General features: G+C 39.1%; 3 protein-coding genes and 1 long non-coding RNA gene across 4 annotated transcripts; all 4 read right to left on the bottom strand.

The window, feature by feature from the left end:
• Positions 1 to 42,062: 42,062 nt before the first annotated feature.
• LOC114264097 (protein DETOXIFICATION 33) lies at positions 42,063 to 97,368 on the bottom strand. The gene is made up of 9 exons (XM_028204706.2): positions 96,953 to 97,368; positions 88,360 to 88,555; positions 46,055 to 46,400; positions 45,495 to 45,581; positions 44,664 to 44,720; positions 44,180 to 44,418; positions 43,253 to 43,371; positions 42,664 to 42,750; positions 42,063 to 42,511 (listed from the first exon to the last, which is right to left on the bottom strand). The coding sequence occupies exons 1-9, from the start codon at positions 97,211 to 97,213 to the stop codon at positions 42,455 to 42,457; spliced, it is 1,449 nt and encodes a 482-aa protein (XP_028060507.2). The 5' UTR covers positions 97,214 to 97,368; the 3' UTR covers positions 42,063 to 42,454.
• LOC145792522 (uncharacterized) lies at positions 55,957 to 59,545 on the bottom strand. The gene is made up of 4 exons (XM_082873196.1): positions 59,307 to 59,545; positions 57,931 to 58,298; positions 57,373 to 57,852; positions 55,957 to 57,286 (listed from the first exon to the last, which is right to left on the bottom strand). The coding sequence occupies exons 1-4, from the start codon at positions 59,543 to 59,545 to the stop codon at positions 56,121 to 56,123; spliced, it is 2,253 nt and encodes a 750-aa protein (XP_082729322.1). The 3' UTR covers positions 55,957 to 56,120.
• LOC145792654 (uncharacterized) lies at positions 81,832 to 82,576 on the bottom strand. The gene is made up of 2 exons (XM_082873806.1): positions 82,044 to 82,576; positions 81,832 to 81,970 (listed from the first exon to the last, which is right to left on the bottom strand). The coding sequence occupies exons 1-2, from the start codon at positions 82,437 to 82,439 to the stop codon at positions 81,962 to 81,964; spliced, it is 405 nt and encodes a 134-aa protein (XP_082729932.1). The 5' UTR covers positions 82,440 to 82,576; the 3' UTR covers positions 81,832 to 81,961.
• A 26,801-nt stretch (positions 97,369 to 124,169) lies between the features above and the next one.
• On the bottom strand, positions 124,170 to 126,879 carry LOC114264119 (uncharacterized). The gene is made up of 3 exons (XR_014331667.1): positions 126,710 to 126,879; positions 125,789 to 125,827; positions 124,170 to 124,461 (listed from the first exon to the last, which is right to left on the bottom strand). It is a non-coding gene; the product is annotated as an uncharacterized LOC114264119 (long non-coding RNA).
• Between the last annotated feature and the right edge of the window lie 9,957 nt (positions 126,880 to 136,836).

Raw genomic sequence — 136,836 nt, 5'->3', positions numbered from 1 at the left:
GGCCGATCACCAGGAAGCTCGGCCGACTGAATGTTCTGGGTACAGAGCATTTTTGGGAATTTCAACTTGTTTTGCTTACTTACCACAAATATTTTAGATATTTATAACCTAAGCTCTATATATAGAGATTGCCAGCTCATTTCAAAGGGTTGAAAAACTGGCCCAAGGCATAGAAAAGCTTGAGAGTTCCCTCTCCTTCTTCTCTTACCTTCTACCTGCACCTTCACCTTCACCTTCACCTTTTAATACTAAATTCTCCATTAAAACTTGATCCTAAGCTCTGGACAAAGGACTTTCGACATGAAATAACACACCTAAGAGTTCTTAAGGGGCTTTAAAGAGAGTTTGTGAACAAAAAGAACTCATCCTCATAAAGAGGTTGCTTCTTTGATCATTTTCTCCCTACTTTTTTCTGTAGTTCCAACTATATTTCCAACTATGTGATTGTTGTAAGTCCTCACAGATATGGAGGGAGTAGCGTTAGCCACCAATCCATTAAGTTGATAGCCTTTTCTTTGTTTCCTTGCTTTTCTTACCTCTAACTATTTAGTTCATATGAATTTTGGATCCTTTTGGATGAGATTGGGAATAGTTTTATCCATTCATTACAAGTTCAATAAATATGGTAGTTTTTCTTATTATTACACTCCCTATCCTCATTTATCCTATCTCTCAAGTGTGTTAATCAATGTGGTTCAACTCTTTACTCCATTACCATGAGTGCTAGTGGTTGTTCAATGGGATTGCTTGGGTGATCAATGGTATTTGATGTGGACAAGTGGTGTCTCCCTCTTTTCATTAAGCTTTTGAAAATAAAACAAGAGATTTTGAGTTAAAGGAAGTTGAAACCTCATTTCTCAATCATTTGTGAACATAGAAAGAGAGGTTATCATCCTTGTTCTATGAGTAGATGAGGAGTTTTTCAATGAGTGTGATGAGTCTCTTGTTTTGATAAACAAAGCTTCCACCAAGAAATGATTTGCATTAGTCTACGCTCTTCACTTAATAACATGGATTTGGGTATTAATTTACCCTTATTCACAAAAAGAATATGTATGTTCTTATTCTTTTCTTGGGCTTGAATTTGTTCTTGATTTTGATTAACTTAATTGTTGATTTATTGCCAAATATCTGTTGTATATACTTGTTTTATAATTGTTGAGGGCTTTGGCCTATTCGCCTCTTCCCTATATGATACCTGTTAACAGAGGAGACAGAGGGTTGAGCACCCCTCCACAAGTGCCCTTTTGGCTTCTGTCCTGGAATTCTGCACTAACATATTCCCTAGCCAGAGAAGAAATTCGGTCGACCACTTCTTCATGTGCCCGACTCACTTTGTGTCTAGCCGGTCACCCCCCTCTCAGAACAGAACAGAACAGATAGTTTTTGGAGAATGCTCCCCTGGGCAGTTCTGGAGCTCCTAGACCATTTTCTTTCTTTATTCATTATGATTTGTTAGATTTAGTAGTAGTTAGGCTGAATCGGTTCATTATTGTAACGATCTTTCTCTCTCTCTCTCTCTCTCTCCCCTCTTTTTTTTTACTTATTCGAATTGTTGTAATAACTTTCCAACCCTACGCCTTTCTAACCCTTTTATTTACCTGCTTTCGGTATTGCATTATGTTTCCCTTATCACCCTTGTATATTGTATCCATTTTTCATGCATTCGAGTCTGGTTCATTCGCATTTGTGGGATTTACAATCTTCAAAGATGAATACATACATAAATCCATGTCTTGAGATGATGCTCATGTCACGTCTTAGTATTCAAACTCGTGGATGCATATTATGTATGTACTGCATTAGTAATTTTATATATAGGATCATGCATATTTGTCAATTTGCATTTGTCTTGGGACTTGCTTTGGAGTATTTGGTGAGCATTTTTGAGTTTTAGCATATTGCATGTGTGTGTTCATTATCATATCTGTTGCTATATCATGAGGCTAAGTGCATAAGTAATATATTTGCTTGAATGCCGGTGGATGAAAGTTGTGCTGTTTATTTTGGAATGTAGATGATTCTTATGCTATGTATTTTTTTCAAGAAAACCTTCTTCTTTTTTTCAAAACATATAAAGTTAGAGCATAACCAAAATTAATGACACAATCTATATTTTCATGTTTCAGATAGTAATGGTAACATTATTAATAATTAGAATATGGATATACATTGATTATAAATAACATTATGACTTAGTAGAGGTCAATCTTTGATCGGGTGAGTGGGGTGCTCAATTAATGACCTTCCCTTCTCATACCTACGTTCCTGAGTCGAGACACTTTGGTTATGACAGACGATAGTCTTTGGCATGAGTTACGAGTTTTCTAATTTCTCCAAAAGATTAGGTGGCGACTCTAAAATGTGGTGATGTAGTTCAATTCTGGCAATATTTTGCAACAAAATGAATTTTTTATAAAAGTTGTCAGATTTGTACTCTCATATTTTTTGTTTCACATTGCACTAGTAATATCAGATCAAAGATCAAGAGTCTGAACTGTAAGGCATGCTTGGTAACCCCAAAAAGCCATCTCATAAAGTAACAATCATAGAGGTGGCAGGAACTTTCAAAGAGGTGAGAGTTCACAACAAGGAAGGGGAAACAGAGATGTTGTAAATGAAACACCAGAATTAAATTATGCATGTTTACCTTGATAATTTTGCGAAGCGACATTTATAATGCACAGGTATTATCAAGGTCACTTAGGCCTAGTTATGAGTCCATCTGAAAATCAAACCCCATATGTTGGTCAAGAAGCTAGGCATCGCAAGTGGTCCATATTATTTGTAGATCGAGTAAGAAGAGAAAAATTATGTTAGGAATGTGGACTGAAGGTGTTGAAAGCACATTCAGTTGAGATCCAAAAGTAGGATCCTAATAAAATTGATCGACTATGTCAAAGACTTCAACTTGAGATTAATCAAATGAACCGCAGATTAAATCGTGATATGCAAATAACCATTGCTATAAAGGATACCAAAAAGAACATATCAAATCCCATAGAGGTCATAAAGTTTATTATATGATATTTCAGATTATTCAGATATTGATTTCGAAGATGTAAATGCTGCTATATCACTTTTTGATTAGGGTTCATTTTTAGTTTTTACCATTCATTTCAATATGTTCTTTAGTGAGTTGCTTTAGAGTTTGAAGTTGTACCATACTTGTCACGCCCCTGATTTTTACTCACGTACAGTACAAAATTTCTTATAAACATCAATTTCCAAATTATAGTTACAGAAATCAGACGAGTGTAGACGTCCCCGAACGCCCCAGCGAAGAACGAGTCCCCCCCATTCCGTTCGATATTGGGCTCACTACAGCTCAGGACTCTAAAAATTGTCACGGTTCTTATTCTGAACCAAAGAGTCCAAATCCGGCAAATCGTTTTGAGAAAACAGATTTTTTTGAAAGAAGTGCCAAACATGGACTGCTTTGCCAGATACAGAGTCGCCACCTAAATATTTTATTTTGGGAAATTTAGGAAACCCTGACTCGTTGCTTAAGGCCACGTGTCCGTCATCACCAAAGTTGCCTCGGCTCGGGAACTTGGGTACGATTGGGAAAGGTCACTTCGTGAGCACTCCCGCTCGCCTGATCAAAGATCGGCCTCTACTAACCATGATGTCTATTTTTGAAAACATTATGTGTTCTTATTCCGGTTATTAGCCTAGATTTACTATGTGATGCGCACAGCATACAAGTATAGACTGGATCGCCTGAATTGGAACAAAACATTTCATGTTTGTTTTTGAAAGATGGTTTGATGGTGCTACTCGCAAGTAGGCTAAGACGTGGAGTTGCCACCCTCAGGTGGGCTTAAGAAGACATGATTTTGCCACTATCTAGTGGGCTTAAAACATACATTTTAACGAATTGCTCCAATTCAAATAACCCAACCTTCACCCACAGGCACTCAAGCAGATATATCACATAAGCATATAGCCTCATGGTAAGCATGCTATTCATGGCAGTCACTCACACACATGCAAGGATGCTAAAGCATAAAACTCACCGAGTACTCCAAGCCAAAACAAAAGCTAATTAGAAATCCATGCATGATCCTAAATATGCTGAAATGCCTAATGCAACACATGCAAGAATGCAACTATAGCAGGCTCGGCTATTCTAAACATGGCATATGAAATGCTACGGCTAACATGTATTCAACTTGGAATTGAAAATACAATGCAGTTAGTATGATGCGCCGAGCCCGGTGCATGCAAAACAGATGAATGATGCAAACATGCTGTCATACTGTATGCTAATTGAAACATGCCCTAATCTAACCATCATAAGCTGGTAAATAAAAGGGGGAAAGACGTGGGGTTGGAAGACATGCATCACACACACGCACACTTATTACAATTATGCCCTCGCACAGAGGGTCCGAATAAATAATATACAGTCCCAAATGAATAAATAATACAGTCCCGAATAAATACAAAATCCTAATTAATTTACAAATTAATCTAAGAAAGCTATAAACTGGCATGCAAGCCAGGGACTGCCTCGACTCTGATGAATGATGTATGTTTGGGCTGCCTTGCGCGGAAATCCACTGGGATGCCCCAATTAGCCTCTGTTTGCAATTTATTCTTGGAATGCGCGCCAAGCCCTGGAAGACTGCTGATTCTTGATTTACTGCAACAGAGAGCAGGAAAGGGGCATAGCAATGTATTTTCACAAATGTATGCATACCTCGATCCTCGTGCCACCAATCACGCATCTCGATGCATGATGGCCGAGGAGTCGAATTGCACAACTCAATATGGAATGAATGCACATGAAAACACAATGAGACCTAAACTCCATTATGGATAATCCGGAGTGTCGGCGACTGGAAATTGAGACACGTTCCGTCACTCGGAGTACGAAACGTACCTCGTTTCCCATGCTTGGGCTAACTCCTATCCCAAACACGATACAATATGCATGACATGCATGAATGCAACTAATATACAACCTAATATGCACGATGCTATGAAATGGAATACACGATGCACGAGGTAACATGGCATACACAATGCGCTAACATACAACTTAGCATACGCAATGCTATGAAATGAAATGGTATACACAATGCAATAATGGACTTACACTAACACAAGTGGACCTCAGCCACACCCACATAAGAGGCCATGAGATGAAAATGAGACACTCGAGATGCGTGCACGCATGCACGCAAACCGAGGACCGACCCTAAGGCACCAAATGCCACTCTAACAAGACATGGCAAGGCATGAGACATGGTATGCAAACATGCAAATTTCAGCGCTGAAAAATGACCCAAAACAGCCCCGAATCATAAGAACATGGCACCCGATGCATGAAATGGGACCCGAAATGGAAAATTAGGCATGCGCAATGGCATACAGCTATACAAAGCATGTATTATTTGAACATGGAATGTAAAGACAGAGTCAAGACAGCCCTAAAATAAGCACATTTACAGTTCTAAGTAAGGTCAAACAGCGAATGCAAATGGGACTAAACTAGCATGCAAAAATGGCCCTAAATGTGAGATAAAGAAGTGAGTCACAGCTTCAGGCCTCAAACAGATGAGGTCCCTTCAACAATGTTGAAGAGGGTCCCAAAATATGATATTTTACAGTTTACAACAAATCATAAAAACAAACACAGGTATGGCTAAGCTCTCATGCAAGAAATGGGCCAAAAGAGGGACAAAGAAGCAAGTGGTGGTTTCTGGCCTCAAACACAAAGGGACCCTTCAACAATGTTGAAGAGGAGCCCAAAATATTGCACTTTACAGTTGATGGCTAGACCCAAAACAGTATAAATGCAAGCCTAAAATACTACGCAAAATAAGGCCAAAAAGAGAGATATAACACAAAGTATATAAAGAATGTCTCAAACAGTAAAAGACCCTTAATGAAACATGAAGAGGGGGTCAAAATAAGGCCACTTATAGTTCGGACCAGAGCCCAAAAACAGAAGAAAAAGAGGCTAACAAATCATGCAAAAATATGGCCAAAAGAGAGATATAAAGGCAAGTGATAAATGAAAGCCTCAAACATCAATGAGCCCTTCAACAATGTTGAAGAATGGCTCAAAATAAGCCACTTTTCAGTTCATGAAAGAGCTCAAAACAGTTTATACATATGCCAAAAATACTACACAAGAAGATGGCATACAAGGGAGATAATGAAGAAAGTGCAATAAGGAGACCTCAAACAGGTAAATACCCTTAAACAAACATGAAAAATAGCTCAAAATAAGCCTAGTTCCAGTTAGGGTCGGAGCCCAAAACAGTAAGCAAGTATGGCTAAGAAAGCATGCAAAATATGGACCAAAAAGGGGGAAATGGAGCTTACCCTTGTAGACCAATCTTTTGGCAACTCTTGGCTTGAGTTTGGTGGCTCTTTAGCTTTGGAGAACAACCTCAAGCTGCTGGAATGAAGGATGGAAGGGTGGGGCTATGGGTTGGTGAAGAAATGGTGTAGGGTTTGAGAGGTTTGAAGCTTGGAAGTGTAAAGGGAGAGAGATACAATGGAAGGGGCCTAAGGCAAATGTTGTAACCCTCAAACCAGCAGCTGGAGCTGCTGTTATATAGACAAAAGAGGGGAGAAAAAGGGGGGGAAAAATGGAGGGAAATGAATCAAGTTTCCCCCAAAAAATGCACCTCACCGGATACACAATCTGAGGGGAAACAGAATATACAGCTATAAGGAACAGGGTGCAAGGATCATGACCGGCCAGCTATCTAGGGTTTAGGTGGCCGGCCAGCTACCTCCCATGGCCGGTCGGCTAGGAGTCAAAAGGGTCAAGAAGCATTAGTGGCCGGCCACCCCAAAAAGAGAGCCTCTGATGTGTGCACAACACAACCCTGTGGTTAAACACTGGAAATAGTGAACCAGGAGAGAGAACAACCCATTTTTCAAAGGGGTTCAAAAGGTTCAACAACAATTACTGGCCGGCCACCAAATATTGGTGGCCTCCCAGATGTGTACATCACAAATATGGGGTTTAGGGTGCAAGAAAATGGCCCAAGGATGGTCAACATTGGCTTTGAAGTGAGAAAAATCGGGGCGACGGAGGGCGATGAAGAGATAAAGTTGGCTGTCTGAACAATTACTGGCCTCCCGCCCTTCTACGACCTTCTCAGCAATGAAACAGAGGTCCCTGCCAAAAACGAATCAAAACCGATGCAAAACGAAGGTTCGGGGGCCGAAACGCGCAGCCCGAGGCCCTGAAAACTGACTTTTGGGCACCGAAAGTGGTGTTCAACCACGAAGTTGGTCTCTCGGACCACAGTGTCCCTCGAAAGGGAGTAAATGAGATGCATGCCAAAAACTGGAGCAAACGGAGGTGGTTACGCGGTCCCGAACCGAGGCACACGGCCAACGGCTCCGAAAAATCGGAAACCGGACTCCAAACGGGCAAAATGGCTTATGACCACGAAACGTAGCCTACGGCCACTGAGAGATGATCTACGAGACCTCTCCCTCCCTTCGGGAAGAGAAACAGAGAAAACTGAGCCTGGTTCGCAAACCGAGGCAAGGTATAAAAGAGTCCGAAAGTCCGGAGGCAAGGCTCGCAGCCAAGACTCTGAAACTTCTGAACGAGCACAATATGCAACATCACCGAGCGCTCAATCGGTGACGTCTGAGTCTTAAGATCGGTCAAAAATGGGGTGTCTACAACGAGTTAGATAGAGTAAATAAGGTTCTTTCTCGCATGGTTAAAATGATAAAAATTTTCTATACAAATGTTCACAATACATGCCTCAAGGCTTACATAAGATGTTACACAATAATCATATACAATAGTAGGATAACATCCTTATTACAACATTGTAACACTTCATTTACAATTCACATAATAAAAACTCTTAATGAACTAGGACTTCATGATCTTGAAATCGTTGCACCAACTTCATTCCTATAAAAAATAGTTAAACAACATGGGATGAACACTAAGTCCAGTAGGGATCTATTATGATTCTTGACAATAAGATCAATAGATATATGCGATCATGAATGCTATCATGTGATACAGACATAATTAAGGTGTCCTTTGTATGGAAAATAGATTACATAAATAGATAAGTTTTTCATAAAATCTCACTTGCCAGTTCATTGAAACCTCCTTTGTTAACTATTTATCTTACAAAATTCAGTCTAGTAATTCTTTTAAACCTCGTCTCCTTAGATAAAGATTTTAAGCCTACTTATAATTTACTACTTTAGTTCTCTTTTCACACTCATTTATTCCCAAAACACCAAACACTTGCACGCCATAACACATGTCTCATATGATATCTATTTTGTTCGATTCGTTTTCCATCTTGTCTCATTTACACATTTCATTTTTTAAATACGACTCTTCCAATGGGGTTGGCTGCATGAATTTTTCTTCTTCACTCAATTCTATCCAAGGCCATTTTGTTAGTCAAATTAAGGAGATTCATATCTCTATTTACTACATTAGTTCACGTCAATCTAGGTCTACCTCTTCCCCTAACACTACCACCTACCGTCATTATATCGCATCACTTCACTACTGTCTCTATTGATCTCAGTTGTATATAACTAAACCATCTTTATCTATTCTCTCTCAACTTATTTTCTATCGGTATTACTCCTACCCATTCTCAAATATACTCATTCCTAACTCTGTCTTTTTTAGTCTTGCCACATATCTACCTTAGCATCCTCATCTCAACAACACTCATCTTTTCTATATGTTATTTCTTAGTTGCCCAACATTCCGTCCCATACAACATCGCTAGTCTAATAGCCGTTCTATAGAACTTCCCTTATACTCCAATGGATACTCATTTTATCGCACAATACTCCATATGTACTCCTCCACTTAAGTCAACAAATTCCAAATAATTGAGTTACAAAAACTAACTCACTAATAATGTATTTCACCTTACACACTTCAATTTTTACATCTAGCAATTTTCACAATTACATAATGGAATTATCACAAGATTTTCAACAAATATCCACAGGCCAATAACTGGCTTCACCAAGCCATACCAACACAGTTTTCTTGGCGTTACTCTGGAAGGAACACTAGAACCTCTGTTAAGCGCCACGCTTTACTGATGGCTAGTTGGAAGGAACGCGGAATCTCCATATAGCCCAACAATCCACACTCTTTACCGGGTGCTACTCCGAAAGAAAGGCGGAATCTCTTTCAATCATCACGCTTTACTGGTTACGAGCTGGAAGGAAACGAACCCTCTTTCCAAATTTTATTCCACAATTCATCATTTTCAATTCAAAAACTAAATCATGTCCACAACACATAACAATTAAAGCAAAATCTGTCTTTATGCAAGAACATAATTTGTTCTCCACAATATTCTCATTTAATTCCATACACATTACATAGTTTATCACACCAATTTTCATTATTCATTTACTATAAAAGAACCCATTGCTCAATGATCACTCTCACCACATTTAATAATCAATGTTTACAACCAATTCAACCAAACATCAACTTAATTTCAAGAATTTAAGATTAATTGAAGAAAACCCCTTGTTATTTAAAAATTTAAAACTAGGGTTTGAATAAAAATTGGGACTTTTCATTTCAAAAGGTGCAATCGTATTTCAATAGCTCAAAACTTCTATAATCAACTTCAAATCATAAGTTATCTCTTTTGAGTTAGAAACCCTAACATTTCTCTACATGCATTTCAAAAAAATCTCTTTCAACTTAACATTTATGTAATAAAAACATACAACCTATCTATCTATACGAAAATATTGAAGAGAAGTAAAGAAATCTCTACCTCTAGCAAAGAGAGGAATAAACCTAGAAGACTAATTTAAACGAAAGCATGATCCGCTTAGATTAATAGAAAGCCATTGTCGTGCTCATCATTGTTATACAAGGAATTAGGGTGGTAAGGAGATGAAATCTAGGGTTTAATGAGCTTGAAGCTCAACAATGGCTGAAAAGAGGGAGAGGAGATGGAAAATTCTGGAAGGAATGAAGAAAAGTGTCCCAAAAATGACTTTTTAAAGTGTTGATCTCGAACAGACCGCTCGAGCGAACATTTCCCCGCTCGAGCGGTGAACGCAATCTCTTAGAAGTTTTGCAGGTTTATAGTGAAAATACTGGGAGTCTCGCATCTTCGCTCGAGCCCTAGACATAGCTAGTCACGCAGCACAGTTCCTAAGGCACTCTCAGCACATCAACCTTATTTTCATATGTAACCATTTAAGTAAATTCTTTTATTTAGCCTCTTCCATTTATATTTCATTTATTTAAGTTTACAATGTAAATAAGAAAATATCCCCCATTTGAATTAAAAATAAAAAATCAAAATCCAATTAAAATAAAAAATTAACTCTCCTAGTTTTAGTACGAAAATAATTTTTCAACTGAAATTTTTAAGTTTGACGTTGAAATAAAGTGATTAATACCTTGCAAAAAAATTCCATAAAATCAAATTAGATTATTTAATGTATAAGGAACACTTAGCATCATATATTATTTTTAAAATTTTAAGTTTTGAAAAATTCAATTTTTTACCCTCATAAATGTTTCAAACTAAGTTGAATTTTTTATAGAAAACTTGAATCTCGACCCGAACCGTTACAATACCACTATGTGGTTCTTCAACAAAAATCTTATGTTGTGTATTTATTATTTTTAAGGTAAATTACACTAACCTCCTCTGAAATTTGAAACAAATAGAATAAACCTAACAATTTTGACATTATTACGCTATTCTCCCTTATAGTAAGGTTAAATGGACTGAAAATAATACAGATGTTGTGTAAGCACAAAAATAAATAACGTAAAATATATAATTTTGTTTTAAAAAAAATGATAATATCATTTTTTCATCCATATGATTAAAAAAATTATTGATAAAAATTAAGTATTATACAAATTAAAATAATGAAACTCAATGTAATTATGTTAAAATTATAACACTTACTATTACCTCAAGGGAATCCTTATCTTTTATCAAAATTCACTCTAGAGCAAATTATTAATTTTTTTTTTTCTCAAGGTCTCACATATTTTTCAAATTAAACCGTAAGACTTCAATTTAATCAATTTAAATCCTAAACTAACTTCCGTATCACAAACTACGCGCCCCGATCCATCTCCGTCCATCTCAGTTAATTTGTTTAACAAATTTTTTATTTGAAATACTCATGCAATATATTATTTGCTCTTTTAACTCCTTGTAAAATTCACTTTTGACCTTGATCATACTAGATCACAAGCCCACATTATCCACTATCCATCCCATCACAATCATCCATCTCAACCCTACTACACATCTTACCACATTGAATCATAAATACCGTTCACCATCTGTTGCCCTTAGCAACATTTGCTACTTCCTTATAAAAAAATTATTTAATACTCCTGAAACATCGTGTGATTATATTTCAAGTCAATTATCAATTACTTAGTTTTATGGAGTTTTCACATTCTCAACATAAATTATAAATCTCTACCACTCTCTACCAATTAAAACCATATAAAATAATACGTATCAATATTTCGAGAATTCTGAATAATCACCAATTTCTTAAGCCTAGTTTGGCATACCAGAAAAAATTTAAAAAGCTAAAAAATTACTAAAAAAGTTAAAAAGTTATCACTATTTATAAGTTAAAAATATAAAAAAAATTAATTTACACAATATTTTAATACAAACCAACGAGTTGACGATGCTGGTACTGAATTGATGGTTTATAAGTACATATTGGTTTGTCAAAAAAACTAAATTTTTTTTTACATATATATATATATATATATTCATTAAGTTGAAGGGTAATGTTGGGCCTATGGGGGCTACCACGGGTCCCATTTTGATAATCTGAACCGTTCAATATATAGAACTCATCGAGTACTATATGGCTGTAAAAAATTACGTTAATCAGATATGGATAGCTATGTGACTAAATCAGATTTTTTTTCAGCCGTTTATTTTTCACCGTCCATTAATTTCATACAAAACTGTTTTGATCACATAGCTATCGATATCTGATTAAAGTGATTAGGCATATAATACTCAACGAGTTCTACACATTGAACGGTTCGGATTATCGAAACAGAATCCGTAGTGGGTCCCCATGACCCAACAGTACCAGTAAAGCCTCATGCACAATTTCAACCAAGCCATACTATCCTCCTACAACCTGTCACTTATGAGTCTACAAATAAAGGCAAAAATGTAATTTTGATATTTCATATAATATTTTAATACACATTATTTTTGTAAATAAATAAAAAATTATCCCAAATAGTCATCATTTTTTTCTTAATTTTTTAATTAAAAAATAAAAACGTGCACTTAATTAGAACATTCCAAACAATCCCTTATTCTTTTCTTTCTCCATAGCTTTTCCTCCACCAAGACAGATTTGGCCCCTTCTCCTTTTTTCCGCTGATGATGCTTCCTCTCCCTGATTTTCCCTACCTCTCTCCTCCACCCTCATTCAGTGCTCCATCATGCTTCTCGTCCCTCTCAGAAGTCGATGTCGGCGACCTTTAATGTAGCTCCAGCATTGCTCGTTATATTTTCGTCACCGATGCAATACACAGACAACACATACAGAGATTCACAGGAATACAGAGGCAATAAATGTTGGCAAGAAGCCCCAACTTAAAGTCAGTTGTTCATATGAAGAAGCTTTCCAGATTAAACAATCATCTCCGAATTCGATGTGTATAGGGTTATAATTATCACAAAAATCTAGGAATTTAAAACAAATGGGTTCGTTGAAATTAAATGGGAACAACATAAGTAGCAGAACCCCTAAATTGTCTTACAAATTTCAAACAAATTATAATTCAATCGTTTAGGGCTTTACACCATAAACAATTAAAACCTCTAATCTAAGTAGAAACAAAACAATGGAAGCTAATATTATAGCCCAATTTTGCAACGATGTAGTAATCTTTTTCTATCATTTTTAGTTGAGTTGTCGACAATGATGATATGCCTGCACTGACGATGTGCGGGCGACATATCGAGGTGAAGATGTAAATCAAAACAAAAAACACAGAATATGCAGCGGATTAAAATGATCAGATCATACCTTCTTGATGATAGAACCTTCTTGGATAAATCACGTGCTTCCAGGAAACTTCTTGATGAACCAACCCAGCAGTGGAGTGATATCACAGATTGAATATCACCCACACTAACCACAGTGTCAAAGACTTGATCGTTGTGTTTTTGGGAGAGAGTCAGTGTATGGGTTGAAACAGACTCAACGTTGTTTTTCTCTTAGATTACCCATAACCATATAACAAATATTTAATATATTATAATATCTATCCATATCAGTTAAGATACAGATAATATCTAATATATATTATATCTATCTATATCAGTTCAAACTGATAACGTCTATTTCAAGAGTGGTTATCCTAAATAGGTTTGATTTCAAAATCAAAACCTATTTGGATAAGGATTCAAAATCAAATTTAATGGTCATGCCACATGGGCGCCCATTACTAACATCTCCCACTCGCACATGAGTTGGCATGACACTGCCACATCTCTATCTCAATCTCCCCAAAAACGAACAATCTCATACTAGCCAATGCACCGTGCGACCGCTGAGAACACCTGCATGTGGGAGCTCTATACTAGAAACTCAAAATGAGCCAGCATAGAGACATCAACCCAAAAAAGAAAAGAAATAGTGTCTCATATACCCCAGACCCATCTAATTACACCGGTCCAAAAAACATCTCTAATCCCTCAAAAAGAGCATGTTTGACCCTCTCAATTCTTGCAATATATTCACACTCAATTCGTCTCTCATACAGAGCGATATGAGTTGCCGGCAGTGAATATACAACAGTGGTGTAATACTAGATGATCTTCCCTTTGCACTCATGCCATTTAGTTTAGAATTGACCGCTTTCCCAGTGATGTCCCTTAAGGCCGAATCATGCATGACCGCAGGCAACATACCAAAGTAGCAGAACATCAACCCCTTACCTTATGACATAGTCAAAAGTCACAAAAGGGTACATAAATGAAAGTCATATCAATAATGACACGTAAGACTCACACGGTGAGGAAGCAGGGATCCATTCTCTCACCTCATTACTCGGTCGCCAAGCACATATAGTATGAATACATGCTACGGTGGAGTAACTCTTCCATAAAGAGTGACGTCATACTCGATACACCGTACAGATATTAGTCTAGTCGCTTTCTAGCGTCTAACCCGAATTCTCTATTTGCTCGCCTTCTAGGCGCCAAATGAGATCTCGCATCTGGCTAATCATAACAGGCACAACATGGAAAGTGGGTACTAACATCCATGTTTGGTCCTTAACACGACCTCATCTTGGTTATAACCAAGGCGACATACATAGTGGATGATTTAAGCCTCTCTTGGCTCCGAATAAAAATAAACCACCAGTCTCATCCTTGCTCGCTCCCAAGCGTCAAGGGCGATTGCTCGTGTGAGTGAGCCAATCTTGCCTGCTGACATCATCATTTGCTAATCATTATGACACAAACCGTAATAGTGTCAACATCCCATCATCTCAAAATAAGTGATCGATTTTAAAAAAAAAATTGACCACAGCTTGCGCAATTATAGATTCCAAACATAAGCCTTATCAGCACCTCTTGCGATAAGTATATACAACGGAATCCACCATGTGCGCCTCACATGAAATGATTTAAGATCACTACCTCTTGCGCAATAACCTCTCTAAAGATATTTTTTGTGACCAATTTGCGTTCATTCTTAATGCGCCCAACTAGCGCAGATGCGCCCAACTAGCGCATTGAATTTTACAAGGAGCAAATTAATATGATTCTAATAAAGCATTTTATCCATAGTCTAATGAGCAAGGTCAATGTCTGAACAACTCAGTTAACCATTTATCAAAGATAACACTTATCATGCCGAATACGCCCACATAGCGTACTTTAGGCTCCCACAACAAAGAAAAGATCAAGGAATATAGGTCATCTGTTTCTCCCAAAGACAATCTGAGGATTCACTCAATAGCTAAGGCTCTGGCTTTTACCGATAGGTAAGTCAATGGGTTTGCAATTTTGCATCTAGAATCGTTCTAGGATATTCCTTATGTAAGTCATCGAAGACAAACCGAGAATTTTCCTAAAACAATCCCTAAGGATCGTACATCCGAGCATATGAATTACATCACCCATGTCCATCATATCTAAAATGGAGGACTGCCCACCCTAGGTGGCGACAACCTTATAAATTCCTGGCTCATAATGACTAAGTAAGGAAAAACTTCTTTTGGACCATTGATCATGCCTCAGTGGTCTTCATCGATCATCGTTGCCCTATCATGGCTTGACGAAATCTAAGAACCACTGTTTGGATAACTGCTTTAGGCTGTAAAAGATTTATTGGAACCAGCAACCTTTTTTGCGCTCCTAACTTTTCACTATAAAAGCAGAAGGTAAATCCTTACGGATCTACTTATCCAATTCTCTAATGAGAAATCAGGTCACAATGTCCACAAATCAATGTTCCGAACTTATGTCAATTATAGCCTAAGTCAAAATAACCTCACTCCCCAGGAGGAAGTCTTCTCATGGTCTACACTTTCCTCAATGGTGCGACCATTCGGTATCTAGCGAGCCTTATGCCTCAACAATGACTATCCAAATTACGCATAACTTTATAACAGTTTTGCGTCATAATGGAAAGTCAACCAAATTATAAAAATGGTTAATCCTCAAAGACTTTGTCTTAAACTGCGCAACATTGATCCACTTTCTAAAAACAGGAGACTAGAGCCTTTGGCATTATCCTAGGCTCTTTATCATCTTGCGGAGCAATCATGAATGTTTCCCTCTCAATCACCCAGTGATGACGTGGAAAATTTTCACATTTGCTACCACGCAACTAAGAATGTAGAGTATTCTGTTCTAATGGAGTAATCCATTAGTAGACACATCGCTCCCACTGTCCCTAGGATATTGGAAATTTCTTTCCATTCTCAACTAGGCTACATAGAGCGCTATGCTTGGAATTCTCCATCTTATAGAGTTCCGAAAACTCTATTCACGTCACCTTTACTAATAAAACTTTATGTGACTTAGTTACACTACCACAAAGCTGCTTACCTATATGCACATGACCCGGAGGGTTTGCATGGCCGCATACAATAATGCGCCACACGACCCTTTGTGTTTACAAGACAGCATACAATAATGCGCTATAGAACCCTAGGTCTTAACTTCGCAATCTTATGAGAAGTAGAATAAAGATAAGCTGCTTAATGGTTACAGATCGCCCATAGATGGCTCTCTGCTAACCCATTACTCAAAAATGGAGTGTAAAATCTGATATGGAGGGCACTTAGTTAGGGATATAGGCAACAAACTAGTGCAATTCCCAATTGGGAAACATTTTTGCGCCATTATCTACCTAACATTAACAATATTTAATTCCTTATCTCTACTACACCAGTGTGTTGTTGAGTACTAGGAATAATCAATTTTCTAAGCATCCATCTCTCTTCACAGAGTTTTTCTGAAAAAATAACTCAAATAGATACTCGCCACCTTGGTCAAAACTAAAAGCACAAAAAACTCTTATCTAATTGATCTCGACCTCATATGTGCAATGTCAAAAATCATCTCAAAACTTTTGACTTATGGGAGATCAAATAGTCTTGACTCAGATGCGTATCGTAATCTATAAATGTGTCGAGATTGAGGCTTAGCTATCATACCCTCACACATATCTAGTCACAAAATATCATAGTGGACTAAATGCGCCAAAACAAATGACCTTCTGCGGCTTTCCTACTTACTTGTGCGCACCCATTGCGAACAAAGTTACACATTCACATGAGAGCAGGATGTCATAAGCGAGTGGGCCCGAGAAGGCCTACTCAAACCATCGTGTCATCATCTCATTAATGTGATTAAGTATAATAAGCCACTGGTTCATGACCAATGTCATAAACTAATTCCAATCATCTTAATGTGTGAGTTCTCGAAGACAAGTTTTAAAGGTTTAGGCCCAACTAGGTAATGACTCACGACTAAGTCATATTCACTAGATCATAAAAAGGATGTCATGGAGATATCAACTGCGCCTAAGTCGCAAATTTAACTAGTAAGTGCTAATCCCCTGCACCTTCAAGTCAATTTTATTCTCCATACACTTTAATACATCTAGTTGAAAGATGACGATACTCCTGTTGCCATCTCTATTTCTCGCTTCATAGTTACTTGCAATTAATTCTACTATCCACAAGAAGGAGAGAATAAGCTATCAACTATGATAGCTCCTGAAGTAACTTAAGCGCGAATTAGGCTAAAGAGTCTAATTCAACACAATGCTCTTACAAGCGATGCGTTAAATTCTTAGAGTCATAACAACCTTGTCAGCCTTAACCTTTTCATTACTATGCTGCAACGTTTGCGCTTAGTGGTAAATGTTATTCAAAACGTTAGCCTAGTAAAGGAATCACACAAAGAAGCACCTCATCCATGTTTCACACTCAAGTGTGGAAACAGTAAGTGTCCACACTTAGACAAGTTGGCAATGCTAATAGATTTTGCAGCCACTAAGCGCTAATCTTTTCACTCAGTGTTAATAGATTTTGCAGCTTCTAAGCGCTAATCTTTTAACTTCACGTGATATTTCAACGCACACTATTATAGTGCATGAAATTTCGCTCAATCCACTCCCAATAATTGGGTAGAGAGCAAAACACTGCTCGTACTGGCTACTCGTCTTACACTTAATGACTAATTTATTTAAGCTCGCATTTCTTGGATGACGTGACTCTTGAATGTTACTTCATCCAATGATGTAACATTATTTACAAGTCAAATTACAAAGTCAATCCGCGCAGCTCATTAGTCAAGATCATATACAGATCTATTGAGGGCTTACTAATTTCATAACTCCAAAACTCGCCAACCAAAACTATGTAGCGTGCCGCTAACTATAGCGCACACATTAGTTTTTATTGTGCCAAACAAGGCAACAAAAACACGGCGACTTTGAGTCATGTTTCCTTACTTTGGCTCAATTAAGGTTTGACCTAAAGTCTCCAAGACTTTTTCTCATCTAAAGAATGGGATTAGTTTGTTCACATTTGAACATCTCTACTAAGTCTAGGTCAACCAAATTAACTTCCATAAGCTAAATCAATTTAGAGAGAAATTCGCATTGGGATTAATTTGATTAGCATAATATAATTTTGCCGCAAAAATCTAAATTAAATAGTGACAATATTACACAAGTCGCAAGATCGAAAATCCGCTATGCTCGTAATCATCTCTTGCGCCACAAGTGACAATTATCCAAAATTTAGTTTAATTTATGCGCAAAATATTGGTTTTCGGGAGTTAATCTACAAAGATTTCTCTCAACCGAATAACCTCCCACTGACTATGGCATATACAAAGCATGATAAATTCCATACAATAGCATTTTAATGTAAATCTACAAATAACTCATGCTATATTTATTTAATAATGGAATTCTAATAAATAAATAAATAATCATGCTCTTCTAATTTCAACATATTACAAATCCAAAAAAAATATGCTGTATTCAATATTCAGATTATGCCATAATTAAAGTGTACATTGTTCTGAAATATTCTGAAATTTTTCTGAAATATTCTGGAATTTTAAATGACTAATAAATACACATAAAATTAGAAATAAAAAATCCAGAAACTGATAAAATGAGACAATATTACCAGTAGATATTAAAACATTTCAGAAGTCCACAATAAAAATTTCAACCCCAGAAAATTATTTATGCAATACCAGCATCATTTTAAAGCATAAAAAATGAATTATTAACACAGAATAAATATTTTTTATTTTCGTAAAATTTTCAAAATTTTACAGAATGTATAAAAATTAATTCTGAGTCTAAGGGTACCAACCATGCGTAAAACAAAGCTATAACGAATAAATTATGGCCAATTAACGCAATTCAGAATTAAAAAACAAACAAACAGAGCCTTAGAGCCAAGCCAGCGCGGAAAAACGGCTCGGCTCGGCTCGGCGCCGCTCAGCGCAAGTCGGCTCAAGGATCGGCTCGGCGCCGCTCAGCGCAAGTCGGCTCAAGGATCGGCTCGGCGCGCGGCTCCAGCACGCGGCGCGCGTGCGGGCGCGGACGGAGCGCGTGAGGGGACAACACCGCCGACGTGCGCGTGATGGCGCGTGCAGGCGCGTCAGCATGGCATCCGGCGCGTGTAGGCGCGTGGAAGCGCGTGGCTTCGGCGTGGTGGCGCGTGAAAGCCACGCGCCGCCTTCCAGTGTGCTGACTGTTCCGATTTTTGTACTGCCGGACTCCTTTTTCCAAAATAAAATCATTTATGCTCTTAAAAATGACATTAATGATCATAAAAAGAAAATATTTTGGATCTCCACATCTTTTATAAATATACACATGATAAAAGAAAGCACGAAAATATCCATCATTGGCTCTGATACCAATGTAAATTAAAACATACAATTATGGAATATGCAGCAGATTAAAATGATCAGATCATACCTTCTTGATGATAGAACCTTCTTGGATAAATCACGTGCTTCCAGGAAACTTCTTGATGAACCAACCCAGCAGTGGAGTGATATCACAGATTGAATATCACCCACACTAACCACAGTGTCAAAGACTTGATCGTTGTGTTTTTGGGAGAGAGTCAGTGTATGGGTTGAAACAGACTCAACGTTGTTTTTCTCTTAGATTACCCATAACCATATAACAAATATTTAATATATTATAATATCTATCCATATCAGTTAAGATACAGATAATATCTAATATATATTATATCTATCTATATCAGTTCAAACTGATAACGTCTGTTTCAAGAGTGGTTATCCTAAATAGGTTTGATTTCAAAATCAAAACCTATTTGGATAAGGATTCAAAATCAAATTTAATGGTCATGCCACATGGGCGCCCATTACTAACAGAAGATGAAGACTAGCGTTAGGCAGTGAAGCTTTACATGGCTTTCGGTTGCGTTTTCTTCGCCAATCTCTCTTCGCAGATCTGAAGCAAAGTGTCGATTTCTATATTTTCTACATTTTTTATTGTTTTAAATTGTAAATATAGTAGGTATTGAGATAAAATTCTTCCATTGAATTTTTAAATATTATTGATCGTTTATTTGTCTGTAAAATTGAGTGCTCCATTATTTCAGCGGGAGATGGACGGAGAGCGTAGATTGTAACATTGGATTAAGTTTAGGATTTAAATTAATCAAATTAGAATCTTGGGGTTTAATTTTAAAAATCTAATTTTTTTTTTTTAATTTACCCTTCACTTTGATATATAGAAAGGAAAAAAAAAAAATACAAACAATGATAATTTGATATGAATAAAAATTTATGCATACTAAAATAGTATGAATAGGTTGGCTATATATGTTTAAAAAATGATGAAGTGAAAGGAACTTCAATTTGTCAAGAAATTGCTAAATTTTACTTTGAAATGTCACTTTCAAAATGGGTTTTGTAATTGTATAATTTAAAATTACATTTTCAAAATGCGAGTTTATATTGAAATCACAATTTAAAAATGCAATTTCAACTTGCCATATTATTACAGTAGAAGCCATATCAACTTGAAATCGCATCTTTAACATGCGATTTCAACTTGCTACATCAATGCATCATAAGCCATGTTGACTTGAAATCGTATGCAATTTCAATGTTCAAAATGTAATTTCAAAAGTGGATTAATTCTTTAAATAGTTTGAAAAGTTTGTCAATTCTCTATTTTTATTTTTTTAGAATATTCAGGGAAAAATTAAAAACCTCAATAAACAAATAGCATATTCTTTCTTAAGTCCATAACTAAATTTTAGGGAGGAATATATTTTAGGATTAATGCCCCAGACCCCCTATACTTCCCCACCCCAGTGACCCCTAGTCCCACGTGGGCTGGGTGATTGGAAGAAAAAAAAAAAAACTGTCCAATGAAATGCCAATGGAGGTGCTGGTGTAGACGCGCCCGCGTGAGGCCTTCATGCTACAGTTCGGACTCAATTTGTGTCACGGTTCTTAATCTGAACCAAAGAGTCCAAATCCGGCAAATCGTTTTGAGAAAAACAGATTTTTTTTGAAAGAAGTGCCAAACATGGACTGCTTTGCCAGATACAGAGTCGCCGCCTAAATATTTTTTTAATGGGGAAATTTAGGAAACCCTGACTCGGTGCCAAAGGCCACGCGTCTGTCATCACCAAAGTTGCCTCGGCTCGGAAACTTGGGTACGATCGAGGAAGGTTAGCTATGAGCACCCCCTCTCGCCCGATCCGAAGATCGGCCTCTACTAACCATGATATTCGATTTTGAAAACGTTGCGTGTACTTATCCCGATTATTAGCCTAGAATTACTATGTTATGCGCACAGTACAAAAGTATAGACTAGATCGTCTAATTTGGAAATAAGCATTGCATATCCGTTTGTTTTGAAAAATGTTTTGGAATTTGCTATTCGCAAGTAGGCTAAAACACGGATTTCAATGAGCTGTTCCAACTCAGACAATTCAACCTTCACCCACAGGCATTCAGACAATTTATAACACATAAGCATCTAGCCACATGGTAAGCATGCTGTTATGTCAACTTCCACACGCATGCGGTATGCTAAAGTATAAATACTTACATAGTACTCCAAGCCAAAACAGGGAACTCGTTAGCAAATCAATGTATGATCTAAGTCCATGTTAAGTGCCTAATGCAACGCATACAAAATGTCACTAGAATAGGCTCGGCTAATCTAGAAGTGGCATGTGAAATGCACCAACATCATGTATTCAAGTTAGATTTGAAATACTAATGCAGTTAGCATGATGCGTCGAATCCGGCGCATGCAATACTGATGAATGATGCATGTATGCATAGCATAAGGTATGCTAAATTAAACATGACCTATTACTAACCATCAAAGCAGGTAAGCAAAAGGGAGAAAGAAGTGGGGGTTGGAAGACATGCACACACTCACCCACACTTATTACAAATCCACCCTCGCTCGGAGGGACCGAAAGAATAATACAAATTAACTAACTCGCAAGATAATTAATTATTACAAATCACCTAATTAATTAACAAATTAACTAAGCTAAGAAAAGCAATAAAAAAAGGGGCCTCGGGAAGAGGGTCCAATGCACGCATGCTCGGGTCTTGCTCAGAAGTCCAATGCCATGCACAAGCCGCCTCTGTTTTCTCTGCTCTGCTTCTGTGAAGACTGCCAAAGTCTCAGGATGTGCTCACTGGATGTTGGGGAATGCCACCGGCTGGAGGGAATCATCATCGACTGTGATTTGGTGTCGATCGGCCAAAAATGAATCCATCGGCCACCGATAGATTGCCGGCCGGCACTCTGTGCAGTCGATCGGCAAAAAGTTCCTGCATAATCCGTTTGACAGCAGCAGAGGACAGAGCTTTGCATGGCAATGCAATTCAAGCAATGTATGCACCAACCATATCCCTTATCATGTTTATGACTCAAAGGGACATGATCCTCGATTCTCGGGCCACCAATCACGCATTTCGATGCATGATGGCCCAAAGAATCGAGTGTGCAACTTCAATTTCAAATGTAATGCAATGCAAATAAACAAGCAAAGGGGCTCAACCTCTATCATGCTCAACTCAAGAGGTATAGCATGCATATTAATGCAATGCAATCCTAAGCATGTGAGCTAGCATGCAACATATGCAATGCAATGTGTACATGCAAGTATGCAAGCAAACATACAAGAGGAGGATGCAAACAAGCAAGGAGACGGACTTAAACTAAATTAGGCCACTCTCAAACAAGCCTAAATCAGCGGCCAAAGTGCTCAAACATAAGGGCCACGCATGCACATGTTAAGACCTAAACACTTAAGCATCGAACGATATCCTTTAAGCACACTTTAAGGGGAATAATCACGGACATATGGCATGCATTGGAAGCTTTAAAATCATGCTAAATATGATACCAAATCGATTAAACATGACAAGCCAAGGCATGCAACCAAAGTCCCAAAACTCAAAGTAAGCTAAGGGGCATTAAACAACCCTTGACAAAACCAAACATGGCACGCATTAAACAACTAAAATCAGATTTCTAGCATGTTAAAACAAAGCCAAAAGACTACTTAGATGATATCTAAGAGGCCTAAACATGCAAGCGCACCAAAGAGGCTAAACATGAAGCATGGAATGTCGACCTTTGAACACACTTAAGGGACATCAAATGCAACCACACGAGCATGCTAAGTGGGCTGAAATAACATGGCAAGTGGTTCCAAACCACTGAAATGAGGCAAGGATGCATGCTACACACTCACACCCTTGAAGCCTACAAGCTAAAATGCAAAGAGGCTATGCAATGCATGCTAAAGTCGACCCAAACGACTAAGGACAGACCTTAAACATGGCAAAATAAACATGAAAGCTTCACAAAGCTAAGCCTAAAGCATGCTAGAACAATGGTTTACAACCTAAGGCATGTTAAAGCAACAAAATGGCATTACAAGGCATGTATGCTAAGCAAGCATGGTGTACCAAAACCAACTTAAAACAATGCTATATCATGGCATAATAAGCATAAAAAACAGCCAAGGCATGGTCAACATGAGCCTAAGCTAGGTGCTTCCTCAAGAGGTAAAAAATGATCTTTTTCAAGGACAACAAGGAGAGGGGGTGGCCCTCTCTTTCTTGGGACCTCAAGGCACCATCCTCACCTCTGAAATCCCTCAAGATTTCAGTGGTGAGGAGGCCCAAACACAATGATCCCGGAGCTCAACCAAAATGGCACAAAATGGAGCCTTTCAAGGCTTAAGAGGGGTCAAACAACCCCAAAGCTTGAAACACCCTTAAACAACTACTTAGAGCAAGTAAAAACACAACTTTTATATGTTATACACTAAGCTCAAAAACAGATGCAAGATAGGTAAATAAGCTATGCAAAAATGAGAGAAAAGGGACAAGTTTCTTACCCTTGTAGACCCTCTTCACAAATGGTGGACCAGCAGTCTCCTTAGGTCCAAACCAGCTTCAAAACTTCAAAAACAACCCTCTAGAACCTCAGTTCCAAGAGAAAGGTGTAGTAGTAGGTGTTTGTGTGCAATACTAAGGCCTAAAACACACACAAATATACCAAGAAAGAGAGATATAGAGATGGGATATATACAAACCCTAACCCTAGAACTCAAAGCTCTGAAAAATAATGCCTAACTTGTCTAATTTTGTCTAACCCTTCAACAAGAGAGAAGACCCTCTCTTTTGTAGATAAAATGGTCTTGTAAAGCTTCCAAATGAAGCTAACAAGAGGGCAATCCTTCCATACAGTGTATGGAGGGGGTGAAAGTGTATGCCAGCTGCACAAAAATATCTGCAAAAGCAGATGCACAATAGTCGGCCGGCCAAAAATGCAATTGACCAAAAAAAGATAGCCGGCCGGCCATATATAGTGCCGGCCGGCCAAACATTTGGCCGGTGGAAGCAAAACACAGCCGGTGGCCTCAAGCCCTGGCCGGTGATATGTGGGGATGGCCTACAAGCCATTCCCTGCCCCTCCAAGGCAAAGCACAAGTGTTTGGTGCAAAACCAAACACAAAACAGTCGAGTCGAGAGGTCCTGAGGCAAGGTGCGCAGCCGAGACCTCCGGGAACTCAAGACGAACACAAACATGGATGATCACCGAGTGTTCAAGCGGTAACGTCCAAGTCTTGAGGACGGTAAAAAATGGGGTGTCTACAGCTGGGTCCCTAGCATAGTTGATATTTTAGACATCAAAAAAAAAAAAAAGAGGGGAAGAACTCGTTTCATTATCTTGAGATGTTGAACCATTGAGTTTCCACTCAATAATATGGTTGGATTGTTTGGATAAGAGTTCAACTACTCTTAGTTGAATAATTGATTTTAGGGTAAATTATGCAATAGTCCCTATAGTTTACACGATTTGTCAATTTGGTCTATATTATTTTAATTTGTTCGATTTTTCCCTTTAATTTAACGGATTGTGTCATTTTAGTCCAATAAATAATGGTTGTTAAGTTTGGTGGACGGAAAATCAAACTATGTGTCAATTTGGTCTATATAGTTTACACAATATATCAATTTGATCCCTGTCAAAATCAAGCAAATTAAAATAATAGGGATTAAATTGACACATTGTGTAAATTATAAGGACTAAATTGACACATTGTATAGATTTTCGGTCCACCAAATTTAACAACCGTTATTTATTGGAATAAAATGACACAATCTGTTAAATTAAGGGGCAAAATCGAGCAAACTGAAATAACAAGAACTAAATTGACACATTATGTAAACTACAAGACCATTTACATAATTACGCTTGATTTTATAAGAAGTGACTTTGTTTTGTTATTTAAGAGAATTCTAACTCTTTGGATAAATTGTGATAAATCAAATTGTTCTTCAAGAAAAGTTAGAGATACCACAACAATACAAAGATCATAGTGAAAATAACTAAACCATTTCAGAATACATCAAAATTGAATGGCTCACCACTCCTAATCATAATAAAGTCATAATGTTGTATCACTTTCGAGTTTAAATTCTTATTGAAAGAGCACAAGCTCAATTAGGCAGCGCCATCAAGCTTACGTATGTAGGAGAGGGTTCAAGAAAAGAGTTAGAAAATTCGAAGATCTTCGAAGATCCTTGAAGAACAACTTTGAATTCTCTAGAATATGATGAGAGGCTTAGATTCTTCAATAATCTCAACTTAGGAACACAACAACAAAGGAGATGATGAAGATAAGAGATTGGGTGAAGAAGAAGGCAAAATGGCTAGAGAATAGAATAATGGCAAGGCTCTCCCATGGATCTCCCACTTTCACTCTCAAGGTTGATAATGGAGAAGGGAAATTAGTTCTTTCCCAAGAGTTAAAAATCTCCAAAATCCATCCCTTGTAAAGCTATGGGTGGGTGCTATTTATAGGCACCTCATGATGTAGGATGGAGCCCATGTGCAAGGCACATGGGGGATATTCTCTCTAACCACCTTGTCCGAGGAGGTGACCTCTCCGAGGAGGTGACTTCTCCGAGGATGAGAAAACCCCGAAGAGGAGATCAATCCCTCGGCGAACCCTTCTTCTTAGCCACACCTAACCAATGATCCCCAATCATCCCAAAGGGTCAGGGGTAGTCCCAGAGGACGTCCTGCCGCAAAGTATTGCCGAGTCTCATGGACCCCCCGAGGTTGTGCCACCTCGACCCGGGTATAGGCTAGTTTAACCGAAGAGTGAATTTGTCTCCACTCACCGTCCTCGGGATCGGGTCCTTTGTTCGAACTCCATTACGCCCATGGTTCTGGTGCGTAGATCCCGGAAAGCTCCGAGCCTGCAAGTATTCTGGGACTCATTAACGGAGCGACTTCTAGATTGCGTCTGAATCCGTTCGAAGCCAAGTGTTTCGGACCTCTAGGTTCGTGGATCCGAACCCTTTCGAGTCCGAGTGCCTCGGATCTCTAGGCTTGCTTAATACCCTTTCGAGTCCGGGCCCGAGTAAGTCTCTAGGTTCGTGGATTCGAACCCTTTCGAGGCTTAGAGCCATTCAGCCCGTTTGACGGCGATAAATCCAAGCCCACCAATCTTGGACTTGCGATAAATTCGGGCCCACTAATCTTGGGCTATTGGGCCTAAATAATTTAGTGGGCTTAAATTAGCTCCTCTTACATTTGCCCCTTGCGTGTATGAGAAATTGTAATTTTCTCGGACATGCATAATTTCACATTATCAGCCATACTTCACATCATGTCTTCGAGAATATTTGGCCTTGATAAAATCTATGGATAAAAATTGAGGACTCACTGTAAATTACGGATAAAATTGACAACTAATATTATTATTATTATTTTTTTTTTTGGAACTTTTTTTCTTTTTTTTTTTTTGAAAAGAAAATCAAAACTTGAATTGTTTAATGCCCCACCAAACCAACCTGGACATGTAATTCATACAGCAACAACTAAATTGCCAAAGAAAATAATAATAATAATAATTTATTTATTTATTTATTTATTTTTTTGCAACTGATTTGTTTTTTTTTTTTTGTAGACCTTTTTTTTTTTTTTTTTCGAGAATAAACAAATCAGAAAGCTGACCCCCCTTTTTTTACAATATATAAACATATTGCTTTTTTAGGCATTCTCTCTCTAGAAACTTCAAACCCAAAAAATAATTTTTCCATTAGCAAACAAACAGGTCTTATATCATGATGACCCATGTGATTTCTCTCTTTACAAAAGTGGAAACCCACTTTTTTTTTTTAAAATTGGAAAACCGTGAACCGTTATATGTATATATATATATATATATGCAAAATATTTGAGAGGATAGGCCATCACACCCCTTTTTTTATTCTATTTAAAGAAAGAGATATCAATCCTAATCAATACCTCTCACCTTACTAAAATTTTTTTTATTTTTTATTTTATTTGCAGGAGATCAAACTCCAAGGACCCATTTGGGCACACTCTCTCTCCAAACTGAGACCAACCCAAACTTCATCTTCTTCAAAGAAGCTCCGTAGCTGATCAGTGACGACCACGCCGCCCACTCAACGCGGTGTCGGTCTGTCGATATGCTTTCTCGCCCACTGAAATTCATCACTGTTAGCCGTGACCCGCCAACGCCGACCACATCACCGATTCAACGTGGCGTTGGTCTGCCTAATTGTTCCACCACCTACATACACTGCTTCTAATCTTCAGTCTCTTTATCGCTTGTACAGGCTACATGTTGTGCCGCTGACTTACTCTCTCTTGCTTCTCTAGATCTGTGAGTAAGTGTTTAATACCCCATCTTCTTGAATTGTCCCAGATCTGGGAGTGAGCTCTTTATATATATATATATATATATAAATGGGTTTTGATTTTTACTCAACTAATTTCATTCCCTTCACTGTTTCAGATTTATTGATCTTTGGACTTCAGGATCTAGTTGAATCTTTGTTCAAAGCCCTTTTTTTTTTTTCTTCTTATATTTTTGGATCTGTGGGTATTCCATCTTATTGTTTTGATGGACTTTTGTGCTCAAAATAAATATGTACTGATACGTTTTCTAATTTGGGAATTCTGGTGATGATTTATTTCAGTCTTGAGGCTTGCAAACAATCTTGAACTAGTGAAGACAATACCCACCGCTAGCCTCTCTCTGCTGGTTTGCTTCTGGCTTCGACGGTCCAACGCTGACCACACATATCGCCCCACTCAACGTGACGTGTGTGGTTGCCGACTCTTCTGTGGCACCATCGCTGCTTCCGGCTTCAGCTTATCCGACGTCGACCACGCACGTTCGCCCTTTCAACGCAACGTGTGTGGTCTTGCCCAACCTAGCTCCACATCGCTGCTTCCGGCTTCAGCTTATCCGACGTTGACCACGCACGTTCGCCCTCTCAACGCAACGTGTGTGGTCTTGCCCAAGCCTAGCCCAGTCTTGTTGATTACAGTCTGTAAAGCCTCTCTGATTTCAGCTTAAATTTCCAGTATCGGCTTCGGACTTCACCTCTCTAACTGCCCGAATTTGTAAGTATGACATTCGACCCCCTCTTCCGAATATAAATATATTTAAATATATATAAATATATTTTTGTGGCAATGTAGAGGGCTCAAGCAATCTGATGAAAATAAAAATAAAATAAATAAAAACTGAATCTGAATATGGACTCAATTTTTGTGGCAATTCCAATGATATTTTTTTTTTAGCTCAAACACTGTGATTTTGGCCATATGGAAACATGCACTAGCACTTGAAACCTTATTGAGGTGCTTGGCTTGAACATAATTTGTTGAACTTTATCACCGAGGAAAGGCCGAATATAACTTGTTGACTAGTATTTGAGCTCCATTTTTGACATGGAGAGAGAAAACCCTGGACTTATGAATATGGACTTTGGAAAGGACATTCTTGTAATTTGCATAATGATCCATTGAATCTTGCTACTGATAAGCAATGTAATATACTTCGGATCTCGGGCCTGAAATTTACTATTGAACTTCACTCTGTCCAAATTTTGAGCCCCGTATAAATTGGACCTTTAATATGGAACATAGTGACTTTAAGAAATTGACCCGATTGAACTTCATCATGAAGCGACCTATGACATTGTACCTCTTATTGATGATAGAAGACGAAAATCTATATGTTGATGATGCACCCATTGGTATTAAAATTTGTTGAGCTTGAAGAATATCCGAGAAAATGAATTGTTGATGACGTCCGAAGTTGAATTTGTTGATAAACCCATCATGTTGCATGTAACAATATTCTGAATTTTAATACGGTCAACTCTTTAATATTTATATCGGTTATTTCAGCCATATGTCTTCTCAAAAGAAACCCGTAGCTCCGGGGTCATCAGAACCGGCTCTCATGAAAGAGAGGGATGTACCTCCGGCATCTGAGTGGAGGAAATCTCCTTATTTTGGTCGGAAGGACCCCTTCTGGCGGGCGGCTACCTCCACCACTTCTCTTCTATCTCCGAAGGGGGCTCCATTATGTCTCACTGAGGACACTGACTCTGGACACGAGGCCTTCATTTCTCCTTCCTCGGTGCTACGCTTTCGGATTGAGCGGGGGGACTTTCCATACTGTTATCCTCAGTTCAAGGCCTTCTCAAACCCTCCTTTTGGTTGGCAGGAGTGGGTCGATGATGTTCTCTCGGACAAGAGCTTCTGTCAGTGGCTTCAAGAGGCCCGCCTATTGATCCCAGTGAAAATATCTCGATCCCTATCCATCCGTCGCAACAATGCTAGCCTGGAAGCCATGGCTCTTCGGTGGAGCACCGAGACACACACCTTTATACTTGGCCAGCACGAGATGGGGCCCACCCTTGAGGATGTGTTCATGTTGCTGCGTCTGGAAGTAACCGGCCCTGATGCCTTCGACCCTGAGCAGACACCCCCCGAAGATGATTCTTTGATCCAATCTCTGAAGCTAAATCTTCAAACTTGTGGTCGGTGGAGTTCCGTTTTTGATGGTTCAGCGAGGAGGACTAGTCGAGTAAGGACGGACCGTGCCTCCTATACTGCATGGATCCGCCACTTCTTCAAAGATCTTCAGCCCTTGGCCAGAGATGCTGACCCTAACTCTCGGGAGTATGAGGTCGGTCCGATGTATGACTCCAGGCTCTATTTCTTGGGATTTCTGGCTTGCTTCCTTTCATTCTTCATTCTTCCGAGCACGCCTCCGGATTCCCTCAATCCTTTCGTCTTCCCCTTGGCAGTCAGGCTCTTCAGAGGAGATCGGATCCCTTTGGCTCCACTATTTCTTGGGAATCTCTACTATCGGCTGGATCTACTACATCGAGATATGGTTCGCTCCGTGGGTCGATATGAGCCTGTCTCCTTTATTCACAGCCAGTTCCTGCTATGTTTCTTCTTCGAGAGGTTCCCAAAATTTGCCCCTGCTCCGACTGTATTTGAGGCGGAAGTTCTTCGGGAGATAGTGGATAAAGATGGCATCCCCGTGCTCGATACTGATGGGTCTCGGACATTTGAGAAAGCGAAGTCTTGCCAGCCGTTGATTACACGGTGGTCACGTACCATTTCCACCTTATCCTTGAATACTCTGGTGGATGATCCCCAACGCTTTGTGGCACAGCCGTATGTATGCCCACCTGTGGGTGTGGCCACACCGCTTATCTATCATGGTTCCTCCCGCTCGGTGTCATTTCCTTTGCCGAAGAACATCCCTGCACCTTTCGTTGATATGCTGATTATGATTCGTCCGAGTTCATTACCGGTGTGGCATGAGGAAGGCGTTGATAGTGCCGTTTATAGGCCTGACCGCGTAGCATGTCAATTCGGGTTTGATTAATGTACCCCGGGGCCAGCACCTCCTTTATTATCATTTTCAGCGAGCTACGGGCGCTTCAGTCGCGGGCTTGTACACACCGTGCTTCCCATATCCGGCTCTTTGACGATGCCAGGCTTGAGCCGAGTAGGGGGTTTCACCCCCTCTTTCAGGCGGTATTGGCAGAAGAATATCGATGCGTTTATTGCATTTGTCCAGAGCAGACCGACCGTATGTTTGCCTCCGCCGATTTATAAGAAGGATTCTTCTCTTCGGCTACCCGAGAGCCGAAAATCTGACCACATGTACGAGAGTTTCTTCACCTCATCTGCTCCAACTGACCCTTCTGCTCGGGCATCTGCTTCTAGCTTGGCAATTACTTCTCCGGAGCCAGTCCCTTTGAATAAGGCCTCTGGTCCTCGGACGACCCGCCTTAAAAAGATGGCTCACAAGAGGACTTCTGATGCCAGTCCTTCCACTCCTCGCCTTTCCAAAAGGCTTCATGAGGTACCCGAAATTTTTGATTTGAAGCTACTTTCCTTTTTGCGACTATACCTTCTAAAAATGAAAACTTTTATTTGCCCATGTTGTGTAGGATCCTGCGGTTGTTGACGTTCTCAGTACCGTGGCTCCTGGCCATGCTGCCTCCCCCAGGCCGGACTCAGACTTGGACGACACCCTCCCTTTGTCTGCAAGACTTGTGAAGATGCGCACCTCTCGTATAGCAGTTATAGATGATGACGATGATGAGGCTGAGTCCTCTGACCATTTTTGTGACCTTATTCCACGTATGCGTCGTCACCGCCCTACCGTAGCTGAGGAGGAGCGCTATCTTGGTGACGAGGTTATTGGGGCTCACCGTTCTGATGTTGAGATTACTGGAGGGACTGATGCCTCAGAAATTGATGCCGTAGGCCATGCTTCTAGAAGCAATGTAGAGACGAGGTGCGCCTCTGGGAATGGTGTGGAAGTGGATGTGCTAGAAATCTCTGAGACTCGCTCTGGCACTTATGGTGATTCTCATCCTCCGGCCCTCCTTCCTTCTTTAGGGATGACTGCTACTGTTCAAGCTTCGTCAGACATTGAGATCGATCAGGTGCTCTCTATACGGCCAAGTGACCATGCTGATGCTAGGAGTCCTTCAGTTGCTCCGGCTTTGCATATTGATTCTCCCTCTGGTAATCTTTCTTTCTGAAGTTTGTCATTTACTTCTATCTGTGAGAAATCTTTACTCAAATGGCTTTCCTGTTCCTTACCTCTAATAAGGCTTCCTTATCTTTTCTTCAGTGTTAGCTGCTACCGGGGTCCTGCCTTCACCTGCCTCAGACTCTGCTCCAGTGTTAGCTGCTACCGTGGTCCCGTCTTCACCTGTCCCGGACTCTACTCCGACTCTCTTTGTAACTCCTCACGGTTCTCCTTCTCAAGGGGGAACACCTGCCTTTGAGATGACTGCCAGAGGTTCTTCATCGCCAGTGCCTTCGAATATTTTAGATTTGAATCTCAGTGATTTTCACATTGATAGTGATGCTTTTGGTCTTTCCCCTTATCGTTCGGCATTCTCAGGCTCGGGACCTCTGCCGGGAGTTACCCCTCCGGGTGGTTCATCTAACCCGATAGACATTGGGGAGATTCCTGAGACTAGCAGCTTTCCGGCCCCAATTCCTCCTTCAGCTTCTGGCAAAGTATCATTTCTCCATTATTGGGTAGCTCCTGAGTTTGCTTCAATTCTACAGCTTGTGCATTCAAGTTACCCGGAGACCTTTGCTTCATTTGCTTGCCAGTGTCCACTCATTCAGACTGCTCTTCTCGAGTCTTTTGCCACTATCTTATATAGCTTGGACAGGCAACGGTTGTGTGACCTTAATGGGAAAGTAGTCGAGACGGCGTATCAGGGGATCTCTGACATGGAGCGTCACCAAGTGGACTTATCATGGCTTCGGAAGCGCCTGGATATAGCTTCGAACGCCAGTCATCGGCTGGAACTTATGTCTGTGCTTGCCTCTTATCGCACCTCTATAGATGAGATAAAGGCAACTCTTCGTGAACTTGAATCGGGTTATGCTCGGGCCTTGGAGACTTTAGAGGCACACTCTACTGTTTGTCCTCCAGATGTAGATGTGACGGGCAGCTTCTTCGAGGGTGTCTTTAGGAAAGATTGAGTTTTTTTTTTTTTATCATTACTTTCTTGCCCCTTTCGATAAAAATGTTTTATCTAGGACAATGCAATGAAATGACAAAATTTTTGTTGTTTGGATATTTTCGCATTGTTTTCTCATTCTACTTGATAAAATATTTATTTCGAATGATACAATGGAAAGAACAATCATATGCACATGTTTATAAAAGCTGAAATATTCTCATTAGTTCTTCAACTTTCTTGACAAAAGTATAATAGATTCACTGTAAGTGATGGGATAAAACATACACCATAGAGAAAACCAGCTTCTTTATAACGTAAGGAAAATATAACTTTTAGACAAAGTAAGAAAGTGAAGATGAATTTCAACATAGATGAGTCCAATTATGGGTAGTAATGCTTGATAAACTTTGCATTGAGCGGGCCAGTTCGGAAGCCGTCTTCAACCCTTACAAGTTTGTAGTACCCGCTTGAGCTCGCCTGAACCACCTTGTAGGGCCCTTCCCATTTTGGAGAAAACTTGGGCAAAGGCTGTCCTCGCATGATTGGGTCTACAATCTTCCATACTAGATCACCTTTTTCAAACTTCCTTGGTATCACAGTCTGGTTATAGGCTCGGGCGATGGACTCATGATACCTTTCCATGACTTTTGCAGCTCTGTCATGCTTTTCCTCTAATGCTTCCAATCTGGTGGTTCGAGGCTCCAATACCATCCCCGAGGCGAGAGCCATTCGAGCAGATGGAGTTTCCAACTCTATAGGTAACACTGCCTCGGACCCATACACAAGGGAGTAAGGAGCTACTTGAGTTGGCTTTCTCTTCGAAGTGCGATACGCCCATAGGGCTACTATCAACTGTTCGGACCAAGTCCCCCCAAACTCATCCATCATCTTGCTCAGAATCCTTATCAGTGTCTTGTTTGTGGCTTCCGCTTGCCCGTTCCCTTTTGGATAGTAGGGTGTGGATTTGTGATGCTTCACTTGGTAAGTCTCTAGGAGGCTCTTCACATATTTGTTTATGAAGGGAGTGCCGTTATCCGAGAGGATGGTGTTTGGTACTCCAAATCGGCAAATGATATTCTCCTTGATGAAGTTCGCGACTGCAGGCCCCGTAGCGTTCTTCAAAGGAATTGCTTCGACCCATTTTGTACTCAATTCTGTGGCTGCGAGAATCCACTTGTACCCCTTAGAAGATGTGGAGATGGGCCCTATCAGATCAAAAGCCCAGGTATGGAACGGCCATGGCGTTCGGATACTATGCAGGTCTACAGCTGGAGCATGGATCAAATTTCCGTGTTTCTGACAAGTCTGGCACCTCTTCACGTGATGGGATGCATCTGACTCCATGGTCGGCCAGTAATACCCAAGGTGTATAAGTTGCTCGAACAGCCGAGCCCCTCCTTGATGTTCAATCTCGTGGGCTCTTCCGAGGACTAGATCTGACTCCTCCTTGGAGAGACACCTCAGGGGAGTGCCCTCAATACTTCTTCTATACAGCTTGTCCTGATCAAGAAAGTACCGCCTCGCTCTCCTCTTGAGGTGTGCAATGTCCCTCGGGCTCTCAGGTAGTGTTCCCTCTTTGAGATAGTCAATGTAGACTTGCCTCCAGTCAGGGGTATCAATTTCAAAGCAACTCTCATCCTCCCGGATGTATGACTGACACTTGGGGCATTCCTTCTGTAATTGATTCGAGTCCTTCTCCATCTCGGGCCAATAATAACCTTGTCTTTGGATTCTTCTATACAGACTGATATCCCCATCCCCGCAAGACTTTTCATGGATCTGTTGTAGTCGGAAGCTTGCTTCTTGTTGGCCAATACACCGGGCTAGGAATCCGGTACCTCCTCGGAAGTAAAGTTCACCTTGAATAATTGTGAATTGGGCAATCTTGGCCATAGTCAGTTTTCCAACTTTGCTTCTGAGTTGCTCGAAGACTTCTCCTCTCCAGTCCTCCGGAAGGCCTTTGTCTTCGGGTATTGTTGAAGGTTCTGTTCTCTTCTTGATAACAATTGTTGCCTCTTCCTCTGGAATGTCAACTCTTGCCCCTAATGTTGCGAGGGCATCTGAAAACTTGTTGTCGGAGCGAGGCACATGCTCTATTTCGACCTTCTGAAATTTGTCAAGAAGCCTTTGGACTGTTGTTCGATATGTGGCCAAGGCAGGCTCCTTTAAGACGAACTGTCCTGAAACTTGCTTCACTATCAGCTTTGAGTCCCCCCAGATCCGAATCTTCTTGATACTGTGCTTCTCAGCTGCTATCAAGCCTAAAATAAGAGCCTCATACTCGGCTTCGTTATTCGAACAATGGAAATCCAGTTTATAAGACAAATATAACTTTTCCCCACTTTTGCTTGTAAGGACTATCCCGGTTCCTCCCTTCCCTCCGGCTGCTGCTCCGTCAAAGCTCAATGTCCAGAAGCTTTCCTCGGAAGCCATAGCTGCGTGCACCTCTCCTCTTAATTCTTCATTCACTGGTTCATAGTCACCACTTGGAAATTGGGCAAGGAGATCAGCTAAGGCTTGGCTTTTGATCGCCTTGGGGGCTACACATGTGATCTCGAATTCACCCAATGCTAACAACCATCTTGCCACCTTCCCGGTTAGAGCAGGCTTGCTGAGGAGGTATCAGATTGGATCACTTCTAGTAACAATCTGAATCTGATGTGCTAGGAAGTAATGTCTGAGCTTTTGGGCAGTGAATACCAAAGCTAAACAATGTCTCTCTACTGGAGTATATCGGACTTCTGCTCCTCGAATCTTCCGACTGATGTAATACACCGGGCGTTCTACTCCATCTACATCTTGGACCAATAATGCCCCTATGGACTTGGGGGTTGAAGTTAGGTACAACATTAGAGGCACCCCGGGCTGCGGGGCTATCATGGTCTGAGGCGAGGTCAAGGCCGCCTTGATTCTCTCAAAGGCCTTTTGGTGCTCTTGGTTCCACTCGAACTTGGCATCTCCTTTTAACAAAGAGCCGAAAAGCGCAGAGATCTCTGCTAGTGCTGGGATAAACCTCCGAATATAAGACACCTTCCCGAGGAACTTCTTTAACTCCTTTTGAGAATGTGGGGGAGGCATTGTTCTGATAGATTTGACCTTGTCTTCATCTGCCTCGATACCATGCCTATGTACAAGAAACCCGAGGAACTTCCCGGCCGTCACCCCGAAAGCACATTTGAGAGGATTCATCCTCATTTTGAATTTCTGGCACCTCTTGAATACCTTCTCAAGGTCTCGGAGATGGTCTTCTTCTTTCTTGGATTTCACCACTAGATCATCAACATAATCTTCCATCTCATGATGGATCATGTCATGAAAGATTGCAGTCATAGCCCTTTGGTAAGTTGCACCGGCATTCTTGAGTCCGAAAGGCATGACTGTATAGAAGAAGTTTCCGAGAGGTGTTCTAAAAGCGGTTTTTTCTGCGTCATCTTCAGCCATCTTAATCTGATTGTATCCACTGAATCCATCCATGAATGAGAACATCTGGTGTCCCGAGGTAGTATCTACGAGGGTGTCGATGTGAGGAAGAGGGAATTCATCCTTCGGGCAAGATTTGTTCAAATCTCGAAAGTCTACACATACTCTGATTTGGCCATTCTTCTTCTTTACTGGCACGATGTTTGCTAACCACCTGGGGTACTGTATTGGCCGGATGAAACCAGCCTGTTGAAGTTTTTCAATCTCCTCCTTAATCTTCTCTTCGAGATTTGGATGATATTTTCGAGCAGCTTGCTTAATTGGCTTGGAGTTTGGGAACACATCAAGATAGTGGGAGACTAGGTCAGGATCTAGTCCGGGCATTTCCTTATATGACCAAGCAAACACATCTGAGTATCGGCTTATCAACTTTAACAACTGTTCCCGCTTTTCTGGGCTAAGGCTCGAACTTACGAATACCGGCCTCGGTGCATCTTGTCCATCACTCAGATCTATTTCGATAAGTTGTTCGGGCTGAGGCTTCGGCCCATCTTGCATACATTCTGGAGCCACTTCAGGCTTTATTACTATATCATTGTCAGGAGGCTCTTCTTTTGACTCGGAGTCGGTGACTGAAGAAACCGACTCCCTGCACCTTCATAAATAATACACCATCTTGCCTCCTTCTCGAACTTTCATCACCTTCCGAGGAATAGGCGGACTTTCTGGTCTAGACATCGCCCGCTTACTTGATTCTGTCACCGGCTCCTTGTCATCTTTGATATCCTCCCAACGAGGAATTTTGACCCCTCGAGGCTTAGAGGTGGTGGGAACTTCTTCGACAGCCAGTTCGGTGAAGTAGATGGCATCAGAATAATGAGCTTTATGGATCTCGAACGGCCTTTCTGTAGCCTGAATTGTCACCGTCTTCTTTCCCCATTTAGCCTTAACACACTGATGATAACTTGATGGTACAGCCCCATATCTATGCATCCAGGTCCTCCCTAGAATGATGTGATAATTTGCCTCAGAATCGATAATATGGAACTTGGTGGCCGAGCGAATCTCTCCAACGACTAAATCAACTGTTACGCATCCGATAGTAACTCTCCTTTCTCCACCGAAGCCAGTGATGACTATCGGCTGCTTCACAATGCGTTCTTCAGAGATTCCGGCTTTTTCTAGAGTAGCGCGAGTCATAATGTTGATAGAGGCTCCACTATCTAGAAATGCCCTTTTGAACTCAACCCCGTTAATAAAAACAGTCACATAAAGCGGGCGATTGTGAGAAAAAGGATACTTTCGATCAGCCTCGGAGAAAGTAATGGCACTAGATTGCTCTTTTGCCTTCCTCGGGATAGACCCCTCAGTCGACATGCATTCCTCATGGTGTGCCTCGGCTATATTAATGATAGACTTGGTGATTTCTGTTCTTGCCTCCTTGGAAAGTCCAAGCTGGTCAAAGAACTGCTTGAACTTTACACAGTCTTACAAGGTTTTGGCATAGTGATCCGGATCTTTTTCCACTCTTGGAGGCTCGTAGTTAACCATCTCCTCGGTCTCTTCAAAATAAGATGCCACATGAACATGGTGTCCTCCTCTTCCGTAGTACTCTTCTCCTCCTTCTAGATTAAAGAGATCATCGCCATGAGTCATAAATGTTCTGCCTTCTGGATCGAGAGCACTTCCATAGTAAACTTGCTCACCCTCTGGCTCGAGGATGTCGTCCAGATAACAGTCATCGTCATCGAGATTAGCGATAGCCTCGATCATTGGGCCTTCATAAGCTATCATAGCAACATTCTTGCCCTTGTCTCGGTGTTGAGGATATGGTTGTTCTCGGATGTCTTGAGTCCCTCGCTTTTTGAACCTCAATTCGTCTGCCTCGACTTTATCTCTGAAGATTTTCCTGAGAGTCCAACACTTCTCTGTCGGATGTTTCAATGTACGATGGTAGACACAAAATTCAGGGCTCTCACGGTCCTTTTTTGATGGCATTTCTTCAACATAAGGCAATTTTAGCTCTCCGTCAGCCACCCATTCCTTAACTAGAGCTTTCACTTCCTCGATTCCACATGGATAAGAAACATTCCCCTTTTCACCATTATATTGCTTTCTTTTCTGGCCTCTATGACCTCCTCCTTGTGAATTTCGGGTATCCGGGGCAGAGGCAGCAGCAACGATAGGTCCACGAGATGACTTGAAACTAGTCTTGTAACTGGCTTTAAATCCGGACTCCTGAGCCTGAGGAATGCTAATGTTCCGAGCTGCTTCTATTAATGCCGAGAAGGTGGGTAGCTTGTGGTTAACTAGAAACATTTTGTACCTGCTCAATGCCCCTTCTAGACAAATTTGAACCAGATAACTCTCCTCAACTGCTTCATGACAATCCACGGCCTTGTCCTGAAACCTTTTGACGTAGTCAAGGATGTCTTCACTTTCTTGTTGCTTCTCTTTACACAATGTAAGTGTGGTCACCTTCTCCGCCACTTGAAAGAACTTGGAGTGGAATTTGTATTTGTTAACCATTTCCTCCCAACTTCGGACAGAGTTTGGGGCCAAATTAACATACCAACTATATACTCGGTCGGTGAGGGACTTAGAGAATTCTCTCAGTCGGAGGACGTGGTTTGAACCATGAATACCTAGAGTCTCGATGAATCGCACAACATGTTCTCGGGCATTTCCTTGTTTGCCGTCGAACTTGATGAACTTCGGCACTGTATACCCTCAGGGTATGGATAGCTCAGCATCTCAATGGGGTAAGGCGGCTTGACGTCTGGATCAGGCAAAGAGGGTAAGGTCCTCTTGCCCCGTTCGAGATCGAACATGGCCTGCACATCGGCGAGAGTGAGAAACTGTTGAGGGAGAGAGTTTGATGGTGGTATTCCTGGGACTTGGCTTATGTACCCGAAGACTGAGCTAGGGGCGTCTTGGCCATTCTGGTGCTGCGAATTCATCATTGGTGAGGACATTTGACGATATTGGCCATCAGCGCCTATAGACAAGCCAGTTGGTGATGGGACATTGAATTGAGGCCCGTAAAGTCCACCGTACGGCGCCGCTATACCGGGTTGTGCTTGCAGATTTGTTGTCGGCACCAAAGGAGGCCCGCTTGGTGCTTGGGTAACATTTACTGGTGGCGTGACAAGATTAGGTACGGGCAGAGCTCCCTTTTGCGCCATCATGCTCCTTATGCTTTCCTGGACACCAACAGTCGCCGGAGCACCATTCATTACTCCAGAAACTCCCCTAGTCACCATTGGATCTTGGCTTGGCACGCCATGGAGCCCGGGCATGGGCAAACTGCCGCCGCCTACTGTGGTTTGAGCATGTGTTACTGTGGCCGTGTTGCCATGAGCCATAGGCTGATTGGGGCCTACTTCTCCTTGGATTTGATTTTGCGCTCCGGCGGGAATAACTCCACCACCAGTTTGATTTCCGTTTGGTGCCGGTGCAAAGTTAGAACTCATCACCAACATGGTGTGAGTGAGATTCTGAAGAGTGGTAAGAATCTCCTGCTGAGTATTTTGGAGTCCTTGAATGGCCTCCAGCAAAAGTGGTTGATCTGGAGCCATGGTTCTGTCATCACCACCATTAGAGGATCCTTGTTGGTGAACTTCATCTTCTCCCGCCATCCTTGTTGGAGTTGTGTGGATTCCAGATCTCGTTGAGACCATTAACCAATCCGCCTCCCCAGTGGAGTCGCCAAAATGTAGGAGAGGGTTCAAGAAAAGAGTTGGAAAATTCGAAGATCTTCAAAGATCCTTGAAGAACAACTTCGAATTCTCTAGAATATGATGAGAGACTTAGATTCTTCAATAATCTCAACTTAGGAACACAACAACAAAGGAGATGATGGAGATAAGAGATTGGGTGAAGAAGAAGGCAAAATGGCTAGAGAATAGAATAATGGCAAGGCTCTCCCATTGATCTCCCACTTTCACTCTCAAGGTTGATAATGGAAAAGGGAAATTAGTTCTTTCCCAAGAGTTAAAAATCTCCAAAATCCATCCCTTGTAAAGCTATGGGTGGGTGCTATTTATAGGCACCTCATGATGTAAGATGGAGCCCATGTGCAAGGCACATGGGGGATATTCTCTTTAACCACCTTGTCCGAGGAGGTGACCTCTCCGAGGAGGTGACTTCTCCGAGGATGAGAAAACCCCGAAGAGGAGATCAATCCCTCGGCGAACCCTTCTTCTTAGCCACACCTAACCAATGATCCCCAATCATCCCAAAGGGTCAGGGGTAGTCCCAGAGGACGTCCTGCCGCAAAGTATTGCCGAGTCTCATGGACCCCCCGAGGTCGTGCCACCTCGACCCGGGTATAGGCTAGTTTAACCGAAGAGTGAATTTGTCTCCACTCACCGTCCTCGGGATCGGGTCCTTTGTTCGAACTCCATTACGCCCATGGTTCTGGTGCGTAGATCCCGGAAAGCTCCGAGCCCGCAAGTATTCTGGGACTCATTAACGGAGCGACTTCTAGATTGCGTCTGAATCCGTTCGAAGCCAAGTGTTTCGGACCTCTAGGTTCGTGGATCCGAACCCTTTCGAGTCCGAGTGCCTCGGATCTCTAGGCTTGCTTAATACCCTTTCGAGTCCGGGCCCGAGTAAGTCTCTAGGTTCGTGGATCCGAACCCTTTCGAGGCTTAGAGCCATTCAGCCCGTTTGACGGCGATAAATCCAAGCCCACCAATCTTGGACTTGCGATAAATTCGGGCCCACTAATCTTGGGCTATTGGGCCTAAATAATTTAGTGGGCTTAAATTAGCTCCTCTTACAACGTATAATGAGAAGATCCAATCACTTCATGTCGCATCTCCATTTTGAAGTTCAAAGTTTTCACAATATTTCAGAGAAATTAGGGTGAGATCATGTAATTCACTGCCTCCCAACTTTCACTAAGTTGAGTGACGCATGTTAAATGTTGAAAATTTTGGTTTTATAGGCTTATTGTGAATCAACTTTGAGTCCAAAATTGTATGGGATCCACACGTCTTTTGAGGTGGGTCTAAAGAGGTGATGTGTTCCTTGCCGCATAGCAAGTCACACGGTGAAGACGGATCGTCAAAACCATTTATTAGTGGATAGGAACTTAACGTCATTTTCGGATTCGTGGAATTGACATTTAAAGAATTAAATATAGGTTTCCTTAAAATGAGTTGTCGTACATTGAAACTTTAAGAGAGCTTTTGTGAATATATAAGCTCTTGGTGTACTAACTTGGGTTGGCCCCAAGGGGCACTCCAAGTTTGTAGAAGGGAGGAGTTATGGACAAAGTGAACCTTAGTCCAAACTACCACGCGCGCATCGCCACCGTCCGAGTTGTGAGTCGGGTCGATTCTAACATTAATTTTTGGACAAAATTTATTTGAATTTTTTCAAAAAATTCTTGTAGGAAATTATTTGTATTTCAAATTAAATTTGAATTCAAATTCTGTGTCCAAAAATTGTGCCTCTTTCAGATCAATTCCACAATAGATTAAACAGTCCAAACAGGTCTTAAATCTGTTGCACGCGGACAGATTCAAACTACCCAGAATAGATTTAACTGCTATGCAGTTATCTGTTGAAATTGCCAGATTTGTTTGAAATTCAAACTGTATCTGTTCACTTCTATTTTGTACCTGTTCGGGTCTGTTTGTTTTGCCGATAAATAGAAGGCTGTTCCAGCAAGTTTTGGCATTCAAAAAACAATCTGAAAATTTCATTTTGCTGTCCAGATTTTGTTTATTTGCATAAATTCTCTTCATATTAGTTTTTAAGAAAATTAAATAGAGTATAGAACACAAGGTTTTGTTCGCCGTACAAGTTGTTTGGAGTGCTACTACAATTTGTGAAGATCATTGTATCCTGGGAGATAGACGCCACTTGTCCGTAAGCACCGTAGCAAGGCGAATCTGTCTTAAGGACAGAGTGCCACACACTCGACTTGATCTTTTAATTATTTATTCTGTTCGGTAAAATAAATTCGGTACGTAATTTATTTTATTTGTTTGAATTATTTCAATTTATTTATTCTACATAGAAGATTGATCCAACATTAAGCACCTTGATGTGTTTTCTCTCTCGTTGCTAGCAATTAGACCATGTTTGGATCTTAAATTTTGTTGAAATCATTGACTTGCAATTGCACCTCCCCATCTCTTAACTCGAGTTTCTGCTTGTGCAACCTGCATATTTTAGTCATGTAAACACTTACATTTATTCTGATTGAACCAAATATAAAGAAGAAATTATAGTGGCATGTATCTTGTGAACAAAGCATAGATTTAACTCTTGGTAAAGGAAATGAAGAGCACAAAAGGGAAGGGGGCAAACTGACTTCTTTGTTCCAATTTCTGACTGAAGTCACCACTAGTAGGATAGCTGTCTGTAAGCAAATTCCTCCGATCATCCCGCCCCAAATTCCCTACAATTAGAAATATATATACTAAGCAAAAGTAACAAATAAAATTGAGACAATATGAACTATTTAGATCCAATGCTCTTTATGCCTTAGTAAATCATTGTTTGAGGAGGGAATGAAAATTAAATCCTCTATGTTGCTTCATTGCAATTGATCATCATACGATTCATCATACACATGTAGTCAGTCATTAGCAAAGCAGAAACAATGATAATAGCGAATATGCACAAATATTGTTGTTGTGTCGTGAAATTTTAGAGTGATCCTCTCTATAATAGTGAATTGGTTGCCTTTGAGACTTTTTTTTTTTTTTTTTCAAGAAGTGATTTACCCAAAAAATATGGATATACAAGGAAGCTCAAGACATGACCACAGAGGTCACACGACAAGAAGCCAAACCTCTCCATTGAGAGACGACACAACAAGGGCCTGCAAAAACGGATACTCTCACAACCCGAGAGCTATATATGTATATGCATCAAATAGAATAACTTTGGTATCTTACCATGACTCCAAGACGAAATGTGAATCCCAATAGTATGCCAGCAGGCAATCCAACTATGTAATAGCATCCAATGTTAATGTATGCCACAAGAGCTTGCCATCCAGCTCCAATAGCAACCCCTTCATAGACAAAAACAAAGAACAAAAAAAGATAACGCTTTCATTTCTTGAACTGATGACATCAATCAATGTTGGAACCCTTAAATTTTTGCACAAGTGTCACTCCATCTCTATGCTAAGCAAGGCTATTGTGTTGAATGGATGCACCAAGTAAAGAAAAATCAGGGCACATTAGAGAAATTATTGGGTACTCCTAGAGCAAGTAGAGTTGGTGGTCCAACTTGATAGAAATTGAATTAAATAGTGAGATTCATCACTTTTGTTGTGTTATATTTGAGTCAACATGTAGAAAGGAGTCCTTTGATACTTGACCGGGAGAAGCAAGCAACAATACGAATCATGCCCCATGGCTCTCCCAACTCAACCTATTTTTTTAACAGTTCAGGATTTATATTTTAGCTTATAGAGTTAGGCTAGATTGAATTTTTAGGTATGCTTATTAAATGAATGAATCGTGCTTAGGAATAGTTACTGAAGCCTGTCTCAGCTTGCTCATTATTATATATTAGTTTGTATAATACATAAATAATTTATTTAATATTTTTTTTCAGTAAAAAGTGAATTAAAAAAACAAAATATACCTACTAAGATTGACCTTAGGATGCAATATTTTTTTTTTAATATAATATATACATTTGCTAAATTTTTAATTCGTTTTAGGACCAAACTCGAGATGAGATTTCTAGACTCTTGGGCACAAGAATTTCTTATTTTTAGGCTTAATCCAAAGCGAACCCGACCCAACCCTAGTTGAAATGGCATTGGAAAACGGCAGTTAAAAGTGTAGCCATGTTGTGTAAGTACATACCAGATAAGACCGGTTGAAGACTGTTTAAAAGAACAGTGACTCCGAGCAAGGTGGCAAGCTTGGTAGTTTCTTCAGCAACTGCAGTGCTATTTGTGAAAAGGTATGGGAAATAATCTCTAGTTGCAAACACAATGGCCATGCAAACCACTCCTATGGACACCGATGTCACAGACACCACTATCACTGCAAATTTTGCTGCTCTTGCATTACCAGATCCAAGTTCATTTGATACTCTCACACTGTAAAAAAAATCCACCATAAGTACTTCATATATCCTCATTTTGATTGTTGAGACTACATCGACAAAGAAAGCAATTTTGTAATCTCCGTTTGTTTTGGAAAAAAATATTGCAAAACTCTTTTTTTTTTCAACCTCCTTTCTCTACTCAGCCACCAAAGGATGCAATTAGGAATGTTTTTAGAAGAAGTTAATTCTTAGCATATGTCTTTGATAAGTAAGGATAAGTTAAGCAGGGAAGATCACCTTATGGCAGCATTAAACCCAATTGCAATCATGGCATCCCATCCTTGAATATTCATGCTGCACAAAAATTTCCAACCAAATTATGACTTTTTTTTTTCTTACATACAAAGGATCCATGTTATAAAATCCCTTCAAATGGAATATTCCAATTTGTTTTCCACAACAATGAAGAGCAGTATTTGTAGTCTAGATTGAGGTCATTGCTATAAATAGGAAATTGGTCTTAAAGGACTACTTTTTCCCATAAAATATTTGGGTCCTCATTTGTATATATTGTTAGGATTAATCCACATGTGATAAAGGTAGGTTCCATATAATTATTAGGTTGGTTTATACATATGTATTTGAATTAGGATAGTAGAGTTCAGAATCTACTACAAAACTTAATATACATAGCATTGGGTTACCTAATTGTATGGAACTAAGATTCTCATTGGTAGAGTATTATAAATAATCTGTGTGGACTATACGGTTTCTTTGTGAGAGAGATTGAGAGAGGCACTGGGTAAGCAAGGGCTCAATTACTCATGGAGCATCGGGTTCGGGTAGTGGCGTGGGTTTTGAGTGTTTTGGTCATCTCACATGTATTCTTTATTTTATTCATAGTGGAAGCTCTCTCTTTCTTCCGCGGATAAAGACAATTTGGGGTAAATCACGTAAATCTGTGTGATTGTTTCTCTTTGGTGTGTGCGTGGTTGTGCTTCCTTTACATTGGTGGGAAGTGATATAAATCTGAACGTATATATGTATATATATTTTTATGTCAACTGTTTAATTTCAAAACTTAAGAGCTTTAGCTTAGAAGGAATGAATGCTGATGAAGTATCATACCAGATAGAGATGGCATCAACTGCTATCAAAGGATTTGGCAGACGGCCAGTTATCACCACCAGTACCATCAAGTACCAGAACTCCAAACTGCACATCAATTCACCCAATAAATTCATATTCACATGTAACAAAATTCAAAAAATGCCATAAAACCATATAAATTTAAAGGGTTAATTTCGTTTTTATCCCTTTGAAGTATCGTCACTTTTTTTATTTCATCCTCAAATTATCAGTTTCATCTTTTTAGTGTCTAGAATTTTGTAATTTCAGCTAATGTGGTCTAATTGGAGGGCGTTGTCCAAAAGTCAAAGCATAGTTCAATGGGTAAAAATGTCATTTTAAAATGTGAACGATTTAAACCAAACAACCAAACACTCATTTTTTTTGCTGTTTTGAAATGAAAGGTAAAGAAAAGGATGGGTGTTTGGTTGTAGGTTGTTAATTGTCTAATTTAGTGTAAGTCAAAAAATAAGTATTTGGTTGTATTATTTAAATTGATTTGGTGATGGATTAATGAAAATGTGCAATAATTTGACAATGACAAAAGGGTACAAACATACCATAACATAACAGCAGAAGCTAAAGAAAGCTTGATAAAGCCCCACAAGTCAACAAAAGCAAGCCAAGTGAATCCACTCCAAGCACCATCTGATTTGGTGATGAAAATGTAGAGCAATTGTCCAAATACAATGAGCCACCATGAGGTATTGAGAGTGACAGCAGCACCAATCAAACCCCATCCAAGCTTCAGCATTAGGAGCCAACTAAAAAAAACATGTAGGACTAGCACTATTGCTGATACACATGCCATTACTATCATTTTCCTCTGCGCTTGCAAGAATTTCTGTATTGGAAAGTTCAATGCATATGCAAATAATTGTGGCAGCATCCATAGTGCAAATTTTCCTGCACCACAAAATCAATCAAATTGCCTCTGTAGTAACGAACCAAACTACCGAACTACTTAGGCTCAACTTATTAAAAGTTCATTTGAGAATAAATTTTTAAGTAAACAAGTTTGAATTGCGCATATTTTAAGCTTTCATTTGGCACGTCAGGCTTTTTGGCTTTTAGATTATTTTAGTTTCAAAAAGACAAAATAGGTTTTTTAGTCCAATAAGACAAAATATCACATCCAAACCATAATCATTTCATTTTTTCTCTCATAAAAGTCACAAAAGTCAAAAAAACCCTATCCCAAATGAGACTTTTTAACCTAATACTAAAATAGCTAAAAAGTCAAAAGCTCAACACACATCCCAAACGAATCCTAAAACTGGTAATGTTTTTAAGTAGGGGTGAGTGAAACTAGACCCTAAAGAATGAGGGCCAGATAAAACTTGAGGGACTATTATTTGGGCAATGAAATCTTGACTGATGCCTTACATTTTCTTAGATTTAATTTAATTTTTTTTTTTTTTTTGGGGGGGTTGGTTGGGAGCAGCCCTTGCAAGTCCCCCATATCGAGTCCGGATTTTTTAAGTAATTTTAAAGTAATTTTTTATATGATTGATTTTGCTTCTAGAGAATCCGGACTCCCCCATATCCCTCCACCATTTTTTTTAATTAGCAAAAAGAAATTTTATTGATAAAGAAAACAAGATATATGCGAAAACTTATATAAAAGGAAATCCATATCCCTCCACCATTGCTCAAGAACATAAAAGGAAATCCTTTAAAGGGGAGGAAAAAAAAAAAAAGAAGTCTTCAAGGGGCTCTCAGCTTTTTGTTTAAGGGGATAAAATGAGATACAAATACGTTGCATGTCTAATATATACAACATAATAGTATAAAAATACAAGAATTATTATTTATTACTATTATTTTATGATGCCTAGGCGAGTAACTTAACAGTTTTGGGTGAGCCATTACGCAGTTTGCAAAAAGGTTCTTTTTTTTTAATAATTTTTAAAAAATATATTACTAAAGCAAATCTACACTTTACTTAACACACATATTCTAATTTCTATTGAAAAATTATTTATTTTTAACACTGTTGGCTACATATTTTGTAAAAGCCAGTTACAGTTCGACACGTGGCATAGTAAGGGTAATAAAGGAAGGTTATTCAAGCCTTTAATCCTGATCGTACACGTGACAATAAACATTGGTCCTCACATGATCCGAGTAACACTAGATCAAATAACGGGATGCAAGATGACGTGTCTTCAAACGGTTACTCATATTCAAATCTAAGTACAAGAGGGAAGCTCAACTGCCAGTAATGGCGTAATGGAGCTACTTGTAAGGAAGCATGACCAGCGATCATGGAGGAGCAGTTCGACAGTTCGAAGTGCAGTTCGAAGGTCATCACTGACGAGTATAAATAGCAGGGTAGCCCCCAGAAAGAGGGGAGGACTCAGATCATACAAACCAATCATTTACTTCATATATTTTCTTTCCAGTCATTTACATTTCCAGTCTTTAAATACCTGTTCTTTAAATACCTGCACTTTAAATACTCGTACTGCACTTCGATTCATAGGAGTAGTTTCAAGTAGATTCAAGTAGATTGCTGTTGTAAACCTCTCCGAGGCTGAGTTCGGACCATTGTAAGTGTTCATTTTTATGAAATACTTCAATTGTTCTTCATATTACTGTTATTTCTCTTAATTTCTCCTAAGTCAAGCCACCAGTAAAAGTCCTCTTCATTGAGGCTGAAAAGAACTAAAACACAATCGTCTGATAATTGGTTGGCAATTATAATTTCTGTAAGGACTGATTGATCCTTGCTGGCACGCTCACATTCACAAAATACCCTTCGAAAAGCCAAAAAGCCAACATATATTTTTGGCACGCCCAGTGGGACTTAATTAAAAATGGCTAGAAGAAGACGACAAGGAGAAAATGAACGCTTCGAAGAAGGCGTGGAAGGAGAGGTAGAAATACCAAATCCAGAGGATAATGTGGTAACACATCCTGTGGAAACTCCTATATTGTCAGAACCTATGGTCGAACAGACCAGTACTTCTGGACAAGAACCATATGTTCATATTATTGGACAAAACCAAGGAATTGGACCGTCCACTATGCCATTTACTCAACCAACAAATCCATGGGATGGTTTAGTGAATGCCATGGGACAACAACTAATGAACACAATGGAAAGGTGGGCAACATCCTTTTTGGATCGAATGAATAACCACCAACCAACAAACACAAGACAAACGGAGGAAGTTGTAAATGTTCCCCAACAAAGATTGGCTAGAGAAAAACAGCCTATGCAAGTTAATGGACAAACTAATGGTCAAACTAGTACCCAAAACTTTGAAAGACCATCACCTCAGTCTTGGTATGAACCCATTTCAAGGCCTATAGCAGGCCAAAATGTCTCAGTACTTAATAATGAAGCCACACAAGTTGGTGGATCTGGCCAAGTACAAGAAACTGGCGTAAGAATGGTTACAAATCCCATGTTCGAAGCCATACCTGGCACAAGGGGGTACACTAATCCCTTATTCGAATTTACACCCGGGGGGTTGGAGGGTTTTCCTACAAATGGTAGAGACACAATACCTGTTCCAGCACCTTTTGCAGGTCCTTTTGCAGGTCATGCTCAAAGGGGTTACCCATACCCTCAACAGCAACCTGCACCGCAAGGACAACCAGCCCCAAATTTACCACCTTATGGACCAAGAGGACCACAAGCACAAGTTTATCCACCAAATCCTGTGTTTGCTCCTCCAGTAGTGGTTCAGCAGGCACAAAATATGGTCCCTAGAGACCAGATTGTTGATATTGTTAGGGAGATATGTGGACCAATGGCTCGGGGGGTCCAGACTCCTATATACAGAAAACCATACCCAGAATGGGTAGATAGGGTACATGAATACCCAAGGGGATTCAGGATACCAGATTTTACCCTTTTTTATGGGACTGGAAATCAATCAACGATAGAGCATATTGCTAGATTTGCTGCTCAATGCGGTGAATTCACTAACCATGATTATATGAAACTGAGATTATTTCCAAATTCCCTAACGGGAGGAGCATTTGTATGGTACATCAACCTTACACCTGGCTCCATTCAAAATTGGCAACAAATGGAAGAGACATTTCATGCCCAATTCTTCCAATCAGAGCCAGAAGTATCTATGGCAGATTTGGCTAGGTTGAGTCAAAGGCCTGAAGAAAAGGCTACTCAGTTTATTGCCAGATTTAAAAGGGCTCGAAATAAATGCAGAGTCATCCTGCCAGAGCCAGAATTCGTCAGATTGGCTCAAAATGGTTTAGAATTCAGGCTTCGAAAGAAGTTTGATTCAACTGAATTCAGAGATTTGGTCGAACTGACCTATAAGGTGTCTCGATATGAAACATTATTAGAAGAGGAACAAGATCGAAATAATGCATCATATAAGACATATTATAGGGATCCTAATTATGAAATAGATGCAGCAGAGATTGTAGGCAAAGAACCTGTAATCTGTGAAGCATTAATTCGTAAGGATACAACTATAGACCAGCAGTTTAAAAAGAAAGACTTTCACAGAAAATACTCTTTCGATTTAACAAAAGCAGATGACATCTTTGATCATTTGCTCGCGGCTAATTTCCTTAAGTTACCTAAAGGAGTAAAACTACCATCTCCAGATGAACTGAAAGGAAAAGTATACTGTAAATGGCATAATTCTTGGTCTCACTCGACTAAAAACTGCATTGTTTTTCGAGACAGGATCCAAGAACAGATTCGAAAAGGAAGTTTGAAGTTCTCAGCTAAAACAGAAAAAGCCATGGGAATTGACAGTGATCCCTTTCCAGAAGTTGGAGAGGCAGCAGCCAATGTCATTACATCAGATTTCCAGAACTTGTCCTTGACAGAATTGGAGGAAGTCAATGTGCAGATGCATGTTGCTAATCAAACCAACGTCAAGAAGAACACTAGAAGACCACCAGTTATTGAACAGGGTTCCTCACACCAGATGGAACGTTCTGATGAAGAATCACTGGATGATGATTCTTTAGAAGCAGCGGTGATGCAGAGAATGTGCCCCAGGTGCAGACTCAGTTACAAATGGTTGAAGGGGCTTCCAACTGATGGAAAGCAATACTACAGGGATGTTCAGAGACGTCCTAAATCAACCAATGCTTACAACAAAAGGCCGTATCCGGCTAGTGATAGGCAGAGACCACCAGTGGTTGAGCCTATGGTAAACAGAATGCATGACAAAGGCAAGAAGCTCTTGCATGAATCCAGGCCACATAACTATTATAGAGTGGAGAGTAGCCATTCCGAAAGAAAACTGGAGAGAGGTTCAGTTCATGGAACCAGAGCCAGAGAGTGGCCCCCTAGACCGGTTTTACATAGGACAGAAAATGGTCACCCTTATCGAAGGTCTGAATCAGATTCAAAACATGAGGACAAAACCAGGCACTTACCTTCACGGCCAGTTTCGAAGATGGCTTCGAAGGTGGAAAAGGGCAGATCAGCGTCTGAATCAACAAGCTCATGGGTACCTGGGGTCCCGGATTGGTTTGTAATGCAAAACAAACCTAGGGAGGTGCTTGCTTATGAAGATACTGTAAACCAAGGCAGGATGATCAAGCCTCCTATGGTGGCTCCGAACAACTGGGTGCTGCTTAAACAGCCAAAGACGAGGGAACCCGACATGATCCCAGTCATCTCAAGATCACAGAGGAGAAAAATTCAGCGCAGGTACACCCAGTACCAAAAGGATCTGAAGGAAGGTGGAGAAAATTCTTCATCAGTCAAAACGGAAGGGAGGAAGAACCTAAAATCAGACCATGCTCCAAAGCCAGTTCCACAGAGCACAGTGGTCTGCAGCCGAGAACGGTTGGCCAAGGTTCATTCTGAACTGAAAACCAGAGAAAAGGCCAGTTTGGTAGGGTTGGAGAAAGCTCTGATGGAGACAGATAGCGAGACTGAAGAAGAGATTAGCGTGAGTCAGAAGAAAGAGGTTGTGGAGGAAGAGATGTTTGAAGCCTTCATGGCTGAGCAAACGTTTCTGACTAAAGAGCCAGTTGAGAAAGATCCTTCGAAGGGATCAGTTAGTGATGAAATACCAGAATGCATCATGCAGGATGTTTCTGAGGGAGTCAACCAAAGTAACCAAGAGGGGAAACAAGTACAGCCAGCCATCCAGTTTGGCTCGTTTCCCCCAGTATCAGTAAACATGGTACACATACTGCCACAAGAATTTCAAGCTGGAGATGAGAATCAAGAGGGGCAGGAAGCTGACCCAGTTCAGATCTCCAGTGAAGATTCACAAGCAAGTATGGTGCAAGATAACTTCGAAATGGTCATCCCGATGGAAGATGAATATGAGAGTGAAGAGGTGGTAAGCATCAATCTATCGTATCCATTTGAGTACCCCTCGGATTCGATGACACAGCACGTCAGACCTTTGTACATCAAGGCTTTCTTTGATGGGGTACAGCTGAACCGAGTCCTAGTAGACAATGGGGCAGCAGTGAACCTACTCCCGAAATCTTCTTTGAAGAAACTAGGAAAAAAGAATCCCAGGTTGATACCAACCAGCACAACCATTGCTGGTTTTGCTGGAGATAAACAAATGGCTCAGGGGATTCTACCCATTAATTTAAGTGTGGGAACCAGGGATTGTATGACAGCATTTTTCGTAATCGACAGTAATGCTAAATACAATGCTTTGCTTGGAAGGGACTGGATCCACACTAACAAGTGTGTACCTTCTTCTTTACATCAGAAAATCATGATGGCCTTAGGCAATGGAGAGACAGAGGAGATCGACGCAGATCCTCAACCCTTCATAGCCTGTGCAGACTTTGCGGAGGCTAAATTGTATATTGAGGGAGTGACACCTCTCAGTATACTGATGAAAGATGACAATTCAGCCGAAGTGACGGCTGATGAGGAGGTGACACACCTGAAGCACTTAGTCCAAAAAAGTGCTGGTGAAGAGGTTGTCCTTAGAGATGACAATGATGCCTGGTTATAGGCAAAGAAAGGAACCACCAGAAGCCAAGTCCTTGGCTTTGATCAAGTTTTCAGCATTGGACATAAAAGCAATAGTCCAGAAAGTTCAGGAGCAAGAGAGAGAGGCCATGATAATTGGCTGCAAGCAGCAGCAGCAACAGGCTAGAGTCTTGACTCTTGGTAAGTACTGTGCCTTGGACATTGAAACAAAAGTCCAAGAAATACAGGAAGAGGAAGCCTTGTGGACAGATTTTGTCTATGAGGAGGAGGGCAGAGATATTGAACTGAAGAACTTAGGGGCAGAACCAAGCTCGAAGATCACTTCAAAGGCAGCAGAAACTAGAGGGAGTTCTCATGTACAAGACCCTTTAGAAGAAGTAAATCTAGGGGAAGGTTCTGTACAACAGCCCACTTATGTAAGTGCTTGTTTGAATGCTCTGGACAGAAACCAGCTTTTGGTTGTTCTGAAGAAATACAAAGATTGCTTTGCATGGTCTTATAATGAACTACCAGGATTGGACAGGTCATTAGTGGAACATAGGCTCCCTATGAAGCCTAATTTCAGGCCATATAAGCAGAAACCAAGAAGGATGAGTCCAGAAGTAATTTAGAAGGTCAAGGAAGAGATCCTTAGACTCCTCAAGGCAGGTTTTATTAGAACAGCCAGGTATGTCGAGTGGCTATCTAATATTGTGCCTGTAGTCAAGAAGAATGGCAAGATGAGGGTATGTATCGATTTCAGAAATTTAAATCTGGCAACTCCCAAAGATGAGTACCCTATGCCTATAGTGGACTTGCTGGTAGATAGTTCAGCAGGTCACCAAGTCTTGTCAATGATGGATGGGCATTCCGGCTACAACCAAATATGCATTGCAGAGGAAGATATCCACAAGACAGCATTCAGATGTCCTGGGAATATTGGCACCTTTGAGTGGGTTAAAATGCCATTTGGTCTAAAGAATGCTGGAGCTACATACCAAAGAGCCATGAACACTATCTTTCATGATCTTATTGGAGGATATCTGGAATGTTATATTGATGATATTGTAGTTAAATCCCAATCCATGGAAGAGCACCTGTTTCACTTAGAAGCAGCTTTTGAAAGGATGAGGAAGTTCAAGTTAAAGCTCAATCCTCTTAAATGTGCTTTTGGGGTATCATCTGGAAATTTCTTGGGCTATGTTGTTCACAAGAAAGGAATACAGATTGATCAGAATAAAGCCAAAGCAATCATCGAAGCCAAACCCCCATCAAGTAAGAAAGAGTTACAAAAGTTCCTTGGGCAGGTTAACTTTCTTCGAAGGTTCATTTCTAACACTGCAGGGAAAACTAAAATATTTTCTTCCTTGTTAAGGCTGAAAGATGAAGAGGAATTTGTGTGGACAGCAGAGCATCAGATTGCTTTCGAAGGTATCAAGGCCTACTTGGCTAACCCTCCAGTGCTGATGCCACCAAAGGGGAACAAGCCCTTGAAGTTATACATAGCTGCAGCAGAGGATTCATTGGGAGCTTTCTTAGCCCAAGACAATGAAGAAGGCAAGGAGCAAGCTGTTTATTACCTTAGTAGGTTTTTAAATTCGTATGAATGTAAATATTCAGCTGTTGAAAAGCTGTGTCTTGCTTTGTATTTTGCTGCAATAAAATTAAGATATTATCTTTTGCCTACAACTGTCTTGGTAATTGCAACCACAGATTTGGTTAAATATATGTTATCTAGACCAATGTTGAGGGGAAGAATTGGCAAATGGATACTTGCCTTATCAGAATTTCATCTAGAATATGTCCCTCAAAGGGCAGTAAAAGGGCAGGTTTTAGCCAATTTCTTGGCAGATCATCCATCTCAAACTGAGATCCAGGAGATAATGGAACTTGGTATGACCAGTGTTGAGCCATGGCAAATGTGGTTCGATGGGTCGAAAGCAAATGGGTTAATTGGAATTGGTATTGTAATCAAGTCTCCACAGGGGACAGAAACTACCCATGGTTTTAGAGTGGATGAAGCTACCTGTTCCAATAACCAGGCTGAATATGAAGCCTTAATTGTGGGACTAGAGATTCTTATTGGATTACAAGTACATGCAGTTGACATATTTGGGGATTCTCAATTGGTGATTAACCAAGTGAAAGGAATTTTCAAGTGTCAAAGCATAAGTATCTTGCCATATTATGTTGTTGCATTACATTTGCTTTCTCAGTTTCAAATAGCAAATGTAACCCATGTTCCAAGATTCTTGAACAATAGAGCCAATGATGTGGCTCAAAAGGCTTCGAACTTCAAGAGAAGGGATAATACCCAAAGGGACATAAGCCAAACAACATATCAGAGATTAATTCAACCTTTGAATAAAAGGAATGTGATCTTGGAAGTCAATCATAATGACTTACAAGAACAAGATTGGAGGCATCCAATAATGCAGTACTTGGCTGGTCCATCTTCGAAGGCCAGTAGAAAAGTTAAATTGCAGTCTATGCAATATATGATATATGGTAATGCTCTCTACAAAAGGGGGGGAGATGGCTTATTGTTGGAATGTCTAGGCCCGAAAGAAGCATTAACAGCCATGGCTGAGGTTCATGAAGGCATCTGTGGTGCTCATCAACCTGGTGTAAAAATGAGATGGTTGCTTCGAAGGCATTCCTATTATTGGCCAACCATTCTTAAAGACTGTATAGAATATGCAAAGGGGTGTCAGGCATGTCAAAAGCATGGCACAATAAGGCACGTGCCCATAACTGACCTACATGCAGTAGTGAAGCCTTGGCCATTCAGAGGGTGGGCCATGGATATGATGGGAAAAATACACCCACCTTCTTCGAAACATCATTGTTTCATTCTAGTGGCCACTGACTACTTCACTAAATGGGTCGAAGCTAAGCCATACAAGGCTGTAGACCAAACAGAGGTTATTGATTTTATTAAAGATTTGATCCATAGATTTGGAATCCCGCAAACCATAACAGTTGATAATGGAACTGTGTTTGATGGGAAGATGGTGAAGGCTTTTGCGGCAGAATTTGGAATTAGCCTTGTTAATTCCACACCCTATTATGCACAAGCTAATGGTCAAGCTGAGTCATCCAATAAGTCCTTGAAAAAAGGAATACAAAAGGTTGTGGATGACAATCCCAGGGATTGGCATAACCTATTGTTGGATGTTCTGTGGGCATATAGAACCTCACCAAGGTCAAGCACAGGGGTCACTCCCTATGCCTTGGTGTATGGACATGATGCAGTCTTACCAGTAGAGATTAATGTTAAATCTTTGAGAGTAAGATGTCAAGATCAATTGAATCCTGAACAATACCATCAAAGTATGTGCTTAGAATTAGAAGGCATAGATGAAGCCAGAATTTTGGCGTTAAATAGCATTCTTTTCCAAAAGAAGAAAGCAGCCAAGAATTATAATAAGAAAGTCAAACACATTGGCTTTGATGAAGGTGATTTGGTATGGAAGACAATACTCCCAATTGGGATTAAAAGCCATAAGTTTGGCAAATGGTCACCTAATTGGGAAGGACCATATCAAATTCATAGGGTTCTGCCTTTTGGAGCATACCATTTAAGAAATTTGAATGGTTATGTACATCCCAAAAAGATTAATGGCAGATATCTAAAACCTTATTTTCCAACCGTTTGGGAGACACAAGGGATAGAGTGAACACCATATGCAAAAACACAAGCTTGTTCAAATTATATTCAAAATAGTGTGCTTTCATAAAGAATCAAGTACATTATGCCACAAATTGGCCCAAAAATCATTACAATGCTTTAATTGTTTTTGTACAATAGCTTTCCTATTACTAAGGGAAGGAAATAATTGAATAGCTGCAGCCATGTTTTCTTTTCGATCAGCCAGTCCTTGATTGGTGATGTGCAGTTTCTTATCAGTTCGAACCAAGGCTTGGTTTACTGCAGCTAACTCCTCTTCGAGCTGAGCTTTCTTCTCCAGAAGTTGGACTCGAAAGTGGGAGGCAGAAGAGTGTTGTTCTTTCAGAGTTGATACTTCAGTATGCACCTGAGAAACAAAACTCTGGTCCTTAGCCAGCTTATCATCCGCAGCTTTAGCAGCATGGCAAATGTTGAGATAAAAATCAATAGTAGCTGCAGCCTGAGATAAATGACTTGAAACACTCATGGCAGACTGCTCAGCAATGTTACAGCATTGAAGGAACCCATTCCTGATGATAGGCCTTTGTAGAGCCTCGAAGGGGATCCTTGAAAAGGAAGTCAACAGTTGCAAGCATGTGTCCAAATCTACTAAAGGTACAAAAGGCTTGTTGCTGGAGAAAGGAGAACTCTCGAAGATTTCCAAAAGGGAGTTAGCCAAGGCTAATGGCTCAGTTTCAGTAGTAGAAGTAGGAGAGGTAGAAGGTATGTCAAAAAGACTAGCTAGTCTTCCTTCAAAAATGTCTACCTCATCCCTTGACATGAAGGGCATAGAGAGTGTTGTGGTGGAAGACACAAAGGGCTGCATAGGGATGGGAGAAACAGATGGAGCATCTTTGGCAGCCTCTATGGTCTTGGCCACCAGCAAATCAAGTGAGGAAGGGCTGGAAGTAGGCATTGGTGATGAGTCATGAGTTGGAGAATTATCGGCATCCCCTGAAGGAGAATCAACTGCCATGCGAGATGAAGTAGCAGTAGGAGGAAGAGTGAGGATCGAAGAAACAAACTGAGGCAGATCAAGAGTCAAGAAAGGGAGGTATGGCTCTAAGCCAAGGAAAAGAGATGCAGGGATACTTGGCCTCGGTAAAAATGTATCGAATATAGGCTTAGGAAGTGGGAGCGTGATTTGAATGGTTTTCACGCGTTGCATCTGATCAACTTCGACTGAAATTGGGGAAGGTTCCGTTGGGAAGATTAATGCAGTGGTCGTTGCTGTAAAAAGAAGAAAATGTGAGGTAATGTCAAGTCTTAGTCTTGAAGAGTCGGCAAGAAAAGAATAAAGGCATGAAGAAACTTACTTGTTCCAAGGAATTGTTGCTGCTGCCTCTCCTCAGCTCTTTCAGCTCTTTCAAGAACAACTATGGCTTTGGGATATTCTTGTTCTACAACCTCATGGATGGGATCTTCAAACGAGCTGGTAGCTAAAACAGTAACCTTCCTCCTCTTTTCTATTACTTGAGCAATTGTCTCGGAATCAGAATCTTCGGTAAAATCGGAAGGAGAAACGGTAATTTTTCTTCTCCTTTTCCTTTGAGTTGGTATCATTCGCTCCTCCATTGTCTTCTCGACCTTTTTAGGTTGGGGTCCAGACTCTTCAAAAGTGAGCTTCTCCTCTTCTTTCCTAGCGGCTATCCCCTCTTGAGCCAATTGAGGTTCTCTTTTGTTTCTTTTCAAGGGAGACTCCTGTTCTTGATCGTTTTCTTCTTCCTCTATCTCTGGAAGTTCGATTTTTTCCCTTTCTAGCTCAAGGAGTCTCTTCTTCTTTTGTTGTTGACCACCTTCATAAAAGAAGGATTAGAGATAAGATAGCAAGCATTATGTGGAGAGGTTAGAGAAAAGGAAAAAGGGGTACATACTTCGAGTGACTCTGGGAGGAATTGAAGCAGCAGAAGTAAACTGAGTTGTAGCAGTTACTGTAATTGGAATAGTGGAAGAAATGACAGTCTCAGCTTCTTTGGGCTTGGGCACATCCAGCACCTCCAATAGGTTTTGAGAGGAGATGGCCAAATAAACTTCCATGTTGCTCACCCACCAATTTTGATATCTCTTCAATTCAGTACCATGAGGGGAGAAAGGGGTGAACTCAAAACTGGCCAAATCATCCATAAACTTGAAGGTTGCCTCTTCTAATCTCGATTTTCGAACCTTCAAATCCCTCTTAGTAAGACTCAGATTGGTGTTGCTGCAAAGAGGTATTGGAACTCCTTGTGTGAGGCCAAATTGTCTAGCAAATTGAGCAGGACAATAAGGCTCAGCTATGCATTTATAGGCTCTGGGGTTGGTGGTCCCAATAAACAGTTCCCTAGGGATCAGTAGGGAAGCCCACATATCTTTATGAATAGGCAAAGCACAGAGCCTATCACTGAGGAAGTGATTTAACCAGGTTGGACCTATGCTAGCTTCGAAGGGACGGAAACGATGATCAGGAAGAGCAGCTGGTAGTTGATGAAAGAAGGAGAAATAAAAGGCAAAAGTAGCTGGATAAAGTGAAGCATTGGCCAGTTTTATGCCATGAGTGAGGGAGTGTAGCCCAGAAAATTTAAGGCATTTGGATTGTAGTTTAGTAAAATAGGCAAAAAGCCAAAGCTGAAGAATCCAAAATGGTCCCCCTTGATTGGCATCTAGGGGTTTCTCACAAAAGAGGGAACAAACTCTATATACATGACCCAGAATGTATGGGGCTAAGGCTATTCTTTTCTGCAAAACCAAGGCTTTGGCAAGAGGAGCAAATTCGAGCATGATTCTTTGGGAGGAGGTGCAGAAAAGAAATTTGCAAAGCCAATATAATAAAAAGGAAAAGAATTCCCTATCAGTTACTGGACCCATTCTTTTGTTCTCGACTCTAACAAAATCACTGTAAGATAAATTAAGAGAGGGGAGGGAGAAAGGGACTACTAAGTCAGGAAAATCTGGTGTGATGGGGGTACCAATGGGGGATACTCCTAATAGGTGGCAAATATCAAGAACAGTGGGAGCCATCATCCCACACCTAAACTGAAAGAAATTGAAAATAGGGTTCCAAAAACATAAAGCAGCGGGGATTAGAAAAGGGTCTTCTGAGATAGTTACCCTAGATAGTCGAAGAGCATCAAGAAGGCAGAGTTCTTGAAGGTCCAATGTCCTAGCAGGGACAACTCGGTCGTACCATTCTTGCCACTCTGGTCTCATCGTGGGCCAGCATCGGTGAGGACGATTGACTTTCCAGCCTTGCCAGTCGAGACCACCCTCATACAGAAGGCATTGATTCTCCAAGCGAGGATATAGGGCGGGAAGCTCGGAAGGGATCTCCTTGAAAATGGGTCCTAGCACGTACTCTCGCTGCACATGGCGACGAGGGATAAAGATACGCCCATCGATAGCACTTTTCTCATCACCCTTGTATTTCTCACATTCAGCATCAATAAGCCGCTTCAAAGCCACAGATGAGCTTACGCGCTCTATGGTCGGAACTTTTGATGGGGAAGAAGCCATTGAGCCATTGATAGTGAGTTTTCGGAAAATATAGAAGGGAGTAGAGAGAAATGGAAGTCTAAAGGGGGTTTGAATGTGTAAGCAATTCCGGGGCACAGAGTGAAAAGGTTTTAAATAACTTTTGTGTGCGGGGATACATCTCGTAAGTCATTAAGTACTAAAACGTGCGAAAACAAGGAATCTCTTTCAACATCGATAATTTCTGGAGGGAAAAACACATTGATGCCAGCTTCGAAGCCACATTTTGGCGCTAAAATTTCAAACAACAACGGCTTCGAAATGCAGGAGCCGACTTCGAAGCATACTGCATGCTTAAAAATGTTTGAATATTCAAAGTATTGGTCTACTTCAAAAAATCTAAAGACCTGTTCGAAGTGACAACATTCGAAGCAAGCCTTAGGACTCTTTAAGGAAAAAAAAAGGGCACTGTTCGGAACATCCAAAACCAATTATTGGTTTTTACATGAGCAAGAAGGAATTGCCATAGTTTGCCCTTCGAAGCCAAAAGAGATCAGTTTCAAATTGATTGGCTATATCAACTATGACCATATATTGGTTACAGTTAATATAAAGTCACTAAAATCGAAGTACTAAAATAGTATCTGCCAGAATTGTCAATTTTACTCCATGAATTGGAAGAAGACATGATTGGTTCTTTTAGTACTTCGTTAAACAGTTGATTCGAAGGATGAAATTGTTCAATTCAAAGTTATGAGTTAGCTTTTAGAGATAAAAGGAAACAGAGTCAAACAGTGTTAAGTACAGAAAGACTTTGTTTATATTAAAGCCAAGATAATTACATTAAGTAACTCTATCTCGGTACAAATTCAAGCTCATAAAAATAAGGAATAGAATAAATAACAAGGTCATGAAATTTTGTCCAGTAATGGTCAATAAATTTCTGTTCTTTCTTTATTATTTCTTCTATTTCTTCTAAAGTTGATTGCATAAGCTGATGAGCCCTCACTTCATAATAGAGTTCTTCAGCCTTTGCTTCGAAGGCCTCTTCCCTCGATTTTTGTTCCAAGTCATCTATAACCAAACCATCCCAGTACGCAGAATCTTTATTCCTGAAGTCATCGAACTCTTCGAGGAAATTCTCTGCTTCATATTGGGCATGAATTCGGAGAGATAAAAGTTCATCCAGATTTTGGATGGTGATCTTAGAATTCTGATGCCAGTAGAGGAGCACTGGGAGTTGGTCCAAAAACAAATGGAGCTCTGCTTGAGCAAGAGGGTTGAGGACATGACCCCTAGTGAGGATATCACAAGCCCATTGAAAATTCTTAAGAGGAATATCATCCTCAAGAACATTGAAGGGCAGGTGGGAGAAAGCCGCAAGCAAAAATTGAGCTTGCTTTCGCTCGGCTGGAGAAGGGGGTGACGGAGGTTGGTAAGGTGGAAAGACTTTGTCCATCGGAAGGGCAAGTCTTAGTTTTTCTGTCCAGGAAAGGATGGGAGGATGAGAAGGAGAAGATGATTCTGCTTCAGAAGACGAAGGGGAAGGAGCAGGTGTTTCTATCTCAGAGGATGCAGATGTAGAAGAAGGTGTGGATGCTTCTATTATGGGAGATGGCACGGGAACAGAAGGAGCAAAAGCATTAATGTAGTCAAGCCAATCAGAAGAACAAATCTTCGCCTTTTTGGCTAAAAATGAAGGGGTGTACCCTTGTGCTTCTTCTGAACGTTGGGCAGGATGCATTATCTTCGTAGGCATGGAAGAAGTATACCAAGCCACAAGCAGATTCTCCTCCAAGCTACGTCGAAGGTCAATGGGCACGTAAGGGTAGACCACTGAGCTTCGAGCGTAGGAGGGAAACTCCAAGGGGTCAGTAAACTCAACAAAATGGTGATTGATTCGCTCCCTTAGATCATAAGTCTCAGGAGTGGACCAGCTTGTCCAGCCAGAAGCTCCAGAGGATGAAGAGGTCACAGTTTCATCCCATGCAGAGGTCTGTGAAGAAGAGTTTCCTAGATCCATATTTTCAACTTGTCGAAGCAAAGGCTCGAGGGTAGTTCGGTCAGAATACAAAGGGAGCTTAGGGGAAGAACTCTTTGTATCTGTAAGTTTGTAAACCAAGGGATTAAAGGCAATGTGTTCATAATCCAGAGGTTTATAATCTACAAAAGCCTCCATTACCTGAATATAGAAGGGCGGGTAAAGGTGGCTAATGAATGCGTGGAGGTTCTTTCGAGGGGGAACAACATCACTCAAAGGCTCTTCATATGCTTGATCAATAGAAAGGGAAGTTGATGCAGCCATAGCCTGTTCGAATACTAAGGTATTGGGATGTTCGACGAGTTAATGTAGATGATCTCCAAATGGATGACGGTTGTGTTTCCAGAATATGGACTCCATACACGTTCTGGAAGCGCGGGAAAACTGCAATCCACTAATATCACCAAGTATTGGGTATATTAGTGCGGGGGGTAATGTTGGCTACATATTTTGTAAAAGCCAGTTACAGTTCGACACGTGGCATAGTAAGGGTAATAAAGGAAGGTTATTCAAGCCTTTAATCCTGATCGTACACGTGACAATAAACATTGGTCCTCACATGATCCGAGTAACACTAGATCAAATAACGGGATGCAAGATGACGTGTCTTCAAACGGTTACTCATATTCAAATCTAAGTACAAGAGGGAAGCTCAACTGCCAGTAATGGCGTAATGGAGCTACTTGTAAGGAAGCATGACCAGCGATCATGGAGGAGCAGTTCGACAGTTCGAAGTGCAGTTCGAAGGTCATCACTGACGAGTATAAATAGCAGGGTAGCCCCCAGAAAGAGGGGAGGACTCAGATCATACAAACCAGTCATTTACTTCATATATTTTCTTTCCAGTCATTTACATTTCCAGTCTTTAAATACCTGTTCTTTAAATACCTGCACTTTAAATACTCGTACTGCACTTCGATTCATAGGAGTAGCTTCAAGTAGATTCAAGTAGATTGCTGTTGTAAACCTCTCCGAGGCTGAGTTCGGACCATTGTAAGTGTTCATTTTTATGAAATACTTCAATTGTTCTTCATATTACTGTTATTTCTCTTAATTTCTCCTAAGTCAAGCCACCAGTAAAAGTCCTCTTCATTGAGGCTGAAAAGAACTAAAACACAATCGTCTGATAATTGGTTGGCAATTATAATTTCTGTAATGACTGATTGATCCTTGCTGGCACGCTCACATTCACAAAATACCCTTCGAAAAGCCAAAAAGCCAACAAACACATCCTGTAAATGGAGAGTTTGAGACAGAGCCAGGAAAATGGGAAACTAAATTTGTTTGGCAAACTATTTTTTTTAAAAAATAATAATTAAATTTTTAGGAAACATTAAAAAATTAATTTCAAAATTTTGAAAGTTACTTTTACACAATTTTTTTAAATAATAATATGAATATAATCCTTGTTTTGACATTTTATTATTTTATTTTAAATTTTAAAAACACAGAAACAAAAACAAAAACAAAAAACAAAAACAAAAACAAAACCAAACATCTTTCTTTGGATTCAATTTTCAAAATCAAATTTTAAGTTTTCAATTTATCAGTTTGTTATTTTTAGTGATTTTTTTTTTAAGGAAAAATTGGTTAAACATCTCTCTTCAACTTTGGGTAATAGGAGAGATCCAATATATATATATATATATATATATAACACCAGTGGGTGTACTAAGAACATCTCTAATTTTATGAGCAAATACATACCCTATTGGATGTCAAGCATATATTCAAAAAGGCATTATTCAATATATATATATATATAACACCAGTGGGTGTACTATATATATATATATATATTGTTTATGCATTAACTAAGGTCCCTTGATAAAATTGCTCTGTAATCATATCGGAAAATTTTCAAAATTTCTCTATGTCGAGGTAAAATTGCTCTGGGTCAAATTTTCTCTATAAAAATGTTGAGACACCCCAACTATTATGAAAATATTGTATGCCATTTATCTTATAAAATCTTAATATCAGTGATCTTAAAAAAAATTCCCTTTTTTAAATATTTTAGTTTATTTTTTTAATTTTTAAATACATCTAATCCAGATGTACTAAAAAAATAAAATATTTGTAAATAAATCTTTAAAAAATTCAATAAATAGACGAACTCATTTAGAGATGGACAAATATCAGGTTGGGCCAAGTTCGGCTACGCCAACATTATATAGTAAGAGTATGTGTGTTATTCGAAATCCAGCTCGGCCTGATAATGGGCCTAACCTAACCATCCCAAGTCCGGCCTAAAAAAATGTCTGAATTTCAAGCCAACCCACTTAACCCAAAAGATATGAACTATTAATTTTTTTAATCAAAATAAATAAATAAATGAACTATTAGGTGATTTTTCGTCTAAAAGGACAATTAAATTATTTAATTTTTTTAATAATGATTTGAATTTAAAATATTAATAAAACTCAATTATAAAATAAATATAAATTTTTAAGTAAGTGCTTTAGTTTAAACTATAGAAAGAAATATACATACATATATATATATATATGTGTGTGTATTTTTATCCTTTATTATTTTTCTAATTTATTTTATAACTAAATAATGTAAAATTTAAAATTAATATTTTCTAAATGGGAGGGTCGGGACAAGTTGGCCTAAAACTCTTCATCTCAAGGCCATTTTGAAAATTAAATGAGTTCAAAAATTTTATCCAACCCAGCTCTATGAAGTAAATATTTTTTTCAATCTCTAGAAATATCGAATTGGGCTGAGCGAATTAGATGAGCCATCCGCCAATGGCCACACCTAAACCCATTCCCATGAGTCCATGTGTGGAACATGGAGCGTGTTGTTCCTATAAGGACAACACGGTGCGGTGGGATCCATGGACCTTGTCCCGAACTCATAATATTAATTCAAATCGTTAATATTTTAGGATTTATCGAGTACAATATAATTCAAATTAATTAAATATCTATAAATTCAAAATAAAACAACATTTTTTTTCAATAATTTAACAGTTAGAATAATTTTGATAATTTATTTTAAAATAGTTAAGACTTGATTATGAAGTTACACATATCCGATTAACTTGATTTTTATATATATAATATATTTAATAAATCTTACAATATAAAACGTTCAAATTATAAAAATAAATTCAGAACAAGTCCCCAATCAACCTTACAGCATGCGTGTTGTGCCAACACTCTCCTAAGTCTAGCCCCGGTGTGAAAATTATTCGATGTTTCGGGTCCATGTGTGGTTTGGTGACCCACACTACTTATGTTTCTACAAGAGTAAAAAGTTATGACTACTACCTATCCAAGACAAGAATCCATTATTTGCTGGCTCCCACGAAGATAGATGGATATGGTGCTCATTTTTGAAAATTCCAATTACATTCCTTGGGGCCGTTGATTAAGATTAAAAAATTTATGAAAAATATACTATGGGTGGCAAAAAACCGAATTAACATAAGGCATGACTGGAATTCTTGGGCTGATGGTAAAAAGGCAGTATTGCTAGCAAAATGGAAGGTCAACCGAAGATAGTTTGAGTCTGGCTTGGCAGCCCAAGATCAGACTGGGCCAAAAAAGTTTTTAGATAGGAGAAAGGCGACAGAAAGCACGCCCAAGAAGGGCGCTGACCTAGTCAACTCACATTCCTTTATTTTAGGCTTAATCAACTCATAGAAATCTGCACCTAGTGGAACACAATCCCTAAGGAAAGGGAGTTGACGTGAGGAGTGGAGGGATGCCTAACAGCCCACAACAGTTAGTAGGAGCAAGCTATAAAAGGGAACACAATCAGCACAATGAAGGTATGAAAACACTTCAACCCGAACCCTACTAAGACAATCCTGTACCTTTATCTACTTATGTCATTGAATTAGGCGTCGGAGGGTCCCTAGGCTACTCCAGCTGCCCCTTTTACGTGTATTTAAGTGTTTTTCAGGTCAAGAATCAAGCTATCTCCGTAGCGTAACTGTCGTAGCCTAAGTGGTTCAATTTGTACCCACCACAATTTGGCACCGTCTGTGGGAATTCTGCAACCAAAAGCCTAGCTCCACTTACTGAAATTCCAGATTATCCATGGCAGTGGAAAACACCAACCCATTTACAAAGGATAAACATGATGGGAACCTCTTCCTATGCCAACGAAGGCGCTTTTGAATGTCAGAACGTCGTAGAAATGACACGAACGGGAAGAGAGAAACCTGTTTGCCATTGAAAACTCAAAATGCAACAATTGGGCACAATAGTTAGCTAGCCGTGATCAAACCATATGTGCTATGAACCGGCAACTTAAGGAGCTTGTCGACCAAGTCAAGGCCTTGAAGTAAGATCAGAACCAACCACTGGTGCCCCAAGGGCAAAATGAGAAATGTTCGCGCCCCCCAAGAAAGAGGCATTAACAACAATTTAAGGGGAGAACATGGACTGAGGCAAACCCAAGACCTGCATTGACCCGTAGGGCTGGCGAAAGCAGTCACCTGGCAAGTAGTCTGCCCCGATTTGAGGGGCACGGCCAGACCTCTTCCAAATTAAAGAAGTATCAAACAAAGGACTATGCCTGTTCAGACGACGTAAGATCCTTTCTACACAAAAGGGAAGTAATAGGAGGAAAAGGTCCAAGGAGGTCAGGTCCAGCCCAGAGTTTTGACTTCCCTATAGAGGACATGAGGGCATTTATAAACACCCGGAGACAGGAGAAGGCAACCCAAGACTAGACTAGACAGCACTCTAGATCCATCATGGAAATATTAGAACAAAAAAACCTACAGGGCAGGCCAAGTCGCAGGGTCATTTGTGGTAAGATTACCAGCCACAGGGCTCTATGAAACAAAAATACACAGCAAACCGAAGAAGTTACCCAACCAGACCCAAAAATTCGAAGTCCTATTCAGAAACAAACAGAAGGGATTGTTTTTAGAGCAACAGATAAGAGACCAATCCTACTAGTGTTACCATTCACAAAAAACATTTCCATGGCAGAACCACCAAAAAAGTTCAATATTACAAAGTTCGAACTCTATGATGAAAGATCAGACCCCTTAGACCACATGCGCCACTACCGCCATGCCATGGCCCTCTAGAACGAAAACGAGCCACTTATGTGCCAAATCTTCGCTTCTAGTCTGGGCAAAACAACCTACGCTTGGTATGATAAACTCCAGGTGGTATCCTTTGACAGTTCGAAATGACTAGCAAATAAGTTTATTGAGCGGGTCATAGCAAATAGTAAAAGGGCAAAGGGACTGGACACACTTATGGCACTAAAGAAGACAGAGGATTACATTATTAAGTAGTACGCCCAACTTTACTAGAAAACTTTCCATGAGATAGAAGAGTACTGTTCAAACAAGATGGCAATCTCAACTTCAAGCAAGGACTCCAATCGAAAAACAAGCTATGGAAGTCATTAACCAAGACCCTGCCCAAAACTGTCGTGCACCTACAGTTCAGGATCGATCGATAAGTAAGCTTGAGGAAGACCAGAAGTCTACAAGATATGTTAGGACGTAGACCAGTACACAGAAGACTAGTACTCTATGCAAGGAGGAAAAGAAGGCTAAAAGCTAGACCATTAAAAAGAATGACACATATTACATATATCAAATTGTGTTTAGACTTCTGCTTTGGCGAATATTTCTAGAAATTAAAAATAAGCCCTAGTTCAAGTGGCCAGCCAAAATAAAAGGAGATCCAAAGGTACGAAACCAAAGGGCCAAGTACGTCTACCATAATGATGTAGGGTATAGGACGGAGGACTACTTTTCATTTAAGCAATATCTCGATGAGATGGCAGCTCCTGGGCATCTGAATGAGTTCCTAGTAGAACAGCAACGGAATAGAAAAAACAATCAGCAAAAAGGGAATGATACAACAGTAGAGCACCCAAGTGGGATGGTCCATGTCATCTATGGAGTTGCACACCCAGAAAGAATAGCACAGGCCATGGGAGAGATGCAATAAGTAGCGTTTCTTATGGGGGTTTACAAAGTAGTGTATTCATTGAGAAGCAAAAGGCCAATGATCGAGGTTAGCTCCAAAGGCCCAGTAATTTCCTTTTCTGAAGAAGACATGCAAGGGTTAGTCTGGCCCTACTCGAATGCTTTGATTATTAAATTGGACATGGATGGATTCGGGGTAGAGAGAATACTAGTTGATGAAGGCAGTGCAGCTGAAATTATGTACTATAAACTATACAAGAGCTTGAGCCTCAAGGATTAGGATCTCAAGAAGGTTAACTAGCTACTCTTGGGCTTCAACTCAAACCTGATCTAGCCCGTCGGGGAGGTGACGCTACCAATCAGAGTAGGATCCGTATGCCTTGAAGTATGCTTTCTGTCGTGGATGTGCCCTCACCATACAATGCTATTATGGGCAAACCATGGCTGCACCAGCATAAAGCAGTTCCTTTCACACTTCACCAAGCCCTGAAATTTCCTAATAAAGAGTGAGGCATTAAAACCATTCGAGGGGACCAAGTATCTGCACAACAATGTTTAATGCTAGCGTTGGGGTACAAAGAAGTTAAGCTGGCTCAAAAATGGGTCTGCTCAATCAAAATTCCGAACTTAAAAGTTCTGGGGGATATTGGAAAGGATCTAGAGAAGTGCATGATAGAAGAACTCCATAAAATCCAGATATCTCTCGATGATTCAGAAAGAAAAATTTATGGGCTGTTTGGTCACGAGAAGGGGGATTGAAGCAGATCCTCAGCAAGCGATAGCCATCCTCAACTTGCAGCCACCTCACAAACTCAAAGAATTGCAGAAGTTGATAAGGATGATAACAACACTTAACCGCTTCACAAGCCACTCCTCAGACAAATGCAAACCCTTTTTTCAGTTCCTCAAGAAGAGAGGATGAATGGACTGGAATAAACAGTGCAATCAAGCGCTAGAAGAATTAAAATAGTACATTCTTTCACCTCATTTGCTCTCAACTTCTCAATGAGGTGAAAGGCTGTACATATATTTAGCAGTGTTAGGGCATACAGTGAGACTAGTCTTAGTCAGAAATGTGGAAAACACCTAGCTATTGGTCTACTACATTAGCAAAACTCTAAATAGTGCAGAAACCAGGGATTTGCCCTTGGAAAAATTAGCCCTGGCCTTAATGACTGCAACTAGGAAACTTGTACACTACTTCCAATGTCACCCCATCGCAGTGTTAACCCAGCATCCTTTGCGAAGCCTTTTTCACAAAGCTAATTTTTCTGGGCACATCGCTAAGTGGGTTGTAGAGTTAGGGGAATTTGACATCACTTTTCAGCCCAAAATAGCCATCAAAGCCCAGGTTCTGGCTGACATTGTCGTAGAATTCTCAACCGAACAACCTCAACAGAGTTCTACAGCTTATGTCATTAGCCGCCAAACTAGAGGGCAACAGGGTGCGATCTAGGATATATAGAAGCTGGAATTGGCATTATCACAACAGTCCAATACCACAGAAACTGGGTAACAAGCTCAGTCAGGACAGGGCAATGATACAACATGAAAGCTATATGTCGGCGACATGGACAACTAGAAACTGTTTGTGGATGGTGCATCAAACTTGAAAAGAGCAGTAGCTAGTGTGGCCTTGCTCTCCCCTAAGGGCATTCTCTACGAACAAGCAATCCATCTGGGGTTCAAAGCTTTGAATAATGAAGCAGAATATGAGACCCTGGTCGCATGATTACGGATTGCAAAATTTCTCAACATTCATGACCTCACAATACACTGTGACTCTCAGTTAGTGGTTAACCAACTCACTGGAGAGTATGTCGCCAGGGACAAAATGATGCAAGCCTATTTAAACAAAGTCCAAGACATGGTAAAATCCTAATAAAAACTTAAGATTGTCCAAATAGGCAGGGAACAGAATTCCCACGCAAACACCTTGGCTGCCCTTACTTCAGCAATGGAAAAGATAGACACTAGAACCGTTGCAATTGAGTTCTTGCCTCACTCCAATATCTTGTCAAAAGCAGAGCCAGACATACAGCCAATCTTGTACACTAGTTATGACCTGCACTGGATGGATCCAATCGTTAAGTAAATCTAGAAGGAAGTACTCCCAGAAGATAGGAAAGAAGCCAATAAAGTCAAGAGGAGAGCGCTCAGATTATGGATCTCAGAAAAAGGAATCCTGTAAAGAAATTCCTTCACAGGTCCATATCTATTTTGCATCCATCCAACCCTTGAGGATAACATCCTATATGAGCTGCATGAAATCTATGGAATGCATATTGGGGGCGGCCTTTAGTAGAATATGCAATCACCCAGGGCTATTGATGGCCATTTATACACAAGAATGGCCATGTGTATGTCAAAAAAAGTGACAAGTGCCAGCATTTGTCTCCTTTAATCCACCAGCCAGTAATAGATTTTCACCCACTAACCAAACCTTGCCCCTTTGCCTAGTGGGGCATGGATTTGGTCAGCCCCCTTCCAAAAGGCAGAGGAGGTAAGAAATTTATGTTGGTAGCAACGGACTATTTCACTAAGTAGGTGGAAATTGAGTTGCTAATCACAATCAAAGACAAGGATATTAAGAACTTCGCTTGGTGCAACATCATAACCAGGTTTGGAATCCCACATGCATTTATTTCTGATAATGACACGCAATTAGATTACGCTCTCTTTAAAAATTATTGCTCAAGACTGGGAATACAAAATTTCTTCTCAACTCCCTATTATTCTCAAAGTAATGGTCAGGCAGAAGTCTCCAACAAGACTGTGCTGGATGGAATGGAGAAGCATTTAGAACGGCTGAAAAGAAGGCGGGTTGATGAACTGCCCAACGTTCTCTGGGCTTATCATACAATGCATGGAAAGGCAACGGGTGAAACACCCTACGCCCTGGCCTTTGGAACTGAAGCCGTCATTAGAAGTTAGATTGCCCACTATGTGATCAAAAATTTATGAAGAGATGTAGATTGAATAAGCGTTGGCTCGCAGTCTGGATTTAATCGAAGAAATAACAGCAACAGCTTTGGTCAGGTTGGCGAATTTTCAAAAGCAGCTCTCAAAAAGGTACAACAAGAAAGTTAACCTTAGGGAATTCTAGCCAGGAAATCTGGTCCTGCAAAGAGTTCTGGGTAGTTAGAAGAATCCAACTGATGGAAAGTTAGGTCCTAATTGGAAGGGCCTATATAAGGTCGTTTTAGTAGATGGAAATGGGGCTTATTATTTGGAAGATATGGATGTCAAGGTTGTACCTTATCCTTGGAACACTGCAAACCTTAGGATTTATTTTCATTAAGTATTTGTTTTAGAAATATCTTGTAAATATGTAATTTTTATGAGATTTTTAATTTTGTTTTCAAACGGTTCTTTGCTTAAGTACAATTTATAACAATTGCTTGAGTATAAGAATAGATGGCAATCCAACGCAAGATGCAATCCTGTCCTAGATCGCAACAATGTTCTTGTACGAAAACAAATCATTGAAGAATCTTTCGAATGGTTATTCTCTAAGCAACATGCCTATTCAGGAGTATAGAAAGGATTCTAAGTCAAAAAAGTAGAACAATCCCACTCTGGATTGAGGTCTTTGAGACTAAAAAGAATTTTTAGCCAAGAAAGGTGACTTCCCTGCTCAGGAATGTAACATTGTTTTTGAACCAGAAAAGTAGGCAAATCATGTTCTAGATTGTGATTCCTTGGACTTAAAACGAAATTTTATCAAAAGTTTTCTTATGTCCAAGAAAGCAGACCCTCTTATATATGGGGGTAGTTGAAATTTTTAACTTAGTCAAAGTTGTTTCGAAATTTTCGCTCAAGTCAAAATTTTTCCTCTACTTTTACTTAAGTAAAATTTTTTTTCACAATTTTACTTAGTCAAGTGTTTCCAAAATTTCTATCTCATTACAATTTCTTCCATTTTTGCCTTAGTCTAATTTTTTCAAATTTAGAACTCTACCAATTTTTTGTTGCTTGGTTGTCTTTGTTGTCAAAACCATCCAAGCTAAGGGGGCAAACAGGGTGCCTTATACACCCATTTTAGCCCCCCGCCCCCCCAACCAAAAAAAAAAAAAACATTTAGGAAAGTACTTAACACTTAGATAAAAATCAATCACAAAAGCATTCTATTTGAAAAAATTTGCAATTACATCAAAAGGACTGGACCATACAAGAGTTTCTAGGCCACAGTCAAAAAAAAAAAAAAAAACAAAAAACAAAAGGCAAGTTTCTCTATCCTTTATCATAGCAGGGGTCTAGGTAACACCAACTTCAACAGCTACAGAAGAAATAGTTCCAACATCCGTACCTTTAGTAGGGGTAGGAATTTCTGTGGCAGGAAGAACAAATAGAGCATTAGAAGAAGTTTTTTCTTAAGGCTCAGGGGCAGAAAGTTCAATCTCATCAGTAGGAGTGGCCACATTCTAGGCACTCGCATCCAGAACTGTCTCTACTTCCTTCTCAAGGTCTTCCTTAGAGCCCTTCTCTTCAGCTTCTTCTGTTGGCGATGAATCTTTCTTCCAAGGCAGAATTGGGTCAGAATACTGGGAGGAATCAGGAGTAACCCCATGTAACAACCCTCATACTGTTTACCGATTAATGACTGATTAGTTACCGATAAACGTTGATTACCGTGAAACTGAATTGATCATGACTGATAATTGAACTGATTAAAAGTACTGAACTGACTGACCGAAATTGAAACTGAATGGAATGAATACTTCTGTTTGAATTGCATTTTATCTGTTGACTGTATGATTATCTGTTCATGTTTATATGTTTAAACTGCTAATTGAAGGCCTTATCGGCGGCCGAATTAGAAACCGATTAGTGTTTTATGATCCTCATAATTAATGTGATTTTATGGTGTATTTACCTGAAGACTGATTAGGTATGATTAAATTAGATTAAATTAAGCTAATTAAAGAGTTGGACTTAATTACCATTAGACCACTTAGTGGCCACTACTTCACACATGTTGAGCCTTGTATACACTTCAATCAAAACATTGCTTCAGCTCATTTCTTGTGCTTAACCGACCAAGAGAGGGAGAGGGAGAGAAATTGAGTTCTACCTTGTGAATTGCTTGGAAATTGAAGAATTGTTGAAGGGTAGATTGCATATTTGAGCTCCCTTCTTGAACTACAAGACTAAAGGTAGCTCCATTGTCTTCTTGTTCATGTTTTAAGTTGATTCTTGCATGGTTCATGTCATATTGATGGAGTGTAGAGCCAAAACATGGTTTAGATGTTGAATTGTGGCTTAATTGTTGCATGCATGTACATATATTGAAGTTTTGAGGTTGTAGTCCACGTTTCCTCACATGCATGTCCATCTTTTGGTCATACTCCATGAGTTCATCTTGTTTTTGAAGGTTTGAGCTCTTTTGAAACAGCATTAAAGCTTTGAAAATGATTTAAGATCATGCATGTTTGCATGTTCTCCATGTTCTTGGAAAATGGTTTGAAATTGGATTTGAATTAAACACCCTTGGGCTTTGATTTCTCAAATTGAGCTTTAAACCATGTTATTCTATGTGTTTATAAATGTTTTCTGGAAATTCAGCCCAAGAGGATCGGTTTTGATGCATTTAAACTTGAGTTTGAGCTTGGAGGTGCAATCTGGGTTTTCCAGATTTCGCACTTCCGCTCGAGCGGGGAAGTTCCGCTCGAGCGTGGAATCCGAGCAACCAGCATCTCTCTGCACTGTTTTACAGTCCGCTCGAGCGGAGGATCGGGCGCTCGAGCGGAGTCATGTCTCAAGCTCGAGCGGGCGTCGAGCGGAGATTTCACCCATCCAGTACTTTTACAGTACGCTCGAGCGGGAAAGTTTACGCTCGAGCGTGTACCTTTATTGCATGACCGCTCGAGCGGGGAAACCTGCGCTCGAGCGGGACTTTGTTTTTCTGAAAATGCTTTTAAGTGTGCCTCCTTGCATCCTCATCCCATCCTAGGCATTCTTAGGCCTAGTTTAAGACATCTTATTGAGGATATAGAGGTAGAACACACCGAGGCATTAGGGATTAAGTTGTTATATTTCCCAACTGCGTAGCTTAGTGTGTTCAATCTGTTAACTGTGTAGGGTTGGCGACTGGGGAGACACGCTCTAGCTTACTGTAGCCCGAACTCTGTGAGTAACAATTGTGTAAAGATATGTTCAAATGATTATCTTTTGAATACTGAACTGAACTGTTTACTGAACTGCTATTGTTTACTGAATGAATGTATGTCCTAAATTCTAAACTGTACTGTGGCATCCTTGGCATCTACTGTTACTGTTACTGTTACTGTTACAGAGATCTCTGTCGGTTCCCTCGTGGAACCACTACTGTTTACTGATTGATGGCCATCATTACTGTTCGGTCTTTAAGACCTACTATTTACTGCTATGCTAATGGATGTACCACATATGATTGAATAACTGTTCTGACTGAAATACTGATTTAATGGACTGTTTTCATTACTGTAAGGACATTTCATTCATAACCCCTTTACGCATTATGTTATTCACTGGGCTTTAGCTCACTGTTTATATATATATGTAGGTGCTCAGCCACCAGACCGGAGCTAGGAGCGTGGGTTAGACTCCAGTTTTGTCAAGCCAGCCTATATGCCTCACTGCGAGGTTCCGAGCCTATCGTGTTAAGGCTTAGGGGTGTTTTACAATTCCCCCTTCTGTACCGTCTACTGTTCTGTATAGACTGAATGTTTACTGTACTATTATCAAGGGATTAGGTCCCTGTACTGTGTGACTGTAAATTTTGTATAGACTGTATTGTTTGTATATGTGAATGCATGAAAAATCTTTTTGGCATACAGACTGACACAGCTCAATGGACATTATTCATTTACTGTATTGGCTTCCGCCAGGCCCTGTACTCTGTTTTACTGTACTACTGTTCTGCAGGCCTGTGGTAATCTCGGATTACTGGCCGGTTACGGTGCTAAACCCATAGGGCCGGGTTTGGGTCGTGACAGAGTGGTATCAGAGCGATACTTAACCACGAGTCATACCGCACACACGTGTCCAAATGAGTTATAGGGTGTCCTAGAAAGTAATTAGGGCATCTCATGAACTTGAAAAGTGTGTGGCTATGTTACGACTGAATATATGTTAACGTGTTAAAACTGTTAAACAAATGACTGCTTATGTTTACAACTGTTATAACTGCTTATAGTGAAATGGACAATGCGAATGAACCTGAATCCTCATCTACTGAGGTAAGAATGGAAAGAATGGAAAGAATGATGGAACTGATAACTGCTAGACTTGAACAACAACAGAACCAACAACCCCCACCTCCTCCTCCTCCGGTACAGCCGGAACCTAATGCGAATGTGAATGATGGGGATATTATTGCTCTCACCCATAAATTTAGCAAGATGAAACCGCCATCCTTTCAGGGAGGACTGGAACCGCTAAAGGCTGAAGCTTGGGTGCTTGAAACAGAAAAACTATTTGAAGTATTTCCGTGCTCAGAAGCGAATAAAGTATTGTTAGCTACCTTTACCCTACAAGAAGAAGCTAGAAGGTGGCGGATGTTGATCCGTGATACAAATACTGTTATGACCTGGGCTCAGTTCAAGGAGTCCTTCTTTGAAAAGTACTTCCCACAGTGTGTCAGGGATAGGAAAGTGACTGAATTCGAACAGCTGAAGCAGGGCACAATGTCCGTTGCAGAATATGAGACGAAATTCACCGAGCTTGCTAGATATGCACCGCATATGGTAGATACTGAGTATAAGAAGGCTAGAAAATTTGAAGGTGGCCTTAATGTTGCAATTCTTGACTGGATAAATGTCTTGAAGCTACCGAACTATGTAAATGTTCTTGACCGAGCCTTGATGGCTGAATCAAACATTGAAGCACTGAAAACTGAAACACCAACGTCGGAATGGCGTAGTAAGAGGCAGGGTTTCAAATTCAAGAAAGGCAAGCACAACCCGGCCAACAAGAAACAGAATATGGGGTCGACAACTAGCCCCGGCCAAGGGAGTGGTTTTATACCACCCTGTTCTGAGTGTGGCAAGAAGCACAAAGGGGTCTGCTACAAAATATCTGGAGCCTGCTACAGGTGTGGCAAGGTGGGCCACATGGTTAAAGACTGCCCCTCTGCGCCGCAGGCCAATAGTAAAGCTGCACCAAGCGCAGCAGCATCAACTGTAGCACCAAAGCCGAACCCCAAGGCTACCGGGAAAGAGCCCATGAGGCAGGGCCGAGTGTTCGCCCTAGTACCGGGAGACGTGCAAAATACTGAAACCGTTGTGTCAGGTACCCTCTCTATTTGTACACAAAATGCATATGTATTGATTGATTCGGGGTCTACACATTCTTATGTATCGCATGCTTTTTCACGGAAATTGAATAGACCCTTAGAACCCATGAACTATCTGCTAGCCGTATCATCACCCGTAGGAGGATCCATGACATGTGCTTAGATGTACCCCGCATATGAAATCATTGTTGGGGATATGCATCTGTTTATTGATTTACTGCCATTGAACATTGATCATTTTGATGTAATATTGGGGATGGATTGGTTACAAAAATATCATGCCACTATTGACTGTGTGACCAAGCAAGTTGTTTTCCGTCCACCTGGTTTGCCTGAATTTGTGTTTAATGGGAGTGGAGTAGTACCTCCTCTGTATCTGATTTCATCTGTGAAAGCTGTTAAACTGATTAGAAAGGGATGTAAAGGATATCTGTGTTCTGTATTGACTGTATCTACTGATGATAATGCTAATGTAAACTGTATTCCTATAGTCAGAGAATTCCCAGATGTATTTCCAGATGATCTGCCAGGGGATTTGATTGACAGGGAGATTGAATTTACCGTTGATGTGATTCCGGGTACACAGCCGATATCGAAAGCTCCTTACAGAATGGCCCTAACTGAACTGAAAGAACTGAAAGTGTAACTGCAGGAACTGTTAGACAAAAAGTTCATCAGACCCAGTACCTCACCATGGGGTGCACCGGTTTTGTTTGTAAAGAAGAAAGATGGCTCGCTGAGACTGTGTATAGACTACCGTGAACTGAACAAGGTAACTGTGAAAAATAAATACCCATTACCGCGCATTGATGATTTATTTGACCAGTTACAAGGTGCACAAGTGTTTTCCAAGATTGATCTTAGATCGGGGTATCATCAACTGAAGGTTAAACCGGAAGACATTGATAAAACTGCTTTTAGAACGAGGTATGGCCATTATGAATTTCTAGTTATGCCTTTTGGAGTCACGAACGCACCAGCTGCTTTTATGGACCTCATGAACAGAATTTTTAAACCGTACCTTGATGATTTCATTGTAGTATTTATTGATGACATATTGATTTACTCCAAAAGTATAGAACAGCATGAACATCATCTGAGACTTGCCCTACAAACCTTAAGAGAACAGAAACTGTATGCTAAACTGTCTAAATGTGAATTTTGGCTTGACCATGTTATGTTTTTGGGGCATGTTGTTAGCAAAGATGGGATTTCTATTGATCCGCAGAAAATTGAAGCTGTAGTGAACTGGCCTAGGCCAACAAATGTGACTGAAGTCCGGAGCTTTTTAGGTTTGGCTGGATATTACAGAAGATTTGTCAAAGATTTCTCCAAAATTGCTTTACCGTTGACTCAACTGACACAAAAGGGGACATCATTTGACTGGACTGACCAAAGGGAATCAGCATTCCAAGAGTTGAAAACTCGACTTGTGACTGCACCGGTTCTTACCTTACCTTCAGGTACAGATGGTTATACTGTATTTAGTGATGCTTCTCATAAGGGTTTGGGATGTGTTTTAATGCAGAATGGGAGAGTAATTGCTTATGCTTCCCGACAGTTGAGACCACATGAAAAGAACTACCCGACCCATGATCTGGAACTTGCTGCAGTAGTATTCGCACTGAAAATCTAGCGTCACTACCTGTACGGGGTGACATGTGAAGTATACACCGACCACAAGAGTTTAAAATATTTCTTCACACAGAAAGAACTGAACATGAGACAGCGGAGATGGCTAGAACTGATTAAAGACTATGACCTACAGATTTTGTACCATCCGGGAAAAGCCAATACTGTTGCCGATGCATTGAGCCGAAAGTCAATTGTCAACTTAGCTTGTTTGCTCACCGGACAGAAAGAGTTGCTTAGTGACCTTGAAAAATCTGAAATTGAAATTGTTTTGAGAGACCAAGGTGGAACCTTAGCTGCTATTTCTGCCCAACCAGCACTGATTGAAGAGATTAAAGAGAAACAGCAACTGGATGACTTCTTGAAGAAGATCATCGAAGAAAGAGAATCTAAACCGAGACCGGGATTCAAATTTGAGAACAATGTACTGAAATTTCATGAAAGACTGTGTGTACCGAATGATACTAAACTGAAAAGAAGAGTTCTGCAAGAAGGCCACAATTCGAAATTATCTATCCACCTGGGGAATACGAAAATGTACCAAGATCTGAAACAGAATTTCTGGTGGCCAGGAATGAAGAAAGAGATTGCCGACTTTGTGTCCAAATGTCTTCATTGCCAACAGGTCAAAGTTGAACATCAACGACCTGCCGGATTACTGCAACCCTTACCCATACCGGAATGGAAATGGGAGCATATCACGATGGATTTTATAGTGGGATTGCCTCGCTCCAGAAAAGGTATGGATTCAATTTGGGTTATTGTTGATAGACTAACCAAATCTGCTCACTTCTTACCTGTCAAGACAATCTATAATGCGGACAAATTGGCCGTTATCTATATTGATGAGATTGTAAGACTGCATGGAGTACCTGCATCTATTGTTTCTGACAGGGATTCGAAGTTTACGTCGAGGTTTTGGCAAAGCCTACAGACTGCACTGGGTACTGAACTGAGACTGAGTAGCGCCTATCATCCTTAGACAGATGGCCAGTCAGAAAGGACCATCCAAACTCTGGAGGATTTACTGAGAATGTGCGTCCTTGATTTTCAGGGAGACTGGGAAAGCCATTTACCCTTGGCTGAATTCGCCTACAACAACAGCTACCATTCGAGTATTGGCATGGCGCCCTTCGAGGCATTGTATGGCAGAAAATGTAGATCTCCAATTTGCTGGGCAGAAGTTGGAGATGGGCCTTTGCTTGGGCCCGAGATTGTTTATGAAACAACTGAGAAAGTGAAACTGATACAACAGAGACTGAAAACTGCACAGAGTAGACAGAAGAGTTATGCTGATATCAGAAGACGAGACAGAGAATATGAAGTGGGTGATCACGTATTTGTGAAAGTGACACCAATGAAAGGCCAGACTCGTTTTGGAGTCAAAGGCAAGTTAGCACCAAGATACGTCGGACCGTATGAGATTATTGAGAAAATTAATCCAGTGGCGTATCAAGTTGCGCTCCCTCCTGATATGGAGCATATGCATAACGTCTTCCACATTTCCATGTTGAGAGACTACCTCCGGGATCCCTTCCATGTGATTGAGCCTACTCGGATAGTGTTGAGTGATGACTACACTTACGAGGAACGACCTGTACAGATTGTAAACAGACGGATCAAGAAACTGAGGAACAAAGAGATCCCGCTAGTGAAAGTCGACTGGCAGAACCATGGTGGCATGTATGCCACTTGGGAAAGGGAAGATGACATGGCTAAAAGATATCCCGAACTGTTTCCACTGAACCCTGTTTTCTTCCAGAATGAAGGTAACTCGAGTTTAGAGGACTAAACTCTTTATAAGGAGGGGAGACTGTAACAACCCTCATACTGTTTACCGATTAATGACTGATTAGTTACCGATAAACGCTGATTATCGTGAAACTGAATTGATCATGACTGATAATTGAACTGATTAAAAGTACTGAACTGACTGACCGAAATTGAAACTGAATGGAATGAATACTTCTGTTTGAATTGCATTTTATCTGTTGACTGTATGATTATCTGTTCATGTTTATATGTTTAAACTGCTAATTGAAGGCCTTATCGGCGGCCGAATTAGAAACCGATTAGTGTTTTATGATCCTCATAATTAATGTGATTTTATGGTGTATTTACCTGAAGACTGATTAGGTATGATTAAATTAGATTAAATTAAGCTAATTAAAGAGTTGGACTTAATTACCATTAGACCACTTAGTGGCCACTACTTCACACATGTTGAGCCTTGTATACACTTCAATCAAAACATTGCTTCAGCTCATTTCTTGTGCTTAACCGACCAAGAGAGGGAGATGGAGAGAAATTGAGTTCTACCTTGCGAATTGCTTGGAAATTGAAGAATTGTTGAAGGGTAGATTGCATATTTGAGCTCCCTTCTTGAACTACAAGACTAAAGGTAGCTCCATTGTCTTCTTGTTCATGTTTTAAGTTGATTCTTGCATGGTTCATGTCATATTGATGGAGTGTAGAGCCAAAACATGGTTTAGATGTTGAATTGTGGCTTAATTGTTGCATGCATGCACATATATTGAAGTTTTGAGGTTGTAGTCCACGTTTCCTCACATGCCCATCTTTTGGTCATACTCCATGAGTTCATCTTGTTTTTGAAGGTTTGAGCTCTTTTGAAACAGCATTAAAGCTTTGAAAATGATTTAAGATCATGCATGTTTGCATGTTCTCCATGTTCTTGGAAAATGGTTTGAAATTGGATTTGAATTAAACACCCTTGGGCTTTGATTTCTCAAATTGAGCTTTGAACCATGTTATTCTATGTATTTATAAATGTTTTCTGGAAATTCAGCCCAAGAGGATCGGTTTTGATGCATTTAAACTTGAGTTTGAGCTTGGAGGTGCAATCTGGGTTTTCCAGATTTCGCACTTCCGCTCGAGCGGGGAAGTTCCGCTCGAGCGTGGAATCCGAGCAACCAGCATCTCTCTGCACTGTTTTACAGTCCGCTCGAGCGGAGGATCGGGCGCTCGAGCGGAGTCATGTCTCAAGCTTGAGCGGGCGTCGAGCCGAGATTTCACCCATCCAGTACTTTTACAGTACGCTCGAGCGGGAAAGTTTACGCTCGAGCGTGTACCTTTATTGCATGACCGCTCGAGCGGGGAAACCTACGCTCGAGCGGGACTCTGTTTTTCTGAAAATGCTTTTAAGTGTGCCTCCTTGCATCCTCATCCCATCCTAGGCATTCTTAGGCCTAGTTTAAGACATCTTATTGAGGATATAGAGGTAGAACACACCGAGGCATTAGGGATTAAGTTGTTATATTTCCCAACTGCGTAGCTTAGTGTGTTCAATCTGTTAACTGTGTAGGGTTGGCGACTGGAGAGACACGCTCTAGCTTACTGTAGCCCGAACTCTGTGAGTAACAATTGTGTAAAGATATGTTCAAATGTTTATCTTCTGAATACTGAACTGAACTGTTTACTGAACTGCTATTGTTTACTGAATGAATGTATGTCCTAAATTCTAAACTGTACTGTGGCATCCTTGGCATCTACTGTTACTGTTACTGTTACTGTTACAGAGATCTTTGTCGGTTCCCTCGTGGAACCACTACTATTTACTGACTGATGGCCATCATTACTGTTCGGTCTTTAAGACCTACTGTTTACTGCTATGCTAATGGATGTACCACATATGATTGAATAACTGTTCTGACTGAAATACTGATTTAATGGACTGTTTTCATTACTGTAAGGACATTTCATTCATAACCCCTTTACGCATTATGTTATTCACTGGGCTTTAGCTCACTGTTTATATATATATGTAGGTGCTCAGCCACCAGACCGGAGCTAAGAGCGTGGGTTAGACTCCAGTTTTGTCAAGCCAGCCTATGTGCCTCACTGCGAGGTTCCGAGCCTATCGTGTTAAGGCTTAGGGGTGTTTTACAATTCCCCCTTCTGTACCGTCTACTGTTCTGTATAGACTGAATGTTTACTGTACTGTTATCAAGGGATTAGGTCCCTGTACTGTGTGACTGTAAATTTTGTATAGACTGTACTGTTTGTATATGTGAATGCATGAAAAATCTTTTTGGCATACAGACTGACACAGCTCAATGGACATTATTCATTTACTGTATTGGCTTCCGCCAGGCCCTGTACTCTGTTTTACTGTACTACTGTTCTGCAGGCCTGTGGTAATCTCGGATTACTGGCCGGTTACGGTGCTAAACCCATAGGGCCGGGTTTGGGTCGTGACACCCCAGCCTTAGCCAAGGCAGCCTTCCAGCCATCAATAAATAGATCGTCTTGAAGCTTATAGATTTGTTGCAGATATTTCTCATTAACGTCCTTGCGGTATTTATCCAGTTTCTCATTCTTTTCCTTCTTCAGTATCTCATTTGCAGTAAGAGTAGAGGCCATGCTCTCTTGGGACTCTTCCACTTGGATCTTGGCCAGGTGGGTTGCACTTTCAGCAACTTCTTTTTCAGTTGCAAGCTTCAAATTTTGGTCAGACATCAATTTCAGTCTCTTTTCCATATCAGCGACAACTTTCGAAGCACCAAAGGCCTTGACAGATTAGATGCAAACTTCAGCCTTGTAAGAGTCCATCTTGGTCAAATTTTCATGACAAACCTAGATGGCCTACAGAAGAGAAAAATGATTAAACTCAGTCAAAATACAAGGAATAGAGAAAGCCCAAGTACAAAAAGCTTACCCTCAAAGTACTGACCACACCGGTACAGATCAGAGAAGTATCATCCAAAGGCTGACGGAAAGTTATATTCCTAGGCAGGGTAAACCCCTTGTTGAGTTGAAAGCCCAGTTGAGGAACCTCCATTAGGCTGTCACTCTTGGACACATAACAGCGGTTAGGGAGCAGCATCTGAGGCCTGAACTGATCATTAGGAACCTCGTAGGACATAGTTTTGTTACCCTCTTGTGTCTTAGGACGTTTCACAGCAGGATCATCAGGGTCAGCAACAGTTGCAATAAGAGTAAATCGTTTCGATTTCATAGATTCAGGGGTAATGGACCCACCAGAACCGGAACCAACACCGGCGGTAGTAGCAGCGGCAGTAGAAAGTGCGAATCCTACCTCCTGTTTCATCATTAGGAGTTTGCACCTTTTTGTAATTTCCTCTTCTTCTTGACAGAGGGAGGGGTAGTGATTTTTGTAGTCCTTGAAGAATGTCGCGCGAGGGCAGCAACCAAGTCCTCAAATTCTATGTCCATAGATGGGTCAGTAAGGTCGATGACAGGATCAAAAATTCTTTTGGCAAGACCACTAGTGGAGCTTTCCTGTTGTTCTGAAGAAACTTAGGACGACCGTTTTTCATCTTTTAGATAGGATGCAGATGATTCAAATCCCAGAAGTTTAGGAGCAGACTTCTCCTTTTTAGGAAGGTTCCAAATGTTCTCCAGAACCTCCTAACGAACGACGTATTCACGAAACATAAACGGACAGAATCTCCATCTGACCAAGGTGAGTACCTTGGGCTTGGTTCAACTCAAAAACCCTATTCACAACTCTGTAAATGTTAGTAGAGAGTTGAATGGGGGCAAGGGACCAAGAACACATGCACTCTCTTAAAAGTGGGTTTAAGGGAAACCTTACCCATCTCTTAGTAATGGCGACAAGGGGCATGCAAGTGTAATCTAGGCCACCCTTAAGGTTGTCAGTATCCTTCTGCAAACGAACATGGACATCATTTAGAATGCCAAATCACTCGCAAAAGGCGGCCAATAAGGAAGGAGATTCTAAAAGGATGTGATTCTTTCCCATAAGACCAAAAAATGAACAAAAATCAAGAAATGAGAAAGAACGAGAGGGACTTATAGACAACCAAAGAAAGATCGGAACGGAAAATCATCGGACTAAAAGCGTTATAGTTGAAATCTTCTCTCTTAATTTTTTTCCAGAAGGAACTAGTGAGTATTAAAGAAGGAGGGACTCTGGTGGGAAATTTATAGCACTAGGAATAATTTTGAACGGATGTGCCCGTCGCTTTGTATGATAGACGCATCGGTTTGAGACTTATGGCGTGAGGCCACGTGTCCTGAAGCGGTGCGACAAGCGAAGTGTAGCCCTCCAGAAAATTTCTTTTTTTTCTCATCGCTCGAGCGATGGAATGATCACTCGAGTAGTCTTGCGAAGCTTTCAGTACTTTTGTAGGTCTAAGATTCTAGAAGTTGTTGATGTTCACTCGAGTGCAAGATTGGTTGCTCGAGCGATGTGGTGTCTCTCACGCTCGAGTGCAAAAGAGGTCGCTCGAGCGGTCTGTTCGGATCCAACATCTTTAAAAGACATTTTTGGTCCACTTTTCTTCATTTTCTCAAATTCTTTCTCTCTCATCTCTTTCCTATCAGCCATAGTTTTTAGTTCCAAGCTCATAAAAGCTAGGATTTCATCTCCTTAGAGTAAGATTCTTACCCATGTTCCTTATATAAAAACGAAGAACACGACAAGGGCTTCCTATCAATCTGAGCGAATCTTGTTTTCATCGACTTTAGATTTTTGGGATTTTTCCTCTTCTTGTTTGAGGTAGAGATTTCCTTGTTTCTCTTCAATACTTTCTCATAGATAGATGGGTGGTGTATTTGTATTGCATAAAAACCTCTTGTGGAGGAGATTTTTCTTAAAGGCATGAAAATGAAGTTAGGGTTTTTAAATTGAGGGAGCTAAATGTAATATTGAAGTGGATTAAGGGAGTTTTGAGTAGTTAGAACATGATTTTGTGTTTTATAGTAAAGCCCTAATTTATGTCAAATTCTATTTATAAGGTTTATTTTTGAAATAAGGAATGTTTTCAATTGACCTTAGATTCATGAAATTAAGATTATGATTATTAAGATGAATATAAATGATGATTATTAATTGTAGTGAAAATGCTTATTGCATACGAAGGCTAAGTTGGAGAATTTGATAATGAGTTATGCAAAGCAATGTTTTGAAAACCGAACCGGTGAGCGAACTGGAAAAGGGACCGGGTGGACGGGTCACCGGTTCACCCGTCGGGTCAAAGAGGTCGAACCGTGACATCATAATTCAAAATTATAAATAAATAAAAATATATATAAATACTCAAATAAAAATAAAAATTGTTGTATAGTATTTATTAATAATATTTAATAAGTCATAATTGATAAAAAAAAGTCGCTTGTTTTAAAGAAATTAAAATTTTTAAACATTCCCTCCAAACAAATTGATAGAATGGTAGGTTTAATTTTGGAGAGAAATGAAATTTTCAACTCCCCCTCCAATCAATATGTTTCAAATAATTTAATTGAATCCCACATAGAATTTTGTAGGTTCTCTTTGAAAATTTTTTTCCTATAAATAGGAATAGTCTTTCATAATCTTCTCAAACTTCCAATGAGACTCTTCCTTATGAGAGGAGACTCTTGAAATAAAATTTTTTAGTCAAAATTTTGAAATATATTTATATATATAATATTATATATATATATATATATATATAAGAAAGAAAGAAAGAAAATAATTAAAAAGAATAGAAAAAATTGACGGTCCAACTCGCCAAACCTGTTCTGGGTCACCGGTTTTCCCGGTTCAACCGCCGGGTCCGGCGATTTTTCATTTCTAGGCCGGTTTTGCTTCTAGTCCAGTTTTAGGGGGTTAACCGGACCGGACCGGACAAAGGCCCGGTTCCCGGTTCGACCGGCTAGTCCGATCTGGGTTCCAAAACATTGATGCAAAGAGTATGATATAAATTGTGGTATATATATAATTGAATAAGAAGTGTTGGTGTTGAAGGGTAAAGAATGTTATGGGAAATAAATGATGCTCATTCTAAAGATGAAATTTTACTTTTATTGTTGAGGAATTGAGTGTTGTTGGTTTAAATTATAAAATGAAATTAATGAATGTTATGAGAAATTGATGGATTATGATGTTGGAATGAGGATTCGTTTCCATCTGGCTCGTGAACAGTAAAGCGTGACACTTAATAAAGCTTTCACATTCCTTCCGAAGTAGCACTCGGAAAAGCCTGTGGTCTATCAAGATATGTGGAGGCTTCGGTTCTTTTCGGCCTGTGACTGGTAAAGCGTGAGGTTCCGTTTTCCTTCCAGCCTGTGACCGGTAAAGTGTGGCGCTTGATAGAGGTTCCACATTCCTTCTGGAGTAGCGCTCGGTAAAGTGTGTGGTTTGTTGGTATGGCTTGCTAAAGCCGATTATTGGCATGTAGATGCTTATTGAAAATTTTGTGATAATCATGTTATGTAATTATGAAAACTGTTACATGTAAATTTGAAGTGTGTAATGTGGAATATGTTGTTAATGAGTTGACTCTTATACTCCAATTTTGCGAAAATTGTTGTGGTGTGTATGAGTTTGGTGTTTTGTGTGTATTAGTAAGGTGTCGAGTTGTGGGGAAATTAATGAGTATGAAATATGAATTAGAAGTTGTAAATAATTAGTAGGCTTAAAACCTTTATCTAAGGAAACGAGGTTTAAGGAAATTATTCGAATGAATTTTGATGAGATAAAGAGTTAACAAAGAAGGTCTCTATGAAATGTCCAGTGGGATTTTGTGAAAGGAGTATATATGAAATCGATTTTGCATATAAAAGGACACATTATTTATGTATGTATCATTTGATAGCATTCATGATCACATTTATCTATTGATTATTATTGTTGAGAATCACTGTAAATCCCTATTGGACCTCGTGTTCATCCTATATTATTTAACCATTTTTTAGGGACGGAGTCAAGTACAATAGTTGGAAAATCAAGAAGTTACTTATTTTATTATGAGTCTGTCTCATGTAAATTGTGAACGAAGATTAAAGGATAGTTGTGTTAAGGCAGTTCCTTCTATGTAATTATTTATTTTGAATCCTTATGTAAGCTTTTTTGGCATGTACTATGAATATTGTTGTGAACATTTTAGTATTATTGTATTTATGTGAGAGTGAACCTCTTTTATTCTATTTAGCTAGTGTTACTTCTACAACTCTTTTTTGGAAATGGACTTTTATAAGGAAAATTGGTAAATTATCCGAGTAATAAAAGTGGGGGTGTGACACGCAGGGACATCATGCCGTTTGAAAATTGAAACGCTAGGCACGAAGCCCTAGGATTACGGGTAAAAACTTGTGCAGTTGTAATCAAAACTCTAACTCCTTTTTCAGCCCAGAAGGGAAAAGAAGCCAGAGTTGGGAGGCAATTATGGGAGGCAAAAAATGAATCAACATAAGGCAGGATTAAAATTCTTAGGCTGGCAGTAAGAATGCATCATCGCCAACAAAATAGTAGGTCAGCCCAGAATAGTTTGAGTCTGGCTTGGCAGCCCATGACCAGACTAGGCCAAAGAAGTTTTAGGACAGGAGAAAGGCGATAGAAAGCACGCCCAAGAAGGGCGCAAACCCAATCAACCCACATCCCTTTATTTTAGGGTCAACCAACTCCTACAAATCTGTATCTGGTAGAATACAATCCCTAAGGAAAGGGGGTTGACGTAAGGAGTGGGGGAAGCCTAACAGCCTACAACGCTTAGTAAGAGCGTTATAAAAAGGGAACCAATAAGCACAATGGAGGTATGAAAACACTTCAACTTTTATTTACTTCTATCACTGACTTAGGCATCGGAGGGTCCCCAGGCTGCTCTAGCCATCCCCATTTTTACCTTTATTTAAGTGTTTTTCGGGCCATGAATCAAGCTATCTCCGCCGTGTCACCGCCGCAGCCTTAGTGGTTCGATTTTTACCCACCACATATACTATTAAAATATGTAAAAAATATATATAAATATATAAGTAAAATGTATATTAAAATTATATTATTATTATTATTATTATTTTATAATCGATGCCCTTATGATGGTAGTTAGCAACACCTTTTAACTTTAATAGTAATTTGATGTGTGTTTCTATACTATGCTAGCAGTAATTCAATGTAGAGTGTTACTATTTATTCTTATATTTTTCCTTAAAATCCCTACCTTGTTCTTCTTTTTTTTTTAAATTTTTTTTGTCCAAATATAAATTTTATTTTTACTTTCATTCCTAACCTTCTAATCTTAATTTTCTAGCCATTCCCATCACCTTAATTGTCACTGCCCACTCTTACCATTACCTCAACGCTAGCCTCCAGCCCCCATATATGACATTTTATTTGCAACTCTGCCGTCGTCTATATCCGGCACCACCCCAATCCATACCACTCTTGCATATCTCCAACCACAACCATCGAACATCTTTCTTTTTTGCGAAACCCTAGTCGTTGTTGCCTTTTGCAATCCCTATCCACCGTCGCTACCCTCTACAATTGTGAACCCTAGTTGTCGTCGCTGCCTTCTCCAATCGTGAAACACATAGTCCCAATCTCAACCTCGATTGGACACAAGATACATATATATATATATATAGAGAGAGGAATGGAGTTGAGTGGTGGTTGGGGATAGGTTGAGGGGTGAGGTAGGAATAGGAGGCTTCGTTTGGGAAGTGGGTTGGCTTTTTGGCTTTTTTGGCTATTTTAGCCTGAGCTAAAAAGTTTGGTTTGGGAATGGTTTTTTGGTTTTTTGACTTTTTTGACTTTTTTTGTGAGAGAATAGTGTAATGATTATGGGTTGGATGTGATGTTTTGTTTGTTGTGGCTAAAATAGTTTATTTTGTCTTTTGTAGCTAAAATAGCCAAAAAAGCCCAAAAACCAACTTGCCAAACGGAGGCTGAATAACTCTAATCTTTTTCTTTATATATATAGTTTTTTTTTTTTTTTTTTTGGCCTTTTTAACCTAAAAGACAAGTTTCTAAATGAAAACTAAATATTGTTTAGTTTAAAAAGATTTTAACAGAATTTTTAAAACTTAAACTTGTAAGGTGATCCATCTATAAGTTTTCTAGAGTCGCCACGGTACTTTATCACACAATTTAGAGCTGAAAAAGTTTAGTTCAATAAAATCCGACTCGTTTTTGTTACTTTCCTGTGATTTATGTTACAAAAATTTTATAATATGAGTAGATTGATGAGAGGAAAAAAAGAGAGGGGGAGAGATTAAGAATCAATCACCTGCGGCATGAGAAATTTCGGTAGTTTCTCCAGCAAATTCCAGAATGGGAGGAGAAAAGACATAGATGGGAATCATAAGACAAGCGGTGGTCAATAAGATCACCCATGATCTCTGCATATACACTCCTAACATCCTAAATTGCCCCGCTCCATATGCTTGCCCGCATAATGTTTCTAATGCACTTCCCATTCCCAACTGCATTTCCACACAAAAAAATATATATATATATATATATATTTTGATAAGCGAAACTTTATTAATGAAAGAAGATTTACAAACAAAAAACTTACATTAATAAAGAAAGGAGGTGCAACAAATATCATAATTACACTTAACAATCACAACTAGGTTGACATTAAGAAGGTAGCACAATCATACGCCAGCACTACACCCAAGATTGGTGAGGATTCAATCAACCAGACTAAAAAATATATATATATATATATATATTTAAATTAAATATTTTAACCAATTTTAAATATTATTTATAAATTTCAAAACTTACTTTAAGGGAGTGCCATCCCAAAGTTTATGAAAATTACATTTATATCTCTACATTTCATGATATTAATAAAATGTATAATAAGATTGCCTATTAATTTTTTATAAATTATTTTACTAACTCTTTATGTCATCAAGTCTTACAATGTATAATGGGATGATCTCTAACTATTTCACACCAACATAATCTAATTGATTTTATTTATAGAAGATCTCCATGGACTTCTGTTCTTGTTTTTCAATTTTGAAAATCAAAGGGGTATGTCTACTTGTGTAAGAAATTATCTTCTGTTACCAATGTATCCAAATTATTCTTTTTTTATTTTATTTTATGCAAACACCTCTATCCCTGTGTGCATAATATTTTGTTCCACCGCTGACCATATCCTTGCCCACATATCATTTGACTTGTGGGAAAAATTTTATGGGCCCAAAGCATCACATGATGCTCAATCTTGGCTACAATTAGCAAAAAGTTGATTTTGTCAAAAAGTTATTTTTTTTATGAAAAATGCTTAGGAGCATTAGAAATGGAGCACTAAAAGGACCACTAATGATGTGACAGTGGGCCCCGCCCACTTTCTATGCCTTGTTTCTTTTTTCTTTTTTTTCTTTTTTTTACCATTCCCAATACATTAGTGCTATTAGTAGTGTATTTCTTAATGGTCTAAATCATTGTTATTTTTTTTTTAAATCAAAAAATTTATTCAAAAAGAATTAATGATTCCTTCTATTTTTATCTACTTTTTACGTGTTTTTTTTTCCATAGAAAATAAAAAAACCATTCTTAAATATTTCAATTTTTTTCACGTCAAAAAGAAAGATTCCTTCTTTGTTTGATGACAACCTTGCACAAATGTTTTTCTATTTCTTGTAATGCAATTATTTTAAAACTGTCTAACTGAAATGTTATTTGTTCAATTATTTATGGATAAATTATAACCCCCCCAAAAAAAAATCCAGGGTTTTTCTACTTTGGCCCTTAAAGATATTTTTTTCCCACTTTAACACTTAATATTTGAAAATTTTCCCAATTTACTTTTAAAACAAACTTTCTTCCAATTTTGGACAAACAACGTACGGACATCCATGTGGCATAAAATGGGTAAGTTACAGTTGCCTCCCTTAAGTTTCACAATTTTCCTACTTTGGCCTTTAAAATATTTTTTCTTCCCACTTTGATCTTTAATATTTTTAATTTTTCTTAATTTACTTCCAAAAGAAAGTACAGTCCAATTTTGGATGAAAAATGTCACTTTGATAACTATGTTGAATAAAATAAATTATATTAAAATTTAGTTTTACTTTTGAGAACTTGTTTTCCCTTGTGTGTGTGTGTGTGTGTGAGAAAATTAGTAACAATTTCGAAAATAAAACAAAAAATATATTTTTGAATTAAAAAAAAAAATCCCTGAAAATAGAAAACCATAAGAAAACCATATTTTTTAATTTAGTTTTTTATTTTTTTCACTTAACTAATTTCAAAATAGAGAGGTGTCTAAATGTATATGAATGACGATCATGATACATGATGGGATGATGAAGGAACGGGATAGAGGGGGCAATGAAAATAGAGATCTGATGAAGTTGGTGTAGGGGGAAGACTGAAGGAATAGTAAAAGTTTGAGGCTGAATTTGAAGAAGAGAAAGAGACGATGGTTAAAATTTGGGTTTAGGTTTAAAATTGGACAAAAGTTAATTTTGGGAGTAAATTAGGAAAAATTACAAACATTAAAGGCCAAAGTTAGAAAAAATTATTGTAAAGTCATATTTCTACTCTCTGATAGCGGAGTTAATTTCCTTGAGTGCATTCTTCAAAAAATGAAAAATTGTAAAACTTAAGAACGACTAAGTACAATTTACAAGTTTGGAGGAAGGAATATGCATTCTCATATTTTGTTTCAACAGTCATTCCATTAAAATAATTATTCTTACTTAGATGAGACATATCAAATAAGGGAAATAGAATACAAAACTAAAATGAATATTTCATTCTAACCCATCTTATCGTAGCAAATGTGTTCTATGTGTTACAAGTGATATCGAAATGTGGTTGTATTTCTATCATTTCTCTGTATGGAGTTTTCGTGGATTCCTATATGAATAATGTTGCCACAAGAATATTGATATATAAGTTAATAATTTTAATTTTATTTATTCAGATATTTATTACATTATCGAAGTAGATTTTATTTTATATTGTAAAAGACTTTGTTACATGAGCTAATAAAAAAAGGGGTTTATTACACTTTTTATTTTTAAACTATCGTCAAATTATTTATTTAGTTCATAAACTATTGATTGAATATATTTAGTTCCTAAAGTATATAAATTAAAATCTATTTAATCTCTAAATTGTCAATTGAATTTATTAAGTTCCTAAATTATTTGATTCAAACTTATTTAATCCCTGATAGGATTATAAAAATAAAATATATACTCGTAAGTATTATATTTTTCAAATAAACTTGATTGTTTATTCTGCTTTAAAAAGTGGGCGTCAATTCTTTTGGTGAATTTTCTCTATAAGGGTAAGGATAATTATCTATAATATTTTTTTACTTATCTTCTATAATAACTACTTGCTTGCTTTTATTTATTATTATATACCGAATTTCATTTATAATTTTTAAATGGATTGCTTTTAAGTTTTTCGTTAAATTCTTTTTATAACATAATTAATGTATTATTTTGTTCTATTATAATTTGCAGTGAAAGATTATTATTTAAATTATCTAATTTTATTTCTTCAGTAAGTCTAATACTCGTATAATTTTATTAACACTGAGAAATCGGACTCTAATATTAATTCAAACATACAACAAATAAAATACTTTTTAAAGACAAAATAGAAATTTAAGATTTTCTAGAATAAAATCTTAACTTTTAGTAGGGTCTTTTATTAATTTATAATACTTATGAGCATATATTTTATAGTGAAACATCTCATTCCAACTTTGTGTAATAAGAGAGGTCCAAAATATTTTTTTTATTAGTTAAAGTCCCTCAACATTTTCACAAAGAAAATTTGACTCAGAGAAATTTCGGCCTGACAAAATTTTTCTGAGTTGAATTTTTTCTGTAGAATTGTTGAGGGACCTTAACTACTATGAAAATATTGTATGTCATTTATCTTATAAAATCTCAATATCAAGGACCTTAAAAAAAAATTTCCTATTTTATTTTTATAATCATTTGAAGGACTAAATAAGTTTGAATTAAATACTTTAAGAACTTAATAAATTTGATCAATAGTTTAAGAACTAAATAGATTTTAATTTATATACTTTAAGAATTAAATAGACTCAATTAATAATTCAAAATTTAAGTAAACCATTTCACAATAATTTAAAAATATAAAGTATATTTATTAATTACTATATAAGTTTTTCCTATGTCATTTATGACATAAAAACCAAAATTATTAAGGGGTGGTTTAGGATGATCTAAATAAGTGTATTTTTTGACTTTTTATGAAATATAGGATGAGTATGGATTGAGTTTGAACTGATGTGATAGAGATGTGATGTGACTTAGATAAGATAATATGACTTGAAGGACTTGAAGGATGTGATGTGACTTGAAGGATGTGATGTGATGTGATGTGATAGAGATGTGATGTGACTTGAAGGATGCCACGTGCACTAGCTATTTAACATGAGTTCGGATCGTCTGCCGTGGTTATCTGCAGCGCTTCCTGCAGTGGTCTAAAACAACGTCGTTTTGAAGCTTTTTTTTTTTTTTCTTCTTCTTCTTTTGCTGTTAAGCCTCTTTTTCTTCCCTTTCATCTCTCACCCAAACACACAGAGACGAAGATGGATGGCCATAGAATGGATTCAACTCAGCACCATTACCAAAAATTGCAAAATTATCTACACCTAGCTCTTCCTCTGTTATCCATCTCTCTCTCTCTCTCTCTCTCTCACACACATATATGTATATATATACATACATATATATATGAAATTGTTTTCAAATATTGATATGAGTTTGAAATTGTATATGAATCTAAACTTCATGAATCTGATCTTGAAGTTTTCAAACCCACTTTGTTTTCTAATATATGTATAGATCGAAAAAAAAAAAAAAAAACTTCATGAATGATTTGTATGTTCCAAAAAAAAAAAAAAAAAAAAAACACAATCACACTTCATGAATAAACACACTTGATTTTTTTTTTTTTTGGGCAAAGGATCTTTGCCAATCTCTTCAAGGCGATGCAGATCAGAACAAATCTTAGACCATTGAAGCAGATCAAAGGAAGATGAAATGAAAGAAAGGCTTAACAGCAAAAGAAGAAGAAGGGAAAAAAAAAAAAATTGGTCCAAAACGACGTCCTCTTTTTCTTCTCTTTCATCTCTCACCCAAACACACAGTGATGAAAATGGATGGCCATAGAATGGATTCAACTCAGCACCATTAACAAAAATTGTAAAATTATCTACAACTAGCTCTTCCTCTGTTATCCATATATATCTCGCTCTCTCTCTCTCTCTCTCTCACACACACACATATATGTATACATATACATATATATATATATATATGAAATTGTTTTCAAATATTGATATGAGCTTGAAATTGTATATGAATCTAAACTTCGTGAATCTGATGTTGAAGTTTTCAAACCCACTTTGTTTTCAAATATATGCAAAAAAAAAAAAAAAAAAACTTCATGAATGATTTGTATGTTCCAAAAAAAAACAAAGATGATCTTTGCCAAGAAAAATAGTTGATTTTTTTTTTCAAATCAAGTGTTTCAAATCAAGTGTATGTTTCAAAAAAAAAAACACTTCATGAATCAAACCCACTTATTTTTTTTTCAAATCAAGTTTTTCAAATCAAGTGTATGTTTCAAAAAAAACACATCATGAATCAAATCCAGTTGATTTTTTTTTTTCAACAAATGATCTTTGCCAATCTCTTCAAGGCGATGCAGATCGGAACAAATTTGAGACCATTGGAGCAGATCAGAGGAAGAGGAAGTGAAAGAGAGGCTTAATAGCAGAGAGAGAGAAAAAAAAAAAAAAAAAGAGGTCCAAAACAACGTCGTTTTGAACCGCCGCATGAGCCACCGCAGGAAACCACGACAGACGATTCGGACACATTTAACATATGTTAAATCTTGAAGGATGTCACGTGCACTAGCTATTTAACATTAGTAATTTAACATAGGCATATGATAAGTCCAAGGACTTTATCGGCTAATTATTCGTTGTCCGGGCGAGGATAATAATCTCTTCTCAAATTCTTTAATTTTTCTATCCTAAATCATTACTATCTTTAGAATAAATTCTTTAATTTTTCTATCCTAAATCATTACTACCCTTAGATTATTTAAACCTTTTAGAGACTATATTCTAACAATTATTAAGTGTTTAAAAAAAAAAAAAAAGGACAAAAGAATTGAATAATCCTGCCATGTCACCAGTATAAATGGTTCTAATCATAATTTGACCATAAATATTGATTTATTGATCATATTGTATTTGTTAGGCATTTTATGTATTATGCCTCATTTGCAAGTAGGCTAGTCATTGGAGGGCTAAGAGAGACTAATGTACTATTTGGCACAAATCATAAGTGTACATATTTGAGTCATATTATTTCTTTCTTCTTTTTTTTTTTTTTGTACATTTTTTCATAAAAAGTTAAAAAATATAGATATTTATTTAAATCATTTCAAACAATTCCTAACTATAAAGAATAAATTAGTTAGAAAATTTAATTATCAAAAAATAAAGAATATTATTAGAGTATAATGCTATAGAATGTATTCTTTTTTTGTATACTTTTCACAAGCAAAATGTCAGAGTTGCTCTTAAAACGTCAACCCTTCCAATGGTTATATATTTACAAATTTTGATGGGACTTGACATTGTTTGGTGGGGTCACTCAAAATTTGCTAGTGTAGTAGTAAATTTGTTTGTCGGTGTTCTTAATATTTTATGCCACTGAATATATTTATCAAATTTTACTTTACACCCATCTGCATACTGTTATATATTTAAAAAGATTTAGACACTAATCATTCCAAGATAATAAATCAAAGTTGATAGTTTTTAGATATAGATTTCAAGATTGCACTTGAGAAATTTACGATAATAGATTATAATAAATTTATAATACAATGTAAAAATATTTAGGACAAATTATGTTATACTATAGTTCTTATAATTCGGTCATTATGTAATTTTGGCTTTTGTAATTTCAATTTGTTCGATTTTAACTATGAATTTATAATTTTGTCTCAATTTGATCTAATTGATTAATTTGTTAGTATTTTTTGATGAAAAATGCACACACAAGTGACGTGTCATATTTTTATAAGTAAAATTGTAAACTTGTTTAACTCAGTGATTATTTTCTTTCAAAAATCTAAAATTAAAGGTTAAAACCAAGTTAATTAACATTAAAAAAAATAAAAATGATATAATAAGCAAAATGCAATGACTATCGAAGTAATTTTTCAAATAATTGTTTGAAATTTGTCATGAGACTACGATTGCATATTACTCTCATGTGTCTTTCCATTTAGTTTTGTAACTTGTCTATAATATTAGTTGACTGTAAGCATTTTTAGGTAATTTAATTTCAAATTCATTGGAAATTTCACTATCCAAACAGAACTTACGTAATAGACCAAAAACACATTCCTACTAGTCTCTGCACGGAGCAAGAAGCATATCCACACAAAAATAAACTATCTATGGATCCATCATGAATGCCACAACCCACAAAAAAATAAAAACAAAAATAAAAATAAAAATCACGAAAATCATCTCAAAATCTTGGAAAATTATTCAATAATCTCGGAGTACTATGTGTCCATACTCCCTAACCAATTATCATTTAATATGTCCCCTCATGTTCCTCAAGCACCCAACATAATATCTCACCTATTCACATTCTTCACCAATCACAATGTTATGGAGTACCACGTATCTATATTTCTGGATTACTGAATAATGACCCCAAAAGCTTATACAGTCATCAATGTTTGGCCCGTTTGGTAGAACTGTGGAAAAGTGATTGTAGATTATAGCTTAACAGATTATGACTTATACCTGTAGACATAAGCTGTTAACCTGTTTGGTGTAGCTATGAGATTATGAATTTAAGCAGCAGAGTAGTGTTTGGTTAATAAGTTATAAAATAGCTTTTTACTGTATAATTATCCTTTCTATCCTTATATGATATAAAAATGATTATTTTGTCATTTTTTTCAGTTTTAATTTTTTTAAAAAATATTTCATTAATAAAAGTTAATATAATTAGTATCAATTAACATAAAAATTGATACATTTGCTAAAAATGTAATGGAAGTATTATTATCACAATTATTTTCCATTATAAATTAATTAATATCAATTAGTACTAAAATTATTAATTAGTATCAATTAATGGCTTAATAGTCTCAATTAATATTAAAATTATTAATTAGTATAAATTAATATTAATATTTAATTTTTATTAGTATCAATTAATATTAATAATCAACAATTGTTATTAATTAGTATCAATTAATAATTAATTCATTACAAAAGTATACAATATTAATTTATTAATAATTAATACGAATTAATATTGATTTTTTTAATTAATATTGATTTTTTCCTTATCTTCATAAATATATAATTTTTTATTTTTTAATTAATATAGAAATATACAATATGAATTTATTAATAATTAATACCAATTAATATTTATTTTTCAATTAATATTGATTTTTTTCTTTTTCTTCAGAAATATACAATTTTTTATTTTTTAATTAATATTAATATTTGGGTATTGACGAGGACATTTAAGTAATTTTAGCCCCCCACACTAGCTGCGTACTTAAGTAAAAAATTTAAACACTCCCTGACCAGCTTTTGAGATAAGCTAAGAAATAACTTGAATTAAGCTATAAGCTAGTTAACTTAAGTTACACCAAATACAATATTTTAATTTAAATTAAGCTAAAAACTGAAATAAATAACTTATAACTTCTACCAAACAAGCCGGTTTTCATGATACACTTGGCCAGTATCACAAATAAATATAGCATGATAAAAACTTAAAAATAAAAAATTAGGTTAAGAAGCTTACCATGACACCAAAAGCAAGTCCAGCAATGACGGAGTTCTCGACAGAGACAGCGGCGAGGTCGAGCTCGCTGAGTTGACCAGCAAAAGTCTGAGTGAGTGCACCGAGGGAATACTGGCATATGGAGGTGAATATGGCCGGGCCGGCTATCTTCCATAGCCTCTTTGACTCGTTACCAAATTCCCTTACCACCGCCCTTACTGGTTTTCGGTCTTCCTCCTCATGGTTGTTATTCACCAGAAGTGGGGTGCTGCCACTGCCCATATATGGCTTATCTAATAAGTTAATATTGCTTTGTGTATTTTCCTTTTATATCTGTTCTGTTCTATTGTCACCGACTCACTCTTAACCATGCAATTGCACTAGTTTAGAGTATCTTGTGCAAATGCTTTTACTTGTGTGTGTATGAACTGGGTGTTATATACATATATATATATATATATATATAATAGGGGACTTGTTTGGAAACTTAATTATTTTAACCTAACTAAAAAAAATTATGTTTAGAATGATAGTTGGCTTTTTTTTTAGTTAATTTGATAATGATGAAAGAAAAAATAAAATGGTTATGATTTGAATGTGACATTTTTTCTTATTCAATATTTTTAGCCTATTTTATCTTTATTAATTATTTTAATCAAAAACAGCCACCTACCCAACTTCCCAAATATGTGAAATGCTACAGCTTTGAATTAGGGTTTTGACGGTCTTGGCTGGTAGATATAGAATGTTCAACAGTTTGAAAGGTTGTTGAACGATTTGGGATGATGATGAAAGAAAATTATTAGCAACTTTCAAAATATTATCATATCTTGTCTATATACTAGTAATTTACCCTGGTAGAAATGATGATGATGATGATGCGTAATGTAGTGAGAGTCATTCATGGTTGTTGGAGGTTTAAAATTATGGTGTGGTTTAGATTTATGGTGCGTGGGTAAGCAGAACCCTCATGTCACACCAACTTCTTTTGTTTTATTTTTTTTTGTTTGTTTGTTTGTTTTTTTTTTTTTATATATCTTTTTGATCAGCGGCTGAGAATGGTTCCGTGATCATAAACGAGTTGGGATTATCTCACAGCCATTTTAGGTAACTTATATTTATTTATGGGAGTCTGAAATGGGTTTGCCTCACATTGATCTAAGACATCTCCACAATTCACTTGATAAGTTGACTAACTCCTCCTAACTTGTATGAGACATTTTTTAAAGAAGAACAAAATCGTGAGGCTCACAATTTTATTCTTCTTTAGAAAAGGTCTTGCTAGTTAGGAGGAGTTAGTCAACTTATTAAGTAGGTCGTGGATGCCTCTCCCACTAACGTGAGACAAACTCATTTCGGGCTCCCAGTCTATGGGAATCGAACCCACTGCCAATCCAACCGCACTAGCATGTTATTGTCTGCTTTGACCGGAGCCTCACAGTTTTGTTCTTCTTTAGAAAAGGTCACATGCCAATTAGAAGGAATTAGTCAACTTATTAAGTGGGTTGCGAATGCCTCTCAAACCGATATGGGACAAACCCATTTCGGGCTCCCACATTAGTCCCCAGTTAATTGGCTCCAAACGCCAAAAGACTCACATGGGAGGGAGTTCCCACAGACGGCGCCAAATGAAGCTACCAACCCAACCCTACTAACACAATATTGTCCACTTTGGCCGGAGCCTCACGGTTTTGTTCTTCTGTAGAAAATGCCTCATCCTAGTCAGGAAGAGTTAGTCAACTTATTAAGTAAGTGTTGAACGCTTCTCAGACCGATATGGGACAAACCCATTTCGGGCTCCCATATTATTTATTTATATTCTTTTTAGAGAAAAAAAAAATGGTGTCTTAATTTTTTTTTTAAACAGTGACATTTAGATTTCATTCTAAATCATTTAATTTTATTTTATAACGTCTCAAAAGGGGAAAGTAAAAATTATCGATATTATTTTCTAGTTTTTGGATGTTAATGCATTAGATGATTAAATGAATCTTTCAATCTTTACTCTTTTTTATTTTTTTTAAGGATCAAGTTATTTGAAATACATATTAAACTTTACTCTATTTTTTTAAACTATAAAAATATAAATTAAAATAATATTTGAGTATGGTGCTTGGTAAGAGCAAAAGTTATAAATTCCATTATTACTATTTAGATATTTTAATTTTACATTTTCAATAATTAAAATTTTTATTATTACTATTTAAATTTCATGTTAAATTTTTGCAAAACTTAATATTTAACCTATTTTCAAATTTTCTGATTCTCACTTCGATTTAACTTAAATGTCCAAGAAATATTACCATATTGAACAAAACTCACACTTTCACGACGTGTATTTTTATAATTTATAAATTTAATAATTTGATAAATTTGCATTGAGATTCTGAGTCTTAATGACTCTCTCTCTCTCTATATATATATATATATATTTGATCAGCAAAGAAAATGGAATTTTATTGATAAAAATGAAGTACAAAAAAAATGCTTGGCACAAATGCATCATAGTTCAAAAATACATCCCAACTAGGTTGCCACCTATTAGAGAACCCAATCATGTGCAAGCACAAACTAAGAGAAGGCGGATGAGCACTCAACCAGAAGAGTTACAAAGAAGAAGACAAACAAAAGACAGAACATCATTATGAGATCCTAGCTCTGTAACCTTTGATGCCATGTAAACAAAACAAAAAGTCATGAATTAAGAATTTTGGCAGGTTAAACGATTGCTTTATCCAAAACGCCACCTTGATCTTAATGTTTTCCACCAAATCCACCTAATTAGGTGATGACTCTCTCTCTCTCTCTATATATATATATATATATATTTTTTGTTTTATATAATAGTAAGTATATATGTGTGTATATGATGTGTACTTGAAACCATGACTTAAGTGATATTAATTAAAGAGGCATATAAACATCAATATTTCATAAATTATAATATTTTACTATATATAATAGTAAATATAGATTTAAACAGGTTAGCACACAAGCTTAAGTTTTTGGCTCAATTTTAATTTAAAATTATGTCAAATCATTTTATTGATCAAGACCTAACTTATGGATAAGAACTTTGGTCTAGGCTTGAGGGATGTTTTATTTATTTATTTATTGGCCAATAAATTAGACCCTGGTATCATTAAAAGATGATGTGTTTATTTACTTTAAGAATAGTTTCCTAATTTACCTAAAAAAAATTTTAAAAATTATTTTGTTATGTATAATTCATACTTCAAATAATAATTTCTACAAATTTTTAAAAAGAGCAATGTTAGGACGACCGTATTTTAATATTATATTTGACCATCATGAAACATGACACCTTACTGGATATTAACTGCATGGCATATGTAGTTTAGTGTTTTGGGTGCCACAACATAGTATCAAATTTAGTCATCATTATATTACTAAAATTTTATTCTTGATATTTTAAATTCATGATTCTAAAATTTCAAATTAGATATTTAAAATTTTATTTTAGATTTTTCATCTAAAATGTAGCTAAAATATTCTGTTATGTACTTTTCCATTAAAAGGTTTTCAAATTTTCAATTTAGATATATGGTTGGATGGACAAATAGTTTCATGCCATATATATATATATATATATATGTATGTATGTATTTCTTAACTTTCAAAAATAAAAATTTAAATGAGATGAAATTTAAATACATCTAAGATTCAATTTTGAACTCTATATCTAAATGTTTAAAAATTTTCAATATAATTGGATGGGCCAATAATTATATGTCACATATATTTCTTAACTTTTACAACAAAAAAAAAAAAATAAAGATTTAAAATTCTGATTTATTTTCCACAACAATGTCATAAATTAAAGATTCTTTATTTATTTCCACAAATCAAGGAATTTGAAATATATTACCATAATAATCAAATAGTCAATAATTATAATTAAAGTGAAATAGCTAATGATTTATGACATATGTTTTTGTATTTTCTTTAATTCAAAATTCTAGAAAAATTGCCTTTTGAAATAAGTCTTTGTCATTTCTGTAATTATTGATTTTATTATGGTATTTAATTCCATAACTATTGTTATACTAATGGAATTCATTAGGAGAATTTTAATATTATTTTAATTTAGCTAAATTAGGTTTTAAACCAATTGTTAGATGACACATGTATTTTGGAAATTATAAATTGAGACAAATTGAGTGGCACTTCAAACCTCAAATAGGTCACAACATTTTTGCTTATATTTGAAGAAAGTTATGAACAAAACTATATTCATTCAAGATGATTGCATGTTTATTTATACAAAGATATGTAAATAACTCTCTAAGAGCATCTCCAACGGTTTACTTCTTTTTTCATCAAATTTGAGTAAAAAATGATCCATTTCACCAAATCTGATATCACCCACTCCAACGGTGCATCAAATGTCGTGGGGCGACCGGTTGGCCAACCGGTGGGTCGACCGGTGGGTTGACCTGTATACGTAAAATGCTATTATTTTTGTTCTCTCTCCTGGTTCACTTTTTCCAGTGTTCAACCACAGGGTTGTGTTGTGCACACATCAGAGGCTCTCTTTTTGTGGTGGCCGGCCATTAATCACACTTGACCCTTTTGACCCTTGGCCGGCCGGCCATGTGAAGTAGCCGGCCGGCCACCTGCAACCCAGATAAGCAGCCGGCCATGATCCTTACATCATCTACAGTGCAAATATGCATTCATTTTCCCCCCAGATTCTACATTCGGGGGGCTGCTTTTTGGAGGGAAACTTGGCATGTTTTCCCTCAATTTTTTCCCCCTTTTCCCCTCCATTCTTGCCTATATATCAGAGGCTCCAGCTCTGATATTAGGGTTACAAAAAATCCCCTCAAGCCCTTTGCATTAGATCCATCTCCTTCTCTATTTCCAAGCTCAAACCTTCCAAGTCCTATACCCCTTTCCACACCACCACCAAGCTCTACCCTTCCATCCTTCATTCCAGCAACTGGAGGCTCTTCTTCAAGGCCTATGAGTGCTACATCTCAAGCCAAAAGGGTGCCAAAGTCAAGTCTTCAAGGGTAAGCTCCATTTCCCCTCTTTTGGTCCATATTTTGTTCAATACATAAGTCATACATGCTTGCTGTTTTGAGCTCCGGCCCTAACTGGAAGTGGAATTTTTTTGAGCTCCTTTTCACTTTTGTTTAAGGGCCCCTCACTGTTTGAGGCCCCTTGATGCACTTGCTTCATTATCCCTCTTGTATGCCATTATCTTGTGTAGTATTTTTGGCTTATGTATAATCTGTTTTGAGGCATGCCATAAACTGAAGAGTTGCTTATTTTAAGCCCTTCTTCAACATTGTTGAAGGGCTCATTACTGTTTGAGGCTTCTATCTTTCACTTGCCTTTATATCTCCATTTTGGCTCCATTTTTGCATGATTTGTTAGCCTATTGTGCTTCTGTTTTTGATCTCTTTTCAGAAGTGAAAACAGTCTTATTTTGACCCATTCTTCATATTTCATTAAGGGTCTTTCATGGTTTGAGGCATATTTTATATACTTTGTGTTATACCTCTCTTTTGGGCCTCATTTTGCATAGCATTTTGAACATATTTGCATACTGTTTTGGGTCCGGCCATCAACTGTAAAATGCATTATTTTTGGCCCCTCTTCAACATTGTTGAAGGATACCTTTGTGTTTAAGGCCAGAAACCACCACTTGCTTCTTTGTCCATCTTTTGGCCCATTTCTTGCATGAGAGCTTAGCCATACCTGTGCTGGTTTTTGTGGTTTTCCATAAACTGTGAAAGATCATATTTTGGGCCCCTCTTCAACTTTATTGAAGGGCCCTAATCTTTTTTAGGTCAGAAGCTGTGAGTTGCTTCTTTATCTCACATTTAGGGCCATTTTTGCATACTAGTTTTGCCCTATTTGTGTTTGCTTTTTGGTCTTGCTTAAAACTGTGAACATGCTTATTTTAGGACTTCCTTGAATCTGTCTTCACATGTCATAAGCAAATAATGCATGCTTGATGTAGCTACAAGCCATTTCATGTGCTTAATCTTGCATTTCGGGACCATTTCATGCATCGGGGGCTATATTGTCATGATTCGGGACTGTTTTGGGTTATATTTTAGCTCTGAAATTTGCATGCTAATATGCCATATTTTGTGTTTTGCCATATCTTGTTAGAGTGGCATTTTGGTGCCTTAGGGTCGGTCCTCGGTTTGCGTGCATGTGTGCACGCATTCCGAGTTATCTCATTTTCATCTCGTGGCCTCTTATGTGAGTGTGGCTGAGGTCCACTTGTGTTTGTGTAAGTCCATTTGTGCATTGTGTATGCCATTTCATTTCATAGCATTGTGTATGCTAGCCTGTATGTTAGCGCATTGTGTATGCCATGTTATTTCGTGCATCGTGTATGCCATTTCATAGCATTGTGTATGCTAGGTTGTATCTTAGTTGCATTTCATGCATGTCATGCATATTGCATTGTGTTTGGGATAGGAGTTAGCCCGAGCACAGGAAACGAGATACGTTTCGTACTCCGAGTGACGGAACGTGTCTCAATTCCAAGTCACCGACACTCTGGATTATCCATGATGGAGTTAGGTCTTGTTGTGTTTATATGTGCATTCATTCTATATTGAGTTGTACAATTCGACCCCTCGGCCATCATGCATCAAGATGCGTGATTGGTGGCACGAGGATCGAGGCATGCATACATTTGTGAAAATATATTACTATGCCCCTTTCCTGCTCTCTGTTGCAGCAAATCAAGAATCAGCAGTCTTCCGGGGCTTGACGCGCTTTCCAAGAAATCATTGCAAAACAGAGGCTAATTGGAGCATCCCAGTGGATTTCCGCGCAAGGCAGCCCAAACATACATCATTCATCAGAGTCAAGGCAGTCCCTGGCTTGCATGCCAGTTTGTAGCTTTCCTAGATTAATTTGTAAATTAATTAGGATTTTTGTATTTATTCGGGACTGTAATTATTTATTTGGGACTGTATATTTATTTAGACCCTCTGCGCGAGGGCACAACTGTAATAAGTGTGCGTGTGTGTGTTGTATGTCTTCCAACCCCACGTCTTTCTCTCTTTTATTTACCCGCTTATGATGGTTAGATTAGGGCATGTTTCAATTAGTATACAGTATGATAGCATGTTTGCATTCATTCATCTGTTTTGCATGCACCGGGCTCTGCGCATCATACTAACTACATTGTATTTTCAATTCCAAATTGAATACATGTTAGCTGTAGTATTTCATATGCCATATTTAGAATAGCCGAGCCTGCTATAGTTGCATTTCTTGCATGTGTTGCATTAGGCACTTCGGTATAATTAGGATCATGCATAGATTTCTAATTAGCTTCTTTTTTGGCTTGGAGTACTCGGTGAGCTTTATGCTTTAGCATCCTTGCATGTGTGTGAGTGACTGCCATGAATAGCATGCTTACCATGAGGCTAATTGCTTATGTGATATAACTGTCTGAATGCCTGTGGGTGAAGGTTGGGTTACTGGGATTGGAATAAGTCATCAACTGTTTGTTTTAAGCCCACTAGATAGTGGCAAAACCATCTTTTCTAAGCCCACCCGAGGGTGGCAAAATCTGCATTTTAAGCCTACTTGCGAGTAGTAAACCACCTTTCAAAAACAAACATGAAATGTTTTGTTCCAATTCAGGCGACCTAGTCTATACTTGTATGCTGTGCGCATCACGTAGTAATCTAGGCTAATAACCGGAATAAGAACACACAATATTTTCAAAACTTGATATCACGGTTAGTAGAGGCTGATCTTTGATCGGGCGAGCGGGGGTGCTCACGAAGTGACCTTCCCCAATCGTACCCAAGTTCCCGAGCCGAGGCAACTTTGGTGATAACGGACACGTGGCCTTAGGCAACGAGTCAGGGTTTCCTAAATTTCCCAAAATAAAACATTTAGGTGGCGACTCTGTATCTGGCAAAGCAGTCCATGTTTGGCACTTCTTTCAATATCTGTTTTCTCAAAACGATTTGCCGGATTTGGACTCTTTGGTTCAGATTACGAACCGTGACATTTTAGAGTCCTGAGTTGTAGTGACCCCAAATGAACAGAATGGGAGCTCACCCTCCCGGGGCATTCGGGGACGTCTACAGTTAAAATAAGCATGTTCACAGTTTTAAGCAAGGCCAAACAGCAAACACAAATAGGGCAAAACTAGCATGCAAAAATGGCCCTAAAGGTGAGATAAAGAAGCAACTCATAGCTGCTGACCTCAAACAGATTAGGGCCCTTCAACAAAGTTGAAGAGGGGCCCAAAATATGATCTTTCACAGTTTATGGAAAACCACAAAAACCAGCACAGGTATGGCTAAGCTCTCATGCAAGAAATGGGCCAAAAGATGGACAAAGAAGCAAGTGGTGGTTTCTGGCCTGAAACACAAAGGGGCCCTTCAACAATGTTGAAGAGGGACCAAAAATAATGCATTTTACAGTTGATGGCCGGACCCAAAACAGTATGCAAATATGTTCAAAATGCTATGCAAAATGAGGCCCAAAAGAGAGGTATAACACAAAGTATATAAAAGATGCCTCAAACCATGAAAGACCCTTAATGAAACATGAATAATGGGTCAAAATAAGACTGTTTTCAGTTCTGAAAAGAGACCAAAAACAGAAGCACAATAGGCTAACAAATCATGCAAAAATGGAGCCAAAATGGAGATATAAAGGCAAGTGGAATATAGAAGCCTCAAACAGCAATGAGCCCTTCAACAATGTTGAATAAGGGATCAAAATAAGCAACTCTTTAGTTTATGGCATGCCTCAAAAAAGATTATACATAAGTCAAAAATACTACACAAGATAATGGCATACAAGAGGGATAATGAAGCAAGTGCATCAAGGGGGCCTCAAACAGTGAGGGGCCCTTAAACAAAAGTGAAAAGGAGCTCAAAAAAATTCCACTTTCAGTTAGGGCCGGAGCTCAAAATAGCAAGCATGTATGACTTATGTATTGAACAAAATATGGACCAAAAGAGGGGAAATGGAGCTTACCCTTGAAGACTTGACTTTGGCACCCTTTTGGCTTGAGATGTAGCACTCCTAGGCCTTGAAGAAGAGCCTCCAGCTGCTGGAATGAAGGATGGAAGGGTGGAGCTTGGTGGTGGTGTGGAAAGGGGTATAGGACTTGGAAGGTTTGAGCTTGGAAATAGAGAAGGAGAGGGATATAATGCAAAGGGCTTAAGGGGATTTTTTGTAACCCTAATATCAGAGCTGGAGCCTCTGATATATAGGCAAGAATGGGGGGGAAAGGGGGGGAAAAAATGGAGGGAAAACATGCCAAGTTTCCCTCCAAAAAGCAGCCCCCCGGATGTAGAATCTGGGGGGAAAATGAATGCATATTTGCACTGTAGATGATGTAAGGATCATGGCCAGCTGCTTATCTGGGTTGCAGGTGGCCGGCCGACTACTTCACATGGCCGGCCGGCCAAGGGTCAAGTGTGATTAATGGCCGGCCACCACAAAAAGAGAGCCTCTGATGTGTGCACAACACAACCCTGTGGTTGAACACTGGAAAAAGTGAACCAGGAGAGAGAACAACCCACTTTTCAAAGGGGTTCAAAAGGGTCAACAACAATTACTGGCCAGCCACCAAATATTGGTGGCCTCCCAGATGTGTACATCACAAATATGTGGTTTAGGGTTCAAGAAAATGGCCTAAGGGTGTTCAACATTGGCTTTGAAGTGAGGAAAAACGGGCGACGGAGAGCGATGAAGGGATAAAGTTGGCTGACAGAACAATTACTGGCCTCCCACCCTTCTACGGCCTTCTTACCAATAAAACAGAGGTTCCTGCCAAAAATGAACCAAAACCAATGCAGAACGAAGGTTCGGGGGCCGAAACATGCAGTTCGAGGCCCCGAAAATGGGTTGTTAAGCACCGGGAGTGGTGTTCGACCACGAAGTCTATCTCTCGGACCACAGTGTCCCTCAAAATGGAGCAAATAAGAAGTATGCCAAAAATCGGAGCAAACGGAGATAGTTAAGCGGTCTCGAACCGAGGCACACGGCCAACGATTCTGAAAAACCGGAAACTGGACTCCAAACGGGCAAAATGGCCTACGACTACAAAACGTAGCCTACGGCCACTGAGATATGATCTACGAGACCTCTCCCTCCCTTCGCGAAGAGAAAACAGAGAAAACCGAGTCTGGTTCGCAAACTGAAGCAAAGCACAAAAAGAGTCCGGAAGTCCGGAGGCAAGGCTCGCAGCCGAGACTCTGAAACTTCTGAACGAGCACAATATGCAATATCACCAAGCGCTCAATCGACGACGTCTGAGTCTTAAGGTCGGTCAAAAATGGGTGTCTACAGATAGCGGGTGGAAGATGTTCAAGCGTAAAGCGGAAGAGCTGTTCCCAGACTTAGACTTGAGCAGTGTCAAAGATTGACGATGATGACGTGGCCCAGACCCCCCTAGACGAGGGCGTTGAAAAAGAAGACCTTGTGTCAAGTGAGGAGGAATGATGGGAGTGGACAAAATTTGTACTTAGAGTTTGTTTTTTGTTTTTTTGTTTTTTTGAATGACTGTAACAAACTTATGTACAAGTTTGTGAATAAATAAAATTTTGAGTCTTGTTTTCATGCTATTGCTTTTGTTTGTGCATCTGAAATGAATGAAAGTGGTGACTTGTATAAGGCTTGTGTATAAATCATTGTGAAGTGCAAAATGTGGAGAAAACTCAATGTAAAGTGAAGTTTAAAATGTAAGGCAACTTGAAGTTGTTAAAAATGAAGTTCAGCTTGTAAGAATGTTAAAAATTGAAAGTTTCAAATCATGACCCAAAAGTGGAGTCAGTCTGGCTTGTAAGGGTCCCCAAGAGTGAAGTTTTTAAATGACGGTGTAAGGGTGTTGATAAATGAAAGATTAGTTTGGAATTTGACTAAGTAAAGAATGTTGTAAAAACATAGACCTGGAATTTTGACTGAGTGTGGCCAGTATGCCATAACCGTGAAGTTTGTATGACTGGCCTTGACTGAGCTCTACATCCGTGCTCAGTTTGGGAGAAGCTATGATTAACTAACCCTTCAAGTAATTCAGTAGCTTCAAGTAACTCAGTCTGGCCGAGCTCTTCGGGCTCAATCTGGCTGAGGCCTTAAGGAACTCAAGCTGGCTAAGCTCGTCATGCTTGGTCTGGCTAAGGCTTGTTATGCTCTGTCTGGCTAAGGCTTTGCATGCTCGGTCTGGCCGAGGCTTTTATGCTCAGTCTGGCTGAGGCTTGTCGTGCTCAGTCTGGCTGAGGCTTTGCATGCTCGGTCTGGCCGAGGCTTTTATGCTCAGTCTGGCTGAGGCTTGTCATGCTCAGTCTGGCTGAGGCTTTGTATGCTCGGTCTGGCCGAGCTCTTCGTGCTCAGTTTGGCTGAGGCTTTTTGTGCTTAGTCTGGCTGAGGCTGTAATCAAAGCGTTATTGGAATACCACAGATAACTGAGATACAAGCTTGCTGTCATACAAAATGTAGCCCATTGGATCATAAATTTACACCATATGAGGAGAAAATGAGAACATTCAAGTGTGTAGACTGTCAAAAAGAACATAAAGCAATTGGACAATACAAAAGTACAACTTTTATTGAAAATAACGCTTCAAATGCTTAGCGTTCCAAGGATGGGGGAGGTCTCGACCTTCCATGTCCTGAAGTCGGTAAGTGCCCGGACGTGGTCTGGCTTTCACAACATAAGGCCCCTCCCACTTGGCTGCCAGTTTGCCCTCAGTCGGATTTTTGGTGCCAAGGGTTACTTCTCGCAAAACAAGGTCCCCCACGGCGAATTCCCTCGGTCTAACCTTGCGGTTGTAGTGTTTTCTCATTTTCTGTTGGTAGGAGGCCCGTCTGACAGCGGTGGTTGCTCGGAGTTCTTTGATCAGATCTAGGTCTACCCGACGCAGCTCTTCAGTTAGTTTTGGATCTGGATATAGAACCCTTGGGGTGGGCAGACCGATTTCCATTGGGATGACTGCCTCAGCGCCATATGTTAAGCGAAAGGGGGTCTCCCCAGTGGGAGTTCGGGTAATAGTGCGGTAGGCCCAAAGTACATTCGGTAATTCCTCAACCCAGAGTCCCTTAGCAGCTTCTAGTTTAGTTTTGATGATCTTTAGAAGAGAACGGTTGGTGACCTTAACTTGGCCATTAGCTTGGGGATGGCCTAGAGAGGAGAAACATGGCTGGATTTGGAGCTCTGTGCAAAATTTTCTAAACTTGGCATTGTCAAATTGTTTACCGTTGTCGGAGACGATAGCTTGAGGAATGCCAAATCTACAGACGATCGACTGCCAGATGAATCTGGTTGTGTTCCGCTCGGTAATTGTGGCAATGGGTTCTGCTTCCACGCATTTAGTGAAGTAATCGATGGCGACAATGACAAATTTGGTTTGGCCTCGGCCAGTGGGAAATGGGCCGACCAGGTCGATTCCCCATTCGACGAATGGGTAGGGACTGCAGAACGTGATCAATTTTGTAGGAAGAGCATGAGGGATGTTAACAAAGCATTGGCACTTATCACATTTGAGCATGAAGTTTGCCACATCTTGATTGAGAGTGGGCCACAAATAACCAGTGCGAAGTATTTTGTGGGCTAAGGACCTGCCACCCGAATGATTGCCACATACGCCCTCATGGATTTCTCTCATCACGTAAGTCGCCTAAGCAGGGTTGAGGCATCTGAGGTATGGGCGTGAAAAGCCCCTTTTGTATAAAAGACCATCGACAAGAATGTAATTGGACGACCGGACCCTGACTTTGGCGGCCTGCTATTTGTCATCTGGTAGTTCCCCCGTTGTCAGAAATAAAAGATGTCGGACGCCCAGGGGATCGGTTCATTTTGAAAGAAGTGGACCGCCTGCTGGTCGGGGGATATGGCAAGGTGGGTCAGGTATTCGAGGCGAACACCGTGGTTGAGATCTGACTGGTCTGCAGAGGCTAATTGAGCCATCTCATCTGCCTTGGAGTTTTCCGCCCGAGGGATATGCTGAATGTGGAAAGTGTTGAAGAGATGAGCAAGGGGGAGTGCAAGATCCCTATAAGCCCGCATTGTATCGTCCCTGGCCTAGAATTCCCACATAATTTGTTCGACAATAAGCTGGGAGTCACTGAATACTCGGATATGGCTGACACCAATGTCTCTGGCTAGACGGAGACCTGCTATCAATGCATCATACTCGGCCTCATTATTGCTTGCATCGAACAGGAAGCGAAGAGTACATTTGAAATAACCACCGTCAAGGGCGGTGAGGATAAGACCAGCCCCACTGCCTTCTTTGTGGGATGATTCGTCGATGTTTAGGGTCCAAGAGTGGGGGTCTTCTGGCTCGGTAGGGGTCGGTGGAGGTAGAGGAGTTGTGGTTGGGGTGAGGTTAGTGAATTCCAGGATGAAGTCGTTAACAGCCTATCCCTTAATTGTTGTCCGAGGCCGGTAGAAGATATCAAACTGACTGAGTTCGACGGACCATTGCATAAGCCTACCGGAAAGCTCTGGTTGCTGCATTATCTTCTTCAATGGTTGGTCAGTGAGGACCACTATGGAATGGGCTTGGAAGTAAGGGCGGAGTCGTCTGGAGGCGGTGACCAAGGCCAAGGACATTTTTTCTAACAATGGGTAGTTCTGTTCCGCCCCCCGAAGAGCCAGACTGATGTAGTAGACCGGTCGCTAGACAGATTTGTCTTCCCTGACGAGTGCTGCACTGACTGTAGTGTGTGACACAGCTAGATAGAGGAAAAGGGATTCGCCCATGATGGCTTGAGAAAGTAAAAGGGGTTATCCATGCACTGTTTCAACTGTTGAAAGGCCTCTTCAGATTCTGCCGTCCACTCAAAAGTTTGCCGAAGGACTTTGAAGAAGGGGAGGCACTTGTCCGTTGCTCGGGAAATGAAGCGGTTGAGGACGGCCACTCGGCCAATAAGCCTCTGAACCTCCTTGACTGTTCTGGGTGACTGCATTTCGATTAGGGCCTTGATCTTTTCGGGGTTAGCCTCGATGCCCCGCTGACTGACCATGAACCCCAAAAACTTTCCAGATCCTACGCCGAAGGCATATTTTTTCGGATTGAGCTTCATCTGGTACTTGCGTACGGCGGCGAAAGTTTCTCGCAGGTCGGCCAGATGATTGGTGGAGAGCTTGCTCTTAACCAGCATGTCATCGACATATACTTCCATGTTTCGACCTATCTAATGATGGAAGACGGCATTGACCAACCGTTGATAAGTGGCCCCAGCATTCTTTAACCCAAATGGCGTCACACGGTAATGGTAGGTGCCTCAGTCGGTGATGAAGGAAGTGTGCTCCTGGTCAGATGGGTGCATCAAGATTTGGTTGTATCCAGAGAAGGCATCCATGAAACTGAGCATTTGATGACCGGCCGTGGCGTCAACCAGCAGATCTATGCGAGGGAGAGGGTAGCTGTCATTGGGGCAAGCTCGGTTAAGGTCGGAGTAGTCGACACAGAGTCGCCATTTACCATTGTTTTTACGAACCAGAACCACATTCGACAGCCATCTGGGGTAGTCCACATTGGTGATAAACTGTGCCTCAAGGAGTTTGTCTACTTCAGAAGTAATAAGGTTATTGCGTTCTGGGTGAAAACTGCGGTGTTTCTGGTAGATAGGTCAGAAATGGGGTTCAACACTAAGACGGTGGCTGATGAAGGAAGGATCAATACCCGGCATATCGGAGTGAGTCCAGGCAAACACGTCGTTGTGCTCAATCAAGAGGGCAGTGAGGTCAGTCTTGGCCTAGGGGGACAGTTGGCTGCCAATCTTGGCAGTTTTTGCCGGGTTGGTGGGGTCAATGGAGACCTCGATAAGCTCTTCCACTGGTTCCCCCCTGACCAGCTCATCCTCGTCCCTGCCCTCACTTCTTTAAGTGAGGCCACATAGCATTCTTTGGCTACAGTCTGCTCTCCCCTGACTGTGCCGACCCCCAGATCGGTGGGGAACTTGACGGCAAGATGAAAGGTGGAGGTGATTGCTTGGAAGGCATTTAGGGCGGTTCGGCCAAGGATGATGTTGTAAGCAGAGGGCAGTCGACAACGAGGAAGGTGAGCAGCTTTGTGGTCTGTCTGGGGTACTCGCCAATTATGATAGGAAGATCGATGGAGGTCACCCGGTCGCCAGTGAAACCGACCAAAGGGGTTTGGAGGGGAGACAGACTTTCTTCCCCAATCTTGAGCTGGCGGAAGCAATTAAGGAAGATGATGTCTGAAAAATTGCCGTTGTCGACGAGAACCCATCTGACCTTATAATTGGAAAGGAGGGCAGAAATGACGAGAGGGTCGTCATGAGGATAACGGATGCCTGTGTAGTCGGCGTCCGTAAAGGTGATAGGCTCGGTCCACTGCCTGGGGTGTTTGGAGGGTCGATCCAATGTGGCAACTTCTTTGTCTGAGCCTTGCCTTATTTTTCTGAGTTCTGCCCGCTGAGCCGAGCGGGATGGTCCTCCGCACGCTAGCCCACCGAAAATAACTCTGATTTCTCCAACAGGTGGGGCGGGATTACCTTGTGCCCGAGGTTGCTGTGGAGGGCGATCATGGCCTTGGTTAGGTTGGGCTGGCTGCCGGGGAGGGGTGCGTCGGCGGTTGTTTCTGATGGGCTCAGTCCTTTGCCTCTGCTGAGGACGGGTATCCATGAAATGGCTAAGACGTCCCTGACGTATTAAGGTCTCGACCTGATCTTTGAGGTTAACACAGTCATCGGTATTATAGCCGTGGTCTTGGTGAAAACGGCAATATTTGGACTGATTTTTCCGATTGGAGAGGGTTCATAATGGTTGGGGCCATTTGAGGGGGTAATCCCACTGGATCTGATTGAGGACTTGTTCCATGGGGGAATTAAGGGGTGTGTACCGCTCGAACCGACCGGGCGGTCGGGCTGGTGCCGACCGGTCGGCTCGGGGGGGTCGGTCGGTATAATGCGGAGTTTGGTTATTGTACAGGGTGTTTCTGGTTTCTGAGTCTTTTCGCTTTTCTCGGGAGGTCGGGTTTTTTGTTGTAGGGTCTTGGCGAGCGGCTAGGGAATCTTCTGCGTTCATGTATTTTTGGGCTTTGGAGAGTAAGGCTGCCATAGAGGTCGGAGGGTCTTTTGAGAGGGAGAAAAGGAAATCAGATGACCGTAGGCCGGCCATGAAAGCCGTAAGGATGACCTTGTCATCGTTTTTCGCTACCTACAAGGCTTCGGTGCTGAAGCGGGTAACGAAACTGCACAGCGACTCCCCCTCGATCTGGCAGATATTGAGGAGTTGGGTTGCTGGACGTCGCTGGCGCTGGGCTCCTATGAAATGGCTGAAGAAGGAGTCACTGAGGTGCTGGAAAGTGGAGACAGAGTCTGCTGGGAGTTGACTAAACCAAAGTCGAGCCGACCCCTTGAGAGTTACGGGGAAAGCCCGACACATGATTTCGTCGGGGAATGCATGGAGGATCATGAGGGTTCTGTAGGTCTCCAAGTGATCGACTGGATCTGTTGTACCGTCGAAAGAGTCGATGATGGGCATTTTGAACTTAGAAATGAGAGGTTTGTCTTTGATGGAGGCAACAAACGGGGAGTTGGTTGTGGTAGATGGTTCATGTTGTATGTTCTGTATGACCCTTTGGAGTTGGAGCTTCATGGCTCGGAGTTCCGCGTCCCAGAGAGGGATGTTGTCACCACCGGAGGGCAACAAGGGCTGGACGCTGTTGGCCTCTCCTTCAGGGATTGGTGCCGAGATCGAGGGTTGTGGGCCCCGGGGTGGCAGGTTTATACCTGGGGGAGGGGGTTGCAAGCCTTCCCAGTTGGGTGGATTAGGTTGCGGGATAGTATGGCTCGGGGCTCGTTCTTGGTTGGGAGGAATATCTGGAGGTGGTGGAGGGGGCACAGGAAGGTTTCTTTGGAGTAGAGCATTAATCAAGGCTTGGTTTTGCTCGGCCATGCAGTTAATGCTGTTGGTAAGCTCAATGAAATATTGTGGTGGGTTGTTTGGATTGGGAGGATCAGTCTGATGGTCGGCAGCATTATGGTGAGAAGCCATGGATCTAGTCGTGACCATACACTTTGATGGGTAGTAGGAAAGGGTTATTGGGACAGGGTCTCCGGCGACAATGAGCACAACTGGCGCGCGGAGCAAAGCTTTCCCACAGACGATGCCAATTGATGATACAGTTTGTGATGGTAGAACGGGTCGGACTGATCTACGCTCTTTAAGCCTATGTCCGAATGACCAAGTCCACCTGAAGACCTACACAAGAGTTCAACGGGGAACGGGGAGTCCCCCAGCGAACCCTTTAACGAGCAAGTTAAAGAGAGAAGTGGAGTGTAGAGATGGAATAGAGATAGAAAAGCTTAACATTCTACATGTCTTCGACGTCTGCTTGTATCCTTTGGTAATCATTACGTTGTCTCTTCCGACCTGTCACCTTGGCCGAAAGTCAATGCTGTAGCTTACCTTGTTCAGGGTGAGGGCGTGTTGTCTTGACGGAGAGGGGTTATTGCAATAAATGTTGTAAGGGGCCTCCTTAATGGCGATGTGCAGTGGCAATAACTTAGCAGATCTTTGTCTGTTGATGTGGCTTGCCCTTTTCTCGCCATGTGTCTTGATGTCATTGGTTCTAATTGCTACATGGGGCTTCGGCAGTGCTGGGCTTTAGCATTTGAGATATGTGTTGGGCCCTAAATGGTGGGCTCTAATCTTTATGGGCTTACCCGTGTCACATATCATCAACATCTGAAAGTTGTTTCCATATCGGGTGAGTCAAAGCCCGGTAGAAATACTGTAACACAGTATATGAATCTTAACAAAATTATAAGGAGAATGCACAATACAAACCATTTTAACATTTCCCGTTTTTCATCTCAAAATAATGCAATGCCAGATTATATAGCAATTCATGAAAATAATCTTTTTATACAGAAAACAGGGCACTGGATAGAACACATTGGAAATCTCTAGGTACGTATCTGCAAGTAGGCTATACAAGCACTACTAAAGCTATTTTACCAATATTTATTGGAAGGTTCAGCACCTAACCGCGCATGTTTTTGGACTTTTACCAAGGACACACAGGTCAACATAATAAAACTACAACTACACCCCCTAAACATATTCACCATGGTATTCACCTATTTTTCTCAAAAACAAATACATTTACAATGTTTAGTGTATAATGATGCACAATGCACAATGAATGAGAAATTACTTTCAATTCAACTTAATTCTCATGCAATGTCTACAACAATTAAGACTATCCTCTACCAATAGTCCAAAACAGATATTTCTAAACAATAGATAATTTTCAATCAACAGATACATTTCATCAATTACAACGACAGTGATATTACATATCCAACTCCACCATCATCATTAACACAACCATTATCCCAATTTCACATTACCCAACACCATTTCTCATTTCCTTTTTCACAATTCGAAATATTCAAAACCCCATTTTCTTCCAAAATCAATTTTAAATAAAAGATTTCCATTGTTTTAACACCATTCATCCATAACCACATTTGCACCCCAATTTTCAAGATTCAAACCAATCCCTAGGTCTTACCAAAAATTTCCCAAATCCATAACCCTTTTCAAAGAACAAATAACTAAGCTAAAAATCATAAAAAGATTCAGAAAAATCCCTACCTCGAAGTAGAAGACAAGAAGCAATAATGGCTAGAACTTGACGAAGTTGAAAACACTACATGCCGCGATCAAAACAAAACCCTTGACATGCTCTATCTTTTACTCCAAAGGGCAAGGGTTAGGAAATCAATGGATTGAGAGTATTTGGAGTAAAAGTTCAAGAACTAGAGAGAGAGGAAGTAGATCTAGGGTTTTGAAATGTTTAGAGAGAGAAAGAGATGAAAAAGTGATCCAAAAAGGCTGTCTCTCAGACTGATTTATGCACAGACAGCTCGAGCGAACGAATGGTTGCTCGAGCGACAGACACAATAGGTGACACCACTCGAGCGCACAATGACCCCCTCCCAGTAGTTCAGACTTGCAAAAGTTCGCTCGAATGCAAGGAAGACCATTCGAGCGAAGAATACAAACTCTCAGTAATTTTACAGACTGTAGAAGACCGCTTGAGCACAGGAATGGTCGCTCAAGCGAACAAACAAAAATCTAAGCAATAACTCTTTGAAAAACTAACCTATCAACATGTTTCAAACACAACCAAAACTTCCAAAAGCCAAACTCAATAAATAACAACATGGAAATGAGTTGAACAATAGTTAAATACATGGGTTCTCGGATCCAAAAGCAATTAAAAAGGTAGAGTTAAAACCAAAATCGTTATAATCTCCCCCCTTAAGGAATTTTGTCCCCGAAATTTAAGATCGAGTAACATTTAAAGAAAACGAAACAATTCTCATATCATCCAAATTTGTAACAAAAATACACCAAGTTTGGCAACATTAACTATCAAAGTTCAATCTTCCTCAAAACATATACAATGTTCATATATTACAACATTTACAAAATTTTTAACGCAAGTTTCAAACATCAACAAATAGGTCCGGATACTTCTCACGGACTTCTGCCTCACGTTTCCATGTCGCTTCCTCAATCCCGTGGTGTCGCCACAATCCTTAACCAATGGAATAGTCTTGCCTCATAAGACCTGGTCCCGAGAATCTAAAACTCGTACCAGTCTCTTCTCGTAAGAGGTATCCTCATCTACCTCTAACTCGGTCCAATCCAACACGTGTGAAGGACCAGGTTCATACTTCCAAAGCATACAGATATGGAACATGTCATGAACCCTGGAAAGCTGGAGTGGCAAGGCCAAATGGTAAGCTACCTCCCCTATCCACTCTAGAATCTCAAAAGGGCCAATAAATCTAGGAGACAACTTCTCACTCTTCCCAAACCTCATTAAACCCCGTCTCGGTGATATCTTCAAGAACATGTGATCCCCTATCTCAAAAGACAACGGTTTCCTTCTACTATCGGCATAACTCTTCTGGCAACTCTGAGCCGAAACCAACCTCTTACAAATAAGCGCGACTTTCTCAGTCATTTCCCGGACTAGTTCAGGACCTAACATAGGTGTGTCACCCACCTCGACACAATATACTGGAGATCTACAGGGTCGGCCATACAAGGCCTCAAATGGCACCATACCAATACTTGCATGAAAACTGTTGTTATATGCAAACTCCACTAAAGGTAAATGGCTCTTCCAAGACCCCGTAAAGTCAAGAACACAATCTCAAAGCATATCCTCTAAGATCTAAATGGTCCGCTCAGACTTCCTGTCAGTTTGAGGATGATAAGCAGTGTTAAAAGGTAATTTAGTGCCCAAAGCATGTTGTAGGCTCTGCCACAACCAAGTCGTGAAACGATGATCTCTATCCGATACAATAGTCACAGGAACCCCATGAAGTCGAACTATGTCCCTAACATAAAGGTCGGCAAGATATTCTACCGAATCACTCGTGCACGTAGGTACAAAATTTGCTGACTTAGTTAACTGGTCGACTATCACCCACACGGTGTCAATACCCCGTTGAGTCCTCGGAAGACTCACAACAAAATCCATCGTGACATGCTCCCACTTCCACTCGACTATAGGCAAGGGTTGTAACAAACCCACTGGTCACTGATGCTCAGTCCACTTGTTGACGAGGCACCTCGAAACAAATAAGTCTACGTCTCTCTTCATCCCCCTCCACCAAAACTGGCAACTAAGGTCGTGGTACATCTTTGTGCCCCCCCAGGTGTACTGCAAGGCGTGAATGGTGGAACTCTCTGAGTACATCCTCCTTACATGATTCTGGCACGAACAAACGGTCCAAGTACCTCACACTAGAGTCAAAATACACATTCAGGCCCTTCTCTACCTTCCCAATAGCTATCTTCCCTCGGATAATCTCTACCTCATAATCACCCCGCTGTGCTTTTATAGCCCAGCTCACTAATATAGGTTATGCAACTACAGTGAACAAAACGGCCGACTTAACTGACTCGCTAAAATGTAAGTCAAACTCGCCTAACACCCAACATCTCTCATTCCTGGATGGCAATACTAGCTACACAACCTACAGACTTCTTACTCAATGCGTCGGCCACTACATTGGTCTTCCTCGGATGATAGTGTAACTCAAAATTATAATCCTCCATAAACTCCATCCATCTCCTCTGTCTGAAATTCAAATCTTTCTATGAAAACAGATACTTCAAACTATTGTGATTAGAAAACACCTCGAATTTCTCACCATACAAATAATGCCTCCAGATTTTTAAGGAAAAAATCACTGTCATTAGTTCTAGGTCATAAGTAAGATAATTTCTCTAATGAGTTTTCAACTGCCTCGAACTGTAGGCTACCACATTCCCCTCTTGCATCAACACATAATCTAACCCTTCTTGAGACGCATCACAATAAACTGAATAGCCCAAACACCTCTTAGGAATAATCAATACTAGAACAGTGGTGAGTCTAATCGTAAGTTCTTGGAACGACTTTTCACAAATCTCACTCCATACAAACTTAACCCCCTTTCTCAGCAATCTAGTCAACGGTGAGACCAATCTAGAGAAGTCCTTCACAAAACATCAGTAATACCCGGCCAAACCCAAGAAACTCCAAATCTCAAAAGCATTCTTAGGTTATTCTCATTCTTGCACTGTCTCTATCTTAGAGGAGACTACCGTCACTCCTTCATCGAATACCATATGGCCTACGAACCTAACTTCTTTTAACCAAAATTTGCACTTTCCGAACTTAGCATACAAATAATGGGCTCTAAGCAACTCAATTACAACCCGCGAGTGTTCATCGTCTTCCTCCTTGGAGGGTGAGTGTAGATGCGCCCGTGGGCCTCATGCTACAGTTCGGACTCAAATAGCCACGGTCCTGTATCTAATCTCGCAGAGTGCAATACAAGACTGATGAATCATCAAAGAGTCCAAACTCGGCAAATCATTTTGAAAAATCGATTTTTTAGAAAGAAGTGCCAAACATGGACTGCTTTGCCAGATACAGAGTCGCCACCTAAACATTTTTTATGGAAAAATTTAGGAAACCCTGACTTATTTGCCTAAGGCCACGTGTCCGTCATCACCAAAGTTGCCTCGGCTCGGGAACTTGGGTACGATTAGGGAAGGTCATTTCATGAGTACCCCCGCTCACCCGATCAAAGATCGGCTTCTACTAACCATGATATCTAGTTTTGAAAACATTATGCATTCTTAATCCGATTAATTAGCTAATCTTACTATGTGATGCGCACAACACAAAAATATAGACTAGATTGCCTAATTTGGAACAAAACATCGCATGTCCGTTGTTTGGAAATGATTTGAGGTTTGCTACTCGCAAGTAGGTTAAAATACGGATTTCAATGAATTATTCCAATTCAAACAATCCAACCTTCACCCACAGGCATTCAAGCAGTAAATCAACTAAGCAGTTAGCCTCATGGCAAGCATGCTTTCATGTTAACGTTCACATACATGCGAAATGCTAAAGCATAAAACACTCACAGTGTACTCCAAGCCAAAACAAAGAACATGTTAGTAATCAAATGTATAATCCAAGTCCATGTTAAGATGGCTAATGCATCGCAGGCAAAATGCAGCTTAGATAGGTCGGCTAATCTATGGATGGCATGTGAAATGCAATAGATAACATGTATTCAAGTTAGATTTGAAATACTATGCGATTAGTATGATGTGCCGAGCCGGGTGCATGCAATACAAATGAATGAATGCACACATGCATAGCATAAGGATGCTAATTGAAATATGCCCTAATACTAACCATCAAAAGCAGGTAAGTAAAATGGAGAAAGAAGTGGGGGTTAGAAGACATGCATCACACACACGCACACTTATTACACAATTCGCCCTTTCTCGGAGGGACCAAAAGAATAATACAAATTTAACTAACTAACAAGCTAATTAAATAGTTACAGATCACTTAACTAGTTAAGCAAATTAACTAAGCTAATAAAGCGGTAAAACAGCCTCGGGAAGAGGGTCCAATGCATGCGTGCTCGGCTTCGCTCGGAAATTCACCACCATGCACAAGTTGCCTCTGTTTACCGTGCTCTGCTCCTCTGAAAATTGTGCAAGTCTCAATGATGCTCCAGAATCACTTCCTGATCACTGTGGAAGGTCACCGACCAAGAGGAAACACCACCGGCCAGGGGAAACTGGTCATCGACTATTGGTATGGCTCTCGGCCAAAGATATTTAGTCGGCCGGCACTGATAATGGTCGGTCAGCCATATCTTCCTGCAAAATCCTGTTTTGACAGCAGCAGAGGGCAGACAAGGCATGGCAATGCATTTCAAAGCAAATGTTTGCACCACCACACTCCTTATCATATTCATGACTCAAAGGAGGATGGCCCTCGACCCTCGGACCACCAATCGCGCATTTCAATACATGATGGTCCGAGGTGTCAAGTTATGCATTTTGATGTCAAATGAAATGCACACAAACACCTAAAGGGCCCAACCTCTATCATGGGGATTCAAGTGGCAAGGCATGCATGCCAAATACAACCTAAGCATGCAAGCTGAGTATGCAATATGAACATGAGGGCAAACATGCACACATGCAAGCATGTAACAACATATCAATGGCAAAACATGCAACAACATATTAGGCAACTAAAAGAGAGAATACATGCCAAATGCATTACAACCTAAGCATGCAACAACATGCCATATAGCTAAGCATGTATCAATAATGCAAGCAATGAGCATGCAAAACACTATGCAACCAAAACATACAAGCATGAAGCAATGTAACAACATTTGAACAACATGCAAACGGTGGACTTAAACTAATATGGACAAGCCTCAGCCATGTCTAAATAAGTAGCCAAAATGCTATGGGAATGAAGGCAAATTTACATGCAAACATGCATGCGAACATGGTCCAACACTTAAGCACAAAGAGGGGACTTTTAAGCACACTTAAAAGGGATGAACATGGACATATTGCAAGCATAGCAAACTTTGAAATCATGTTAGAAAAGGTGCCAAACCAATTAAACAAGGCAAGCATAGCGTGTAACCAAGCCCAAGGCCTAAGGCTAATCTAAGGGATCAAACCATGGCTATGCAAGGCGAGTCCCAAAGGGTCGAGGGGACTCAAAACAGTCCCAATGTAGGTCGAGACAAGGCCCAAAACACACTTAGATGGCATCTAAATGGCCTAAGTCTAAAGACATGCATAAAGGTCCAAAAATGGAGCATAAAACATAAACCTTTTGAAGCATCAAAGGAGCCATGAATGCAAGTATACAAGCATGCTATATGGACTGAAATGACATGATAAGTGGTTCCAAACCACTGAAATGGTGCAAGGAAAGCATGCTAGAGGATCCAACGCCCAAGGTCTACAAAGGGGGATTGCATGGTAGCTATACAAAGCAAGTCATGGACGACCCAAATGACCAAAATCAGACCTCAAGCACATCAAAACATGCATAAAAGCTTCACAAAACTAAGCCAAAATCATGCTAAAAACAAGGCTCAAAGCACAAAGCATGTTAAGGCAATTTCATGACATTACAAAATAAGTATGCAAAGCATGCATGGTGTGTCTAAACTAACTAAAAATAGTGCTATATCATGACAAAATAAGCACAAATACTACTTAAGACATGGCCAACATGAACTCAAGAAAGGTGCTCACACATGAGGCTAAAATGGAAAGTATTGAAGACAACAAGGAGAGGGGATGGCCCTCTCCTTCTTAGGACCTCAAAACACCATCCCCACACTGAAATCCAGAGTGAGGAGGCCAATACAAGGTGGTCCCGGAGCTCACCAAAAGTGCACAAAAATGAGGCTAAACAAGGCCTAAGAGAGGTCAAACAACCCCAAACCTCAAAGAGACCTTAAACAACTATCAAAAGTAAGTAAAAACAGAACTTTTACTAGATATACACTAAGCTTAAAAATAGATGCAAGGATGGCTAAAAGCCTATGCAAAAATGGGAAATAAAGACCTCTTTCAAGAACAATGCTCCAGCAGCCTCTCCAAGCTTAGATCAACTCAAGAACTTTGAAAATCACTCCTTAGTACCTCAGTAGCTAAAGGAAAGTGTAGCACTAGGTGTTTGTATGCAAAACTATGAACAAAAACACCTTAAACACACACAAAATGGAAGGAGAAGGAGATATAGAGATAGAATAGATACACAATCCTCTAACCCTAATCTCAGAGCTCTGGAATTTCTTGGAACCCTTCAGGAAGGAGGAGAAGCCCTCCCTTTATAGAGATTCACTCTTGCAAATCTTACAAAACAAGTTAAGCAAGAGGAAAATCCCTCTACACACGTGTATGGAGGGGATGCATTATGGATGCCAGCTATCCCAACTGGCATAAAATATCTACCAAAAGCAGATGAACAATGATCGACCAGCCAAAAATGACAAATTGACCAAAACAATGGTCGGCCGACCAAAAGGAGTGCCGACCGGCCAAACATTTGGCCGATGGCAACAAAACATGGCCGGTGGCCTCAAGCCATGGCCGGTGAGGTGTGGGGATGGCCAACAAGCCATTTCTCACCCTCAGAAGCAAAACAACAAGTGTTTGGTGCAAAACCAAACACAAAACAGGCAAGTCGAGAGGTCTTGAGGCAAGGCGCGTGGCCGAGACCTCCGAGAACTCAGGATGAACACAAACATGGATAATCATCGAGTGTTCAAACGATGGCATTCAAGTCTTGAGGACGGTCAAAAACGGGGTGTCTACAGTGAGTAGATCAAAATGTCATCAACAAAGACAACCACAAAACGGTCTAAGAACTCTGAAAAAATTCGATTCATCAAGTCCATAAATGAAGATGGTGCGTTGGTTAGCCCAAAATGTATCATCAAGAACTCGTAATGGCTATACCGCGTACAGAATGTCGTTTCTAAATGTCCTCCTCTTTCATCCTCAACTGATGATAACCCGATCTCAAATTAATCTTAGAAAGACAACAAGATCCCTTCAACTGGTTAAACAAATCGTCTATACGAGGTAGTGGGTACTTGTTCTTAACAGTTACCTGGTTCAACTTTTGGTAATCAATACACAATCGCAAAATGTCATCCTTCTTCTTAGCAAAGAAAACTGGTGCTCCCCAAGGAGATGTATTAGGGTGAATGAAGCCCTTATCTAACAACTCTTGAAGCTGAATCTTGAACTTACACAACTCAGCAGGTGCAAATCTATACGGTGCCATGGAAATCAATGTCGTGTCAGGCACTAAGTCAATGGAGAACTCGATCTCCTGGTGAGGTGGCAAACTAATAAGATCCTCGGGACAGACATCCAGGTATTGGCAAACTACCTTGGCAATTCAACTTAGACTCCATCACTCTCGCTACCCAAGAGAGTTGTAAGAAAACAACTATGCTCTCCCTTACCACAAGGGTCATAAACTGGTGATAAGACTCTATCAGTTCGGTCCCCTAGAAAATAAAAACAATCACCACTCGAGGTGCACATTGTAACTCTCTAACGATAACAATCAATAATAGCACAATATGAGAACAACCAATCCTTGTCCAAGATGACATCGAAACCCGACATGTCTAAGAATACAAATGCAAAAGTAAGTAGGCGCCCGACAACCTCTATTTCACAACCACGACATCCCCTATCCAAGTCGACCTTACCCCTAACTGGAGACTCTACCCTGAGCGGAAATACTAACTGAGCCACCTCTAACTCCAAAACTAATGTGAATGTAGACGAAATGAAAGAATGAGATGCACTAATATCAATCAACACATTGGTAATAAAATTAAACAACAAGAAGGTACCTCTCAAAACAGAGGGTGCGAGCAACTAATCCGGCGTGGTAACAACATACACACGTCTAGTAGTTCTCTACTCCACTTGCTCACCCTTCAGAGCATAAGTTTGATATGCTGACTGAACCGAAGAGGCTCCCTAGGTGGCCTTTGAGGCCTGTACTGACTGGGTAGGCTGATGGCTCTATGTCTGCCTTGAACCAGAAGCACCAGGTGTGCCACCTGTTTAAGGGTAAAAACTCCTCAAATGCCCCAACTGCCCACACTGATAATAGGTAGGCAACTACCCTCTTCTCTGATTCTGGCTTTGAGAACGAGCCGTAGATGGCGCAGACTATTGCCCTTATCTTCTCTACGGGCAAACTAGAGACTCGTGGCCCACCTGGCCACACCTGAAGCAAGTGATCTGTCACGCCCCAAACCCGCCCCTAGAAGTTTGGGCATGACCACTTCAAAAACGGACACTTAACCTGTTATATATAACATATGGGGCCTGAGTGGAAGCATAAATTTTATATAATAACATGCAAGGAAAGAGCTACATCCATTGAGAGACCACTATCATGCCAGGATCACAAATAAACAGATAATAATAGTTACATACACATATACAACCCCGCCCGTGTTTGGGCGTATAATAAAAAAAAACATTAGAAGTTACAACATATTATAGACAATCAGAATCTAAGCCAAAACTTCACCAAACGGGTAGGCTTCACCCAAATGCTTGGACACACAGAGGCTAACAAGGAAGACGAGCATTAAAAGTTGAGGCTGACCTCCAAATGCAAGACCTACGGAATCAGACAAAATACATAGTGAGATAACCTCAGTGAATAATAGTACGTGAATAACTCAATGTTCAACTTGAATTATAATGCAAATCAGAGTTTATATAATATAAAAGACAGGTAGTTAATCTGATTCCGTACTAATGTCAGAACGGTCTTGTTGGTTCACAAATTCACAGACTGGCCCTTGGCTTGGTGGGTTCACATATTCACAATTAGCCTTTGGCTTTATAGATTCATAATTGAGATTTATAATTTCACAACTTGGCCCTTGGCCCTTTGAATTCATAGTTTCACACGTTGGCCCTCGGCCTCATAGATTCATATTTTCACAAGTTGGTCCTCGGCCTCATAAGTTCACAAATTCACAAGTTGGCCCTCGGCCTCATAAGTTCATAGATTCACAAGTCGGCCTTTTGCCTCATAAGTTCATAGATTCACAAGTCGGCCCTTGGCCTCATAAGTTCACAATTTCACAAATATTCATAATTTCACAAGCTGGCCCTCGGCCTCATAGATTCATATTTCACAAATGGCCCTCAGCCTTATAAATCATACAGAAGCACATAGTTCCTTCTAATTATTCACATGAGGTAACATAGTTACGTTACGTTCAATAGAGTGCTAATAGCAACTATTACCAGATTGAACTTCATAATGCAGTCACATCCCATTTGTTTGTCATGAATTACTACCTCTAGTTCACAGATAACAGAATGTTATTACATATTAAACGAGTCCAGAGATACGCAGATACCATAATCTCGTAATACACTTAAATTCCCCTTGTTCGTTATAAATCCATACAACTGACTTACAGATAACAGTGTGTTAGTATCCATTATCAATAATAAACAGAACGTAGTACCCAGTAATGCTCTTAGATTTTCCCATGGTTTCTCATAAGGTGACATAATTGTCCCACAATAATAGAACAACACTATTAACGATAAACAGAAGGTAAATGCTCCATTACATTAATAAGAGTGGAGCCATTCACATCATAACGTGGGTCACATAATCGTGTTATTGACATTCAATTCTTTCTCCGGATTGAGTCATTCAGAGGTTCATCTGATAGTTAACATAATTTCATAATGGTTATTAACGTACAAAACAACCCGTACTCTTATCCAATTATTCGTTTTGATGATCCACTCTAGGTAGATATCTGTATCATGTCAGTGTGTGCCAAATCCTTCAATGTTTATATAAGTTCACACTAATTCTCGTTCCACATACATGTTAACTTAATTGACCACGGAGAACAAGATGTTAATAAGAATCATTGACAACGGTAAATAATGTGCATCAGAGTACTATTACTCACAGTACTATAACGGAGTGCTCGTCCTTCTCAGGTTATGCCCTACACGTGTACACAACTTATACAGTAAGGCATCAAACACAAATTCCAGAAATACCAGAGGGTTAAGCACGTAAAACAGAGCAAACAATATTTTGCAGCATGAAATTTCAAACCTACTTCTCCAACTCAATATATATATATATATATATAAGATTACTAGTCTTATAAAACACATCATGGAATTTACACCCATTCATCTTCTATTCAAAGAAAGAAAGGGTTTTTTATGAACATTTCCATGTTCCCCAAAACTCCTTAAATTTCTAGTGTTTTCACCAAAAACCAAACATTTCCCCATCCCCATAAGAAATCCTATTAAATCATTCTCTTGATTTAATAACTAAGCAAGCCCAAAAATATTTAGTAAAATGATTTGGGATTAAACCCATTCTTGAAAACTTCACATTTTAGGTCCCAAAAATTAATATCAACATAGTCAATACCATCCCACAAACAATTCAACATATCTCAAAAGGAATTCTTAAATTCCATTTCAACATTCCATAATCGAATTTATATCATCCACATTATCAATAAATCTTTTCCCCCAATTTCCCTTTTATTAAAACATAATTTACAATGCATTTAACAAAGTTCAATCGCAAAATTTAAACATAATTTTCAAACATAACCAAATTCCAATTAAACTTGAGCACATCTAATTCAACCTACCACTTTCATGATTCAACTATCAATTTGGGCCAAATCATAGATTATCATCAAAAATCAACCTAGGGTTTCTAAGAAATCTACAAATTTCAAATAAAATTTTAAATCTTCTTAACCCATTACTTTTTATTTCAAATCTTCCCATTTATTAGGCACCCTAGGTCCATAACCCACAAACCATACTCTAAACCCCATAATAGAACCCCAACATACCTCAAAAATTTCGAAATTCCATTCGGTAGAAAGTGGTGATCTCCTCTTATTCTCCATCCTTGATGCAAGATCCATGGTTGATTTGTTGAGAAAAGTGGAGGAAATCAAGGTTTTGGGAGCTAGGGTTTCAGACATGGAAGAGGGAAGAAGAAGAAAGGAAAAGAAAATCTAAGAAATGACTCAAAAATCACGTTTTTGAGCTGCTGCCCCGCACATCGCCGCACATGCGCCGCATTTCCCGCACGTGCGGTCCTGCTTCCAGCACAAATATGAAAACTTCAAACAGACGTAACTCTCTCATCCGGACTCCATTTTAGGTCATTCTTGTGCCCAAATTGAAGCCCCAAAAATAAGCTTTCCAATGGTTCTAACCTCACATCCAAATTCCAAGTGTGGAACAAGAAAAGGGCAAAAGAGTGACGGTTGGTCGTAAACGAATTATTCAAATTAAAGTTTTTGATCCAATCTTACTTTACCATCATATTACCACCACAATCAATAGCCCAAAATAAAATAGGGAGGTTCCAAATACACTAATAAAAATGCCACAGATATAAATCACTTTTCACAGAAAGTAAGTAAATGCACAGAATAATAGATCGAAAATATACTAGAAACAGATATGAGGGTCGGGTTATTACATGATCCCACCCTGACTTCCTCTCCCTGAACCAGAACTCGATCCTGGAAAAATGGATCTAAATTGTGTTGGCTAGACTACTAGGACTACTGTAGGGTAGAACCCCTCTGCCTTTTATTACCCCGTACCTCCCCCTGAACCTCCTGACTCCTCTTCTTGGAGCCCCTTATCATTTCCTCTTTCGTCTAAATCACGGTCTCTAAGTAAACTGTAACTCCAAACAACCGTGTTCCACTGTCACTACCAACTCCGATGCAAATCTAGAGAGGCTAGTAAAAGATGCCTCAAACTCTGCTACAGGCGTGTTCAGTTGCTTGAGCTTCAAGAACTAATTCATCAACTTATCCCTAGTAGTGGGAGGTAAGAACTTGTCTTGGAAGGCGTTGACAAAGGCCTCCCAAGTCACCCCAATACACCCACGCACATACTTCCACCATTGACCTGTATCTCTCTTCAGTTGGAAGGATGCTGAGGTTACTCTGAAGTCATCATCCTCGATGCCAAGCATCTCAAACGTCTTCACTATTTGCTATAGCCACTCATTTGCCTTCAGTGGCTCTTTCGACTCCCCTAAAAACTCATTCGAATTCGACCAGAAGAACTTCTTCTTCGAAAAAGACAACCCTGTCTCAGTAACATAGGCCTGGACTTAATTCTCAGCCCTGAGAATGTCTATGGATTCCTTCAAAGCACTAGCCATCTCTCGGGCCAAAACGTCCATGGCTTGTTGACCTGCTGGCTCGGCTATGCTGGCTTGACCAACTCCTTCCTCTTGCGCTAGAATCTCATCTAGTAACAGCACCTCCTGCCGCCTAGGCCTACCACCCCTACCACTACCACTGCCACATACATATCCTGCCATTCTAATAGAGGTAACACAACAGATTAGCACATTTATAAAAGTGCTGAACCTAATTCACTCACGTCCTAATATGGTGGACAACAATCAATTCACTCTACATAAGCACCTAATCACATAAACACAAATGAACTTTCTTTCTAGATAATGACCATCCCAGGACAATGCTAGAGTTCCAATTAGAAATAGCAGTGATCAAGTTCTCTTCTAACAGGACTTCAAGAAACTCACACACCCAAGCAATATCTGAGAAATTAAATCTCATACTCATTTAGTCACATAACCATGTTATCACATAGCATACCATGTTTACGTCTAATGTTATCTAGCAAAAGAACCCATTGTGGTAATAACCATTTCTCACGATCCCAAAATATTCAAACCCAGTAGATCTGATACCAAATTGTAACGCCCGAAGTTTGTTTAACAGTAACCCATTTATTAACAATGCTACAATTGATTAACAATCTCATAACTTCTATTCATTATATCTTTGATCATTACAAAAGATGACATAGGCAATAGACATTTATAAATCCTAGATTTTGAATCTATAACATATAACATCAGTATAGGAATAGAAAGGAAATTAAAATCAAATAGGGAAATGCCCTAATGGCTTACAACTTTTCAAAACGGTGCTTGGTTACAACAAAATGAGTTTAAACTCAATACAAGTAAAGCCCGAGGCTTAAACTTATAATTACATCAAAACGAAACCAAAAAGAAGCATTAAGCTCTCAGTCCTCCCAAGCTACGTCCTTGACGTAAGCATATTATCAGCACTTGAAAGTCACATAGGGTGAGCCAAAGCCCAATAAAGATACTCTAACACAGTATATGAATCTTAGCAAAATTATAAGGTGAATGCATAATGCATGCTATTTTCCAAACATTTCCCGTTTTCCATTTCAAAACAATGTAACGCCAGATTATACATCAATTCTTTAAAATAATCTTTTTATACAGAAAATAGGATAATGGAAACTACACACTGGGAATCTCTAGGTACGTGTTTGCAAATAAGCTATACAAGCACTACCAAATCCATTTTACCGATACAAACCGGAAGGATCAGCACCTAACCGAGCGGGTTTCTGAACATTTACAATGTTTAGTGTATAATGATGCACAATGCACAATGAATGAGAAATTAGTTTCAATTCAACCTAATTCTCATACATTGTCTACAATAATCAAAATTATCCTCCACTGATAGCCCAAAACAGATATTTCTAAACAATATAATTTTCAATCAACAGATACATTTCATCAATTATAACAGAAGTGATATTACATATCCAACTCTACCATCATCGTCAACATAACCATTATCCCAATTTCAACATTAACCAACACCCTTCTTCATTTCCTTTTTCACAATTCTAAATGTCCAAAATTAGGGCAAAACCCCATTTTAAATTTCCCAAATACATAACCCTTTTCAAAGAGCAAATAACTAAGCTAAAAATCATAAAAACAGTTAAAGAAATTCCTACGTCGAAGTAGAAGTCAAGAAGCAATAACGAGTATAAAATCAACGGATTTAGAGTATTTGGAGTAAAAGTTCGAGAACTAGAGAGAGGAAGTAGATCTAGGGTTTTGAAATGTTTAGAGAGAGAAAGAGATGAAAAAGTGATCCAAAAAGGCCGTCTCTTGGACTGATATAAGCACAGACCGCTCAATCGAAGGAATGGTCACTCGAGCGACAAACACAATAAATGATACCGCTCAAGTGACCAGAATTACCCCTCGAGCGCACAATGACCCCCTTCTAATAGTTCAGACCTACAAAAGTTCACTCGAGCGCAAGAAAGACTGCTCGAGAGAAGTATACAAATTCTCAGTAGTTTTGCAGACTGTAAAAGACTGCTCGAGCGCAGGAATGGTCGATCGAGCGAACAAACAAAAATCTAGACAACAACTCTTTGAAAAACTAACCTTCCAACCTGTTTCAAACACAACCAAAACTTCCAAAAGCCAAACTCAATCAACAATAAGATGGAAATGAGTTGAACAATAGTTAAATACATGGGTTTTCGAATCCAAAAGCAATTAAATGGGTCAAGTTAAAACCAGAATCGTTATATGACAACTAAAATTTCTAATTTAAATTGCATAATAAAATTCATTTAAAATATTAAAATCGAAAACAAATTGGAGAATGGAATAATTTTTTTAAAGTGAGTAGCATTGACTCCTTTGCTCGAGCCATCCCAAATGAAGTCTATTGAAGAAAATACCAGAAACTAAACTATATTATTGATAAATGATGCAAAGAAAATGAGATACAAATAGATCAGGCTGAGGCACGGATATCTCGTTTTCTTTAAGGAGATCAAGCCCACTGCGGTAGGAAGAATCCAAATACCGATGCAGCAGTCACAACACTATGACTTGTCCCCTCCAGGATACAACAGCCCGACCACTTGTCGTATGGTTCAGGCCAACTCTGCACAAGATGGTGAACCCAAAGCTCCACCAATAAAACACCCTTCTTTGTTAGTAATCTCTCTTGTATAGAAAATAATTGATGTGTTAGTGGTCTAGAAAAGAGTAGATGAGAGGGACTATTTATAGGCTATTAGGACCTTACAGTTACACCAAAAATAATGACCATTAAACAAGAAAATAGTTACACCAAAATAATGACCATTAACCAAGTTCATGAATTCTATTTAACCTCCATTCATGACCAAGAGGTTACCAAAGTAATAAAACCCCATTTATGAAAAGATAAATCAATAAATAAATATAAGATATTATAATGATCCAACAATGTCTTCTGTAACCTGTATCAGGCTCTACCTCTAAATCATTTAAATCATCTTGTCAGCAATTTTCAACCCCCGTTTATAGTTCTCTTCCCTAAACACACCTTTTTATTCCTCTTCTCCCAACTACGCTTATAATTTTTAACCCTACAATCAAACTCTAACTGAACTTTTTTAGAATATAGACTGACCATATTCTATGATCTCTATCATTGTTATGATCAAATGCTGTGTCTTGAAAGGAGACTAATGTAATTTACAAAAGTATAGAATAGTCAGACATGTGCAAGGTTAAAATTAGGTCAACTATTAAAAATATGAGGAAAAAATCTCAAATCAATTAGAAAATGAATACAAAAAATCTCATTTTCATAGGGTGCGAGTCTATTTTATGGTTGGTGCAAATAATTTCTTGTATTTGATGCAATTCTTTTTTGTGTGTCAGAATTGCATTCCAACGATTCGAATAAGTTTGCCCCACTGATACACAATTCTCTTAAAATATAAACTCAATGTTGAACATAATTTTAATTGGTCACAAACTGAATAGTACAATACTTGTGCCAATTTGTAATGCCATTTTCTTTGTCCAATTCAACACTATAAGCCAATATATTTACTTTTTAGTTTGAAAATTAATTAATTTAAATATTCTAACTATAATAAAAATAAAAATAGAAAGAGAAATCAATCTATACATAATTAAAAATATAAATATATAAATGTTGTTTAGATGTATAGAGAAATATTTTCGATATAAATAAATAAAAACTAAATAAGAAAAATTTGATCTTAATATCTTTGAATTGAACTACTTAGACTAATCTTAGATCAGTTGAACCATTCAATTTACAGTTAGCATTAGAAAATTACATTTATTAATAATTTATTGAAATGGTAATTTTGTAATCTACTTAAAAATCTATTGATTTTGTATTTTCAATCAATTGGGCATAAATAAAAACCTTATTTGAAAAATAAGTGAAAATAGTAACTATTTTAAGTTATATATTTTATTTACAACTATTTAACAAAATTGCATAAGAAACTTGATATTAAATTTTTTGAAAAAAATATTTATGCTTCCTTCATATAATGATTACAGGGAAAACAAAATAAGATTAATTAAAAAAAAATAGATTTTTTTTTTTTTACAATTATGTAATTCATTCTTTTCATATTATTAACCCAACCCAAAAATAAATAAATAAATAGTTTCTTTCATTTCATTTTCATTTTTTATGTCTTTTTTTAAATAAAAAAAAATTAACTGAGCATATAGGTAGCATATAACATTTTATGTTATTTCATAATTCTGTTTTATTTTATTTTATTTTTTAAAAATTTTTGTAAACATTTTTTGAATGTGTGATATATAAGTATTGAATAATAACATTAATGTGGTCTGACACGTATGGAACAAATTAAGGATCTTGAAAAAAATATCGAAAAATAAAGTATGTGGAGTAGATTCATGGTCACAATCAGAATGCAGCTGATCTAAACGTTTTATTTTGTGAAAAGTATTTAGAAAATTAATATATAAATATTGAATGACAATATCAAAGATGGCTAATAAGAAAAATGAAAAGAAAAAAAAAAATTAGGGAGCTCAAAAAAGTGGCTAGAAAAATTATCAAAAAATAAAGTGTGATGTAGATTTAAATTCATGTAATGTGGGTTAAAACAACAATAAATGTGATCTAGATTTTATTTTTTGACAAATTTTTTAGATATATATATTAATTCGTAATAAAAAATAATTAGCAAATGAATGATAAAAATTTTACAAATTGAGAAAAATATATGTTGATTTTTATCATCAATATAAGAAATAGAAAATTTCCATATTGATAACAATTTCAAAGATTCTCTAATTAATGGACAAAATTTGAGAGATATTTCCATATTAATCATTAAAATTAAAAAATGAAAAAAGAAATTAATATGAAACAATAATATGATGACACATATATTTTTATATTATAAAAATTCAGAAATTTAAGAAAAGTATTTTGAAGATTTTATCAATAAAGATCTCATAACGTTTTGTTTATATTATATAATAATAATTAGAAAAAAGATTGAGTGTGGTTAGTTTCAATTCTTATATAGCGAAATTCATAATCTAAATAAATTTGTGCATTTTTTGTGAGAGGAATTGTGGATGTTATTGGAGATTTCCCAAAAGTTTCAAAATTATTTTATTTATTTATTATTATATTTTATTATTTATTTCTTTCTTTCTTTCTTTTAGTAGTCTTATTTTTTTTGAATTTTAAATATGTGTTTGGTTTCAGAAGCAATAGGTGTGTCTGTTCCTAACAGACACCATAGAGCCTTTTTATACAGGACTTTAACATTGGGAAAAATATATAAAGTTCTCTCTCTCTCTCTCTCTCCCCTCCTTATTGTATTTTTATATTCCATATTATTTTGGGTTGTATCTTGGAGTTGTTTATAATTGTTAACGACTTTAAGATAGCGTCTTTGACGTATCTCTCACCATCACATGAGCTATTTTTTAAACCCTTTTCTTTATCTTCTTATTTTGTTATTTATATGTATATATAATTTTATTAAATTGGAAAAACCTATTTTTCAAAATCTGTTTTGCTTTCAATTTTATTCTATAAAATTTATTTAAAATAATTATTGTTCAATTCCCCTAACAGATGCACAATGGGGCTTACTAGTGGAGTAGATTCATTGATCAAATTTAAATTTGATATAAAATTTAAAGAAAAAAAAAATTGGTTAAAACAGTACTCTAATGATTTTATCAAATTTATATCAAATGAAGGGATAACTAAATTTTCTTTAAATCAAGGGAGTTTTTATCCTTTCATCAAATTATACAAGTAGTTAATTTTGCATAGGCACAAAATTTTGTAAGTTGCCGTTGTTTTGTAGAGATATTTTGTTGGTTGCTCGGGCTATAAAATCACAATGCTTTATTTTTTATTTTCACAATATCACTATTTATACTGAGAAGGTAATTTATACATAAATTGGGCCGAGCTAAGTAAGTCCGTTGGAATAGACCGAGATAGATATAGTCTTGGGCCGAGCCATGGACCGAGGTAATTATCTCGGTAGCCTTGGTTCTTGGTTGAATTGGTTCGGTCAAAGGTGGACTATCAGTGGCCTGGTCTAGCAGTCGTAGACCGAGGTATCTGTGGGAATCGGACCGAGCTAAAAGATAGCTCGGCAGGAGGTCATTCCAAAGACTAGGTTGACTAAATTGACTTAATTAGCACCGAGCTGTGTAAGCACGGTTATGTCTTGTGCTAGTCAGAGTAAGAGTTGCAACTATCTCACTTAGACAAGTAGTGAGTAAGGAGTTATCAGAATATGCATTATCCTTGGGAATGTAATTCTTAGGAGGACTCTGCAAAGGGGAGTAGAGTCCTACTAGGATTTTGCAAACCATCTCACTTGGTTGGTAGTGAGTAGGGTGTGTGATTCCTAAGAGGACTCTTATAAGGAGAGTTAGAATCCTACTAGGATTGGGTCGAGCAGAATCTATAAAAGCTCATAGCAGGACCTATGGACAGGTATCCCAATTCTTACTCTAGAATACACAGAGCTTATTGTCTATTGTCTAGTTGTTGACTTAGGCATCGGAGGGGTTTCCGGCACACACCCGCCAGTTAGCTCACGTTTGTGTTTTCAGGTGGCAAGGCAACGTTGTTTGGAGGAGTGCAAACTTGATCAACAGGATTATACAATAAGATTATTTCGCGCTCGTACATATACTTTTACCATTTATTGATGTGCACTCACAATTTCTTCTTATTCTTTTTTTTATTTTTATTTTTATCATTCCGAACTTCAATTTTCTCTTATTTTGAATTTTCACTCACAAGCAGGAATGGAGGGAAAGAAGGAATGTGGAAAAAAAAAAAAAAAAAAAAGAAGAAGAAGAAGCTTTTGGGATGAATTAGGAATTTTATAAAAAGATTTGATGAAAATTTTAAATTTATAATTGGAGTGCATCATATAAGATCAAATTTTTTATTAAATTTGATAAAAAATTTAATAAAGTATTGGAGATACTTTAACACAAGAAATTTAGAAACTACATTATTGATGAGAGAGAATCTTAATTCTTAATAAAATTAGGAGACTCGGCCATAAGTTCAATTTAAAATTTTTTGAGGTAATAGTCCCAAGTTATATTATTTTGAGATCAAAATAATAAAATAATTTAAAAGACTATACCTCTACTTATTTGTCTTTCTATCATCTATCTATCTGTGTTATCTATCTATCTACTTGTCATCCAGTATTTGTCCACATGTCACATATTTGTCTACTTAATCTGTCTATCTGTCTATCTGTCTATATTACCAACACTACTAGTTGTCGCCGTCAATCACCTCTAGCGACTTTTCCGATCATTTTTTTGATCAACTTTTCTAGCGACAACAGTGGTCTAGCAAAAGCGGATTAGAAATGAAAAAAGAAAAAAAAATTATTCAAAACTATAATTTATCATGTTTATCGAACAATTTCAATAATCATGTCTTTATCTCCAAAATAAATAAATAAATAATCTTTGGACATGTTGTCATATTTTCTCATTGAAAAGAACTTATCGCCAATAAATTCATAAAATTAAGCGTTGTACCTGCCAAATATTATTGCTTATTCCTGACTATTGGAATTTCAAAAAAATCACCAATTTATGGCATTACTATCGTTGAGCAAAATTCTATTAGAAAATATTGAATGTCAATACATAAACTGTGTGGGTAATTTTCTTACCACACTGCCCGTCTAGTAATCAGTTGAAGAGCACGGGCAGAATAGATGGCTTTAGTAACTTGTAACAGAAAGAAAAAGGCTCCGGCGGTGGCTCTTCCACCCGGGGGCACTCCGACGATCAAGTCAGTATATCTCTCAAAGATAATCAAGTGCTAAACTCAAAAGCTTGAGTATAAAACTGCGTACCTTAGACCCATGGGGGTGCCTCTCTTTTATAGTTAATTCAATCCAAGTCCCACTAGAAGCATGACTTCTATAGACTTCAATTCAGTGCTCACTTAGGATTTCTCAAGAGATAAAGATAAACTCCCTAAGAGCTTTATCCTTATCTTGGCTAAGTCTCCTCTTTGTCCTAGGACTCTTGTCCCTTATTCGCTTATCTCGGATTCTGATATCTTCGGAGATAACCTCGGCAACTCCGAGATCACCTCAGCGTAACTACCACGACATGTGGCACTTCGGCTGACACGTCGGCGTCGCCATGCCACGTGTTGGTATCCAAGAAATATGTCCCCACAACTGCCCCCTAGGTTCTATTACCTCGGCATTCTGAGGTGATGGAACCTATATCGATATTTTATTCTACATAGTGGCTCAAAAACTGTTTGGCCGAGACAATTCATTTTTAAGCCGATGTGTTCTTTTCGGAGAACAAGAATTCAAATGAACTCCACCACGCGCATGAGCTGTCATGCACATCTAACCATTCCTTTTACGTGCTTTGTCTTCATTGGCCTGTGTCTGCGACGCGCCTGAAAGCTGTCTTTCACTCGTCTGCGCCGTCTGACGTGTGCGTTGCTCCAGGCGTAATAAATGCCCTGCTTTTTGCCGCCGTTTTAAGTTTTTTTACAAAACTTTTCCTTCTATCTTCTTTTCCTTACTTTATGCATTCAAATTTCTGGTTTTCTCTCTCTCTAAACTTTCTGAAATCCACCATTGTTCTAACTCCAAGCTTTACAACCGTCTTCATTCCTCCATTTCAGCGAAGCGTTTGCTGTTCTGCTGTGTCTGCAATCGTTGCCCTACCTCGGCGACTTTCATTCTGGCTCCATTTGTTCTGGTAAGATTCCGTTTCTCTTATTCT

The sequence above is a fragment of the Camellia sinensis genome, chromosome 6 (genome assembly GCF_055761805.1).
Source record: "Camellia sinensis isolate YWXY chromosome 6, ASM5576180v1, whole genome shotgun sequence".
Taxonomy (NCBI): Eukaryota; Viridiplantae; Streptophyta; class Magnoliopsida; order Ericales; family Theaceae; genus Camellia; species Camellia sinensis.
The sequence above is the reverse complement of the archived record's forward strand: the minus strand, read 5'-3'. Positions and strand labels throughout refer to the sequence as shown.

What these genes read in the sequence shown, in the direction of transcription:
- LOC145792522 (XM_082873196.1), bottom strand. Translation starts at nt 59,545, where the DNA reads ATGGCTTCTTCCCCATCAAAAGTTCCGACCATAGAGCGCGTAAGCTCA. An exon ending in TCCTCCCAGAGTCACTCGAA is followed by an intron (nt 57,853 to 57,930) that starts GTATGTACCCCT and finishes TCTTTTATGAAG; the next exon opens with GTGGTCAACAACAAAAGAAG. An exon ending in GCAACAATTCCTTGGAACAA is followed by an intron (nt 57,287 to 57,372) that starts GTAAGTTTCTTC and finishes TTCTTTTTACAG; the next exon opens with CAACGACCACTGCATTAATC.
- LOC145792654 (XM_082873806.1), bottom strand. Translation starts at nt 82,439, where the DNA reads ATGATGAAACAGGAGGTAGGATTCGCACTTTCTACTGCCGCTGCTACT.
- LOC114264097 (XM_028204706.2), bottom strand. Translation starts at nt 97,213, where the DNA reads ATGGGCAGTGGCAGCACCCCACTTCTGGTGAATAACAACCATGAGGAG. An exon ending in CGAAATTTCTCATGCCGCAG is followed by an intron (nt 46,401 to 88,359) that starts GTGATTGATTCT and finishes TTTGTGGTGCAG; the next exon opens with GAAAATTTGCACTATGGATG. An exon ending in CATTTCGTCTTGGAGTCATG is followed by an intron (nt 42,751 to 43,252) that starts GTAAGATACCAA and finishes TTCTAATTGTAG; the next exon opens with GGAATTTGGGGCGGGATGAT.